Below are 132,414 nucleotides of genomic sequence, written 5' to 3' on the forward strand. Positions count from 1 at the left end.
CCTCTCAGAGGCCTGTCTTTCCCCTCAACTCTGACTCAGGCCTGAGTAGGTGGGTGTGCACCTGCGGACAGTCAACCCTGACAGATCCACATTCGGGGTGGGGCGGGGGTGCCACCCTGCCTCACTTTACTGTTCCCATCCGGGTTCTGGGTCTCGGCCTGGACTCAGGTGCCAGCTGCACCCCTGCCTGGGCGTTGCCCGGGAACCGCGCCGCCGCAGTGCAGCTCGGACCCTGTGCGGGCACCCGCGGGACGCGCTCCCGGCTGCCTCCTACGCCTTCCCGGCTCAGGCCTTGCGATCTAACACCGCCCGCGGCATCCAGGCTGCGGCATGGGGAATCTACCATCTGCTGCGAAGCACTGCCTCAGCTACCAGCAGCTTCTCCGCGAGCATCTGTGGAGCGGAGAGTCAGTGGCAGGGGCGCTGGACCCGGCGCAGGTACCACCTCGCGGCCTAGGGCGCCCCCACCCTCTGGCACAGCCTCTTCCCCATCAACCTCACCCTCATCCCTTTGTGTCAGCTCTGTATGCCGGGGTCCTGCCTGCAGCAGTTCTGTGTTAGTGTGAGGCTCTGTAGCTGAAAAGCCCTTTCATCCTCTCTGATGTGAACCAGTAGACTCGTCCTTGCAGGCCTAGCAATTACCCTACCCCGGACCATTTGCAGATGGCCTAGAGGAGTGATCATGTCTGTGTGTTTTCCTCGGAAAGGATGCATTATCTACTGCAATTTAGATCCAGAGGCGTTCTCTCAAGGACAATGCCTTTGTTCTCACTTTCTTCCTTGTAATGTGTAACAGACTACAAGCATGTCACCTTGTGGGTTAGAAAAAGGAACGAAGCCAACCAACACACACCAGGAAGACATACTACTATTTAAAATCACGTGTCAGGTCAGAGCCTTGACTATCCCTAATGTCTTTTTGCATTAACAAAATTAAACAAACTTGAACGAAACCATTGCATAATGTTATTCCTGAATTTTCCCAAGAACTGTAATCATTATGAATGTTGAAACCTGTTACGAGTCAAGGGCTCCGCGTGGCCGTGGCTATTAGCCTTTTTAGTTATAGGTGCCTGTTCACCTTGTAAACAAGGTAGTTTATTTTAGTATTTTAGTGGGCTGGTTTAGTTTTGCTATGTGACATTACACCAACTGTTCTAAAAGTAGTTATACTTTTTTTTTTATGGTGCAATCTCAGTCTAGTGTTCCAACAGGTGAAACTGAAACCTTGGATCCATAAGTAGGACTCTTCATTTATGGCTGATTTATAGACAGTTTGTGCCTCCTTAATTAGAATTGGCCAGGGTTATTTTCAAGAGTCCTAGGGTCAGTTTGGTGTCTATCAACAGATGAATGGATACAATACAGAAGACATGGCATGTGTACACAATAGGCTAGGATTCAGAAAGAAGAACAAAATCAAGTTCTTTGGAGGTAGGTGCCTGGAACAGAAAGTCAACACGTCAAGTGAAATGAGCCAGAGCCTGACAAGACTAGCATTGCATGTTCTCTTGTCTCCTGAAGGCAGAAGAGAAACAATGAAATAGAGATGGGGAGAGATGAAGAGGCTCAGGAGGAAGAGGAGGGTTAGGTGAGTGTAATGAGGCAGTACATACCGTCATGCTGTGTAATACGCACATAGGGAAGTGCCACAATGAAATCCCTTATTTTCTACAACCAATATGTACTAATAAAAAGGCATGAAAGGACTGGCCAGGGTCCTCTGGTGAAGCCCGGATGGTGACAGTGGTGAAGTGGGAAATCATGCTCCATCTCCTCCCATGTCCTCATGGGTAATTCCCATGTATTCTGCTGTGAACTTCCTAGCATGCTGGCAACATTCTTATATTTTTGGTTGTGAGCCTAGCCTTTAATGGCTGAGCCATCCTCTCCAGCCCGCTGTCAACATTCTTTAGCAGTCAGTTTTTCTTACACAATCAAGAATCCCTAACATTTATGTTTCAGGATGAAATCACATGATTTTATTGCTTAGGTGGCCATCATAGTTGTACGTATGCTCTGGTGCTTTGATTTGTACATTGTGTGGGCTTCATGGATGGTGATTAACAGCAGGCTAATAGGTGATGGTGTCCACTTTATCTGTTAAGATGAAGATATAGAGAAAATGAAAAGTACGAGGATTACTGATGAGGCAATCAAAAGACACGACTTTTAGACTCTTATGTGCTTTTCTGGAAGAATCTCTTTTAGCACCTGCTAACTCTTCTGTCTGTGATGCTCTCATTTGTTCCCTAAATACACTTACAAACCACTTCTTTGGTCCAGCTCTTTTTGCCCTGTGTCGTTGCCAGTCTTAGTGGCTTCTATCTGTCTGGGCCATCACGTCTGTCCGTCCTACAGCTTATCTCCCCACATGGTTCTGGTTATTATTTGTGTCCCAGTTCTTGGTTTTTATATTTTCAGCTCTTTCCTGAGCTCTGGTCTGTACTTAGAGATCTCAACAGGAATTGATAATCAACATTTCCTGTTTGCATTCATGTTCTCTCTTTCTGTGCTGGCTGGTTTTCTGTGGAGAACCATCCTTGTTCTGTACACAGATCCTCCTAGCTATTGAATGTTCACACGTTCTGGGGGTCATTTGGGAAGAGGGGCCCTTAGTTAAGAAAATGCCCCCATCAGATTGGCCTGTGGAAAGGACTGTAGTGATTATCTTTTGATTTATGATTGATATGTGATGGTGATTATCTTTTAATTTATGATTGATGAGTGATGGTGATTATCTTTTGATTTATGATTGATGAGTGATGGTGATTATCTTTTGATTTATGATCGATGTGTGATGGCTCAGGTCACTGTAAGCAGTGCCACCCCTGAGTGTGTGGTCTTGGGTGCTACAAGAAAGTAGTCTGAGCAAGTCATGAAAGTCAAGCCAGTAAACAGCGGTTGTCCATCATCTCTGCATTAGTTCTTGATTCCTGGTTCCTCCTTTGGTTTCTGCCTTGACTTCCTTCAGTAATGGACTGTGATATGGAACTGTAAGATAAAATAAATATTTCCCTCCTCAAGTTGATTTTGGTTTTGGTGTTTTATCATAACCATCAAAACCCTTATTAATACACTTTCCAAACATGGGCTTTCCCCAGGATTTCCTGTTGCAAAGAATCCGATCACAATTTGTTTCTTTCTACAAGGTCGAAACAGAAGGCTTCTTTTTCTCTGTTTCCATCACTTTCAAAGAATTAGAGTCCTGGAATTCCATTCTTGAATTCCTTTCGAATGTATCTATTTTCCAACTTCATCAGCACTACAATCCTGAAACAGCTTTATGTGACCTCGGTATGACGAGACTGTTGTCTTACCCCTGTTACTTTCATTTTCCTCTCCAACCCAATGTCTCAACAGTCGAGAAGTTCAGTATTTCAATTAAATCATACCATTACTCTGTTTCATGACCTTATGTGAATTCCGGTGTTTGTAGAAATGAACAAACAAAACCTTGAATTGGGTCTCTGAAACCTCCATTAGTCCTTCATTCATCTCATCTTAAACTATTCCCTTTCATTCTTATCTTTTTTTTTTTTTTTGCCACAGTGGCCTCCTTTGAATTCTCTATAAATCACGTTCCCTTTGCTTGTTTCATTCCTCTGCTAGAAGATATTTCTCAATTAGCTTCTATTCAATCTTCAGTGTTCAATGTGAATGCCACTTTCTCATGAACCCCTTCCCGTTGGCTTTGCTTATGATTTTACTGTAGCGTGACCTATTTTCTATAATATGGGTTATCCATTTATTTGGTGATGATTTGGAATATAACTCTCTGCCATATATTAAGGCCATTAAGACCAGGAAACAACCCATCATTGGACTTACCACACCTGACAAAATGACTGGTTAGTTCTGATGATCAGTTTGTACTTCTTAGACAAATGAATGACTTTGCAGAGGACAATCCAAGTGTCACATACTTGGGAAAATCTTTCTACAGCCATGTTTGGCCTTAGTATGTAATGCATAATTGTGAAATTAGTTCAAAATTAATGATAACAAGCACATGTTATCATTTGGGTCTTGCCTTAGTACCAGTGGATCGGTGTTGTTATGGTTTGTGACTTGTCTTTTTATTACATAGACGTCAGCCAGGATTTGATGGTGAAGAAAGGATGAAAATGAAATTTGAATGCTGTAAATAAACCACAAGGAACTTTACCTATTATTTGTTGTTGAATTTGGTAGATAAGAGGATATACAGGGCTGGGTGATGTGTTATGAGATAACTTGGCTGCAGTTGATAGAGAGTTCTGTATGTGAAGGAATGCCATGCTTGCTAACAGCAGGCTAGAAAACAAGGTGTTTTTCTCTTTTCTCCATTCCCCCATTCCCAAAGTATCACAGCTGGCTGTGCATCTTACAGTTTGACTTTGCACATAGACTACCTCGCCTCCACCTAAGATTTTTTTGTACACATTCAATATAAAATATCCTGATGAATTAGAGGTGACCTCTTAAAAATAATCAAACTAGTAAAGTTAGGTGCTCACCTATCTCTAATTAAAAACCCCATGTATGGCCGGGCCGTGGTGGTGCATGCCTTTAATCCCAGCACTCAGGAGGCAGATCCAGGCAGATCTCTGTGAGTTTGAAGCCAGCCAGGTCTACAGAGTGAGATACAGGACAGGAACCAAAACTACAGAGAAACCCTGTCTCAAAAAACAAACAAACAAACAAACAAACCCAACTCTATATATGCAATTTTTGCTTAAGTTTAGTGGAGGAGTCATCTGAATGCTATACATTTTATTTGTGACTGTGTAGCTTTAGAGTACTTACTAAAGAACTTGACAGGATTGGGGACGAAGTTTTAGAAAAGGAAACAACCTCACTGATTTCTGTTTATTTTATGTTCTTTGGTGACTTGTTCTCTTTTGTTCCTTCATTTTTGCTTTATTTTAGAATAACGTATTTTTAATTTCCCCGCTGAATTAACATGTCAGTTACAGAATTTTTTTTTTTTTTACAATTATGGTCATAGTTGTTAACTATAATCTGTCAACATCTAACCTTGACTTACTGAAATAGAATATGATTGCTATTATAATGTTTAAACTGAAGCTATCATACAACCCACTGCTGCCTTTTGGCTTTGGATACTTCTTGTATGAATTTATTCTCCACATGGGATATTTATAAACTATATTTACTCAGTCACTGTTAATTTATATTTGTGCAAATATTTCCCCTTTCTCTCGCTCACCATTCATTCATTCATTCATTTCCAGTCTTATACTGGGGACTGCTTTTCTTCAGCTAGGAGTATTCACTTCAGTCCCCTGAGTGAAAACCTGCCGGTCTGCAGGCTAGTGAGATAGATTAGTGGGCAAAGGCAGTTGTAACAAAGCCAGATGACCTTACTGCAATCCTGAGACCCACCTAGCATACAGAGAGAACCAAGTCCCACAAGTTGTCCTGTGACCTCTACACACACACACACACACACACTCACACAATCCACAAACACTAAATAAATAAGTAAATGAACAAACAAATAAATATAATTTTAAGAAAACAACAGCCTGGTAGCTCAGGTACTGGGGAGGCTGAGGAAGGAGGCATCTCAGTGAGACAATGGGAAACTCAGTGAAATACTCTCACAAAATAAAATCTTAGAGTGATTGAGAATACAGAATGATTAGAGTCTAGCATGCACAAGTCTCTGAGTTCAGTCCTTAGTACCACACAAAAATGTGTTTGCTTGTTTTTGTAGACCAGGAAATGTGTGTGTGTGTGTGTGTGTGTGTGTGTGTGTGTGTGTGTGTATAGCACAATAGATGCAAATGAATATTAATATAAGCATACATCACACAAATAATTTAAATTAATAAATAATAAGTAAATAATTTAAATACATAGCAGCCATACAAAATGCAGCCTTCTTAGCAGTTACAGTGAAAAGCTTATCAAGCAATATCAGCTACTTGTCTTTTGGCTGATAATAATGCATTTTCACTCTCTTTTTGATTTCCAATAACACACATTGAGACTATTTTCGTTTGTCTAGTTAGTGGGGTGTGGCAATTCTGATAACTAGATACTTATGTACAGTTTACAATTCTTTCTGTAATTTTATTCTTTTCTTACCATGTTCAGTATGTATATTTTCTTCTTATATTCCTTTGCACCAGTTCCTTCTTCAACTTTGTCTAACTTGATCAGTCTAATTTATTGGATTCTATAATTTAGGTTTCACAGTATAAAAGGTTACAAAATCGAAGTATGAATGAAGATAAAAGGCTAAGCCTTTTTTTTATGTGTGCGTGTATGTATGGTGTGTGTGTGAAGTGTTTAAATGTGTGTACACCCATGTGTATACAGGTACATGTGCATATGTGTGCTTGTGTTTGGAGGCCAGAGGTTGACATCAAGTGTTTTTCTTTGTCTCTCTCTACCTTATACATCGAGGCAAGTATCTCACTTAAACCTAAAGCTTACTGATACTGCTAATTTTGCTAGTTGGCTCTAGACATCCTCTGTTTCTGCCTCCTGAGTATTAGGATTACAGGTGAACCTCATACTCACCTGGCATTTATGCTGGTGATGGGAACCTGAGCTCTGGTCCTTATGCTTGGGCAGTATGATGGTTAACTTAAATTATCACCTTGACACAACTTAGAATTACCTGGGAAGAGATTTTTAATGAGGGCTTGCCTGTATTGGTTTAGGACATTGTGAGTATGTCCTTGGGGTACTGTTTTTAATAATTAATTGATATAGAAGACCCAGCCTGCTGTGGGCAGCACCATTCCTTAGAAAGGATATCCTGGACTATGTAAGTGGAGAAATGGAGCTAAGCACAAGCAAGCAAGTTGCACAAAGTGCATTTGGTTATCTCTGTCCTTGACTATGGCTGTGATGAAAGCTCCTGCCACAATGGCTTCTCTGCTATGATTTAAGTCTTACCTGGAGACTGATATTAACCCCTTTCTCCTCTTAAGTTATCTTTTCCAGATATTTTACCAGTGCAACAGGAGTGAAACCAGGACAGGTACAGGCCCCAAGCTAATGATTCCTCTCCACAGTCTCGGTTTTACAATCCTTTAAAGGCAATGAAGATGGCTTTAAACTATTTTGATCAACAGGCTGTGGAGGAAAAGGTCTGTAAGTCCCTTCTTGGTTTCCTCTAAGATTTGGTATCACTGGGCGGTGGTGGCATATGCCTTTAATCCCAGCACTTGCAAGGCAGAGCCAGGCGGATCTCTGTGAGTTCAAGGCCAGCCTGATCTACAGAGTGAGATCCAGGACAGGCACCAAAATTGCACAGAGAAACCCTGTCTCAAAAAACCAAACCAAAACAACAACAACAAAAAATCCCAACCAACCAAGCAACAAACCAACCAACCAAACAAACAAACAAAGATTTGGTATCTATTTACATATACCTTGTTCCTTCCTCATCTCTGAAAACAAACAAACAAACAAAACCAACAGCCACCTGTGTTTCAATAAGTGATAAATCATTCTTTTCTTTCTCATGTAAAGAAATGTGGGGGTTGGGAATTTTAGAATTTTGAGTTAAAATATGTCTTTTGTGATTTTTAAAACTAGATTTTAGGCTTGTCCACTGTCTCATTATGAGTATTTATATCTCACATATTTATGGATTGCTATGATTTCTGTATCTGATCATTTTAATATGCATGTTTGTACTCAATTTGTTTCATATATTTGCCCTCCTTGTATGACTATTAAATTCAGATTGAGTATTAGACACAGTAGGAAAATTATAGACATAGTTTGAGTCTGCATACTATTACTCCTTTCAAGAAGGGATTGGTCTCTTGTTTTTGGTAATGGTACATTAAACTGATCAGGTATTTAGTCAACATGATACTCAGACTACCTCACTGGGGAAGGCTTAGCCTTTTATCTTCATTCATACTTCGATTTTGTAACCTTTTATACTGTGACAACTACTACAACTATTACCAGCCTCATCTCTTTATTGAGCCTTCTCAAGATACTGCCTGTATATGGTGTTTTGATTCAGTATATAGTACTAAAATTGGAGTAAAAACATAAATGAATGAATGAATAAATGAATAAATAAACAAATCAAACATTTTATTTCATTATGATGAAAACCTTTAAATAATTTCTTCTAATTTTGTAAAGTATACAACATTTTATTGTTATTTACATTCACCCTACTGTGCAACCACATACCAGAACTTCATCCTATGCAGCCAATGTGTTGCTCATTGATCAACCTTTAAAATATGTTTTTATTTTGACTTTTTCCACTCTTGACCTAGTCTACCTCTCTCTTGCTCTCTCTCTCCTCTCTCTTATGACACAACTGGTTTCTTCTTTTAAATATATGTCTATGATCATATCTCTTTACACATGTATGTGGTGTGCTAGCAAAAGAAAGTTTCTACTTTTATGTTCTGCATTTATCTGTTATTTTGATATAAATCTCTTAAAATCCAATACTCTTATTACTCACTGACTTTAAATGAGTTTAAAGTTGATTGTGTTTGATTTGACTATTGTTAGAGCTGTCCTGCTTTCTGTCATATATATCAGTCTATCGTCCTTACCACTTCAAAATTCTTTTTTTTTTAAATTTTTTTCTTTATTATTATGTGTTTTAAATTTTATACATCAGCCATGGGTTCCCCTGTCTTCCCCCCTCCAGCACCCACCCCCACCTACCCCTAGCCCCTCCCCTCCATTCCCATGTTCTCCAGGATCAAGGCACCCCTGGGGATTCATTTAAACATGGTGGATTCAGTACAGGCAGGTCCTGTCACCTCCTTCCAGACTGAGCAAAGTGTCCCTGTGTAAGCCCAAGGTTTCAAACAGCCAGCTCAAGCGCTAAGGACAGATCCTGGTCCCACAGACTGGGTGCCTCCAAAACAGATCAAGCTATTCAATGGTCTCACTTACCCAGATGGCCTGATCCAGCTGGGGGCTCCACAGCCTTTGGTTCATAATTCATGTGCTTCCATTTGTTTGGCTATTTGTCCCTGTGCTTTTTGCAATCTTGGATTCAACAATTCACGCTCTTGCAGACCCTCCTCTTTCTTGACAATTGGACACCTGGAGCTCCACCTGGGGCCTGGCTGAGCATCTCTGCATCCACTTCCATCAGTTATTGGATGAGAGTTCCAAGATGATTGTTAGGGTGTTTGGCCATCTGATCACCAGACTAGGTCAGATCAGGCTTTCTCTCGACCATTGCCAGCACACTACAGAGGATATATCATTGTGGATTTTTGGGGACCTCTCAAGCACTCTGCCTATTCCTGTTCTCATGTGGTCTTCATTTATCATGGTCTGTTATTCCTCATTCTCCCTTTCTGTTCTTGATCCAGCTGGGATCTCCTGCTCCCCTAAGCTTTCTTTCCCTCCAATCTTGCCCTTCATTACTCCCACTGTCGTCCAGGTTGTTCATGTAGATCTCATCCATTTCTCTGTCATTGGGTGATCCTTGGGTCTTTCCTAGGGTCCGGTTTTCTAGGTAGCCTCCCTGGAGTTGTGTAGCAGTCTAGTCATCTTTGTTTTACATCTAGTATCCTCCTATGAGTGAATACATACCATGTTTGTCCTTCTGAGTCTGGGTTACCTCACTCAGGATGATTTTTTCTAGATCCATCCATTTGCCTGCAAACCTCATGATATCATTGTTTTTCTCTGCTGAGTAGTACTCCATTGTGTATATGTACCATATTTTCTTTATCCATTCTTCAGTTGAAGGGCTTCTAGGTTGTTTCCAGGTTCTGGCTATTACAAACAACGCTGATATGAACATAGCTGAGCAAATGCCCTTGTGGTATGATTGAGCATTCCTTGGGTATATGCCCAAGAGTGGTATAGCTGGGTCTTGGGGGAGATGGATACCCAGTTTTTTAAGGAAGCGCCATATTGATTTCCAAAGTGGCTGTACAAGCTTGCATTCCCACCAGCAGTGGAGGAGAGTTCCCCTTGCTCCACATCCTCTCCAGCATAAGCTGTCTTCTGTGCTTTTGATCTTAGCCATTCTGACAGGTGTAAGGTGGTATCTCAGAGTCGTTTTGATTTGCATTTCCTGGATAATTAGGGATGTTGAGCAATTCCTTAAATGTCTTTCAGCCATTTGAACTTCCTCTGTGGAGAATTCTGTGTTTAGTTCTATAGCCCATTTCTTAATTGGACTGTTGGGCATTTTGATGTCTAATTTCTTGAGTTCTTTATATATTCTGGATATCAGCCCTCTGTCAGATGTGGGGTTGGTGAAGACCTTTTCCCATTCTGTAGGCTGTTGCTTTGTCTTGTTGACTGTGTCCTTTGCTCTAGAAAAGCTTCTCAGTTTCAAGAGGTCCCATTGATTGATTGTTTTTCTCAGTGTCTGTGCTACTGGTGTTATATTTAGAAAGTGATCTCCAGTGCCAATGCATTCAAGAGTACTTCCTACTTTCTCTACTATCAGGTTCCAAGTAGCTGGATTTATGTTGAGGTCTTTGATCCTCTTGGATTTAAATTTTGTACACGGTGACAGATATGGATCTATTTGCAGCCTTGTACACACTGACATCCAGTTATGCCAGCACCGTTTGTTGAAGATGCTTTCTTTTTTCCATTGTACAGTTTTGGCTTTTTTTGTCAAAAATTATATGTTCATAGGTGTGTGGGTTAATGTCAGGGTCTTCAATTCGATTCCATTGGTCCACATGTCGGATTTTATGCCAGTACCAAGCTGTTTTTATTACAGTAGCTCTATAGTGGAGCTTGAGGTCGGGCATTGTGATGCCTCCAGAGGTTGTTTTATTGTACAGGATTCTTTTGGCTATCCTGGGTTTTTTGTTTTTCCATATGAAGTTGAGTATTATTCTTTCCTGATCTGTGAAGAATTGTGTTGGTAATTTGATGGGAATTGGATTGAATCTGTAAATTGCTTTTGGTAAGATCGCCATTTTTACTATGTTAATCCTGCCTATCCATGAGCATGGGAGATCTTGCCATTTTCTGACATCTTCTTCAATTTCTTTTTTCAGAGACTTAAAGTTCTTGTCATATAGGTCCTTCACATGCTTAGTTAGTGTAACCCCAAGGTATTTTATATCATTTGTGGCTATTGTAAAGGGTGATGTATCTCTGATTTCCTTCTCAGCCTGTTTGTCTACTGTATATAGAAGGGCTACTGATTTTTTTGAGTTGATCTTGTATCCTGCAGTGTTGCTGAAGGTTTTTATTTGCTGTGTCAGTTCCTTGGTTGAATTTTTGGGGTCACTCATGTATACTAACATGTCATCTGCAAATAAGGAGAGCTTGACTTCTTCCTTTCCAATTTGTATCCCCTTAATCTCTTTATGTTGTCTTATAGCTCTGGCTAGAACTTCAAGTACTATATTGAATAAGTATGGGGAGAGGGGACAGCCTTGCCTTGTTCCTGATTTTAGTGGTATTGCTTTGAGTTTCTCTCCATTTAATTTGATGTTGGCTGTTGGCTTGCTGTAGATTGCCTTTATTATGTTTAGGTATGTTCCCTGTATTCCTGATTGCTCCAAGACCTTTATCATGAAGGGGTGTTGGATTTTGTCAAATGCCTTTTCTGCATCTAGTGAGATGATCATGTGGTTTTTTTCCTTTAGATGAGTTTAAAGTTGATTGTGTTTGATTTGACTATTGTTAGAGCTGTACTGCTTTCTGCCATATCTGTCAGTCTATCGTCCTTCCCACTTCAAAATCTTATCTTTAACCATGTTCATGTGCTTTAAGGGATTATTTTATATTTAAATAAATACTATTGCTCAGAAAAAAAGATGTATCCCAAATTAAGAATTTTCTCACATTAAAAGTTTCTTCATTCTTTTTTTTAAGGCTGAGAGTTTGAACTATCATCTCCGAGTAAAAATGAATTATCAGTTTTTTTACTTAAACTTTTTGAGCATTTCATATGTGAGTACTATATTTATACCAATTTTAGTCCTCTATCTCCTCCTAAAACTCTTGTGTCCCCAACTCCCTCTAAAGTTGATGACATCCTTCTCTTTAATCATTATTGCTACATACATACGCATGTATATATGTATATGCAAATACAACCTACTGAGTCCATTTAATGTTGCTCATATGTATATGTTTATGGCTGACCACTTGGGATAGCATAACCTCTCAGGTCACTTTTTCCTGGGGAAGTTGAGTCTCTCTCTTGTAACAGCCATTAATTGTCTGTAGGTTTTCATCTAAGAGTGGGGATTTGATGTCCCTCATTCATGTTGGTATTATTGGTATTGCCATAGTGCTGGCTTTATTTAGGGGACTATATTGTTGAGCTTACATGGTTCAGTTTCCCTGTTGTATTAGAAGGCACTGTCTCATAACAGACATCCTAGTCCTTTGGCTCTTAAATTTTTCTGGCCCTTCTTCTGCAATGTTCCCTGAACCTTGGGTGTAGGGTTTGTGTTGTAAATGATGCATCAATAGGAGATGGGCAGCATAGCATCAATATTCTCTGCATTTTGACCAGTTGTGGTTTTCTGTAATTGTCTCTGTGCAAAAAGATGCTTCCTTCACACAAGCTGGACAGGGGATAGTAGGATACAGGTGCTCTGAAAGGGCAAGTGGGAAAAACAGAAGACATCACATACTTTAGATACAAAACTTGAATGAGATGAGCTAGATCTGGCTCAAATGCTTCACTCCTGAGGACTAGCTCTCATAGTATCTGAAGGTGCTATGTATGTAAGCCACCAAAGGGGAAAGCAATCAATATCCTATTCAACTGTGAAGCCTATGGACCACAACAATGGGTGACAGTTATGCTCAAGAGTTCAATAGTGATATACCTTAGGGGCAACCAACAGCTCTTTTAGGAAGGATTCATGCCTCTTCTGTAAACATAGCCAATACCCTGTTGCTGGTAAAATCATGGACTAGAGGGGAACTTACTACTGCCACTGTTCTAAACCAGTATAACTTCTAAGTGTGCTCTAAATATTTATCCTTAAACTCACAGAAGAATGTTTCTCCATTTTTACACTATGACTTGTCAAATAACTTTAGGTCAAATCTGATCACATTTGGATTCCTGACTAGGCATGCCTGGCATGCATATGTAGAAACAAGGACAGAAACCCTATCCACATCTTAGTTCCTATCCATTAGGAAGTGTGCCTCTTGGTGTTTTATAAAAATGTGTAATCATTTTGTATCCTTGTAGTTGGTTGTTTTTTTCATTCTACTCTTTTGGAGGCCACCACCCAGCTCCCAAATAAATACATAGGAGTCTTATTCTTACTTAGGAATGTCTGGCTTTAGCTTGGCTTATTTCTAGCCAGTTTTTCTTAATTATCCCATCTACCATTTGCCTCTGGGATTCTACCTTTCTCTTCCTTCTGCATTATCTTACTTTTACTCTTACTTTGAGGCTGGCTGTGTGGCTGTGTGACTGTGTGGCTGTGTGACTGTGTGGCTGGCTCCTTGCTTCTTGTTCTCCTTGTTCTCTGGCTTCTTGATCTCTCCTTCTAGAGTTTTCCTCCTCTTTATTCTCTCTGCCTGCCAGCCACACCCATCCTTTTTCTGCCAAGCTTTTGGCCATTCAGCTATTTCTTAGACCAATCAGGTGTTTTAGACAGGCAAAGTACCACAACTTCAGAGTTGAACAAATGAAACATAAAAGAATGCAACACATCTTTGCGTCATTAAACAAATGTCCCACAGCATAAACACATTTAACCCACCTTAAAATAGTATTCTACAACATATCTTCATCTTCTTTAATCAAACTTTATTATTTTGTATGGACTTCCTGCTTCAAGCACTTTCTCCAGCAGTATTGCTACCACTGTTGGATGCTAAGTGTGCTCCAGGTGTTAGACTGATTCCTTGTTTAATCATCACAGCAGTCTGTTTTATAGATTTCATGAGTATGGCATACAGTGGGCAAATAACTTGCTCACAGCCAGCAGCTAGCAAATAGCAGAGTTAGGTTGGGAACTCAGGAAGTTCTACTTCCAAAACATGGAGTGTGTACTGCTGTTTCCACCGTCATCGTGAGAGGAATCTCTTATGGAGTTTATTGGGTATGCTGGAAGCTCTGATGCAACAGCTCTCAGTTGGCTCCCAGCTGTCGTTTTTGTTTTCCCTTCACCCTGTCTTGGTGAGCCCTGTGCTGGAGGGTGCTGCCACTGTCTACCAACCTTAGTCAACCTGGGCTTCTGCTGTGCTTCCTCTCAGTGTCTTTCCTCAGCTCTTGGCTCCTGCTTATGGGGGCTCAAGTTGGGGAGAGACTGCTGTGAATTCTGACTTCCCTTCTGCCCTCCCTGAGGTCGAGAAAATTCAGTCTGGAATAGAATTGCATTGGATACAAAAGGAAAAACAACTTGCTTTCCAATAAATTTCCTGTTCCCTTCCATCTTCAATACTTTCTGTCCTTGGATTTCTGTTGGCTCCTGGATTCCTTGCTTTGTCTGGTTCCAGCTGGCTTTCACATCCTTCCTTCCCCCTATGTTGTGAGCTGTGATCTTGGTTTTTCTTTTTTTTCATCAGCTTCAAGCTCCTCCAAGTCTTCTGGCTTTATGGTTATTCACTCTGTGCTCTAACTTTCTCTGACCCTTTCTTCCCTGTTTTCCACCCATTACACACTTAGCTTTTAGTTTTGTCTCTTTTTATTTTTCCTAGTCAACTAGGAGGCTAGACATCACAGACCCAGAAACGTTGTGGGTCACTTTCAGGTGCCATGTGGTGTTGGAGAGACAGAATCAGATCATATATTTGGATCATTTTAACTGGATTCTGGGTTTGAAAGTTTTTGTGAAGCCTGGTTAAAGTTCCCAAAACAAAAGTAGCTTTTAGAATTCTGATTTCCTACCAGTAGCCTGGCAATTACTAATCTATGTAGTTGAGATAAATTGCTGCCTAGCTGAGAAAATTTAATCTCTGGAAATATTTGATTGTACTACACTTCAACATGTAGGTAAAAAAGAATACCTTTATATACATTTACCTCTTCACTTAGGCATCAAATCATCTGTGCTCAGGAAGATTTGTTTTGGGGATCCTTGTTGGGTAATGGTCTAGAAATAGTATGGTTAGCTTGTTCAAAATGTTTCTATTTTTCAACAGTGTAGGGCAGAGTAGTCATAATCCTTTAGCTGGCAGGAAATTGTCATTAAGGTATCAGAAGTTTGCCATCTTCCCAGGGGACACTCTTCCTTTTCCCGAATAATCAGAATTCAGTCCTAAATTAATACTCAAGAGGTTTTTTTTTAAATTTCTTCTGTTATAATTAACCTTTTGTATAACTCATTTCATATTTTCTTACAGAAACATTGATTAGTGAATCTTATTCCAAAAACATTTATTCCAAAATAAGATTTCACATGAAAATAATTCTACATAAAGGCTTATAAAATTTCTATGAGGGTTTGTGTTTCAATTTATTCACAATTTCATAATGAATGTTGATATCAAGTATTCAGATGTATTCAACAGATAAATAAACTTAAAAGGCTTGTGTGTAGCTCAGTGTTGAGCTCTTGCCTAATATGTGAAAGCTCCGATTTTAATTCCCTGTATTAAAAAAGGAATTTAAAAGCTGTTCTATCATTTCTGCATAGTCCTAGAGGGATTAGATCTGTGAATTCTTTTTTCTTTTTTAATGTAAAACTTTTTATACAATATGTTTTAATCACATTCTTTTCTTTCCCAAATGCCTTCAATGTCCTCCCTATCTCCCTACCCACCTAATTCCACATCAAATTCTCATATTCTCTCTCTCTCTTACAAACACACACACACACACACACACACACACACACACACACACACACACTAACCAAAACAAACAGTAGGAGGAGGAGGAGGAGAAGGAGAAGAAAAAGGAGGAGGAGGAGGAGGAGGAGGAAGAAGAAGAAAAGGAAGGAAGGAAGGAAGGGAGGAAGGAAGGAAGGAGGGAGGGAAGGAAAAAGGAAGGAAAGAACGGTCTGTTTTGTATCCTGGGCATGGGGTCCACCCTGGAGTGTGGTTGATAGACACAGTGACATTCCACTGGAGAAAACTAATTTTCTTTTTTTCAGCAGACATCAATTGCAAATAGCTTCTTGGTTATGGGTGGAACTTTGTGTCCACTTCCCCTTCTTAGGTTTGTTTTGAACCTGTGCTTGCTGTCACAGTCTTTGTGAGTTTTTATGTGCATCAGTCCTGAAGTGTCCAGAAGATGATATTTCCTTGGTGTTCACCTCTGGCTCTTACAAATCTTTCTGCTTACTCTTCCACTTGGATCCCTGAACCTTGAGAACAGAGGTTTGATAAAGACATTCCATGCAGGGCTGGTATGCCGAAGTCTCTCATTCTTTGCCCATTGTACAGTTTTGGGCAACACTGAAAACAGAAGGTTCTTTGATGGGGGTTGAGTGATTCACCAATCAATGGGTGTAGTCATATGTCATTAGGAGTCATTTTACTGTTATATTTCTTTAGCAGTATCATAGTAGCAGGTTTTCCCCCCCCAGGCCCTTACCATCTCTTGTCTCAGGTTCTTGGCCATTTTAGCAGTGTCAGGAATGTGTTTCATCTTGTGGAGCAGGCCTTGAATCCAGCCATAAAGTGGTTGGTTACTTCTGTATCATTTGTGCCACTATTGCACAAGTATATTTTGCCGTTAAGTCATATGTGTGCTTCTGTCCTAATAACCACAGAGGTAAGGTACCTAGTAGGAGACCAGAAAGTGGGATCTTCCAAGGAAGAGGAAATAGAATAGCATATAATAAAGAGATGAAGGGAAACTAGAATAGGGTAACTGAGGGAATATGGAGAGGGACACTTAAAATCATCATTTTTATTGAAGGAACTGGTGCTTCTTTTCCCATTTTAGAACAATCTACTTCTCTGGTAATTGCAGTGTTGTGAGTAGAAAGAAGAAAGAAGGAGGTCTGGCTCTCTGATACAGCATGGTAAAGACCATTTAAGGGAAGAGGAACAAGATTTATGGGAAATTAAATCACTAGATCTTCTGTCCTAAGACTCCATTTTTAAAGGTTTATTTTTATTTTAAATCTATGTATGAGTGGTTTGCCTGCCTGCATGTATGCATGTACATCATGTACATGCCCCCAGAAGCCAGAGGAATGTGTGAAATCCTCCACAAACTAGTGACAAACTGTTGTGAGCTTCCGTATGCATGCTGGGAACTGAACCTGGATCCTCTGCAAGAGCAACCAGTTCTTTTAGTGGGTTTCCCTAGCTCTCCAAGGTGACATTCTCACTCCACACTGCTGAGTTCCTTTAACATACAGCTTCCCTGTTCTGCTTTTTATTTAAGTCATTGTTTTCCAATTCTTTCTTGCAATTAAGGATCTTAACACTGATTTAATTTTAATTATTTGTATCTGTGTGTCTTCATGGTGGCATGTGCATATGAGTGCAGGTACCAGCAGAGTCCAGGCAAGGGTCTCTGATATCCTTTTACAAATGGTTGTGAGCTGCCCCATTGTGGATGCTGGGAACCAAACTCAGGTCTTTTGTAGAGAAGCAAATGTTCTAAATTCCTAAGCCATCTATCCAGCCCCTGTAATCACATTAAAAACATAAATCTATAAACTTGTTTTAATCCAGTACATGGGAATAGCAGTTCTTATGGAAGTGGTAGATTTGAGAATCATGTAAAATTTTGAATAGGTAAGAAAGCATTTCTAGTCAGAGTAAGAGGTGCAGAGTTCATGGAAAGACTTATGGAAAGTTCTTTTTAAAAAACTATATTTTAATTAAAATATAATTACATCATTTTCCCCTTTCCTTTCCTCCGTGTGACCCCACCCATGTTTCCCCATCACTCTCTCTCAACTGATGACCTCTTTTTCTTTGATTAATACTTGTGTGTGTGTGCAAATATACAAATATTTAAGTGAAAACTGCTGACTTCATTGTTGTGTATGTGTATACAATTTCAGGTCTGACTTTGCATTGGATAACCTCTTAGGGGTTCATTCTTGGGAGGAGCTAGTTTTCCTCTCTCAGCAGTTATTAGTTGCATGTTTTACCCATCGTTATTTGCCTGTAGTTATACATCTCATAGGAGAGAAACCTGATGAAGTTTCCCCTTCTTTCTTAGCATGTCTGTTGATATCATCATTGTTCAGGGCTTGTCTAGGTAACAATTTCTAGGAGACACAGCCGTACAGCAGACTTCCTGGCCTTCTGTCTCTTACAATCTTTCTATTCCCTTTCCTGAGCCTTGGGTGCAGGAGTTATGTTGTACATGTGCTCTTTGGGGTGGAGCGCTCCACAATCTATTGAGCTATGCATTGTATCTAATTGTTTTTTTTTTTTTTCTGAAAGAGAAGCTTCTTTAATGAGGGTGAGAGCTACACTCAGGATGTGAGTATAAGGATACATTTTAGATAAAGTTAGGAATTCCGATGGTCTAGGGAAGTGGTACTAGTTGGCTCTTTTCTAAGATCCATGACCTCACTAGCCTTGTCTAGTTGGCTATGTTTCCAGTACCAAGAATGATTCCCCTCCTCTTCAGTGGAAGTATAAGCCAAATAAACCCTTTCTTTGGTCATGATGTTTTATCACAGCAATCAAAACCCAGTAGAAACCCTAACTAAGATGCACACCAATGTGTGTATGTACAGTATACTTATATGCACCACGTATAATTTGAGATAAATATAAAATAATGATTTCTTGAAGCTTTAATCAAATAATCTTAGTGTTATTTGTTCTTCTTTCGTACAGAAGAAGGGGAGTTGTTTCTTTAAAAAAAAAGTATGTGGGGCTAGAGTGATGGCTCAGCCATTAAGAGTGCTTGCTGCTCTTGCTAAAGATCCAGTTCAATTTCTGGTACCTACATGCTGGCTCACAACTATCTGTGACCTCAGTCCCACAGGGGCTCTGATGTCCTCTTCTGACATCTCTGGGCTCCTGCACACATATGATGCACATGTGCACACTCAGGCACACACATATCTATAAAAATAAGTCTCTCTCTCATAGTGTATGTATGTAGATGTAGCTTTTACAAACTTAGAACTATCTTTCTAGTCTTTTGTCTCCTAAAGGAAAATAATTGAGAAGCACAATAATCTTAAAATTTTCTCTATTGTGTGTTTTCCATTGATCTGAGGATAGACACTCTTTACTTTTTGTGTATTGATGCTGCATATACTTTGTATATACTCTAGCAAACTTTATTTCCCCTCTTGCCTGCCGCAATTTGGAGGAGGCATGTTTACTGGCCCCATCCCTGTATCCTGCATCAAAACAGAAATCCCCAAGCATGGTTAAATAGATCTGTATTAAACATCTGTTTAATATTTCTGTATTAAACATAATTTTTGTGTGACTGGTTTGAGCTCTTTAATGGTTTCCACTTTGTCTTATTTTCCTTTCTATTATTTAGTGGGCCTAAATGTTCAAAGCTTCATTAAGTGTTTTGGAGAAGCAAATGGTTTGTGTTTGATAGGTACAGCATACTTCCATGGTATAAATGATAATTGCTTTTTATTTTTATTTATTTATTTTTCTTAGTTTTCACAACAGGGTTTTCATGGAACTCACTCTGTAGACCAGGCTTCCCTTGAACTCAGAGATCTGCCTGCCTCTTCCTCCCTAGTGTTGGGATTACAGGCATGTGCTGTACTTATTTTTCTTTTTTGTTTTTTTGAGACAGGGTTTCTCTGTGTAGCTTTGTGCCTTTCCTGGAACTCACTTTGGAGACCAGGCTGGCCTTGAACTCATAGAGATCTGCCTGGCCCTGCCTTGGAGTGCTGGGATTAAAGGAGTGCGCCACCACCGCCTGGCTTTCCTTTTTTTAATTGGAAAAAATGTATATTTAGTTTTATGAAGAAATATTGCTCTTGTTGTAGTTCTGAGATTTATTAAGTATATTATTTTGAGCTATAATTTGTGGGTTTTCTTATTATTTTTTGTGTACTACCTATTTTTAAGTCTTAGTGAAATGTAAGTTTCAAAGTCCATTTCCTTATCTCCTTTCGCAGCTACTGTTGTAAAGATCAGAGAAGTTAGGATCTAGCTTTTCTTTCCTTTTCTATCGCAGTGTTTACGCTGAATCAATTGATACAGTGGACAGTGTTTTATCTCCCTGTTCTTCTCCCTTGCACCAGAAGAGAAACACTCAAGTTCCTGAAGTGGAATCCTAAGAGTCGAGCTGCTTTTCAGATGCTGAGGTTAACCAGTGTCCTGCAGATCAGGAGTCAGGATTCGGGCTCAGCATCCCATTCATGGTGCCCCATAGTTATGATTTCCTAAGTCAAGCGTCTTAGGATTTGTGAAGTAAGAAAGTACAGATGGCAGGAAACTTCAGCTCCATTATAAACTCCTCTAGTGCATATTTCACCCCAAGAAATCAGCGTTCATAAAGTCTCTTTGTTGAACTTTATTAACAAGCAACAGGGTCTTGGAAGCTTGGCAAACGAGGCAGCTGGAAACCCCAGAGAATTTGTCTGTCAGACGTCTTTCCTTCTGGGGTTTCCTTCCAAATGTTTTTTGGATTTTCAAGGAAGTAGAGTGGCTCTCTGCCACTGTGTTTCTCCATCTGTAACCCACTGGGTGTACAGAGTCTGGCATTCACTTTTAAAATTCTTCACTCAATATGTATTCATTTCACTGTGAAATGGAAACTGATCATAGGTTAATGCTGAAGTCAAAATAGGAATCTTATTTTCATTAGACACAATTTCTACTTTTCGAGAGTTTTGATTTAGGGGCCAAGATTTCTCTGACTTTTAAAATGATATGGAATGGTTCTAACCTTACATTGCACAGAAAGCTGTGGACTTGCTCAGATGTTACAGTACAAGGTAATTTGGCGCTCCATTTGCCTAGGCTTTAGGGCTGTGTTTAAAAGACATTTCCAAGGCCTGTGGAGAAACAGATGTACTTATTCAGGACTTCACTCATGAATGTCTGCTATCACTTAGCCCTCCTTCCCTTATGACACGATTTTAATATTTAATTTAATATAATTCTGCTGAATGTATGCCCTAGCAAATATGAAAAGGAAAACTTAAGCTAAAGAAGATGGAACATAATGCTTGCATGAATACTCATCTGTAGAGAACCAGATCTCTCCAATCTTCTGGATCTTTGAAGTATTTTTACAGCTGCTGACCTTTTTAATGGGAAAGATATAGTGATTATTTATTAAAGTGAATGTCAATTGTCTTAATCAAAATGTATTATATATGGGAGTAGTATGGGAATCTTGGCATGCTTGCTGTGGATTTGCAACTGATTTATCATGTGGGACAGATCAAAGAGTGTATGTGATAAAAATGGTAGAAACATTAAATATTAAAAATTAGTAACATGAGTTTTTGTAATTATATAATAATGATGATGATGATAGATCTATCAGAGAATTGAAATAATTCCAGTAGCTCTCCTAAGTATTGCATATGATTTCTGCAAATACATTGTTATTCTCACTTCCAAGACGAATCAACAGTGGACCTGAGAGTTAATAAATCTTCCCCCAGGCCATTAACCTGGAAGATCAGGACTTAATCTTAGGTCAGACTGCAAATCGTCTTCATTTCTGTCTTATCCTGGCAGCGACTTGCCCAATAGTGACCTTCTCAGTGACCTGTTGAGAAGCTTCTGGGCTTCTACTCTTACAGAATAGGAATAAAAACACTTAGTTATCATTTGAAGTTTGTTTTAAAAAAAAAAAACAATAGTGGGGTTCCAGAGAATTATGTTTTTACTTTGAGGAAAGAAACCTCCATTGATTACAAAAGCTTAGGATGACATTGCTATTTATCTTCCATTATTAATTCTCTTTGGGATCTAATATTTCCAACCTGACATAGAAGAAGCTTGGATAAATTCAATACTCTGACCCTAGATATGGCTTATTCTGGATCATCAAGAGACCCAAACTTACAGGACATTTCTATTCTATATATCCTCTTTAGTTCTTCAGTAGATAGCTAAAATTCAGGGCAAATCCAGTTGATTAAAGTCATTTTAAATCTGGGATTTATATGAAGTATATTATTATACTTATTCCTAATACTGAGCACAAACTTCATATACGTATAACTTAAAGTTCCTGAAAAAGTTCTATTGGAAAATCTATTTTCTGTAACCATTAAATCTTTGTTCTTCCACATGGTTCTCAACCTGTGGGTCATGACCCCTTTGGGGTTGAATGACTTTCTCAAGGGTTGCACATCAGATATCTGGTTAACAGATATTTACATTATATTTATGATTTATAATAATAGCAAAATTATAGTTATAAAGTAGAAATGAAAATAATTTTATGGTTGAAGGTCACTACAACATAAGGAACTGCATTAGGAAGGTTGAGAATCATTGTTCTAAGAGGTCACTCAAAGCAGAGCATTTAGAGTAAAATTGCTGCTGCACAACTTATCCAATAAGGCAAGCTTCATCCACCTACAGGGTGCTGAGGTAGATATTACTATGATTTTCTAAAGTATAATTGTAATTACTTTTCATTTATTTGCCATTAGATACACAAAAAGCAGCACAATAAAGCTCATTACATGGGAGAGGATACGAAAAAGGGAGCATATGAGAATGAAAAGGTGGTCACAGCTCAGTTGTCGTAAAGAACCCCCCCACGTGATGGCTTCGGTGTGTGTCTATTCGCAACCAAGGAGAGGCAGAAAGCCCAGCCAGTACACTGACAAATACTCCAATCAGTGGATCACAGAATGCACTTGCATAAGGTTTTCGGCCCTTTCTTTGGGCCCAGTGTTTTTCTGAAGACTGCTGGAACTGATGCACATTGGGGTCTTCCCATTTTGGGTTTTCCCATCTTGCCGTGGTTCCTCCCTCTCCTTCCCAAAATGAGTGTCAGTTTGTGAATCTGCAGTCAGGGCTCTGAGCAAACTAAAGAGTGTGATAGCTGGTACCATTAGGTCTTCTTTGTCTAAAGCAGTGGTTCTCAACTTTCCTCATGTTGCCACCCTTTACTACAGTTCCTTATGTTGTGGTGACCCCCAACGGTAAATTGTTTTTGTTGGTACTTCATGACTGTAATTTTGTTATGAACTGTAATGTAAATATCTGATACTCAGCATCTGATATACGATACCTGAGAAAGGGTCATTTTAAAGGGTCATGACCCACACGCTGAGAACCATTGGTTTAAAAGCAAGCCCAGACACTCAGAAACTCCTCAACCAATTGGGAATAGAGAATGACCTATAATCCTAATAATTTACTTTGTATGAGCTCCTATTTAACTGGCTTTCATAAAGCCACAAGTAAAACTTGCTGTCAGGCAGAGCAGCCAGTTTTTCCCATATGAAGAGTTTCTGTGTAGTTAGTTGCAGCCATGTTCTGTTAGCAAGAGTGTGGAATGAGTGCCGAGAACAGTTACTATGTTCAAAATGTTATTAATAAAATAAACTGAGATATGCTAAAATAATCACACTTTATTGAAAATAACTGCAAAATTAGAATACATAAAATGCACAATTTCTGTGTGTTGTTCAAGTTACAGAAACAAAGTCAGAGCGTGTCTTACACAGGTGTGCCGTTTACATTACAGCTGTGGCAGGGGATGCTGTTACTGGATCTGTAATGTATAACTTTCTTATTTTGCATTTGTGCATTAACAGCACACATAAAAATTATTTTAGATAATTAATTTACAGATGATTAGCTATCAATGAAAATCCTGACTATTAGTCAAGGGTCTATATACTTAAGTTGGTGTATTTTTTGGCATAGCTAAACATTTATTGCTTATCATTTATTCATATAAATATAAACTTATTTATTAGCACATAGTGTATAAATGTATACTAAGTGATGTTTATGAATAAGGATAGACTTTCTAATGTTGAGTCAATAGTAGCATATATAAACATACACACACACACACACACACATACACTCATACACACATACATACACACATACACACACACACTTCCATTGGAGGTAGAGTACTGAGTACTCAGAGGGAATTAATGAGCTGATCACAGAGAATTTAGGTCTCAGAACAATTGATAGTGTTTGTGTATGCAATTGATACAATAAGATTTGAGATAGACCACTCAAAAGCAGGTATTATAGGAGATAGTGCCAGCGGGCATTATTTACCACAGACTCTCTACAGAGCCTCCTCTTACCTGTTTCATTTACCTATAGTTGATTACTGAGTCTGTGTTGCTGGACTTCAAAACAAAATTTCGGTAAATTATCAAATGACTTTTTAAAGTTACTTGATTTGCTCTTAAGTGACTTTGAGCATTTAGTGGAAGAACTGGGAAAGTGTTATTCAAAGTATTGCAGAGAATACAATATTATTGGGAACATTGGGCCTTAATTTTTAATCTCTGCTGTTATACTGATAGTGGGATTTAATTGATATTGCAGTTGATAGTGATGGATATTCCTTAAGCATAATCATATCTATATTTTTTTTTATAAAGTTGGCTCAGCTATAACTCTGTTTCTCAAATTGTGATACTCTCTGATCAGTGCTGGCATCACCTCCTGTGAGCTAATTAGAAATTCAAATTCATGTGCACAGCCTGACCTAAAGAATCATCTCTTCTGGAACTGACCTTGGGAAACTGGGTTAACCAGCTCTACAGGAGATTTAAATGCATGTCAAATTTTAAGAATCCTGATTTAAAAAGCCCGTGACTAAAAACCATCCTCATCTACACAGGAAACAGCTGGGAACTTGGAGGTACAGGTTTGATTCAGTCTTATTTGTAAAGGCTTTATTTTCTTATTTAATAAATGGAGTCTTCATTTACTGAAATTGTAGGGTAAGTCCAAAGTTATAATTTTTGTGAGATAATATAGTTTACTTATATTTATTGTTATTTATTCTAATGTCTTCTAGGAATAAATAATTTTGGTAAACTTTACAAAGTATACACATAAAATAAGCAGTTCAGTGGAGTATTTTAGTTTATTTCTTTAATTAAATCAACTGTATATACAAAGAATAAACTTGAACTTTAGAGCAACCTGATGATTGTGTAAGACATTGGTTTTCCAAAAGGTTTAGTTCACTTAGCTGGGAGACATAAAAACTAATAAGTAATTGCAAGTGCATGTTTGTTAATTATTCCTTTGAGAGGAAGTTGAAGTTTGCTACTATGGTTTATTTACTAGAAACTGAAAAGAATGTTGATTTATACCCAAGATGACTGATAAAGTCTTCGTCCAAGTTTAGAAGAATTGTGTAAAATCTTTCTGCTGTTTGGATGCTTCATCTGCAGATGTTCACTGTTTTGTGAGGAGATAATGGTGTTAGCTATAAGGTTTCTTGGAAAGAAAGTGCTTAAAAGCTCTGGAATGCTGGGGTCAGAGTCTGCACAGCCAAATGAGCGTGGCTGTGCTGCTAGGTGAGGTCTACTGGGAACCACTCCACAGCAGCATCTGGAAGGAAACAATAAGTGACTGTGGGCTTAGTTTTCAGGCAAAGGATGAAGAGGTGATTAAATGAAGGTGTTAGGATGTGAGAGTGGGAAGGAAGCACTGATGGTGTGTATATAACATGGAGTGGGGTTATTGTGCAAAGGCAGAAGGAACTGTAGATCACAGCAGAGTTTATAAGATGAGAGTTGGACGTTTTTCAGAACAGCTTGTAGGTATCACTTGATAGAACTTAGACTCACAGAACACAGAACACACTGGGAAGCAGTGTTTTGGAACAGTGAAGCACAGTGAGGATGTCTAGTTATTCAGGGCCACTGGAGACCATATTTAGATCTGGAAAGACATCCTCTCATTATAGCTTTATAGTCTTCTCCAATTAGATTGGCTCTGCTTCAAAGTCCTAACAAAGCTTTGGGCTTTGAAAACGGAGATCTATAGCTTTGATCAAGTGAGTGGTTTGGGTTTAGCAGTAGCATGGTACTAACTCGTTCATGATGCAGCAGACAGTGTTGCTCTAAAGTACTTTGAGCAGACTTTTCTCTGGTGAACATCAATCAGGCCTTCCTGTCCAGGCTCATTTGTAAATGGACAAACAAGCTAATTAATGAATAAAGGAATAAGATGCATTTCTCTGTAGAAAAAGAGGCAATAACTATTTCTCCCCAAAGGTCACCTTTATCCTTAAAAGCAAAGTCAAATTTGCCCTTGAATATGGTTTTGTTCTTGATGCCATGTAATTGGAGCATCTAAGAAACAGGAGAAGTTTTAAATAGGTATCAGCAGCACAGAGATCAGGGTCTTTGGCTGTAGGCATTGTTCCCAGCATTCACTTAGAGGTCCTTTAAACTTGAGGATTTTGAAAATATAATGCCTAGCCACTGCACTTCTGATTCTCAAGTTTCATTAGCCAGTACATCTAACATCCACAACACCCAAGCCTGCATCTACATAGCTACAGGTGATTTCTTACTCTAGTCTAATGTGGAAGATGTGGTCATTCAGGGACCCAGGCTCCTCCTTGTGTCTCTACTCTTCATTGGGTCCTTCCTAATTTGCTGAGTGATAGGAAAAGAGACCAGGGAAAAGACACATCTACCTCCTACTATGGCATTCGAGAACTAACACAATTTTGCTTCATTCCTTTCGTGGAAATAATGTGAATAGTAGATCCTGGGTGTGAGAGTGGTAGGAGTCTGGATCAGCCAGGTTCACAGCAGCACATGTCAACCAGACCATCACTGTGGCAAATCTCCAGGCAGCTTGACTGCCTTCCTCCCTCCCTCCTTCCCTCCTTCCTTCCTTCCTCCCTCCCTCCCTCCTTTCCTTCCCTCATTCCCTCATTCCCCCTCCCCTCTCTCTTTCTTTGTTTTCTCTTACAAAACATCCTGACCACAGTTTTCTTACCCTGCACTCCTTCAAGCAACCCCCCCCCCCCACCTCCTCTCTCCCCTAGATCCACTGTTCCACCATTTCCCTTCAGAAAAGAACAGGCCTCCCAGGGATATCAACCCAACAAGACATAACAAGGAGCAATGAGACTAGGTGCAAACGTTTATATCAAGGTGGGGCAAGGCAACCCAGGAGGAGGAAAAGGGTCCCAGAGGCAGAGATACCCCTACTCACACTGTTAGGAGTTCCACAAAAATCCCAAGCTAAACAACCACAACATATATGTAGAGGACCTTGTATAGGCCCATGCAGGCTCTGTGATTGCCGCTCCAGTCTCTGTGAGTTCCTATGAGCCATGCTTAGTTGATTCTGTGGGCTGTGTTCTTCTGGTGTCTACAACCCCTCAAAATCCTACAATCCTTCCTCTGCCTCTTCCTTAGGGTTCACCCACAACCTGTCATGCCTGCAATATGTGCTGTGGGAGTGGCCAAGCAATGACTGGTTTAAGTTGAAACCTACACTAGGAGAGGGAGCCCATGCCCGACATGGCCTGAATGGCCAGGAACTGTGTAGCAAGTTTTTTGTTGTCAGCCACAGACTCACAAATAACAACATTCCTATTAATTATTAAAGCTTGGCCATTAGCTTAGGCTTGTCCCACTATCTCCTACAACTTAAATTAACCTGCTTTTATTAATCTATGTTCTACCATGTGGCTCAGTTATCTGTGTTCTATACCACATGTCTGCCATCTTCAGTGGCTCCCTGGCATCTCTTGGGTGCCTAGATTCATCCCTCTGACTTCCTCTCTTTCTGCCTGGAAGTCCCACCTATACCTCCTGCCTGGCTATTGGCCATTCAGCTTTTTATTACACCAATTAGCCACATATCTTCACATAGTGTACAAATATCCTGCAAAAGAACTGGAAGCTGAATGGCCCAAGAGACCTCAGGTAGAAACAAATATGACTGGCCAAAAACGATTCCTGATGATATTCTGCTACACTCATAGATTGATGCCTAGCCAGAGGCTTCCTCTGGTAGCTAGTGGGAGCAGATGCAGAGATCCACAGCTCCTTTTCTCTGTAGCAAAGAAATGTGAAAGGAGTTTTCTCAGGCAGGGATAGAAGACTGGGATAGTCAAGTAGAGGGTTATATATGGAGCTTGAAGAACAGAACTTTGTAGGTGCTTTAAAAATAGTCTTATTTAACTCTACTTAAACGTTTTTCTGCAATGTAAACTAGCACTCCTTATCCCTTGGGGTGATTGTTTGATTAATGGGTCTGAACAGTCAAAACTTCAGAGGTTCCAGATTGTTAAAATGCGATTAAGGTCCATTACATGTTAAAATGTGATTAAGGTTAATTACATCAAGAGTAAAAGGTCTAGAACTTCTTGCAGGCCCTGTATTTGTTCCAAGCCACCCTGTGGTAAAAATGTCATCTCCATAACCAATATCATGCATATCTCTTTCGGAATGTAGTAGGATTGTAACAAGCTTTGGTAGGCTTTGGAGATTGACAGCCTTGATGCTTCTGATGGCGGCAGATCATAGATGGAAGGGAAGAAAACGGAGTTTTAAAAGACAAAGGGAACAAAGCTGGGGGAAGGCAGAGCTGGAAACAAGTCTCTTGTTTCATCTTTGCCCGAAGTTTACCTTGTGTATAACATTTTTTTTTTTCTGGAAATGTAGACATAAGGAAATGCAGTGGCTGGCAGGATCTCAGTCTCTGGGGCATTCATGTGCTGGGATGAAAGATTGTTGAATGGGAGAGTTTTAGTTACTTGTGACTGTTCTTGGTCATAATCCTATGGATGGATTGTGAGTCTATACCTTGACCTTGTGACTCTGTGAAAGCTCTGTGCTCTTGGAGGGCTAGAATCACTCTATACTGTGATTAAGTGTGTCTTCCTTCAGATTATGACCTTTATTAAATTTAATGTGTTTGATAGTCCCCAAGAATGACACTTTGAGGGTAAAGGTGGATAAACTGCCCTGGACAACCAGGTGTGGATGGGGAGTCACATTCAAATGACGGATACACAGTTGCCTCTCTCAGACAGAGCCTTTTCAACTTGCAGCTTAATTTTAAATCTATGTTAAATAAATTCTGATAGAAAAGGGAACCTTAGGAGGTAACTGAACACACACCTGAGTAATATAATCACTTGCTATTTCTCTCTGTGCAAGGTCTGGTATCTCCCCCCCCCCCACACACACTTGTAGCCAGCGTTGCTCTGGATTGCTTGCTATGCCTGCTGCTTCAGTCCTTGTTCAGATCTCACTGCCTTTCTTTTTAAGGAGTCTGTACCATGTCTTGGCTTTCCTGGGTTCCTCTCAAATCCTCACCAAGGTGGGAGTCCTTTAGACTGACCACAGACTGCAAAACGTCTGCCTGCCTGCGTGTCCTCTTGTTAACTTGCTTAGGACAGAAGGTTGTGGAACCAATTAGGCACCATCTTTGCAATGAGGACCAGCTGTGCTCTGTACTGTCAGCATAATCGACTGAGTAGCCTCCTGCTTCCCAGTATGCAGAGAGCATTTAAGCAGGGCTGGATTTAGGTTTACATGGAATGAAAACTACACATGCTATGATTTAAGAGCGATTTAAATGCAGTGGCCCCGGACCACCCCTCATCAGCCTGTTTACATTCCCAACATTAGAGACACCTCTGGGGTTCGAGATATGGTGTCTTTAACATGAACGGGGCCACCTGGAAAGCAATGTGTCATAGAGCCGGTAGCAGCCTCATCAACAGGGCACAGAGTGTGCTATGGAAACTCAACACAAATTTCAATTAGAATGAGGGCCGGGCGAGGGTCACTGTTAGAAAGCCAGGTGAGGAATCAGTGAGAAGCAGCTGAGAAGTCACTGAAGACAAAAAAAAAAAAACTAGGTTGCCAGGAGACACAGAAGTGTTGCCAGGCAAACTGAACCATGGCTGTTTTCCTGTGGTGGCCTGGGCTGGAGTTACAGGCAGTGAGAACAAAGTGCTCAGGTTCAGATACTCATCAATGGAAACGGGTTAAGCAGTAATATAATTTAAAGGTAGACGGGAGGGGGGCGGGGGCGGAACATTTATAAGGATATTTAGTATAAATTAGTGCCTGTAAGTGAATTTTCAATTTTGAGACCTTATAAATAAAATGGAGAGAGCGAGATGTTGGCATCATTAGGGCGACTGAACCTAACTTTATAAAGTGTGAGGCGGCTTCCTGTAGGAAAATATTTAGCACTCTTCTGGGGAAGGTAGGAAAGAGTTTAATGGAGATGTAAGTTTTAAATAAATTTAACAACTTACTTTTTCTTACATTTGGGACTATTTCCCTCTCATAACTATCCTGGCTTGGTGTGCGTTTTACATTGTTAAACTTCTAAAGGAAATAAGATACACATCTGCTGTGCACAGACTGGGAATCAGGAGGCTTACTTTGCTGGGATTAAAACCTGTGTTGTTCGGGTCCGGTCTTGCCCCTGAGGCACGCTCATCATTACTGTGATTGTCTCTCATCTGGAATATCCTATAACTCCCCACTTTGTAGTCTTACTGTTTCCACTCAGCTCCCTCCCGTCTGTTCTCAATAGCTAGAGATAGCACAAGCAAATGCACCTCAGGCTGCATCATTCCTCTACTCCAAAGTCATGGTCGTCCCCACCCCCCCCCCCTGCCTACCCCCCACCCCGTCATAGCTTTGCATTTGCCCAGGAATAAGAATTTCCCCCTGGGTCCTCTTTAAGTCTCCAACCCTGATATTTTCAGTTTTCCTTTCTACTACTCTGTTTAATCTTTGCCTTCTGGCTCTTCTTGGAACCGTTAGCACCTGGGCTCATTTCCCCAGCCAACTCCAGAACACTGCACTAACTGTTCTCCAATAGCGTGTAGCTTGGCATCCTTCCCTATCCTCTACCTCGTTTTGTTCTAACTCAAAGCCTACCTTCTTCTGTGAAACTGTAATGTGGCTGCTGGCCTCCCAGCTTCTCTCTCCCTTATTTGATTTCTTTACTGCCATACATTATACTTATCACAAGTTTAGTGTTATCTAGAAGTTATGCAAAGAAAGAGCCTTCCCTATCACTGAGCTGCTGTGAACCAAGGTACACTACACGGATGAAAGGGTCAAGTTTATTCATGCCACAGGACACTCAGTTTATTCTGCTGACTGTCATAATAATCATCCCCCATAGGTACATCTCTCCTGGGAACCTGTGAAATGTGGCCCTAAAGTATTTGAAGAAGACAGCATCACATTGCAATGTCCAAAGATTAGATACACTTGTTGACCTCCCCTGATTTCAAGTGATCCTACAGAGTGGTAAAACTTTAGAACTTTAGTATGGAGAATCTTGGTATGTTATCACCAGATCCCTAACGTCAAGGATCGGCTACTCTACTCTGCTTAGCAGGACCTTCACAGTAGAAAAAGTGGATTCCTTAGATATAGGGCATCCTGTCTTTTAGAAAATGAAGGTGTTCAGCCTGCCCTTGTTTTGAGGTTGCCACACCACACGTAGCTCTCATCCGAAGTGTTTTTGAAGACTTGCTTTGGACATGTAGCATGTGGTAGTTGTCTTTTCCAGTGTGTAATGGATTTTAATTTTGAAATCCAACATGATGTCCTCCATTATACAACTTAGTATTAAACAATTGCAGGTCTGTGAATTCTGGGTGAGACACATCCACTTGTTTCATAATGTTTCCTGCTCTGTGCTAAGAGGTGGATATGCATGGAAACAAGTGTGTGTATCTTACACAGGCCCCACTCTAGGAAAAGAAACAGGGAACAAACACGTACATGTAACTCGGTAAGTGGGGGTGAGTGCTGCAAGCATAATTGTGGTGTGGCTGTCTTCTCCACATCAAGACCTTTCCTCCTGGAGGCAGGAAGGCTCATAAGACAGGAAGTGAAGCTGGCAAGGTGCGATGGTTTGTATTAATGTCACTGTGGAGAGAAGTAGAATCATCTTGGAGACAAAACCTCTGTGTATGTCTATAGTGGATTTCCTAGATTAGGTTACTAGAGATGGAAGACTGGATAACGAGGAGAAACTGAACTGACCATGGACTTTCATCCCCCTCTCTTTCCTAACTGTGGATGTGGCCTCAAGTCCTTCCACCATGGCTTATGCCAAATTAGTCCCATCCTATTTCAGTTGCTTTTGTTACAAGGCACAGAAAGCTCCTGAAAAATTTTAAGGTTGACAAGGACTTTTACTGTTACTTATATAAATGGGAACAATGTCCAGGAGAGAAGATTCTCCAACAGGCAGAGACTCCAGGGATGCAGCTTTTGTGAGTCACTGTCTTCTCTGGGGTGGACTTTTCAGTGATGCAGTCGCCCGGAGTTAAGTCTGAGGTCTTGGTACTCTTTGTTCCACTATAAATTATCTAAATAAACCCAGTGGTTCACTGGAGCCACTTCATTTGTCTAATTTGGCACCATATTTAAGCTGCATAGATAACCTGCTCATGTTTCCTTAGGAAAGTTATGAAACAATAATAAAGATTAAGGATGACAGGGAGTAGAAAGGAGTTTCTTTGTTATAGCTGACTTATTTTCATATTATTTTATGAAGAGATTTTAGGAATAAGGAAGTGAGCCACAGAGATACAGGGGAAGAGTAGTTCAGAGGGGTCAAGTCCAGATGTTCAAACGACAGCAGAGAACTCAGTGTCATGAGCTGAGCTGAGAAGCAAGTGGGAGAGGCTATCGGGCAATCAAAAGATACAAGGTTATGGGGCACATTCATAGCCATGATTTTTCACAAGGGACATTATAGAAGGTGTTGGAGAGAGATGTGATGTGATTGGGTTTATGTTTTGAAAAAAATAGCAAGGCTGCTTGATACCTCAGAGAAGAGGTGTTAAGAAGGGAAGCTGAGTCTACTTATTGTTTCCTTGTGGTAATACAGGTAAGAAATTATTTCCAAGAAAACAAAGCCACAATTTACAAACAATCCCTATGTGGAATGTCTATGAAAGAAAGCACCAGTCAGTGATGAGTCCATGTGTAGATTCTGACAGCTTAAAAAATATGGTTAGTAGTGGGCAGTGGTGGCACACGCCTTTAATCCCAGCATGTGGAAGGCAGCCTGGTCTACAGAGCAAGATCCAGGAAAGGCACCAAAACCACACAGAGAAACCTTGTCTCGAAAAACAAACAAACAAACAAATGTGATTACTAAGATGGGGTACACTTTAGGGGGCACAGAGATAGAGGGCTTACAATTGAATTTCCGATAGAAGACCGTAGGCCTGGGCAAATGAGATGACTAATGAATGTTGTGCCTTATGGGGCCACATGTGTGGGCATCGCTTCCTCAAAATCACTGGGTCTTTTGCCACTGCTTCGTAGTGTATTGTATGGTTCTTAAAATATGAGAATTCTATGTGACGTGATTTCTGAAGATTCTAATAGCTTCTGAGATCAACAAACTTTCCTGTGACATTACCCATAGTGTGGTTAGAATAAGTATCTCACCCCAATACTGATGACATAATGAGCAACTAAGTTGCATGAAGGTTTGATGAAGTCCCTTGTGCCCAAGCTGTGTGTCAAGTCAAACCTTCTGTGGTCATTTAAATGTCTACTCAACTAAAGCCTCCCTATGATAAGAGGCTCTGCATTTTAAAATGTTAGAGTTTGGATTGGAGAGCTAGACCAACCAGTAGGCAAAGCACTTGCTGTGCAAGTGTGAGGACCTGAGTTTGAATCCCTGGAAATAACATAAATGTAGGCATGATAATGCATGGCTGCCATTCTGTGTCCAGATGGCAGGTGGAGACAGAAGAGTCCCTGGAAGCTCACGGGCCAGATAGCCTGGAGTACACATTAGTAGACAACAAAAAGAACCTGTCTCACATAGGGTGGAAGGTGATGACAGACACCCAAGGTTGTCTTCTGACTTTCACAGCATGTTGTGGCACCTGTGCATCTGCATTCACACCTAAGAACACACATGTACACAAACAATGACAACAACAATAACAACAAACCTCTTACATCTATGCTTTCAAACTGAAAGAATGATCTGTGGAGTTAAAAAGAAACTATGACCAACATTATTATTTATCCCTTTGAGGTACTCTTGCCTCTGAGCATTTGGTGCCAGTCATGTTTGTTAATATGTTTAATTTGCCTTTAAAATTAGCATTTTTCCATAAAACATTTCCAGCTACTAACTGGCCCTGTGTTCATATGTGGCATTATTAAGCCAGATTTTGAACCCTAGTTCTCATTTCTTCTCATGCTGAAGTGAGTACCCCTCTGTTACTGCTCAGAGGTTTAGGTTGAGGTTGGCATTGCCCAGTGGAACAGGATGGGTGGAGTTGATGGGGTCAGTACTGAGGGCTAATTAAAGTGTTGGCAAGTTGCAGGTGGGATAATATCTCCAAAGGTTTTGAGCTATTTACTGAAAGAACTTGAATAATTTCCATAACTTATTTTGACTGTGGTTAAGAACTCTATTTAAGGCAATCTATCTTTACTATCAGCAATTCGTCTTGCTAAAATGTTTAAATCAGTCTATTTTATAGTGAACAATAGAATCATTTATGTTAACCTTTCTGTAAAGATATTAAAATTAAAAATAATCCATCTTCAAGTTATTTTTACTAAAAACAAGCAACAACCCCAATTATATGTTAACCCTTCACTAAGCAACAGGCTACATGCCTTACAGCCATGACCACAATAAATCTTTGCAGTGAATTTTGGGCCAATTACCAATATCACTCCCTTTGACTTTTTCCCCCTCTGGTACAGCCTGGAGATTGAACAGAGTCCTGTTCATGGTAAGCTTAGGGCTCCAATACTGAGTTAACACTCATAAACTTTTTTCTTCTCTTCTTTTTGTTTCTTTTTCTTCTTTACTTTATTTTGGAAACATAATTTTGTTAATTTGCTCCTATTGACCTCAAAACTTGAAATTGTCCTGGCCCATTCTCCTGAATACTATTATCCCCATTTTAAGCAGAAGATGGGAGAGAACAATTAAATAATTTGTTGTTGGCATTTGTACAATAGCTCATGGTGTGTATGGGTGTTTGTCCATACCTTTTAACCACTGCACTGCATGACCAACTATAATATCATTTTCAAGACATTTCGAAGGTTTGCTTCAGTAATATTATTGGAATCAGATAATGTTATGGCTAATGTTTTATTTTAGACATGTTTGAACATGGTTCTTTCTTTAATATTACTTCTGTATACAGAGACATTTTCTTTGGTCATGTTGTGGCAAAAGGTTTTGTTTTCATTAGATGTCTGATCAGTATTAAGAGAACTGATTTGTGGTATGGTAATAGTTCCAGCGTTTTTCTTTTTTGCTCTGGTTTGTTTTGTCTATCTAGGATTTTAAGGACCTTCCATATGCATCTTAGGATGTTCTCTTTTTCCTGGTTCTGTGAAGAACGTCATGGGAATTTTGATAGAGATAGCATTAAATGGCCTTTGATTGAATGGTCATTTCCATACTATCAACTCTACCAATTCATGGCATAGGAGGTCTATCCATCTTCCTTCATTGTTGCATGAATTCCTAAATGGTCTTATCACAGAAACCTGGAGCCAGATATTGGGGTAAATGCTGGAAGATCAGAGAGACAAAGGAACAAGCCACTAGAGAAACTTCTCACCACTACCAAATCCTCAGGCTGAATGCAAGGCAAGATCCTATCTCCATGAATCCTCTGACTGAAAGCCTCTGAGTCCTCAGCCAGAAGGACTCTGGTTCCTTATAAGCCTTTTTCCACTCAGCCATTTCACTTCCTTCCTAGTGCTGGGATTAAAGATGTGTGACTCCCAAGTACTGGGATTAAAGGTGTGTGATTCCCAAGTACTGGGATTAAAGGTATGTGCCATTACTGCTTGGCTCTGTTTTTCTCCTAGACTAAATCATTTTCATATAAACTAGGGGAGCTTTGAACTCATAGAGATCCAGACAGATCTCCGCCTCCCAAGAGCTAGGATTAAAGGTGTGTGCCACCACTGCCTGGCTTCTATGTTTAATCTAGTGACTGGCTCTGTCCTCTGATCCTCAGGCAAGCTTTGTTTGATACATAATATATCACCACACTCCATATCTTTCTATTCAGAGATTTAAGCTTTTCATTGTAGAAAAGCTTTATTCCACATCCTTCATTAGGTTTATTCTTAGATACTATAATTTTTTGAGGCCATTGTGAAGCAAGTTCTCTGTAACAAACTTCCAACCATTTATGTTTTATGGAGTATAAACTACCATGTTTTGTGTTGTTAATTTCTGTCTATTTATGCATGTCTATAATCCTGAAGATGAGCACACAACTGATCTCAGCCATCAGAAATAAACATTACACACACATGTTTTGGTGAGTTTCACTGAAATCTGAGACACTTCTCCCAAGTTTCAACAGTGCCTGTAGAAGGCTGAGTAATTCAATTATCCACAAGAAAGAGTATTATGAAACTAGAAGGTCATAATATGCCTTTGATTTGATTCCCCAAATTATATCATTGTTATATAAAAGACATAGTATAACTGCAGCATGATGAAGAAAATGTTTTTTTTTAAAGAACACTAATTTAAAATAGTGAATTGAATAATTCAATCAGTTTGATATCTTGTGTTTGAAATTACAAAAGCAATTTTAATGGTTTCCAGAAAAAGTTGGGAGTGACGTCAGCAAGGTGGCAGAGTACGAGTCAGAAAGGTTTTATTGGCAATAATACTAAGAAAAGAAAAAGTTTCACACTTAAAATATTTCCAGTAAAAACTTCCTTCTTGGTTTTAATTAGCATTTCATTTCTATCTTGGGACATAATACCTTGGTCATAGTGATGAAAAGTCTAGAGATCACATTGTCTAGTTTCTTACAGTTTTATTACTAAGTTGTCATGAGTACAAGAATCATTTTTTCCTTGAAACTAAATAAAAATTACCATTTATAGAAGCAGAATTATGTATACATAACCTCAGCTCTATAAATGCATTGACAGTCTTTCTTTTTGATTTTTTCAAACTTATTTTAGTGCTTTTGTGGGATGTTTTATTAAATGTTTGCATTAAAATCGCTATTTTCAGCTCCTTATATTTATTTTTCTTACATCTAGTTCCATTCATTTATGCTCCTGTTATTTTGTAATATCTTTGGTTTTGAAAGTGTTCATACAATGTTATATGTTTATATATCTGTTTATATATCATCTTCTTTCATCTCTCATGACTTATCCATGGTACAGTTGTATTTTTGTATTGAAGCAATAATGAAATGATGAATAGAAATACATCCACATGTTTATTGTTCAAGTCACATTTAAAAAATATTATTGTGTGTGTGTGTGTTGTGTGTGTGTGTGTGTGTGTGTGTGTGTGTGTGTGTGTGTGTGTATGTTTGTGCCCATACATGCCACAGGTTGCAGATGGAGGTCAGAGTACAACTTTGTGGAGTTGGCACTTCTATCTTTATGTGTGTTTCAGGGAATGACCTCAAGTCCTCAGACTTGGCAGCAAGCTCTTTTGCCTGAAAAGCCATATGGTGACTCTTAAGTTTTGTCTTTTTTTAATTTATACATAATGTTAGATGATTTTAAATTATCTTATCTTGTGGTCTATAATCTGCTATATGTGAGAGGTGACCATCATTTAATTACCTTATGCTTTTCTATAACTATACAAAAACAGAGCTATTCATTTGTCTCACTTATCATTGAATAGCTTGAACTGTTTGGGAGGCACCCTGGCTGTGGGACCGACCGGGACCTGTCCTTAGTGCATGAGCTGGCTGTTTGGAACCTCAGGCTTACACAGGGACACTTTGCTCAGCCTGGAAGGAGGGGACCAACCGGACCTGCCTGTACTGAATCTACCAGGTTTAAATGAATCCCCAGGGGAGTCCTGGCCCTGGAGGAGATGGGAATGGAGAGCAGGGGATGGGGGGAAGGTGGGGGCAGGGACTGGAGAGGGGAGGACAGGGGAACCCATGGCTGATGTGTAAAATTAAAATACAAATACAATAAAAAAATTTTAAAAAGATGAAAAAAAGAATATAATTGTGAAATGTTAAAAAAAAGAGGAGTTCATGCTTTTAAACCTCCTTTAAAGCCTCCAGGTAAACTGTAGCTAAAGGCTGTTGGGAAGCAGGTCATTGTGCATGCGTGTTTTTTCACTGGTTGTTGACAAATTAATAGAAATGAGTGGGCACCATTTCTAACATTCTGAACTAACAAATAAAGAAATATTGCCCATTGAGGTTTAGGTGACTTTATAGCACTTTGTTTCTTTGGTTACAGATACATTTTAATTAGATTGCCAAAGATTGGCTGCAAACTAACCTGGGTACATGGATATTCTGAAGAAAGACCTTTCAAATCTCAGCTTTGTTAGGTCATCCCTTCCTTCTGTGGAGGCACCCGAGAAGTAAAATTGTCTTTGGATCATTCTGGGAGATGCAGGTTCCTATAGATAGCTACATTATTATCAATGATAATGATTTACACATTCCTGATTATACTGGGGGAAATGAGGAATAATAAAAGGATAGAATGTGGATAGCTTGACATTATCATAAAACGCACCATGCATAATTTAGATGAATAAAAAAATAGAGTTTTTTGAAGGGTGATTTCTAATGTCCCCTGAAGAGGTCTAATTTAATTTCAAAAGAAAAATCTGTTTTTCAGGTCCAGATTTCTCATCAATATATGGTGATGACATTTGATTTGGCTGTTAGAGTTGTTCTAATTAATGTTAAGAATGTATGTTGTGAAATTGGATATTTCACTCCCTGGAAAGACATACACAGGGCAGATAATAAGGAATCTTACCTATGACCATGAAGAGAATTGACTGTATAAAGCCGCCAATTACTACTGGTAGAAAACACGTATGCTGTTCACACACCCATACATACACTAAAGACTGCAGAGAAATCCCATCAGTATAAGACACCTGTTTGTTTAATTTTATATGTAAGTGAAAACATGAGTCAAGCAGATAACCTACATTCTACATGAAAGAATGGTTCATTTGATTTTTCAACCAAAATTGAGTAATTAATGGTATGTTTAATCTCATCTTAAAGAAAACTAGGGTAGGAGGCAGGGATATTACCAAATTAAACCTAGGTCATCCAATCATTTCCAGTTCTGCTTAATTAATAGTGTAGCTTTATAGGTGAAAAGTAGATAGGAAATTTCCTTTGAAAACTAAAGCAACATACAAATGTAACATAATATTTCTTTTGTTGTTTGCTCACTTCTGTAAAGTAACTTTTAAAAGGCTCAATTCACTGTTACTTATTAATCATCCACTGACTCTCCCATATTCCGTGTATAAGACAAGTACACTCCAGCCCTTGCCCCAGTAAAGCATGCAGAGCCTTTTGCCACATGCCATGGTAAGTTATGGCCAGGAATTTTTGTTTGTATGTTTCATATGTTGGCTAAATGAAATGCCAATTTTACTTTTCCAAATTTTAGGAATGACTTAATTCACCAACACTTTCATTTTTTTTTTTTAAATTAGAGATCAATTGTTAATATGTTGATTCTGAACAGGTAAGCAAAAAAGGACTTGCAGATATATTTAAAATACATTTATAAAGTGTTATTGGCTCATAGAAATGAAATTACTATACTTCTATCAGAAGAGTTCCCAAGTAGATGGTAAACAGAATGACAGATAATGAAGGCTATAGTTGAGGAAGTTAACTTGTTGGTATTAGTAAACACTGGGAAAGGATTTTTCATGGGTCCCTTGCACGCTAACATGTTTAGGAAGTAAGGTCTTTCTTAGGTTGATTGTTTCAGTAATGTTGGTCTAACAGATGGTATTGGAAAATATAGGTAATTCTCACTACATATCACGGAATGTTGGTGCTCTCCAAGTGAGGTTCCAGGAAGGCAACCCACTTCCTGTGCAGACATACATTTGTGGTCTCCAGTGTCTCATTCATCTTTCAACTTGAATATGTATTCCCTGAATATGTGTAATAGAAAAGCCCTCTCTTGGCAATCTTTAGACTCTCCCTAGCAATCTCCTTTTGTGTTGGCTTTCTAGGAAGCTTTATAAATATGCAGACGAAACCTCACAGAATAATTGACAAAAATTGACAAGTATTTAGATTTCAAGGATTTAAATGAGCATCACTCATTGTCTCACCTCAAGAGCTTGCTGGTCTCTAGATGAACCAGCACACATCCTATTTTCCCTCCTTTCTTACTGCTTCTATTTGACTTGTCTCTTTATAACTGCTTATCTTTTAACACAGTTTATGACACAAGGTCTGTGTGCAATAAGGATATGTTGATGGCATTAGGGAATTGCTCTGTCATTGGCTTAATTAGAGCTGACTAGAAAGACTAAATAGTGAATTAGATTAAAGAAGAAAGTAAAAGCACATTTAATAGGAAAATACTCTGATTTGACTGAAATGGATATTATTTTTTATTTTATTCATATACTGGTAAGCAGTGGCAACCAAATCACACCAACACAAAGGAAATTACCCAGATCCTTAATAGTACATGGCATATAATTGTCACTTTTAAAACACTGTGTTCTTTCTTTGGGTAAACAGTCCCCTTTAATAAAGCAGTATTCTTTGTCCATGTACGCTGGAAGGTAATTCATGATGAAAACACACTGGAAACAATGATAATGAGATGACATTTACGATCGCCTGGTTTTGATTTTGTCTGGTCTCATTTCTTCCATTTGAGGACTAGAGTTAATAAAAAGAAGGGAGTGTCTTCCCTTACTCCATCTGTTCATGCCATACCTCTTACTTCTTGGTCAAATTATTACCACTCCATCATTAGGCATGATTTCATATTGTTATCCCAGAACTGAACCCCAAACTGAGGATCCTGTGCTACCCTCTCAGCCCTCACCCTTCCAAGTTAATGCCATGCCTCCCAACCAGAGAAGAAGATGCAGAAATGAGAATTATTTCCTTTCCTTGTCAAAGATGATCTGTTAGAATTGTATCAGGGATCATCTGGATTCTTTCAGGAAATTAGCACAGAATGTTAACCAAGCCAGTCACAACTTTGGATGCAAATAAGACACTGACCATCTTTTGTTGTAACACGTGCAGGCACACACACACACACACACACACACACACACACACACACACACACACGTATGCCCACACACACTGGGACCTGCATAACAAATAGTCATTTTAACTGGACTGGAAAAATATCCCCAATGTGCAATAGTGACATTTATATTTTGGGGTAGCTAGAGCTGTTTAATTAAATCTAAGGCCTGATAAGTAGGAGGGAACTTATTCATGGTACTGTAAACCTAGCCAAGAACCACTGGCTGGAGAGGTCACAGACCCTAGAGGACTCCTGTCACTTTCCCAAACCACTATGAGCTCTAACTACATTCTCAGTTCTTACACTCATAGCCATAGGTGGTACAGCCCATACCCCACACAAAAGATGCTTCTTTTTGTAGAATGCAGAGACTATTACAAAGATCTATGTCTAGTCAAAAGACAGAGAATAAGTGCCCACAGTGACCAGCCCCCAAAAGGGACATCTATAGCACAACCCATACATTTAAAGCTCAAATGACATTGAAGAAGGAACATAAAATTGTTAGAGGCTGAGTATTAGGTGACTGCTATGATCTACTGTGTTCTGGACATGACAAGGACATTGCATCCATGTAATCTCAACATTATGGTAACCTACACAAGACCTGCAATAACTCTATAAGTCAACATGCCAACATGGGTAGAACAAAACTTCACATGGCTACAGGGAATCAGTAGAGGCTGAGGGTAATTCAGTTTTCTTCACGGAAGAGCCAGCCCCCTATTCATCATGGTTAGCTCCAGACATTTGGATGTGTGGGCAACACTAAGCCAGTAGGTTGTATGTATATATGTACATATTCTAGATATGTGTATAATAACCGTAATTGGTCATGATTCAAGAGGAAGTGGAGGAGTAGAAGGAGGTGGACAGAGGAAAAGAAGGGGTAGAAATGACCTGATTACAGTGTACTCATATATCAAATTCTCAAATCATTTTTTAAATAGCCACCTCTCCCATGAATAAATGTGTTATCCCAAGGACAGAATCAACTGTATAAATTGGTCAATCTGAGTGCACTATATATGACAAAAAAACCCCAAAGTACTTAGAAGTGCAGGTCCTGAGTGTCTAAGTTGAGTTTATCTACTCATTTGAAGACATGATGAGTTATTCACACTCAGCTCAGAAATACCAAGTTATGATGCTTATATTATTTGAAAGATGTAGCTTATATCTCATTTAAACTTTATATGAAATTTATAAAGCCTATTTTTTCTTATTTAATGTTAACTTTTTAATTAATCAGATTCAGATCTTCTAATATGCTTATTAATACATCCTATTAATTATTATCTAATATGATAATTGATATATCTAATACATCTTTTAAACTAAGTATATAGGACCAGAGATTCCAGAATCCAAATCATTCTCTGTCTCAGCTACAGAGGAAAAGTAGGGCAGGCTAGGCAGTTAGGAGCTTTGGGTCTTATTTGGAGAGTGAATGCCAATAAGCAGCATTTGTTGGGAATTGTGATGTATGAGGAGGAAAAGAAGCAAAGAGCACACTTTTTTTCCTCTTTAGTCTCAGTTATCTATGTACAAGTCAAAAGCTAAACCCACATTCAAATTCAGGGGATAGTAATGTCTTCTTGCTTGACCCTTTGTAGCAGAAGTTGTTATTACAAAAGTCTATTCTTAAAGCAATGCATACTAACCATACAATGTCATGGATTCGTTATAACATTTCTATATGTGTATATGATGTGTTTGGATTGGAGTCTCTTCATATATTCACTATTCATTTTATTCCCCCTTCTCTTCTTCTTCTATATCTCTCATAGTGCCACCATTTTTATCCCCTCCCCAGTAAATTCACAGGAAGAATGAATGATATTGATCTTTGCGAAACAGGCTTATTTGGCATAGCATGATGACAGACATTTCCATCTATTTTTCTGAAAATAGCATGTTTTTCTTTATGGATGGATAAAATACACAGATCACATTTTCTGTTTCCATCCATCAAACACCTAGACTGATTTTCTGACTTGACTCTTCTAAATAGTGCCAGCCACAATATGCATGGCTACATAGGTATTTATATTGTGAGCTGGCACTGATTTGTTTGGGTATGTATTCAGGAGTGTTTTAGCCAGACCATGTGGTAGTTATATGTTTAGCCTTTCAGTAAACCACTATATTTTTTTTCCATAGTGTCTGGACTAACTTACATTCCACCAAATAGTACATAAATGTTTCTTATTTTCCTGCATCCATGCCCAAACTTGTTTTTATCTTGAAAGCCATTCTGAGTTGGGTAAGATGGAACTGAGGTACTGTTTTAATTAGACTTTTCCTTGTGGTTAGGGTTGCTCTGATTGTTGAGCAGTTCTTTTCTTATATTTATTGAACATTTATGCTTTGGACTTTGAGAAGTGTTCAGTTCTTTTTCCACATATTGACTAATTTACTTGATCTTTTGGTGTGTAACATTTTTATGCTGTTTCCTCCAGACACTCTGGATTACTTTGAATTCTTTATTGTGGATATTAATGTCTATGTATATATATATATATATATATATATATATATATATATATATAATGAATAATTTGCAATAATTTTAAAATTATTTTTAATAATGGAATTGAGTTATTTAAAAGAAATTGACTTTTGGAATTTCAACCCTAATACCTCTCAGGAAGTTATAATAAATGATTATTTCAATGTTGTGAATAGTATAAATGATATATCAGGATTATAGCCTATTGATTTCTTATTATTTTAACTTTGTGGAGTGAGAATTTATTTAACAGAGTGTAATTAATTAACTTTAGAAATAAACTAGAGTATTAGTTCCTCTTCTGTTGCTGTGAGAAAACATCATGGTCAAGGAAACTAATAGAAGAAAGAGTTTCTCAGGTTTACAGTTCCAGTAGAGGAAGAGTCCATCGTGGTGGAAAATCTAGCAGCAGGCAGAGAGGCAAGAACAGGAAGCCGAGGGCTCATATCCTCACTTACAAGCAGGAAACAAAGAAAGTAAACTGGACAAAACCTGTCCTCAGTGACATACTTTCTTCAGCAAGGTCACATCTCCTAAACTTTCTGAAACATCAACACCAACTGGTACCAAGTGTTCAAGTACCCGAGCCAGTGGGGAACATTCTCATTTAAACCACGACTTTTCACTCCATGACCACCGTGGGCCCATGACTGTATCATAATTCAAGTGTAGTTAGTCCAACACCCAAAGTCTCCATATAGTATAAACACTGTTGAAGAATCCAAAGTTTCTTCTGAGACTCAAGGCAATGTCTTAATTATAATCCCCAGTTATATTAAAAAGCATATTACATACTTCAAACATACTATGACACAGAATGGAAGAATGGGGTCATAGTTAGGAAATACTTGGTCAAAGCAAGACCTAAACCTAGCAAATTTTGTAGCTCCAGGTCTGGTGTCTAATGGCTTGGATGGTCTTGCTTCTCAGGTTTGGCTGCCTATAACATCTCATTTGGGATAGTTCCACTCCCTGTTTGCAATTGTTCTTGGCAAATATGCCATAGCTCCGAAATCTCCAACATTTTGGGGTCTTCATTGCAACTCAGGCTTTACTTTCACAACTTCATGCAGTGGCCTCTCCAAGCATATGGCTCTCTAAAGACCTCCATGAAGGGACTCCCCTGCCATGTACTGCCTGGCCTCAGTGGGTCTTTGAAACCACAGAGGCAGAATTCAAGAGTTCTTCTTTTTCATCCTTTATGTCTCCAAAGCCAAAACCATGTGGGCAACACTGCCAAGTTAGGCTGCCAGTTTGGGATGGACCCTGGCCCCCTGAATCACATTAGCAGCAGCACTTTTTATTCAGATGCTTTCAGAAAAGGCCCCAGGCTTTCTTACACTAGTTGGAAGCTTAGCTGGGTGAGGTCTTTCCCTAAAGGCACTCTTTCCTTTACGCTGGTGCAGAGTGGGAAGTCTCTCTCACAGTCTAATCCCCTTCACAATTACAGCTTCTCTTCCAGCACATGCCTTGGCTATAACATTAAGCTCCCAAGTACTTTTTTTCTCTCTCCAAACTGTACATTTTGTATTTCTTTCTGCCCATTTGTTCTTATTTCATTGCAGACCTGCATAAACATGATCAGTATCAGTCGTGGCATGGATTCAATGTTATAGTGTCTTGAAATTCCCTCTGACAAAAGGTTAGCCCATTACTTTTTAATTTAGCCTCAGTTAAATTCTTAGTACACAGGCACAAGGCAGCCCCAGATTCTTTGCCAAAATATCAGACAAATGGCCTCTAGCCCAGTTGCTGGTAAAAGGCTTTGCTTCCCTCTGAAACCTCTTGAGGCAGGCCTCTACAATTTATACTGCCCTCAGCACTGTCTTTTAGACTCCTACTAGAAGAGTGCTTTAATTGCTATATTCAACATTTAACCACTTTTCTAGTCCCAAGTCCCAAAGTCTTACACATCCCTCAATCACAGCAACAAAATTGATGGTCAGATTCTTCACAGCAATGGCCCACTCTTTGGTACCAACTACTATATTAGTTACCTTTTCTATTGCTGCTTTAAAACACCACAGCCTAGGAATACTGCAGCTTTTCGATGGTTAATATTCCATCATGATGTTCAACAGCAAGCAGCAGGACTGGGGCCAGGACCTGAGACAAAGAGAGAACTGGATGTAGAGCGAGACTCTGAATCCCCAAAGCCAGCCTTTTGGAACAACTTCCTCCAGCAAGGTTACATCTCCTAAACCTCCCAAAACAGTGCCACCAGCTGAGGACCAAATGTTTCAATATTCAAGCCTATGAGAGACATTCTCATTTCAACCACTACGAACAGGGTGACAATACAAGTAGTCTCTTTTTCTTATAGTCATGCCTTGCATTTCAGGAAATCTCCCAGTTATCTGGACTCCCTGAATATGTGAAAATAGTAGAAGTTGGACCTAGAGATGGACTGCAGAATGAGAAGGTAGGTTTATATTAGCTTTCCATGGTGAATTCCTTCACATTTTAATGGAATGCAGGTTTTACACCTTAGACAATATGTGTAGTTGCTATTTGAATTTTTAAATCACATTGTATTTGCTTTTAATTAGGAAGCAATATTTTGTGCATCAATAGGTCTTATACAATTCACTTATATAATATGTTTTATGATTTTTTTAGGTTATAGTTCCTACAGATATAAAAACTGAATTCATCAATCAACTTTCCCAAACTGGCTTGTCTGTAATAGAAGTAACCAGTTTTGTGTCCTCCAGATGGGTACCACAGGTATTCCAATTTGTAATGATCTAATTTAACATGTTTAAGTTTAGTGGGCACTAAATGTAATTGATATAACAATTTACATATATTATAAATTATTAGTTTATTTCTTACAGGATTTGGAAAAGCTTTAATATATGACTTGAATCTTCAAGTTCTCTAAGAATTAATATAATATAATATTAAGCTATTTAAAAAATAACCTGTAACCATATGCTAACACTATGTAAAACATATGATCCAAAATGACAAATACAGGTTAAAGCTCTTAAATATCAACTTTGGGGCCTGCCTTGGATTCACTATTTATGACTGTCATTTCAACTAATCTGAGTGTCTTCAAGTGTGATAGAACTTCACATTAAAAGATGAGGGATATAAAGATGAGTCTTGCTTCTTTTATCACTCATATTTGCTGACATGTAAAGTGGGAGACATACAAAGGAAGAGATAAGTCATTTACAGTCTCCTCATTAAAAATGAAAATATGCTATAGCTCTATCCAGAACTTCAGACATTTAACAAAACTCATCAATCCTGAGACTTGATTAGAGTTTTTGAGGCATAATTAGTAATTAGCAGCCTAATTAGTGTGGTTTCATCTGTCCTAACCCAGGGTCATTACAACACCCTGATCCCCAACTTTCTCCCCTGGACTTCATTGCCTTGGTTTCTTTTGATCTCATTCCCACAGTCTCCATTATTATCTGTTTTCTTTATTCAACTGATTTCATATCATTCTCTTTCCTTTATCTGTGATACTTCTTCATGCCTGCTAAAGTTTGATCCCCTTGACACTCTGATTTTCATGCTTTTTCCCTGCCTATGCTCTCTCCCCTTAATGTGCTTCTGATACCCGCAGTTGCTTTATTGAGGAAGAAAAGACTTAGTTTTCTGATACACTTCAATTGGATGGAAAATTTGCATCTCAAGCTCATCATATTCAAACCTGTGCTCACTACTATCACACACTAATTTATACATAACAAGATTTTCCCCATGGAATCTTGTGCTTGATTCTCCAAGGAGTTGTTTTTTATACCTGATCAGTTACTGTCTTGTTTAGTTATGGCTACAGTAAAGGGATACAAAGGTGGTTCAGATGCCAGACATCAATTCTCTGAGAAACCCGAGATCAGGATGCTAACAGTTCTATTGTCTGTGAAGTCTCGCCTTCTAGTTTTCACATCTTCATCTTTACATTATATCTCTACAAGCAGATAGAAGAGTAGGAAGAAAAGTATTTCCTATCTCATTTTACAAGAGCATATCCCATTGTTGGGACTCTGTCACAATGATGTAGGTACTGTTTAGAGTACTCCATTCCAAATACGATCATGTTAGTACTAATACAAGGAAGTTGGGAGGGACATGGTACAAATATTCATAGTAAAACAAAAAATAAAAACAAAAGAAACACTCATAAAATGTCTCTGGGGCTGGTAAGATGGCTAAGTGGGTAAGGGGACTTTGCACCAAGCCTGACAACCTGAGTTCAATCCCCAGAACCCACATAGTTAAAAGAGAGAACTAACTCCTGCACATTATAGCATACCCACACCATGTGTATACATATGCACACACACACACACACACACACACACCTACATACAAATAAATGTGTAAGAAGTTAATCTCTATTATATTCTATATTTATTTTCCTTTTCAATTCCACAGACATATTAGCAACCCACAAAACCACAGGATATTACACTCCCTCACATGGAATATGTAAGCGCTTCTTCCTTCCTTGTACATCTTACTTATAGTGACCAAAATAAGCTTCGAGGTATAGTAGCTCTAATAAACACATTCTAACTCTTTAAAAATTCCCTTCCCATTAAAAATGCCTGGAAAACACACATTCAAGTCTTTGTATATGTGACCCCAGTTTTCCTTTCAACTATGAGCTCCATTAATGCAATTCATGTTGCTGAAACTCCTGCTAATCTAAACTGATTCATGTTCTTATTTTCTTGGCTTTTAGACATGGGTACCTTTATACAAGGTACTTTCCACATACATTTGCTTACTTACCTCTCAATTTCTGTATTTTTTTTTTTTGCAATTCTAACAGGATGATGTATCGTTTCAGTTGCAATGCATTTGATGTGAAAGAAAACACCATGCAATCAGTATTAACTCACTCTTTACTGAGTTACTCTCATTTCTTATCAGACAGTGATTTTTCTTTATCTCACTATTGCAGTTTATAATAATAAACTCTTCATATATTTATAAATTGCTGATAATTTGCTATTCACACTATGTCTTAAAAATAATGTCTGTGTCTCTTTGGTTCATCATCCTCAGTACTTGGGCCACAGTAAGTAGATTGATACACAGTAATTTACTGTGAACCAGTCAGCTTGAAAGAACTGCAACTTACCTTCAGTTATCTGTGTAGGCAACTAGCCCAGTCTTTTATCTATAAATCTGTTATTATGTAACTAAGTATACAGCCATCTTCCTTAGGAAAACACATTACTTGATGTAAATATGCTTCCTTGATTATTTTGAGAAACAACTATATTTCACTAGCTGTCATTGATTTTTAAGGGGGTGCAAGAAATTTTCATCATCTTTAAGAATTGAAGTTGATCTGTTTGTGGCTCATTTCATGCTCTTTTACATATTTGATTATGGCTAGAAAGAGACAGGACACACTGGCATAGTTATAAAATTTGATAATAAATTCTAACTAAAATTTCATTTCAGATACTAAATCTTGTTATATTCAAGATTCTTTAATTTCCCAGTGATTTTAAAAAGTTGCATACAAAATATTCTTCTCATATGATAATGGTCATAGCTTCATGTTACTACTATTATATGATAATAGAAATTGATTGATAGAGTGTCCTTTAGATCCACCTATAATGCTCACAGACATCTGAAAGAGGAAAGCTAGAACAGTTTCTAAATTGTGATATAAAGTGATAGATTTTATTCTGTGTTTGGTCCTTTGAATTGGGATTAGCCCATTAAAAATTAATGGGCCCATTCTGAGCTCAAAGTAATATTAAATAAGTGACTGAAATATCTCACATGCCTCCCGAGGACATCTATGTTGAGGAAAGATAGTTCTAGAATTGTGCCCTTATCTAGGGTGTGCCATGTATTTGAATAAGTGACTTTACCTTTCTGAACATTAGAAATCCTAGCACAGATGCCTGTAGTACAGGATGGTTGTGGGTAGCCACAGAGAATCAGTCATATGTGTGTCCTTGTGTGTGCATGATCACAGGGCCTACCTCCTGACTAGTGTTCAATAATATTCTCCATCGTGACTCTATTAATATGTGTTCATTTTCAGCCTCTTCTGGTTACATGCATCTAAAGAAAAAAGTGATTTAAATAAAATATATCACCACAAAGGAGCAGTGTGCCTGAATCAAAAACAAATACCATAGATTTCATCTTTCACAGTCACACTAGCCTTGCCTTACATTACATTACACATAGACTGTTTCTCTAGAGGCAGCCATATGGAGAACCCATTTTTTTTTTTTTTTTTTTTGTACTTTGGCCATCATTGTGTGGCTGCCCTAGATTTCTCTGACCTTACATTTGAAAACGTTTCTTTTTAAATTCTTCCATTCTTATTTTAGAAGAACATCATGTAGGGGAGACCTTTAAAAAACAATGTTGGAGATTAAGATATAATAAATTTTGGTATAGCAACTCCTTATATGCTATCTAAAGTGATTTCTGTTTCTAAAGACCATGTCTGTGGCTCCTCTTGTTAGTCTGAGAGTTCTGTTTCCCTGGAGCCGATTCTGTATTGGACGTAGGTCATGGGAATAGTTCTCCAGTTTATGTTTAGATTGCTGCTTGTTCACTTATGTCCTTTTTTTTTTTTTTAAAAGCATTTTAAAGCTTTTATTTTTTACAGTTTCCCTCTCACTGTTTTGTTTGGCAGAATCTGCCTACTCAAATAGCTCAAAGAGAAGTTCCGCGGTAGCAGGGTGCCGTATAAAACAGGATCCTACACCTGTAATCTAAATGATCACAGATGATGATAAAATGCCTGCCATTAAGAAATACACGTTCTCTATAACTTATCTGAAAAAAAGATTTCCTTAGAGTGACATGTAATATAAGAATATTTGAAATTAGTCCAGATAGCCCTTCACTTAGATGGAACACACAATAGCATGAGAAAGAAAACACATTAAAAACAGATTTTCTGCAACTTTGGAATGTGTCTGTTAAATGTAAGCTATTTAAATTATTGTTAACGATTGTAATTTTTAAAGTGAACTAAATTTTTGTGTTGGTTATTAGCTTTCTCTTTTGAGCTGTATTTTTATTCATATGAATGATTAAAATGAATGCTATTTTGAAAATAAGAATAAATAAGGTATGGAACACTATATTCATGTACATATCATATGAAATGGATCAGTTATAAATATTATTTGTCTCTGATGAATGTTTTGCCTATTGGAATAAATAGTTAACAAGTATTCCCAAAAGGGATAGAAGTGCATTTTTCTTTATGAGAGTAGAAAAAATTATACATAAAAGACTGTGTAGAATTATTTTTTTTACAAGTCACTTTAACACTTAAAAGTAAGGTCAAGGTACCTGTTAACCAGAAGATCTCTATAGCCTTTCCCATATGCTCTTTCTACTGTGGAGGACAATTCATTCTTTACTGAAATGAAGGGATGTTTACTAGATTGACATACCAGGTTTAAATGTGCATTTATGAAATATAAGAGACCACTTTTTTAGTATCTGGTCTGCCTTAGTCTTTTTGGCTCTGTTCTTTTTATGGAGTGTAGATAGTAGGGAGACAATAATTTTGTGAAGTTGAGAGAGGATGAGGGAGGGAGGAAGGGAAAGGGGACAGGATGCCTCCAAATTGCTGGTTTATGAGACATAGTTATGTATCCAGGCAACAGAAATGTCTTCAGATGATTCCAATGAAAGCATGTCCACCCTACTTATGGTCTATTATATACTGGCCTCTGTCATTTCCATAAAGGGAATCCTGGCCAAATTAACCAAGGCCATACTTTCTATTTCTTGGAGTTACCCTATTTACCCTATTATCCAGGAATCCTTGGTTTTACCCAGGAGTCCCTGGTATTACCCAAAAGCATAGACTGACAGTCTACAGAAAAGAAATGCTTAACCCAAAGTTTCCACAAAGGACAATTACATGCATTACCATCTTCTATGCTTAGCATTGTGCTGTTAGATGCTTACATGGAAGTCAAAGCCACATTGTGACCTGTAACTCTCCATCATTCTCATACTCTGCACCTACTTCAAAAATTTTTGTAATAGAGATAGATTCATTTAATGACTTCAAACAGCTTTAGGATCCAAACATTTCAATCTCCAAGAATATCCACTGACATAGTCTTATTTTATTTTCTCCTCTAAGCTGGCATTCCATGTATTCATATTAATCATATTTCCTCAAAAAGATTGCTACCAAGAAATCCAATAGTATATTTTCCTTAGAGGCATAACCTAAATGATTATATTGTTTTGTTTCTCAACTTACATGAGCATATTGGTTTTCTTACTTGTCAAATACATTGGTGTCATCAATATTTACTTGTGGGTAGGAGTGAAGATGCTAAATGATATAATAATATAAATTCTATTACATGGCTATTAAGATTAAATATGCTATGAGAATTGTGAAGATCTTAGCACCCTTTTCCTGGTGTTTTAAGAGCACCTCTACCTAGAAAGGTACAATGCTACTTCAAGAAAATTAAAGACAGTATATGCTTTTTGCCTTCTCACTCTGTTTCTAGTATTGAACATACAAGCCACAGACCCTGTAGATTGCTTTAACAGATTCAATATGTTTCTTTCACTGAATGTGTACCTTGTAGCACATATTGTGTGTGTGCAAATGTGTCTGCATGTATGTATTCAAACACTTGTAATTACCACCTCTCCCTGACAGCTGGATTGGACAGGTTTTCATTGTGTGCATAAGAAATATTCCATAAGTTTAGTGACTTAAAATAATAACAATAGTATTTGGTTTTGCTTATGTCTTTGAATCATAAACAATTCTGTAGTTGGAGAGTTTCTCTCCAGGTGCCACCAAGCCCCCACGGTCCCTCAACCCATGTATAAATCACACAGACACTTATATTATTTAAACTGCTTGGCCATTAGCTCAGGCCTACCCTTGTCTAGCTCTTAGTCTTATATTTAGCCCATTTCTATTAATCTATACTTTGCCACGTGGCTTGTGGCTTACCAGTACCTTACATCTTCCTTGTCATGGCAGCGCCTGTCAGTATCTCTCTACCCAGCCTTCCACTTTCCCCAATTTTCCTCCTCCTTGTCCCGCCTACCCTATCCTTCCTGCCTGGCTACTGGCCAATTAGCACTTTATTTATTTTAACTAATCAGAGCAACACATTTGACATACAGAACATCCCACAGCACTTCCCCTTTTCTTTTTTTCAAAAAGCAAGGTTTTAACTTTTATATAATAAAATTTTAGATAACAAAACAATTATCAAGCAAGAATTACAGTTACAATATTAAAGAAGATATCCTATCTATCTTATATTTGTGAGTCTAAGGTTTTATATCTAACTTATCTTTTATCATAACTGAGAAAATTATAACTATCTAGTCTTCAACTACACCAAAGACCTCAGAAGGATATAATATTATCTGAGAACCGGGAGAAAGATGCAAGCAACTTTTGGGAGTCTTGCAGGGTAGACATGGACAGCGGGCAGCCTGGACAGTCACCTAATGTTCCTTTGTAAAGTTGGGGCATTTATCTTCAGCCCTCAGGGCTAGAGTCTCTCGGTCACTTTTTTCAGTGTCCTGTAGAATGTCTGGCAGTTTCCTCTGAGAAGCAGGCATCTGAAGGACCATTTTGTCAAGCAAAGTTCAGTGGCCACCTTTCTATGGGTCCTGCATGTCCAGTTGATCAAGCAGTCCAGGCAAGAACAGTTTCTTGCCCAAATGGCTATTTTTGCCAAGGTGAAGATAAACTCCATATGAAGTGTCTTCAATGTCCATCCTCCTCTCTGAAGTAAATTGGTGCTGCCAGGAGCAGACATGTCTCACTGTCCAGAAAATCTAAATTTTAAAAATATTTTAAATGCCATATTCTGTAGACCTTGGAAGTGTTTGAAGATTACCTGTCTATCTGAAATATATCTATATATACCTAGAAAACTTAACATGACTATAAGTTTGACTGTCATAGAAGACTAATTTTTCTGTATTTATTAATTATACATTACAATCTAAATGAGTTGCATAAACATAATACCTCAAACAAGAGTAGAAATATATATACAGTATAATAAAATTAACTTTAAGTTTGTATCAATAGACTAAAATCTATACCAATGTAAGACATTTTAAACAAGTTGTTCTTTAAAAGTAAGTTCATTAATCTACCCTTTCATCCTATTATATCTATATCACAATTCAGTTAAGACTACAATAGTATTTGGGTTTGCTTATGTCTTCAAATCATAAACAATTCAGTTAAGACTACATTAGGCATTTAGAGACATCTTAGGAACTAGTAGTGAGGTAGAGGATATGGTGGATAGAGCAGAGCTCGAGTGCACAGGTAGCTGAGGCAGGTGGGACTGGCTGGGCACTGCTCACTCTTTAAGTATTCTCAGAACTCTCTTCAAGGTCCTCCACAATGTGGTCCTTTTAGACATCTAAGATGAATCTTAGCAGCTCACAGTGATATTCATTTTATAGCTCAGCTTGTAATCTATGTAGCATTGATGTAATATAACCTCTGAGACAGTTACAAAGCCCATTCAGTTTCAAAGAAGGAAGAAAGACACCACCTTTTTTAAAATTGAAGTATGGCTTTCTGGAAGATAACTGAGAAAGGAAATATCATTGGGATCATCACTTTTCAAGTATCATGCTTTTATTTTAAAAACTAATCTAGAAATAACTATTTTCTTTTTCATAGTAGTGATCCAAAATAAATAAATAAATAAATAAATGCAGTCAACAGAGGAACAAAGGCTGTGATCTAAAGCCCCTGAATTGGAAGGAACACTTACATTAGCCCTGGTATGGAAAGTGCTGGGCTATTCAGACTCACCTCATCTAACACATGCCTTTTATTAAACTGTTTTGCCTTAAAAACAACCAGGGTGGATATGTGAAGGAAAGCTTGCTGATTGGACAGCTTGCCAAAAACAAGAAGAAAGAAAGCTGCCCCCACAGCCCGTCAGTGGTTCTTTTTTGGCTGCTTAGGTAGGTTAAGGCAGACATGGGGGAGAAGTTGGTGAAGGCACATTGTAGGCATGCCTTTTGTAACCACATCTATTGTGCAAGAATCCAACACTTCCCCATACCTGTGTCCGAACACATATCCCAATAGAGAAAGGAGAGAATAAAGGCTGAGAATCTGTCCTTGGAGAGCCACTCCATCATCTTTGGGGAGGGTCTAGTGTAAATATGACATTCTCAGCATTACTTAGTTCAACTCACTGTTATTACAAAATCTCTGTGTGTGAAGGGAGACAAATCAGAGTAAAGCCTCTTCTCACAACTAAAGCTAACATGCTCCAAAAAATGAAAAGTAGTAAGTAGATGCTTAGTCTGATTTCATTAGCACACAACTGTTTCTCACTTTAAGTCGTCATGTTAAAATGCTTAACCAAATAACCCATATTTCCTTTTGAATGAAAAGGCCATGTGTTATAAATATTATGGTAGCTACTGTGTGGTGTAGTGTTACTTTTCTTTCTATCCGTACCAGTGTTATTTCTGTATCGCCAGCACCAGCACATCTTTATTTAGAGTGATGATGTAGATTTCTGTATTCCTCTGTCAGAAGTGACAAGGGGTATGTAATGTGTGTGTGTGTGTGTGTGTGTGTGTGTGTGTGTGTGTGTGTTCTGAAATCAGTGATTAACTTCACTATACTGTAAGGCAAACAGCTGCTTGAAACCTATTCACAAATCTTTAAAACTCCTTTGTCTCAGAGAGATAAGAAAACATGAACAAAAATTAGGCAGAGTTGTCATAATAGGTACTATTTTTCTGTACTTGAGCTTGATTACAATTAATCTTCAATAAGAATTGAAAAAAAAGTGTTTTGGTAACAGTGTATTATATTGTACAGAATTAAACAGTAATTTCTTCTCTAAGATGTACTTGTACTACTGTGTCACAGGAAAGGCAAAACTGATACGATTCTAGCAGGGTTGTTGTTGAGATCTTTAAATGTTTAAGCAGAAGGTATAATCCAATTTTATTTTAGCTTTTTCCTTCCTGAACTCTAAAATTCATTCTGCTCAGAAATGTATGTGTTTGGTTTTTCAATAACATAATTAGTTGATTTGATTGATTACCCTTCCATTAACAAATTAGATTTTATTTGTCTTTAAATGTATAAAAGTAATCAAGATGAAATGTTATAATAAAACATGGTACCTCATCATATTCAGGTTTTTTTTTTTGTGGTCTTTATCAAACTTTTTGTGTTTCCCCATGAAGAACAGAGATAAATTTTCAAAAACATTTTATTCTCATTAAAGACACTTCTGTATCTGATTGAAAACATTTTCAAATTCTTTGACATTTTCAAAGATGTATTAATGAACTTTAGTGATTTTCGCTCCCTATGCCCTCTCCCACCACTTCCCTTTCCCAATGAGACCCTTATTCTTTCCAACAAGTTCCCTTCCTATCTTCATGGAATTGAAATTATCTTAAAATTTGTTCCTCTATAATTATCTTTTAAGTGCTGACATCTTAGAGTTCTGTACATATTATGATAAAAAACCAAGTAGGTATATTTTGTCTCAGAAATATTTGATTTTGACTTTTTAAATTGCCCTTTTGGAATTACTCTGACTCTTTTGCTGATTGACCTCCTTTGGAGAGTGTACAGATTGAGCCACCTACGTGCAGTGGGCTGTAGGAGACACAGAATATGCTCAAGATACCTGAAAAAAGGAACTTGGGCACTTTTGGTGTACTATAATAAATTCATAATAATTGAGATGATTGTATTGAAAACTTTTTAAAATAACAGAATGTTCCATAAGAGTAATGGATTTAAGGGTTTTTAATTGTTAATGTAGAGGATATTCTTCAGAAAAATGTTGTTAATTTAATAACTGTCCTAGAAAATTTCAAATTTGACATTGAAAATAGGTTATATGTATATATTCTTTGAAATACAAATATGTGGAATTAAATTCATTCATGTTAATTATGCTCCAGCACCAATACTACTGATCTTAGATTGATTCAACTTATATTGTATCTGCTTATGGTGCAAAGAAAGAAAGGTATAACCCAGTAGGCTAAATATAAGGACATGCACGCATGCAAACACACACACACACACACACACACACACACACACACACACACACACACACACACACACCTTCCCTGTGTCCTCCAGGCTTCCTGCACTCTGGGGATAGCATTATGTCTGTTGTTTAGCTTGCACTTTCTGGGGAAGAAGTAGAAAATCTGAGACCCGGTTTTTACTGATTTCTGGTATGATGTAGCAAGGCATTTTCATTTCTCTCTGTGTTGGATCCTTTCCACTTATTCATTTCCCATTCAATGCTTTTATTTTTTCTGTATTAAAAACTATATAGAGCTCTTTGTTAGACTCAAAAGTGAATAACCGTGTAGGCACAACACTGTAGTTATAATGTTAAAGTGGATGGGGGGGCGATACAATTGCTGGGAGAATGAAAACATGTAAAGAGATTTTAAAATCAGGTGAGTATCTAAGAATGAGTTATAATCTGGTAGAACCACATAACTAATGTCTGCTGAGCAGGTTGCCATTGGGCAAGCTGGCACCCTGAGAAGGTCTACTTTCACTGTTCACTACAATAGAAACCTCCAGCATCTGTATCAAACCCAAGCCTCAAGCTTACAAGTGACAGCAATGCTTCCTATGGTAAGGAGACTTTCCTCTTGCCATAGCCTCTTCTTGATAATGTCTGATTAGCAGGGAGTTAGTAACCCAGTAACCCAGGCTTATCCTCTTTGCTGCAGCTCTCCACAGTGTTGTGGATTTAAAGTGTTAAGAATACAAAACTCTACAACAAAACACACTGGAAACAATTTACTCCACTGTTTTCCAAATACCTCATGCTTCCACGCAAGGGAAATAACAATGGTGGCAATTTTATTATCATATACAAAGGCATAATAGGTGAGAGGTAACACAATTACTCAGGCACAGAATGAAAATTATACTGGGAGTTTTAGAACCTCCTCACCCCTATTCAGAATAATGTTGGGAACATGTCATTTTTAGGGTAGGAAGAGCGAGCAGGTGGTTGCAAAGGCATTGACCCTAAAAAAGAATAACTAATGTATAATTGCTAAGTTTGTCTTCCCGAACTGGGAAATGTTATTGAATAAAAAAAAAATGACTTCATTTCTCCCCATCGAGACATCAGTGTTACAATTTTTAACCCACAAATCCATTCCTACAGATGGTGTCTGTCCTGTGATGTAAAAATGAATGTTTGTAGATGTCAGTGGACTATGATTAGAATCTCTTGTTTTCACAAGGAAAGAGGAGAGGGGTAGGTGTGGTGGAAGCTTCTGAGACACGTGACCGTTCTGCCCCATAGATGGCACTGGAAAGGTCCTTCGCATACAAAGGTAAAGCTGAACAAGGAAGGACAGGAAATTATACACCAGACCAAATTAGTTTTAAGGCTTCTGGACTTGAGTTTTGTGAGGTTGGTGTCAGACCGTTTTAGGTTTGGCAGCTAAGCAAGGTATTGGGTAGAAAAAAAAAGGATGTTCAATTTTCCAGAGATTTCCTGTGTTTGTTATTGTAAGGCTGTGATTTATTAAGAGTGTCTTACTTCTTCAAGCAGACCAAGGTTTCCTCTGTGCTACTGAGGCTAAGATAGATGAGGTTTGGGCTAGGCGTCTGTGAATGGGGCATGGTTATAAGACCCAGGCCACAGTGCTATTCATAGCTGCCTTCACCGCTTTACCCAGGATTGTCAGGAAGTACTCGAGTCCCATTTTTTTCTCATTACCAAGTTTCCAAATGTTACCTTCAAGAGGAATTACTACTCATATTGAGTTTTGAGTTATAGGGTCTGAAACCACATCACTTATGTTTTTGCACTAATCAATGGCATGTGTTGAAGAAACTGCATGTTCTCTTGTCTGTCTGTCTTTCCTGCTATCCCCTGCACGCAGAAAGTAGAGCGGACATGGCTGGAAGAGACTCTAAGCAATAACTTCCAACATTGTTTACCTTTATTTCAACAAGATCTGAATACTGTCTCTTCCTGATGGTAGACAAAAGCAGATACCTCAAGATCCTGGTGGGGAGGGTGAAAGGACATTGACATGTCCATATGCATAATATGTGGAGAGAATGAAGAACTATATACCTACAAATGCTATGGACATACCCAAAATAAATAACACCTGCTGGGAAGGAGCCTCCTTCCTGAGGGTATAAAACGGGGGGACCCTCTTCCATAAAAATAATTATGATACCAGATTCTATTTAGGTACGGCAACACAATGTTAACTTCTAATGATAAAAAAATAACTCATTAAATCACAGAAATGTAAACTTTAAAAATGTGACAATTATCTGTAAATTAAGTGCAATAATATTTTTAAAAACTGGCTTGGCAGTGGTGGTGCATGCCTTTAATCCCAGCATGCGGGAGGCAGAACCAGGCGGATTTCTGTGAATTCGAGGCCAGCTTGGTCTACAGAAAAAGATCCAGGACAGGTACCAAAACTACACAAAGAAACCCTGTCTCAAAAAACAAAAAAAAAAAATTTTTTTTTTAAAAACTGAGATGAATGTCAGAGATCATTTCACCAAATGTTTTCCTTTCATTTTGCTTGTGGGTGAATTGCCTTTTTTTGTGTGACAATACATTTTTTTTCTGTGGGATGCTATGAATACGTGTTGCTCTGATTGGTTGATAAATAAAATGCTGATTGGCCAGTAGCCAGACAGGAAGTATAGGCAGGGCAAGCAGATGAAAGGAAGGCTGGGAAGAGAAAGGCTAAGTCAGAGTCGCCAGCCAGACACAGAGGAAGCATGATGGCAAGACAGAACTGAGAAAAGGTACTGAGCAATGTGGCTAAACATAGATAAGAATTATGGATTAATTTAAATGTAAGAGCTAGTCAGTAATTAGCCTGAGCTAACGGCCGAGCAATTAATTATAATTAATATAAGCTTCTGTATGTTTACTTGGGGGACACAAGTGTGAGAGATTTGTCCCAACTGCTGGCCAGCCAGGACACAGGAAAACTACTTCTTTTTTTAAAATTTTAAAATGAATTTAATTTTACAGATCAGCCATGGATTCCCCTGTCCTCCCTCCTCCTGCCCCGCCCCCATCCTCTCCCCAATCCACCCCCATTCCCATCTCCTCCATGGCAAAGACTCCCCTGGGGATTCAACTCAGCCTGGTAGATTCAGTCCAGGCAGGTCTAGTCCCCTCCTCCCTTCACCCAGGCTGAGCAAAGTGTCCCAGCATAGGCCCCAGGCTTGAAAAAGCCAGCTCATGCACTAAGGACAGGTCCCATTCCCACTGCCTGGGGGCCTCCCAAACAGTTCAAGCTAATCTGCTGTCTCACTTATCCAGAGGGCCTGATCCAGTTCCATGGGGGCTCCTCAGCTATTGGCTCATAGTTCATGTGTTTCCACTAGTTTGGCTATTCATCCCCATGCTTTTTCCAATTATGGTCTCAACATCTCTCGCTCATACAATCCCTCTTCTCTCTTGCCCATTGGACTCCCAGAGAGAAAGCCTGAACTGTCCTACTCTGGTGATTGGATGGCCAAACACCCTAACTGTTGTGATAAAATTCTCATCTAATGACTGATGGAAGCAGATGCAGAGATCCACGGCCAGGACACAGGAAAACTTCTAACTACACTTTTTAATATTTTCTTAGCCACAGAAGGTGCTATGCAGGTTTTTGAAGGAGAAGGATTATAATCAAACCTAGCTAAAGATTGTTTGCTACAATATTGAATTGTCTGGATAGATGGGGGTACTAATATCTTGCCTCAGTGACATGAATGTTTTGGGGATTATCAACTACATCTTGGTTGGATATGAAGCCCACTCCATGGGAGAGAATAAATGACTGGTACTGTAGTTTTTGCCTGCTATAATACTTCTCTGCCTGGTAAGATGTGATAATTGGTACAATAGTGACATGAATGTTTGAGGGACAATCAGCTGCCTCTTGGTTGGATATAAGGCCTACTCAGTGGGGAGGAATTCATGCCTGGCATTCAAGACATAATCAAAAGCATATGGTTGGTCACAAGACCTATATGGAAATTTATTCCCAATGTTGTGGGGGTCCACAGAGGTTCCCTAGTAAAGCCTTACTCAAGGTCAGAAAGTCAGCTTGCTTTTCCCAGCAGGGCTGCATAATGGGATGATTTGGCCAAGGGCATGGTTACCAGGGGTTTTGAAGGCTCTACACTTGTAGATTCCTTATTCTTTGACCTTCAAAGGGGGAGGTACTTTGCCCCTCCCCTTGCTGATATATAAAAAGCCCATTAGAAGTAAACTCAAGGTAACTGGGTATTGACTCAGGGCCCTCCTGAAGCTATCCTGTGTCTCTTTCTCATTGTTTCCCTCTGTATTTCTACCTAATATTTCCTCATACCTCTTTATTCCCTCCAAGAACCCTTTGATATGTTGGAGCTGGCTCCCAACACAACATCTTGCCAAATGCACATTCAGTAAATTTTGTACCCATAGACTAGTGCACCTCTCAGCCTTGGCTTCTTTCAGCAACAGGAACCTATCTAAGCAGGGACCCATAACTGGCTAAAATGTTGACAAAAAGTGACTGCTGAGTGCTTGTCCTCAAGCATAATATCTTTGCCAATTCTCTGGGGCCCAGGGCATCTTGAAGAAGAGCTGGTGGAAGGACTGTAGGAACCAAAGGATGGGGAGAGTGCAGTGAAGTGCTGATTGCTGAGTACAACATGGCCATTGCAGACATCAACCAATAACATCCTTGGCTGCTTGCACAAGGCCTGAAGAAGAAAGGAAAAGAAGAGTGTGGTAGAGGAGATTCATGAAAGAAGGAGGGGAAGAGATGGAGAGTAGAGGAGATGGGAGAGGATGAGGGGTCAGTTTAGAAGGACTTAGTGAGAAGGGTATGGAACAAGTTAATGGGAGGTAACTATAACTACAGTGCATTGTGTACACATGTGGTATTGACAAAGATTGAAAAAACCCTGACTTGCTCAAACCTTTCCATGTATAATATTTAGACAACTTTCATATACCATCAGGTCTCACACACTCAATATTTGTTTCTCTTCAATTATTATGTATTTTTGGTGCCAAACATTATGCTCATCAGGAATATGAAGTCTTGTCTCAATTATAGATTTCCCCATTGTAACATAAGGTAAAATACAATGTTAAATTTATATTCTGTTCTATGTTCACATTTTTTAAAAGAGGTGAATATTTACACTAGTGTTTTTGAAGAGTATAGAAACTGTGTGTTCCACCAAGCTGCAAAGTTTGGGATTGTATTCACATATAAGAACCCAAACATAAGAACATAGAGACGTTAATGACATTATAACCTTCATTTGTATTATTTGAATATGTTACAGAATAGCATATCTATATCTATATATTTATATGCTTGTTTTTTTTGGATTTTACTTATTGTCATCATAATTTCATTAAGGTATTATCAGGGAAGTACTATAATATAGTTCTGAATTTATTTCAATCATCTTGCTATTCTAATACCCCTTCTCTGTGCCCTTCAAGATAAATCAGTAGTTTTTAACTAATATAAACCCAAATCAAAGACATGTCACAAAGTGTGTCACCACATAGCCTGGTGTCAAATGATGTGCTTACACTACTGCCACATGCATCCTCTGTGTCAACCACGTCCATTTTTCAGGGTTCTAGCTTTCACTGTTATATAATGAGTTATTTGAGATCTAGGTGGTAGAAACAAATATAGGTTGTATTCACTAAGACTGTAGATTGGGGATTTGGCCGTGACATAGTGGAGTGTTCGTCATTGTTCCATGGTGTCTGGGATCATAGCCATGTGACTGAACTCTTGGGGGCTAGAGCCATCTCAAGTTTCTTCAGTCACAGATGTAGGGACTTACCCTGGTTTTTGGCTTGGTGCCTCTGTTCATCTTCATGTATACTCTCTGTGCAGGCCTGCCTCATTTTGTGACCATTGCGCAGGTGATTTGGGGATTTCTTCTGAAATATCAACTGGTTTCATAGTGTCCCTTTTTTTATAACCTAGTTTGAGAAATCACATAATATTGTTCCCACTATAAAATACTACTTAGACAACCACCGTGTATCCAGCTTCAAGGGGATGGATAAATATAATCTATGTTTTTATCAACAGGGAAGAGAACTTGGAAAAGTATAAGAGACCAGAAATGGCACCATGGCTGGTTTAAAACAAAACAAAACTATAATACATCACATTCAAGCTCTTACTTCATACTCCACTATCATAAACACACTATTACAAGGCATGGCCTTCCTGTTTCACATAGTAGTATCTGATTAAGTGGGTGACTACAGAGAACCAGCATTGCTGCCATTTTCTTTAATCAATATTGGTTTTCTTGCAGTCATTTGGTAGTCTAAGAATCAGACACTCATGGTAGTGTGGAGAATTTCAATGGCAAAACACTGTGTATCTGTCACAAATGATAGTGAGAACTACTCTTCCTTAGCTACATGTGAATACCTCATTTCAGATATTAATTTATAGAATTTATATGTAGCTATAACTCATACAGAAGGCTGATAATATATTTGATACCTTGCTCAGTTCCATACTTACATATAACTATCTTGTATTTAAGATGGCTGATCACACTGAAGTGATGAGAGGCATTCATCAGTATCCAGGAGTTCGCTATCCTGTCCTTATACCTAATCTTCAGGGTTTTCACCATGCTGTAAGTGTACTACTGTTTTATCTAAAATTGCCTTTATTGCTTTGAAGATCTTTAAAAGTTAAAATGCTGTCATGTTTAATTCATTACTCTGCTGATAAACTAACATAAACACATAGAGATCAAGATTCTCCATGGCATTGTTAGAACCTAACATTCTCTCCATATAGCTCTTTCAGTGTAACTGTTCAAGATTTTAATAATAAAAATATAATTCTCTATTCTGGATGAAAATTTGAAAGTTTATTTTGTGCTTCCCTATTAAGAAGCTGAAATAGAGTATATCTGAAGCATTTATTGGTGAATCATTATAATTTTTAGTATTCCTGAAATAAATTATTTGTCAGCATTTTGGGGCCAGGCTTTTGTTTATGTGGGTTCTTCTCTTAGGTTGAAATTAATCATTGTCACTGCATCTTCTTCTAGTGACTTTCTTTATACCTCTTTTGTTTTTGTTTATTGTGATTCTGTCTGCTCTAGGGATTTATGTGATTTAAATAAGAGTTTTAATGACTGCACACACATAAAGAACCACATTACTTTTACGTAAAAACTTACTGTATTATCTTCACGTATGTTTGTTGCAAAGATGTTACAGAATATAGTCCTCATGACAGTGAGTATTGTAAGCTCTCCTTGTGATACTATGCTACACTAAGTTATAGGAGTCTATTTAGTACATTACTGCTGGTGTGTATGCTGTTAGAACCATTTACCTTTCATTTGATTTGATACAATTTTATGGCATTATAAAATTGAAGAATATTGCCATCATCAAATCTTCCAAAGTAGAGAAGGTTTCCATCTTAGAGAAAATACTTAGGGTACATCCTAACAATAGTGTAACCACAGTATAAAGACTAGCTTGGGAGTTGTAGGTTTATTATTGAAGCATGGTTTAGTAGCTTACTAACTACCTGAGATTGAATGACAGATGACTTTGTGCCAAATTTGTAGAATGAATCCAATAATAGTTACAGGGAGTTTTCAGATTACAAAAAAAAAATTTGCAGGCAAAGTTCTAACATTCCTGGCAAAGAGTAGGTGTTTAATGAAATAGACATTTTATTTTAGAAGTTCAAAATTTACATTTTAACGGTGGAACAAAGCTGACTGTCTTCTACATGTTGGAAGAAAGATCAATCTTTATTTTTCTTAATGTATTAACAGGTAATCAAAGATGAGGGCATGTAAATCCTAGTCAGACAGTGAGTGAGACATTAACATGATGTCTTACAGATGCCTCTTAGGAATCTGTAAGGCTTGACCTTTGAAAATGTATTACTACGGATGCAGTGTGTAATATAATATGGTGGTATAAATATAACAAAGGGACAAAGGGGACAGAGTGATTTAGTTACTATTTTAGAGTTAAAGACTAGCAATTGGGCTTGCACCTTAGTCACACGAGTACATGGCTTTGGTAGTCAGGATACAAAGTAATAGAGACTAGTTAAGAACTAGAGTGAGATTTAGAAGCAAAATCTAAGTGATGAATTAGGAAAATATTTGCTGTTGGTAAGACATTCTCTTTTGGATTATAGGAAGCAAACAAAGAATTAGTTTGTATTGCTCTCTTTCAACAATTGTTTTCAAAATAATGTTCTAAAAAATTCAGGCTTTAGTGGAGAACACGCCCCCCCCCCCCATAATTATGGTTAAAGTGTTTTGAGGATAACATGATGAAAGACAGAATTAACTGGTTCATCATCACTGTGTTTTATGTGTCTCATAATCTCGAGATTATTGTAGTTGGTGGAATTTTCTTGTTACTATAAAATATTTTTCCATTTCAAAACAGTGTAAGAGGCAAACAGAGAGGAATCTTGCTTTAAATCCTAAGGCAAAATGAGAACATAGGCATGCCATTAGGGTAGTCTGTCTTCTGCTACCATTCACAAGACTTTAAGACATGTTAGCATTGGGCTATACACTGTGTCTTTCAGGTTGCTGCTGGAGCCACTGAGATAGCAGTTTTTGGTGCTGCTTCTGAATCTTTCAGCAAGAAGAATATTAACTGCTCCATTGAAGAAAGTATGAGAAGGTTTGAGGAGGTTATCAGCTCTGCAAGGCACATGGACATCCCAGTACGAGGGTACTTAAATGAAACCCAATTCGATTCTATTAGTATCTATTTTTAGAGTACTTATAAACCACCTTGATCGTTTTTTTTTTTACCATTTACAAACATATTATATATATAGTATATGAACCATATTTATTTATAGTAATCACTAAGTAATTGTATCCCATTAATAATAATTATCATGTTTCTAGCCTGTGGAATCTGGAATCTGTAATCTGTATGATATCAGGTGAGCTAGACTATGAACCTGATATTAAGATTCAGCTATCCAGATGTAGTTATGTGTTGTACCAGACTCACATGTGTCAGTAAATTAGAGCTGTTTATGCAAATGTCAGTGTATCTGAGATCCTTACTCTTTCCTTGTAGAAACTGCATTGCTTTGGCTCTGCATCACTGGCTTTCATTACAGGAAATCCCATTAAGGGCAACAGAGGAGGAAAAACTGTCATAGATCAAAAGCCCAGCTCTCTCTTTTAGGAGTTTACATGGTTGCCTTGAATTGAACTATCATGTCATGTCATTTCTGAATTCACTGTCCTGGGGCTCATGCAATAGAGCCATGTGCAAACCATTAGAAAACAGGGTAGTGGAGAACAGAGACAGGAAGGCAAGGAGTCCATTAGCATGATGGGACCAAAGGAAGGGGGAAAAGTCTGCATTTGGTTTTGCCTGCTTCCAAGGCCATTGGTTGCAGCATAGATTTGGAGTTGTTCCTCTGCATGGCAAAACATGCAATACATTGTTATTGAGGAAAGATAGCAGTTTGTTTTCTAGTAATTATATAAATATCCAGATATGATGAGCTATGCTGGATTTAACTGTACCTTGTAATTCTTTTAGTTGAAGTGAGCAAAGTCCATAGTGGCAGAATAATTCAGCAATTAATAAGAGAAGAGGGTTGGGTTAATGATCCCCAGCACTGAAAATTTAAAAATATTAATAAAAATGTGTTCTAGTTAGAATTTCTATTGCTGAAATGAAACATCATGACCAAAAAGCAAGTAGGAGAGGAGAGAATTGATTTGGCTTACACTTCCAGATCATAGTCCATCATTGGAGGAATTCAGAACAGGAACTCAAGCAGGGCCGGAACCTGGAGGCAGGAAGTGTTGCAGAGGCCATGGAGGAGTGCTACTTACTGGCTTGCTTCCCCTGGCTTGCTCAGCCTTTTCTCCTATAGAATCTAGAACCACAAGCCCAGGGTTGGCACCACCCACAGTGGGTTTGGTCTTACCCCACTGATCACTAATCAAAAAAAAAAAAAAAAAAAAAGTCTTCCAGCTGGAGCTCATGGAGGCCTTTCCTTTCCTCAGCTGAGGCTCCTTCCTCCCTGATGACTCTAGCTGTGTCAAGTTGACACACAAAACCAGCCAGTGGAATGTTAAAGAGGATTGGTTTTGAGGGAGGGCGTTACAATGTTGGAATTAAGCCTAGGTCATTTGGAGAACAAACAGACTTAGAATATACCGCACAGTGTTTTCTATTGAAATGTATCTTCCCAACTCCATACCATAAAGGTTTTTTTTTTAAGTATCTATCTTCATAGCTTAATAGAAAATTTTCATGTGAAGAACTTGTAAAAAAATTTAAGCCATGATAATGCACACCCATCATCGTAAAATAACAGTTTATTTATTTTAAGGCCAAATTATGTAACCACAATAAAAAGGTGAGATGTTTTATAAACCTTCAAATTCAAATATCACTAAGTTGTTTTGCCTTTCTTACCTTTAAAAGAAAGGGCATATAAACACCCTTGTCTATTTAAAAATGTGAACAATATTTAGAGGAAAGTGTTTCTCACTGGAAAAGTTTGGAAATTCATTATAAAGCCATATTGGTGGATTACTGTAGGGATTCTATTGTAGAGTTGTAATGTAGACAAATATAGGCTTCCCAATACTTTTTTTGGTCTAATTTGAGGTTTACTTCTGAATTTCCCAGAGGTCTATCCATTTGTAGAAATATAACTTTTAGCATGTGTGATCCTTATTTGTTAGAGTACTTTATTTTCTTCACTGACTTTGCATTGAATTTAAATATGATTCTATTTTTGTATTGTATTCATTCTTTGAGAATTTTATATACATGTGTGTACACACACACATACATAGACACAATGCATTTTAATCATATCAATTGCCCTTTCTTTCCAAATTCTCTTACCTCTTCCTCACTTCTGCATGCCTCTCCCAATTTCATGTCTTCTTTTTATTGAACACTGTGTTATAAGTCCTTATAAGTGTATATTATAAAATAAAAAGTCTGGAGTCTCCATTTATCAAAGCATAAAACATGAAAAATCTGCAAAAAGCCAGTGTGATATGGGCTGCCATTTTACCTCTGATGTCTGAGCTGTGTGAGGCTGAAGTGCATTTCTCCCCTTTTTAGGAGCCTAAGTTATCTATCTATTTTTAAAACACAACAAAATGCAAGAATATATATCTGTGAACAGCATCTGTGGCATTTCTTCACAACTTTCCAGAAAAAAACTGAAATTATGAGACTAATAAGATGACTTATTAATTAGATATTATTAAAAACCCACAGCTTTCATTTAGGTACAGAAAGCAAAGACAATTGTGAGGTGTGATGTTTTATTTTAGTAATAATTTGTTCATACCAAGTGACTAATATTTACTACTAATTAGAAGGAGGTGATGCATCAGATTTTCTCCAGCCAAAATCTGTGCAGTCCTTATTTACCTTTTTACCCATCAACCAAACCAATCCAAACCAAGTCTGTTTTGTTTCCAAAATATGTTGCATCAGAGGTATTAGTGATCTGTTTCTTTAGTGGAAGACACTCACTGTGAAGACGCTCTTCTGCTGTATAGCTGTTCTTCAATTGGCTGCTCAGTTCTGTTGAGCTTGCAACCTTTAGAACAGCAACCTTCCCAACTGCCAAAAAGGAAGGGCAGTCTCCCCCAACTTTCACTTCACGAAATGATTTATAGCCCAACACATTTATTCAAAACTTTCAGCTTTCAACCTGAATTAGCCAAGCCATCTATCTAAATCATGTTGCAGAATTTGTGTGTCCTGCACTTCTTGCTGCCTGAGGCCAGATGCCACATAGATTATGATCCTGACCTTGACGGGGAGGGCAGCCTTATTTTGAGGGATAATGAGTCTCTGTATTCAGAGCTCTGCTTTGATGTGGGCAGTGAGTAGCAGGCAGTGCTGCTTCTGAATGACTATCAAACAGCTTCCATTGGACAGTTTCCCTCCGAGGAATTCACTTGGGGATACATCACCATTTCCAATTAACAGAAGCTGCTTATAAAGTTACTTTTTAAACTTTTACCATTAAACTGAGGTCTGTAAGAAAACATGAAATAATAGGTTACCGAAATATGGTACATAAAACTAAAACTCAGACATCTGCTTTGGCATATTTTTTCCTATGTATAGTGTTTACTTAAAGATTTATATTTCATGTAAGTGTATGTAACCCACCATCAGTGTAAAACAGGGGGCTGAGACTGGATGAGGGTCAGTTTATCTAGTTCATTGAATTTTTCTTTTTTCTTTCTTTCCTTCCTTCTTTCCTTCCTTCCTTCTTCCTTTCTTTCTTTCTTTCTTTCCTTTTTTCTTTCTTTCTGTCTCTTTCTCTCTCCTTCCTTCCTTCCTCCCTCCCTCCCTCCCTCCCTTCCTTCCTTCCTTCCTTCCTTCCTTCCTTCCTTCCTTCCTTCTTTCCTTCTCTTCTCTTTTCTTGGTTTTGGATACAGGTCTTGCTATGTAGCTCTGTCTGTCTTAAATTGCCCAGCTTGATCTCCTCTTGTGGCACTCCTCTTACCTCCTCCACTCCTGGGTATTACGAGCCACCATGCTTTGTTTTTCTTTCTTTTTTCTCCTTTTATTGAAATTTTTCTCACATAATATATCAGATATAAAAACAGAGGCCTAAGGGGACAGATTTGATGGAGTCATTCCTTTTCAGGGCTGAATGCTCCAAGGTCTCTCAATCTCTGCATATGTCTGGCTGTTGGATCTCTGTATTTGTTCATATCTGCTGCAAGAGGAAGCTTCTCTGATGATGACTGAACAAGGTGCTGATCTATGAGTGTATCCGAATTCATTACGAGTCATTTTGTTGTTATATTCTTTTAGTAGAACAGTAGTATTTGGTTTTATCCTAGGTCCCTGGGCTATCTAGTCTCAGGTTCTTGGTCATCCAAGCAGAGTCAGGTATAGGTTCCATCTTGTGTATTGGACCATAAATTGAATCAGATATTGTTTGGCTACTCCCACAAACTTTATGCCATCATTGCACTAGAACATCTTGCGGCCAGGTCACCATTGCACATCAAAGGCTTTGTAGCTGGGTTGGTATTTATGTGTATATATTTGGCTGTTAGCTTGGTGTTTTTGTGGGACTCCTCCTAACAGTGGGAGAGGGTGTGTCTTTGACTCTTTTGCCTGCTCTTGGTACTCTTTTCTTCCTATTGGGTTGCCTTCTCCAGCCTAGACATGAGGGCTTGTGCTTTGTGTTATTGTATCTTGTTTTGTTGTGCTTGCCTGTTGTCTCTTGAAGGCCTTCTCTTTTCTGAAGAGGAAACAGAATGAGTAGATCTGGGGGGAGAAGGGAGGTGTTGGAGCTGAAAGGAGTGGAGAGAAGAGAAATTGTGGTTGGGATGTGTTGTATGACAGAAGAATCTGTTTCCAATAAAAAATGAAATTTGAAAGTTGGTTTGATGTGTGTTTCCCTGATGGCTAAGGATGTTGAACATTTCTTTAAGTGTTTCCCAGTCATTTGAGAATTCTCTGTTTAGATCTGTACTCTATTTTTAAATTAGGTTGTTTTCCTGACGTCTATTTTTTAAAATCTATTTTGGATATTAGCCTTCTCTCAGTGTGTAGTTTGTAAAAATCTTTTCACAATATGTAGGCTGCCACTTTGTCTGAATGATGGTGCATAAGCTTTTCAGTTTCAAGGTCCCATTTGTTACTTGTTGATCTTAGTGCCTGAGCCAACTGTGTTCTTTTCAGAGAGTCTTTTCCTGTGCTAATGAGATCAAGACTATCCCCTTCTTCTCTTTTATCAGGTTCAGTTTTATGTTGAGGTCTTCAATAGAACTTTTGAGAAAAAGAGATTAGCACACTTTGGATTATGGGCCTTTGTATGCTGATTTTGCTTTAAGAATCTTAAAGTCCAGATAAAGACATAGTTTGAAGAATACTGCATTAGTTTTGTACTAAGTAACTCCATGCGTAAATAAGTCAAAGAAAGGACTCACAAAATTGAGAAATATACTGTGAAGATATAGTTCAGTGGAACTGAAGACAGGAAGTGACCTTGGAAAGTCATCAGTGAGGAAGGGGTGAAAATACCCATCCAGAGAGTTAGGCCTTAGGAGCAAGAGGATGGGTAGTCAGGCTCAGCAACAAGCCGAATAAGCACAGGATGCTTGTTTTGAACAATTTGAAGTTACTGTTGTGTATTGGCATTATTTTTCTTATTTAGCACATTTAAAAGGAAAATATGAGCTGGGCCATGGTGGTGCACACCTTAATCCCAGCACATGGAAGGGAGAGGCAGGCAGATCTCTGTGAGTTCAAGGCCAGCGTGGTCTACAGAATGAGTTCCAGGATAGCCAGAGCTCCACAGACAAACCTTGTCTCAAAAAAAAAAAAAAAAAAAAAAAAAGGAAAATATGTAACTGGCACATAGGTATTACATTTAGTCACATCTCAGTGTTTGGGACTTAGAACAAATGTAATCAGTTTTTGCACATTACTGGAATCGTTGTATTTGGATTGGAATTTCTCCTCTCTTCAACAACTTTCTCTAGTGTTAAGCCATTTTCTTTTCTTCTCATATGTCCTGGTCACATTTTAACAAATTATGAAATATATATAAACTGGAAGAGCAAGCTATGGTTCCAATAAATTTGATTTCCCCTTCCTTGTCCTTTGAACTGTGTGTTGGGCTTGCTAAACAGCTTATCTATTTCATTCCTTGAATGTAAATTTTATTTATATTAGTACCTCCAAATTAAGTTACATCTGACAATTGGTGTGTACTAGCCCACTTAGTGTGCACCTCAAGTCTGTTAGAGATTTCCTTCTGAGTTTTCTAGTGAATCACAAATTTAATGAACATGTTAGTATGTTTTCTTTTTGCTCCTATCTTCCTTCTGACAGCCATTTTATGAAAGCTAGATTTCTACAAAACAGATTTCATCCTTCAGGGCCTTGCCTATATTTTCTGAGTGCCTCATGATAGTTTTGAGTCATCTCAAAGTCTGGCCTCATTTGTAAACACAGCACTTGCTGTCTAGAATCTTTCTTATCCTAGAACTATGTCTCCAGCCCCTTCTCTCCTCATGTGGCTTCCTTCACTCCAGACCACCAGACATATGATGCATTATCTTAAGACTGCATTGTAAAAGTGTCTGAGGCTGGTTTGGTAAAGTGGGGTTGGAGATAAGTTGAAAGTGGTTAATATAGGCTTGTCATCAAGCTTGATAATAATATGGAAAGGGATCACTATCTTTAAGTGGAAATGAATTTGCTGAGGAAGCTTATAGGATATTTTTTAATCCATAATCCTTGTTTTAGAAAAGTATCAACAATTTTTAACAAAATGAATTAAAACATAAATGTGAGCTCAGGATGTTTCCTTCCTTCTTTGTGGCTCTGAGGGTGAATCTTTCACTTGTATGACCCAGGTTGATGCAATGGTTGGCTTTCTTTAACTCCATCCATCCAATGCCTGCTGTGTAAATATGTCTTCTTTTCTCTGTCAGTGATGTTTCTCCACCTCCTACATGATACATGTACTTTGCATCTCAATGTCCTTAATTCAAGTACATTTGCCAAGCTGGTTTCCTATCTCAAGTAACATTACAGGTTCCAGGTACTGGTATTTCATATTTTTCAAGATATAAAGAAAGATAGTGAAAAGAGAAGCTTTCAGATTTAACTATGTTTATACTATTTGCCCTGTTCATCTTTATTCATAATCTTTAAGCCCATGAGATACTATTCTATTTGGAACAAGTTAGATATACTCATGAGGGAAATAAGTTGAATTCTGAGGTGGTGGCTACTTCCTGGGGCTGGAAATGAATAATGGCTGTATCTTATTTGTTGTTAAAACATCTAGATAGATGTATGGAGAGAATCCTTTATATTTGCATGCCAGCTCTCTATAATTCTAAAGGCTTGCGTATTTAAATATTAAATTTATAAATCTAAATAAAACTACATTTCACTAGTGTTTTCTGCTTTGAATATTTATATGATGCTATAGTACAGTGGTTCTCAACCTCCCCAATGCTGTGACCCTCTCATGCAGTTCCTTATGTTGTGGTGACCCCCAATGACAAAATTATTTCTGTTGCCACTTTATAACTGTAATTTTGCTGCTGTTATGAATCATAATGTAAATATCTGATATACTGGATGGTCTCAGTTGACCTCTGTGAAATAATTGTTCGACCTTCCAAGTCATTGAAACCCACAGGCTGAGAACCACTGCTATAGTATAAACAAGCTCATATAATGTTCTTCAGTCACTGTCATCATCAAATAACATCAAATTTTAATTGTTTGATAGATTAAAGGTTTAAATGCTCTGAAATAATTTTTATTTAGTTGGAGAATAAGGTAGAGGCGTAAAATAATTTTGCTTGATGCAATTTTGTTATTCATTTTTAAAGTGGAAACTTGCAAATGATTGACAGATCATATTGCCCTGTATTTTCAATGTAGGTATGTGTCCTGTGCTCTGGGCTGTCCATATGAAGGAAGCATCATGCCACAGAAAGTTGCAGAAGTAAGAAACATCTCCCATCTTTATGGTTACTGGTAAAATGATGATATTATCAGTAAATTTAGATAGTTTGCTTTATTATTTATTGAATTTCAATAGCAGAGACTAAAGAGAAATATGACTGAGAAATTATCACGGAAGATGTGTTGAGTTAGTTACTTAGCTAGTCATTTCATTTTCTTTTTTTTTCCTTTTCCTTTTCTTTTCTCCTTTTTTTTTTAAACATAGACCTATCAGTTCTAACTTTCCAAAGGTAGCTGACAATTGAGTCTTATAACATGGATGCTTTAAAGACAAAAAGAGTAAAAGCAAGACAGACATCTTGCTTGGGCATGACTTTAACCAAAGAAATGCTTTCCCACTTCCAATCACAATATCAGACAGTTGTGCACACACATGTATGCAGCTCTTCCTCATGCATATTTACGTCAGAGAATGTGTTTCAGTGTTTCTATTCATTTGTGATCTTCATTACTGCGCTGTGTTGCTATGACAGAAATTTATGGCAATAGAGTATAGTCATTAAGAATTTGCATATTGGATTTTTAAATGTGTTTATTATATTCTAACTCTTTTTTCTTACCATCAGTTCATATTAATGAATACCTAATACTCTACTTTGAGAATTTGTTTAGAAATTTATTTGTAGATAAAGTATATTAATATAAACTGCTTAGATTATAAATTTTCATAAATTTTGTAATACAACACTGAAACAGTAAATGTGACATGATTAGTAGACCCCATCCAAATTAATGTAGATTAAACTTTTAGTCCAGCTGAAGTAATTCCTTCCTTGAAGATTACTGAAGATTTTTCAAATGAGGGTTATTTCATTATGTCTTATATTAAAGGTCCTTGATCACAGAGGCAAATACACTAGGAAATGATGAAGCTTAGGTTTTATGTCAATTTACTTACATCCAAGACTGTTTTATGAATTTGCATGCACTGCTATATATTGATTTTTTAAAAAAAGAATATTTCCAAAGGGCTTGACTCCAGGCCTCATGTCTTGGAGACACCAGACTGTTTGTCGTCCTGTTGCACTGTTCTAGCATGGAGGAGCTGGATACTCACTTTTTTTTTTTATATACCATAACAACTGGGGTGCTGCTGAAGCCTTGCAGACAGATTAGAAATATTAAAAATTCATGATCAGCAACCATGCTGCTTTGGCCTTTGTGCTAACCTAATGCATTTTGTGAATTTATTCTTTTCTTTCTGAAATGACTGAAACTTGATTACTTTTGCAGACTCTCACCCTTCTTCACACTTAATGCCCCTGTTCTCTGTTGCTCATGGCACTCTCTTGCACGTTTGACTTTTTCCCTGCTTTGGAATGCTCTCTGCCTTTCACACTTCAGTGGCTTGGAACCCACTAACCTTTGTGTGTGTCTCTTTTCGCAAACACGTTTCAGACCCTCTCTCTCACCCTTTAAAAGCTTATTTTATCTCAAGGCACTCCATTCCCATTCTTGACAGCTCTAGGCCAGTGCCCAGTGTCCTTTCCCACATGACACAGAATCCTGTTTCTCTGTCCAGAGTCTTATTTTAGTTTGATTTGTGCATGTCAGTGATATTGGCAAGAAACTGGTCCTCATTTGTACCCATGATCACAAGAGCCATGCCAACATCACTTTCTCATCAACCTCATCACCCAGCACAGTGCCTGCAATAAGGTGGCTCTGGACAAGTACAAGTTGGATAAAAAAAAAAAAAAAGCCTTTTACTTATTTTATTTTGCAGCCAAGCATGCTGTTAACATTGTCCTGATTACTGCTAGTTTTGAAGGCATCCTGTCAAGGCTTTGGAAAGCATTCTAGATAAGGACATTTTGTCATCTATATTCAACAAATCAGTAACTGAAGCACAGTAGATTGATCTCATGATCAACCCAGTATCAAAGAGATAATCTGGGTGAGAGTTAATATTCAAATCCTTATTTGTCTCAATCTAGAACCTCTGCCAAAACGTCATGATGTCTTCATGCAGTCCACATTGCTCTTTTATTGTAGTATTGGTTATTAGGCTTCAAGATAGCTTTAAATTTACCTGACTTGAGTCCCTTCACTCACAAGATAGAAAATTTAAGCTAGGAATATTAAATGATTCTTCTAATTGCGAAATACCTTAATAACAGAGTTGAAATTTCTGCTGATGACTCATGACCTCTGACATAATGCCCAAAGAAACACTCCTTCCAATGTAGACCTTCAATGCTTCTTTTTCAATTAAAGTTGAGAAATATTAACCTTATCTATGTGAAATTACTGCTTGACCTTGAACAGATATATATGAGGTAGGTGTGACTCTAAGACAAACTTGAACAGATAACATAATAACAGTAACTTCATCCAAAATATTAAGATGGTGCTTAAAATTTAATGAGCATAAAAGAGGACCGGGAAACCCAACACTTTGCGTGGGCAAACTCATCAGAGTTGTCTTTTTTATCTCCAGGTGATGATTGCTCAAGTCTCAGGGTTGGTGTCAGGTCATTTCCATTTTTTCACCAGCAGTTTGCCTTTCAACAGGTCTCAAAGAGATTGTATGGAATGGGCTGCTATGAGATCTCCTTGGGAGACACAACTGGAGTGGGCACTCCAGGCAGCATGAAGATGATGTTGGAAAGTGTCATGAAAGAAATCCCTCCAGGAGCTCTTGCTGTTCATTGCCATGACACGTATGGACAAGCCCTTGCAAATATCCTAACAGCTCTTCAGGTATTTGTAGTCTTGGTGTGCACAGTTATCTATGATTCAAGCATGTTGAGAGTTTTAGCGAAATAAATTTATTAAATGCAAATGTAGTGCTTAAACAACAATATGTGTTATATAGTTTATGTTGAGATCCTAGGAATATGATGTTTCAACATAGCTACACGTATGAAATATTTGTAAAAGCTACATGATTTTTTTAAGAAAGTAGAGATTTCATTACTATTTGTATGATTTGGTTAAGTTGGTGGTCTTTTATTTTTAAAGTATCAATTCTATTAGACTTATGGCTTCTAATTTCAATGCCTATATACCTCAACTATAAAATTTAATACAGTTAAATATTATGATATGTTGAGAAAGACACAAAAACTGTAGCGTGTACCATTGTAATCATGAAATGAGTGATCTCTTGTTAATTTGGTTGCTCTATGATGAATATATGTGGAAAAGGGACAGAGACTATTTTACTAAAGCATTTTTCTGAAGTTTGCAACCTCACATTGTGTGCATGCACACGCACCTAGGAATCGAGTGTAAAGCCCTATGTGTGCTAGGCAATCATTCTACCACTGAGCCCACAACTTCTCTTTTAATATAACTTGTTTATTTTAATTGAATAGATTCCTTTATATGGTTAAAGAAAAATATCTAAAAAGTTAGAATACTAAGAATCACTAAGTTATATGCTATTCTATGTGTATTTATCTAAAGAGTAAATTTAAATAATTTTGTTTTAAAATTTCCTTAATCTTATGAAAAATAGATTCATTTGATATCCATACAGATAAAATCTTGAAAGTTAAAGATAATACTATTAGAGTATTTTGGTAAGACTAGAATTCAATTTGGAAAGCTTAATGTTACAGTTCCAACATGTGCAGTTGTTGGCAGAAGTTTAGAAAGAGTAGGAGGGGCTTATCTGACTTGTGTTATATATGTGAGAAGGAAAAAAGATTGTGTCATGATATTTTGGGATATGGGAACCTTAAAAATTTTTCCTTCCTACAGATTCTAGATTCAATGACAATAGAGAATTGTGCGTGGCTCCAGGGTTCTGTGCCCAACTTCACTTTTTGTCTTATTAGGTGTTCCTGAGCACATGCCTAAGCTTACCCCTCAGATCTGATATTTACTCTTTGCTTCTATATTTTCATATTATGAGTAGTAATGTACTTATATACCATGTTTATTATTCTATGGATGGTAGTTTAGTTACTGGGGACAAAAGCTTGTAGCATAGAGTCTTAGAATATAGACAAAAAGTCTTTAGCCTCTACCTATTAATACTTCTTTTTTGGGCACTAAATATTTTTATATTTATTGTAATTTTAATTGTTAAGAAAAGCAATCTGCAGAATAATAGTCATTGTATATAATAATATTTATTATATTTATATTTATATTAAATATTTCAAAACATTTAAGTAGACAATAAATTATACATATAGTAGTGATCTCATACAATGATATTAATGCTGAACAACTATTTTCTCCAAGTGATCTGGTAGTCATCGTGATGTCTTAATGTGATACATTAGTCATGTGTTGTGATGCTGCTGTCAACAAACATGTGTGTTGCTAATTATATGAAAATACACCCTAAAAATCATGTCTAGTATTTATAATAATATGTATATTGTATATATGATCGTATAAATATAGTGTTTACAGCTAGTATGGATAACTCTAGTAAGCAAGTATTTGGGGTTCATGTATTTTTTATACTCTTTCTTCTCTCCTTTTTGTGTATGCGTAGGTTTGATGATGGCCATCAAACCAAGGACCTCCTCATATATGCTAAGCCCAGTCCCACTGCTCTTTTATTTTTACTTCTGTTTATTGAAAAACACACAGAGATCCAGTGCAACATTATGCCTGCCACAACCTCGTATATTTCATTTTACTGAATCAACAGGCCATGCAGAGTGATCCACTCTGGGTTTGACGCACAGTGATGGAACTTACAATGTATTTCTCAGAATGTCGTAATATATGTTTGTACTTGTTAAAATTAACCTACAGAATGAGAAGAAATAATTCCCAGTAAGGAGTGTGTGTGCTTCAAAGAACATAAAAAAAAAAAAAATCAACGACTGAGGTGAATAGCTTGGGAAGATAGCTTGAAAGAAGAATAGATTGAGATTAGAAAACTTGATCAGTTGAGTGGCATGTGTCTCATTCATTGATAAGTACTGAAACCTTGGGGGTGTTGGACTCTTGCACTGGAAATACAGGGGAACACTATACATGTTTGGATCCAAGCTAGTGGAGAACATGAAAAGAATCTATATGTGGCCAGCATTCCTCAAAAGAATACACTCTCAATCAAAGGCTAAAAAAAAAAAAAATGACACAATTCTCCCCATCCATGGAAGATAAGCATTATTATTTTTCATGACATTGACTACAAGTGGAAAATAGATAGAAAACCTCTCTTTGTGCATCATAAACTTTCATAGCCTTCCTGAGTTTAGAGTATGGCTTTACATTGAATTTGAAAGTTACACCAGATGAATTGCTTTCAGATAGTTGTAGGTCAGCAGGACCTGTCATTTTCAATCACATATCTATTCTGAAGACATGCTATTTCTGTTTGAGCTTGTGTGTGTGTGTGTGTGTGTGTGTGTGTGTGTGTGTGTGTGTGTGTGTGTGTTTATCAGGGAAGGGGTGGATATTATAGTCTTCAGCAGCTCCTTTTGTAGTTAGTAAAAGCTGTAAGAACCTGTAGTTATATATTCTGTTGTATCCTTCCTAATATACACAAGCTCTATGTAAGTATGGGAGGCAGAAGGAAGGAGGAAGGCAAGATGGTCTGGGAAAAAAGTGGTATTCTTCTAGCTCCTTACTATCCAAGAGCTTCATTTTTAGTTTCAGTGTAAACACACAGATAAAAAGTGTCACAGCAACTTGTATATTGGGAAACATGTTGTGCATAAATGAACAATTGAGAAAATGGTCAAAAACAAAGGTGAACAAAGGAAACTAATGTTTCAAAATTATCGAGGTTTCTTTCGTCTTTGTGTGTCATTTTTTTGCTATGGGTTGCCTATAGTTTGATAAGATATTGACAACTGAAAGACATACCCTCCCACTTTCTGGAAACTATACATAATTCAGATAATGTTTAAGTCTTTTAGAGTTTTAAATTCATTGAAGACAGATGGGTGTGGCATTGGTATGTCACTGCAGACACATGTGGATGCTGGTCTTTAACACTCCTGCATAAAGAAAAGCCTAGCAGAGGCCATTTCTAACCCCACCTTTTAATAGAAATGGCAGTAACAACAAAAGAACAAGCAGGTTTAAATTTAGATAACAAGAAACAAAACTCTTGGAAAAAAATCTTAATGTTTCAATGTAGGGGAAATGGGAGAGTCCAGCTTCATTAGGAACATGGCTAACCTTGGCTTCAGGAAGCAATGGTCGTACTTCATTTTAATGGAATCTTTGAAGTGGTTTCTAGTAAAATTTGTGGTGGATGTGGAGTAGATACCATTTGCTTTAATTCAGGGGTGGATAAGCAGTTTGCAGTGTTCCAAACTAGAAGTTACTATTAAGGCAAGGAGACATGTAATAAGTAGAAACTTGGCTACAGTGGTAGGAAACAAATGGGGGTTATAAATGGAATGTCCCCCTCAGTCTGGAAAGCACATCTAATCAACTAGTAGAGGAACCTTTCCTGGACTTTCAGGTTTTATTGTGTTTTTAATCACTTAAACATGTAACTCATGGGACTACATGGGTATGTGGACATTAATAACTGAAACTTATCAGATATGTTTAATGTAGAGAAATTATTCTGATCATAGATGTAAGTTAGGGATATTTATAACTACTCAAAAGCAATAGAGCAAGAAAATGAGGTGATAAAATGCACAGCAATTTAGTAATGGAAGAAACATACATGGCCCTATATACATGTCTCCAATTTTATGTAAAAACTGAGTTTTACCCTGTTTCATATTCCCCAAGTCCCTAAATAAAACACCAGTTTAACAAATTGGTTAATCTACTTAATATAAAACAATTGCTCATTTTTTCTCCATTAAAATGTTTTGAGCCTTCATAATTGAGTAAAGCAGAGTCAAACAAATAATATCCAGTGCTACAAATAATGGTCACATGTTAATTGCTAGCATAGAGACAGAGCAGAAAGCCCAACATTTCTCATGAAGAAATAATACATGCTTTTTTTCTTAAATTTAATAGACCTTTAGCTAGCTAGTGTGCCTTTCCTTGTAATGCTTTCCATATGTTTATTATTCTCTTTTAGAAAGACTAAATTATTAACCTAATTTTTACATCAAAAGCATTCATGGTTTTATGTAGACTCTTACTAAACCATGTTAAAATGCCACCAAACTACAAGTTTTTCCTAATGTAATTGGTTTATGTGGTTCTCAAAAAGGATTTAAAACAATTTCCTCTACTACCTAGCCAAGTCTTTCTCTTTTTTCACTTCCTACTTATTATAAAGGATGTAATTGTGCAAAATTGAGACAAGTCACAGAATTTCCAGAAGAGTTCCTTGATAATGGTGTACTTGGTGGGCAAATTCAGACAGTCATTGCCATTAGTGCCTTAGCCAATAATATTAACTTTTAGCATGTATCTTATTTATGAGCAAAGCCATAGTGCAGAACATTGGGTAGCAAATATATGTATAAATGCATGCATTAGATACCATTCATTTATCTGATAATTTTTAACAGCTAGGTAAAACAGAATACAAGAAAGGAAAGGATGCAGGGGATTTCTAGGCTAAGATGGTAAATGAGAAGCTTCCTATGTGCTGTTCTGTGAGTAAAGAGTGTTCAGACAACAAAGAAGACCCAGTATTACAAGAAGAAAAAGAGAGAAACAGCTATAGAAGTTCGGAAGGAGGTGACAGTACAGCTACAGATCACAGACAGATAGGAAGTCACCACCAAAAAGTAGGAAATGTCCTGAGGGTGATATTCCAGTAAAGAACAAATACAGAACCCCAACTATAGAAGACCAAAGAGACTCCTCCATATCATCTAATTGTTAAAATTCTAAGTGTGCAGCAGAACACTGCGAGACATGAGTGCTATCGTGGGAAATCTATTAGAATAACACCAAACTTCAACAGACACTTTCAGGCAAAGAAAGAAGGGACGAATGTATATCAAGGCTGCTAATCACGATTACTGTATCCTGAATGCTATCTCTAAAAACTGAAGAAGCAGCAAAGACATTCCATGGTAAACAAGAGCAAAACCAATCATAACTGACAACTAAGTCAGCAATGCAGAAGACCACACAAAGAGGAGCAAGAAAGCCACAAACATGAAAGTTTGGTAAGAATAAATCTTACTACAAGGACAGATAGATGGAAAGAACATACTGAGACTGAACAATATGTTTTTGAATACTGGTTGGCTAGTGAGGAAACCAGAGGAGAAATGACTTTTTAAAACCTCAGCATCAAATTAAAATGGAAACGTAAGTTATGAAAACCTGTGAGACACAATTATGGCAGCTGTAAATAGAAAATCTTTACCTCTGTGTTATGGCATCTTAAAGATCTCGAATAAACAATCTAGTCATGGACTAGAAAAGGAAAACTAGCTAAGCAAGGATTTAATAGATGTAGAGAACTAATGATTATTTGGGCACAAGTTAATTAAAAAAGTCAATAGATGTGCTTAAAGAACAATACCAAAGATCAAGCAATAGAGAGTTGGTTCTTTGAAAATAACAAACTTGACAAATGGTCTAACTCATCAAAAGAAAAATCCAACTTAATAAAATTGGAGACAAACCATAGGATATTACACAAATTTTGAAAGTTGGGTGATAATTAGAGAAAGTTCTGAACTATTTCAACAAGTTGAAAAGCATAGAATAGATAAATATCTAAACACATGTGACCTACTTAAATGAACCAAGAGAATACAGATGAGCAAACACATTCAATGACAAATAATGGAATTTCACAATAAGAATATTCCTGGAACAGATAGCTTTACAGCCAATTTCTACCAGATCTCCAGAGAGCTAAGTCCAATATGATTTTTCATATAAAAGCTTTCAAACTAAAAAAAAAAATGATAAAAACAAACGAAGAAAAAACCCTGAACCAATTATGTTAATGGATATAAATACAAAAAATTTTCAACAAAATACTTGGAAATTTGATTCAATAAAACAATGAAATGATTTTATGCCACCATTAAGCTGGTTTTAATCCAAAGATGCAATGAGTATTCAACAGATACAAAATATTATATCTCTTTATGGTAAGAGTCTTGAAGAAACTAGACCTGAAAGGATCATATCTGTGTATAGTGTTGTTCTAAACAGATGATAACCAACTGCCTAGTGTATTCTTAACTTTATACCTTGTTTTTAGAGACGGGATCTTTCAGGAAAACTACGGCTCACTGTGAGGCTGGTTGACTATTGAACCGCAGTAATTCATCTGTCTCCACTTCCCCAGTGCTGGGGTTACAAGAGGTGCTACCAGGCAGGGCCTTTTACTAGGTCTTGGGGGCTGGTTTCAAACTTCTTAAATATGCAAAGGTGATTGGGAATTCCTGATCCTCCTGCCTCTACCTGTGTGCTGGGATCACAGGGATATAGTACCATGTGAGGCTTCCATACTGTTTAATTAGTAAAAACAAAAGAAAATTACATCTAAGATCAGGATTGCACAGGCTGCCATAATCTTCATGTTTCCTGAGTAAAATTGTATGTAGTCCCTTCAGAATAAGATAAAACTATTAAAAAATAATTCACTCAGTAAATTTGAAAGGCTATTAGTAGACAGTTATTGTGTTTGAACATATTTAAAAATTAAATCAGTGTAACTTAAATTTATAAGCTAGGTTAAAATTTGATTCTTACATAAGCTCATTAATATGATTTTCTGAAGAAAATGATGTGGCTGGAGAGATGGCTTGGTGCTTAAGAGCACTTCTGCTCTTGCAGAGGACGTGGGGTCTGTTTCCAAAGCTCACATGGGACACCTTACAACCATCTGTAACTCCAGGTCCTGGGGACCCTCCAGCACCTGCACATACATGGCATACACCCACACATCACAAACAAACACATTATAAAAATATAAATCAATAATTCTGAAAAGGAAAATTATTTTTACTTTTAGAAAAATGCTTTTATTATCTGTGCACCTATTTGGATAAAAACTATCACACAGAAGGTAGTCAATAAATATTTTTGGTTCAATGAACAACCTGAAATAATTCATCACATTTGACACAAATAATTTGTGCTGAGGAATCTGTTCCATGGTGAAGAGATTTATAAACAACTGGAAACATTTGGCTGCTTCCAGGGAGGGATTCCAGAGCATGTGAGTTGCAATTACTGAACTTCCTGGCCAGTGCCTTTCTGACTTGAATTTACTCTTTGCTGATACTGTTAAATAAGTCTGGTATTGTGTATTGTGAGGCTGTTTTCTAATACTGAGCCGTTTTAATCTAACACATATATATATTATATATATATGTGTGTGTGTGTGTGTGTGTGTGTGTGTGTACCATCGTAATTATTTTTGTTCTTACCCTCTTAAAATTCAGGCTTCCATGAATGTAGTAGAGGGGCTTTTGTCTTAAAAATAAACAACTTGGGACTTTGGCTATAGGTTTTTTTTTTTTTTAACCTTTCTTAGCATGATCAATTCCCAGGGTTCAATATTCAACTTCAGTTAATAATATAGATTGCATTTCATATTCTAGTGAGATTATATACTAATATTCAAATGGGAGGAAATTGGGAATATTGCTCATTTAGGACAAAGATTGCCATAAAAACATGAAGTACCCAAGTCTGAATCCCAGAACCTGTATAAAGCCAGATATGATAGTGCAAGTATCTGTAATCCCAGCACACCTATGCCAAGGTGGTGACAGAGGCAGCAGAATCACCAGAAGCTCACCAGCTCCCTAGATTGGTATGTGCAGTGGCAAATAACAAGAGATTCCATCTCAAGATACAAGATGAGGAGCAACACCCAAGGCTGACCTCTGGCCTCCACAAGTGTGCCATGACACACAGAGCCCCAGATATCACATACACATATGTTATACAGACACAGATTTTTTTTTATGGCAGAAAAGGATGCATAAAAACAATGGAAAAGGATATGGAATTCCATGAAAATAGCTTAGGAATTTATTAAACCTGTCCATATTTTTTTGTTTGTTTTTGTTTTTATTTTTCGAGACAGGGTTTCTCTGTGTAGCTTTGCTCTTTTCCTGGAACTCACTTGGTAGCCCAGGCTGGCCTCGAACTCACAGAGATCTGCTTGGCTCTGCCTCCCAAGTGCTGGGATTAAAGGTGAGCACCACCACCGCCCGGCCACCTGTCCAGATTTTTATTAACACTCTGTATTTAGTGAATCATACCCCATGATTTCAAAAATAAGTAGGCAAGTGTCATAATGGAAGCATGTAAACAACACCAATGTGGATAGGAAAGCATGACTCTTGTATTATTTTGTTTTCTGTTGCCATGATAAACACCAAGACCAAAGACAAATTGGTGATGAGTGGGTTTGTTTCATCTTATAACTTATAGTCTGTCATAAAAGGAGCAGGGCAGGCACCTGCCAATGAGGAATGCTCACAGGCTTGCTCTCCATACTATAATTAATCTACCTTTCTTATCCCTCCAAACATCCACAGTGGGCTCTGCTTCCTACATCGTTACTTGAGAACTGCCCCACCCCCAACCCCTTAGACTTAAGGTCAGTCCCATGGAAGGAATCAGTTGAAGTTCTGTCTTCTCACATGTTAGTGGTTAGTGTCAAGCTATCAAAAATCTAAAGAGCACACAGATTATGAATTTGAAGTGTGCCTCTCAGCAGATTATAAACTGACTAAATAGTAGAGGCCATCATGAAGAATGTATGTTGCTCAAATCTTAAATCAGTCTTATTAATAAAAAACCTGGTACCAGATATTTACCTGGGGGTAAATGCTGAAAGATCAGAGAGACAAAGGAACAAGCCACTTCTTACCTCTAGGACTCCTCAGCCTGAAAAAGCTCCAGCCAAAACAGCTTCTAGCTGAAAGGGATGCTAGTTCCATGCCTTAGCTACCTCTTTCCACCCAGCCATCACTTCCTGGGATTAAAGGTGTGTACTTCCCAAGTACTAGGACTAAAGGTGTGTGCTACCACTTCCTGGCTCTGTTTCTCTCCTAGACTGAGTCAATCTCATGTAGTCCAGGGTGGCTTTGAACTCACAGAGATCCAGGTGATCTCTTCCTTAAAGAAAGGTGTGTGCCACCACTGCCTGGCCTCTATGTTTAATCTAGTGGCTTGTTCTGTTCTCTGATATTCAGGCAAACGTTGTTAGGGTACACACTATATCACCACTAATGTAGAAAGGTTGCAAATGGTTTCCCTGCTCATTATGGTGTGAGGTGAAATGCCACCCACATGTCCATACATTCGCACACTCCTCAATAATGGTGTTGTTTGGTGGAGAGTGTGAAAGTTTTTGAGCAGGGTACTTAACTGGAAGATAAAGGACCATAGGAGGAAGACTGGAAGATTGTTTCTGGGTTTGACTTTGTGTCCAAATTGTACCATCTGCAAGGAAACACTTCTGTCACCACAGCTGGGAGCTCATCCCACCAGCATGCCTTCCCTGACACAATGTGCTGTATCCTCTGAACAGAGAGCCCGAGAATGCCTTGAATCTCTTCAGCTGTTTTTGTTAAGTAATCTGTCACAATGATAAGTAGCTAATAAAACTAATGGGTATTGGGTGTGGTGGGACATGCCTTTTGTCTCAGCATTCTGGAGGCAGAGGGGGGCTGATCTCTTGTGTTTGAAGCTAGCCTGGTCTACATAGTGAGTTCCAGGAGAGCCAAGGTTGCAAAGATAAACCCTGTCTCAAAAAACAAAAAACCAGAAACAAAACAAAACAAAATAATCAAACAACACAGCAACAAAAATACAAAACAAAAATTCGGTACTGAGAAATGGGATATCCAAAACTGTCCGTTTATCAAACATTTAGAACTAGTTTGCTGGAGAAATATAAAACATATTGGAACTGTAGGCTAGAACATCCATAGAGTGCTACAGGTAGAGCTTAATGTGCAGTTCCAGTGGAAGAGCAAAAGAAAAATGCCAAGAGAAAGCCATGATGACCCAAGTCATTGGGTTTCAGAGGAGAATAAGGACTCCATCATGAAATACACTAAAGGTACTTTATGTTATATTCCGGCAAGAAATGGAATGTGTTCCTCCTGTGTCCTGAAAGCTTCCTTTGGGCTTCTTTTAGAAGAAATTAACTGTTTTGTTTGGCAGAGGAAAATCCAAGACAGCATAGTATTCAGGTTATGATAGTTATTACTCATTGCATTTTGCAACATTTCCAGTTCTCTTCTGTGGCATATTCCATCACAAAGTAAGAAAAGCAACTAATGACTGTTACAAAATATATGATCTACCTATGGAGAGCAAGCCTGATGAGCTGATTAGTCTACCCATAAACTTGGTCTTTGGGTTAGAAAATGTAGAGGTCAGTTTAGTGATGGTCTCTGAGATCCCTTTTAGCTTAAGTTGGCTCAAGATCAAGGGACTTACTTAAAGGTCTGTACAGTACAAGTCATTGCCATAGGCAAGTAAAAAAAGTTCAGTCAGAGAAACAAGGACACTGTCAGCATTAGCCTTTTAGCTTTTAAATTTGATAGGAAGATACTAGTGAGGAATGATTTCCTAGAGGTATACTTTCCCTTAAATGTATTGAATACATCCATTTAACACAAAAAGAAACTGACATGAAATCCCCTTTCAGCCAGTAATGTGCTAACAGAAGCCTGTCTAAATAAAGCATGGTCTAATGTGCTGAATAAGATTTCTACATAAGATGAGTCAATGAAATTGAACTGAAGTTCTTTCCCACTAATAACCTGAAAAGTTATATCATCTAAACACCCCCCTGGTGTGTGTGTGTGTGTGTGTGTGTGTGTGTGTGTGTGTGTGTGTGTGTGTGTTATGTACATGCACATGTGCACAGGTGTGCATACATATATCTGAGCATGCCTGTGGAGGACAAATGTCACTCCTGGTCATCTTCCTTGTTTGCATTCCACTCATGTTTGATACAGGATCTCTCACAGAACTTGCCACACTATGGTCACAGAGGCATGCTGCTGTGTCTGGCATTTGTGTGGGGCTACAGATCTAAACTCAAGTCCTGGTCCACTCTATTGATTGGCCTGTGTCCCTAGCCTGAGGGGAGAAAATCTGTAAATTGCTTTAGAAGCAGTCACTGATGCAGAGATCCCCAGTGTGATGTTAATGCAGTCATGAGGCATTCTACTCTTCTCTCCATTCCAAATCTATTTCTTTTTAATTTTTATCTTTTTGAAAAACAAAATGTAATTTTATCATTTCCCCATTTCCACTCCTCACTCAACCTCTCCCTTGGACTCCCTCACTCCCTCTCAGATTGACAGTACCTTTTTCTTTAATTATTATTGTCATGTACATATATGCATGAATATATATAAATACAACCCTTTGAATCCATTTCAAAGGTTGCTTGTATGTATATGATTTCAGGACTGGCACTTTTGTATTGGGTAGTCAATTAAGGTGCTCTTCCTTGGAGAGGCTAATCCTCCCTCAGCAGTCTTTTGTTAACTGTAGTTCTTTGTTTAGAGGACAGGGATCCATGACAATTTCTCTCCTTCCACATTAGCATATCTACTGACATGGCCATTTTTCAGGTCTTGTTCACGCAGCCATTTCTACAAAAGACTGTTTCAGTAGACATTCTAATATTCTGACTCTTACAACCACTAAATATTTTTAGATAGACCAGTAGAAATAGTAAAAATTCAGTTGTTATAAAACTAATTTTTCAATATAATAAAGGGTAACAGATTTATGATAATCTCAAAAGATTTAGAAAATCATTGACATCCTTCCCAGCCTTACCCAAGAATCTATTTGCAATTGATACCTTAAGGGAAAATCAATTTTCTCCAATGGAGTGTCACTGGATTATCATCCACACTCTAGGGCAATCATGTCCAGAAGTAGCTGGCAAATACGAAATGGATTCCTTGTGTTTGGGGGCCGGGGAGGAAAGGCTTTTCCTTTTGTTTTGTTTGTCTTATTGGTTTCTTGTTTGTTATGATTTTCACTTTTTATTTTATTTTTTAAGAGAGGGATAGAGGAAAAAATATGAAGTTGGGTATGGCCACAAAGAGGATCTGGGAATAGTTGGGGAGGGGATATGATTAAAATGTAATGTATGAAAAATTTTAATGAAAACAAAGAAAATCATTGACATCTTTAAAGAAGTAGGAGCTCCTCACCAGAACAGAAGTTGAAGGCTTAAAATAATTTTTATTCAAGATATTCTTGTTGTATATTCAAAATCTCCAGAGTTTTTAGGAAAATTGTTAAAATCAATAAATATAACAAGATCACAGTTACCCAAGCACAATACATAAAACTCATACTATATATGGTTATGCTTAGCTGCAAAAATTCATTACAAGATGAAGTAATGAATTTATGATTATATTATCATTAAAATGCCAAATAATAAGACATTAATCTATCAATCTATCAAATCTATAAGTTTGATTTTTCATAAAAAGCAGCATAATACTATGGAGAGAACTAATGCTTAAGTATGTGGAAATATTAAATTTCTGGCTTGGAAGACTTAACATTTGAACAAATGACAACTTTCATTGAGTTGATCTATTTATTCAGTGCAAAACTGATAAATTCTGTGTAAGTTTTTTTATGTAGATATTTATAAGCAGAGTCTATAATTGTTATAAGATGTTATAGAATGGCAAATATCCTAATAAAGCTATGTAAATATAAAAGTTACCAAACCAGACTTAGATATGACTCATACATTGTGTGAGTAGGCATAGACAATGTTTAAAATAATAGAATTATGAGCACATAGACAGAAACTAAGATGTATTTCAAAGGAAATAAGACAAACATTCCCACATTAACAAAAATGAAGATGCTTTAGACAGGCTTATCAGCAAATTCAACATGACAAAGGAAAGAATAAATGACTTGAAAGATGTCATGAGAAACTTCAAAGGAACATATGAAATAGTATTTCCAATATGTAGGATTCAAATAAGGTAAAAAAAGAAAGGAAGGAAGGAAGAATGAAAGGAAGGAAGAAAGAAAGAAAGAGAGAAAAAGGAAAGAAAGAAAGACAGACAGAAAGGAAGGAAGGAAGAAAGGAAGGAAGGAAGGAAGGAAGGAAGGAAGGAAGGAAGGAAGGAAGGAAGGAAGAACTCAACCTAGACATTTTAAATTGTAATTCTTTATGTAAATACGTGGAATTATTTCTGGAATATTTTCTGAGAGGGGGTAAATGACCACACAGAGTTTGCAGGAGAATCCAACATGTTAGTAATGTTCCATTTACTCAAACTGCATAGGAAGTAAAATATATGTATGAGTGTAGTAAGTTCATTTAGTTATGTTTAAAACTGCATTTATTTAAAAATATGTTTTCACATTTAAAGTGACAGAAATTTAAGAGTTAAATTAAGAAAGTTAAGTTAAGAAAAAGTTAGGAAAAGTATAGCTTTATAACTACATTTGGACTGTTGGCCATGACTTTCTGAACCAAAAGTATCAATTAAAATTTAATAAAACACTATTTTTACTCCTGAAAGTTATTCTAGCCAGTATCCATTGGATGTTTCAGTTATTTGAGAATGCAATGAAGAGACCCACTGAGTAAATAAAGCTCCCCGGATGTGTTTGCACAACACAATCTGTGGCTGGTGAAATATTCTGTGCTGATGTTTCTGAAACCAGAGACCGGAAGCACGCAGTGGAAACGAGACCTTTTACTGTTCTTACGCCAATGTCAGCAACAATTATAGCACTGTGTGGGAAAAGTTGTAAGAAATACTGCCGGTTTCGCAAGTCCACAGATATTTTAATTGTGGCAGATTGGACCCCAAAACTTTATGGCCTTCAGCAACAAATGGCTCCTAGACATTAAACTGATCCCTGATAAAACAACCCGGGGGTTATGAGAAGGCTACTCTGCCAATTTCATCTCTCTGTGGGATCCACTGACATCTGGTTCAGCTGCGGAAGCTGGAAAACTTCTTTAAAATTCTCTTGACAGTAAAAATGGACATGTGGAAAACATTCTAATCTGTTAATCTTTGGTGCTCCTGAACAAGGAACATTTGGCTTTAAACTTCACAATGATAAATATGAAACTTCCAGATCTAGTTGTAAATAACCTAATGGCATTTGAATACAGAATAGCATTTTATTTCCCAATGGTACCAAAATATGAATATGCACCTGCATTGACGAGAGGACCCAACCAGCCCACTGTGCTCTTTGTTTACACTTGGGTTTTATAATTTGTCAACCTTCACATTGGTTCCATTTGATCAGTGAAAATTAGCTAACAGTGGCAAGAAGCTGCTGCTTTCTCATCCCGTCTCTTCACCCCCTTCCACTCTTCCCTCTGCTCGTCCTCCATGCTGGGTCAAGATCCTCTCTTTCTCTCCTTCATTGTATTACATATTTCAAATAATCAAGGAATCAAATAACAGAAGCAATGAAATATTTTGTCATGTTGATAAATGACCTTTAGGATCACCGCATAAAATTAGGGTGTGAATAAGTTAGCATGGAAGAAATGATAGGTATCACTCTGTCTCTAAACAGATAAACAACTGTCTTTAAAAGCAACAAACTCTAGAAGTTATTTATATCCTGTAGTCCCTACAAGATGCACAAAACTATACCAAAACAGCTCATGGTGCAAGCCTTGTTTGTGCTGATTAATTTTTCTCAACCTGATACAAGCTAAAGTCAGAATGAAGATATTTGAAATTTTTATTACTAACTACAAAGGCCATGGACTTAAGCTCAAGAAAGGAGAATACAAAAGAAATATTGAATATAAATATAGGTCCATATAATTACCCATCAAATATATACTACTCACGAGCCTTTTTCTAATCCCAAGAATAATTTATGATTTCTAGATAAAACAAATGTATTGATAAAAATGCACCTATAAATAAATAAGTTAAAGAGAATAAAGCATAGCCATTATTTCTGACAAACTACATTTTTTCCTTCTGTTACTGTCTATTGAGTTTTAACCTTGGAAAGGCAAGCTGTCACATGATAACTAAATGCAGGGCTTCTCAAAGGTGAACATTTAAGATCCAAATGTTATTCTGTCATCCTGGAAAAACTACCAGAGTTGCCTGTTCCCTGTGTATACTCATATGTAAAGCTGAAATAATAATAATAGCATCTGGGAGTTTTAGTCTTTCTTGCCTTTTTCCATTGGCTCCTTTCCTCAGCTCTCAGTTTTTGCCTCCATAGCTGAAACCAGTAATATCACTAAAAAAAAAAAAAAAAAAAAAAATCCTTTATCTTTCCAGTGGAAGGCTGACTTCTGAAGTCTGTACTGAATCAAAAGGATGAGTTTGCATTTTAATTTGATGAGATTTTAGTGTTTGAGGACTGTGTTTGCATTCTTTGTCCCCTCCTCTCCTCCATGTGCCAACTCCCATGTTTCCACCACTCCTCAAATTCATGGACTCATATTGCTTAATTATTATTGTTATATGTAATATGCATGTAAATGTATAAATCCAACTTACTTTAGCACTGCTTTTATGTACATGGGGGTAGGGCTGATCATTTGGCATTGTACACCCTATCAGCGGGCTCATCCCTGGATAAGACTGACTCTACTTCTCTCACCAACCACTAAATTTCACTGGATCTTCCTCAAGAAGCACGGCTCCTGTGATTTTTCCCCATCTGCATTGACATGCTGACTTGTGTTGTCTTTTCATGTCTTGTTTAGACAAGCATAGTGCTGAGATTCTGTGGATGCAGCCTCCTTGTTGTACTTCAAATATACCATGTTGTAGAAGATATCTGGTCCTCTGATTTCATACTCTTTTCAACCCCTCTTCTGTGTTGTTTCTGAACCATAATGTAAGGGTTGTGTTGTAGATGTGACAGTTGGGATTGGGTACTCTGCAGTCAGCTGTTCTCTGCATTTTGACCAGTTGTGGATTTCTGTAATGTTCTGTCTGAGAGGAAAAAAAAAACCTTCTTTGATACCTGTGGATATAAAGATAAATATTTAGAATGAAGTTAGAAATTGTACTGGTTTAGGGAAGTGATGGTGGTAGGTTCTTAGAGTCCATGGCCTCATCAGATATGGAGAGTGATGTACAGTTATACCAGACATGAACATTCTTGTTCTTATCTCTCTACACCCCTTCTCCCTCTGTAGTATTGCCTTGCATCAACTTCCCCATTTCTCCCATTTTTCTTTTCCAATCCCTTCTCTAGAGCTCCTTTTCCCACACTGTGTGGTGTTTTGTACTTTCCTGATATCCTCATTTACTCCAGTTATATACTCACAACTAAAGTTTTAGAGATAGGATCTACAAATAAGAAAACATGGGTCAGAGTTGCCTTATACTGTATAATATTTTCTAGTTCCATCCATTTACCTGCAAATTTTATGATTTCATTTTTTATGGCTGAATAGTATCCTATTATATATATATATATATATATATATATATATATATATATATATATATATTCACATTTTCATTGTCTATTCATCAAGTGAAAGATGTTCAGTTTGTTTCCATTTCCTGTGTATTATGAACCTAGTGGTAGTGAACATGGCTAAGCAAGTATCTGTGGGATAGGATGTCAAGACCCTTGGTAGGTCTATTTTTAGCTTTATGATAATTCATCGCACTGATTTCCATATTAGCTACACTGTGTTTGCAATCTTACAAACAGTGAATGAGGGTTCCCTTTCTCCCACATCCTGGCCAGCATTTGTTGTCAATTATTTTCTCAGTTAGTCCTTCTAGATCTGGCAACATTGTGTGTGCGAGCATTTTGCTGTGTTCCTCACAAGATGGGGCATGAATACTTTTTGTTATTCCATTACATGCTTAATGTCAGGTTCTTGAAACACTTCTAAGTTCTTGATAGACAGTTGCAAGCTTCCATTGCTGCCTCATGGTCCTTTTTAACTATCACATTCTTTGTACTACAGGTCTTCAAAAGGGTATTTCTCCATGGCAACCTTCATCCTGTTCTACCTCAACAACTCCTATCCATTCTTTAAGTTACAGTTCAGAAAGATTTCTTGAGCAGGTGTTTCTAGTGACACTCTCACCTATTGTCATCTGTCACACTGCCCCCATAGTTTCTCTGTTCCTTTCTTGAACTACAGCACTGATTAATGAGGAAGAGTGCACATGATGGTTAGTCTCTGTCATAGAATCTAGCATCTATGCTTAAGGTTAATTACCTATGTTCAGAGAATGACATATGCTGTCAAAAGAAACAGTTGCAAATGAAATACTCATTTCTTATGCGGCTGATAAGGAGTTTTTTTTTTTTTTTTTTTTAAACCCACTTGATTTTCTTGTGTAAAGAGCAGCACATTTGCAGTTGAAGTTGAACTCTGGCAGTCTTTGCAAAGTTGTTTAAATTAAAGCCCTTAGCTTCCAGGTCTGATGAATTTCTTCCATTGACCTCTTGTTCTCATCTGTAATTTGGTTCTAGTTGTCATTCAATTTAAGTTAAAAAAGGAATTAGGTCTGTCTGGTAAAATAGCCACTGAGTCCTAACTCCTTTTACATAAGTCTTCACTGACACCTCACATTTAGTTAATGCATTTACAAAAAGAAGAAAGGAAGAAAGAAAGGAAGGAAGGAAGGAAGGAAGGAAGGAAGGAAGGAAGGAAGGAAGAAAGAAAGAAGGAAGGAAGGAAGGAAGGAAGGAAGGAAGGAAGGAAGGAAGGAAAGGAAAAAACTGAAAATATTTGCATATAGGATATATATCTCACATTATGTAGTTAAATGTATAGATAAGTCATAGGCATAGGAAATCCATAGGATGGATTGTTTTATGCACATGTAATAACTTTAAAAAAAAGACCTCTATTAGCTGAACCCAAAGGTTCACTCCAGAACACTACTTTTTGGAAGAAGCAAATGCATTAAGTTGAGGAAGAAACTCATGGAGATACAGGCAGGGGTTCCAAGCAAGAAAGTTATGAGCATTGCAAGAGAATCTACAAGAAACTTGGCATTGCTGGAACATAAAGTTCAGGACAATGGCAAATTACTGAGTAAAACTGTATAACATGGGACAATGATAAACAGTGAGACAGGGTTACATATTCTGGTTCAAATTCTAAAAGGCTTTATTGATAACTGAGAACAATCTTGGACTTTATCTTTCAGGTGACATGACTAAGAATCACAGTGAGGCAGGAAGCAGATATTTGCATGTTAGACTCATATTGTAGAAAAATTCTTTTATCATTCGATACAATATATATTTACATGGTGTAGAACAAAACAAAATAGAATGACTTTAGCATATCAACAAAGAGATGTTGAAGGATTTATGCAGAGAACACATATAGTACAATAATACAGACACACTGTGTTTTAAAGTGAATAATGAGCAATTAAATACGAACGCCAGAAAGAGGACAGAAACAGAACTGAGTCCCATGCCTTTAGCATGAGTGATGGGCGGGATAGTGATCAAGGGCTGTCACATGTTTCCAGTTGTAAACCATTACAGCAGAAACACATTTCACTACTATGCCAGGGATAATGAAAATTTAAAGGGCTAAACAATGTCATCATAGTAGATTGTCAGCTCAGCTCAAAGAATAGAATCTGGTCACCAGAGTCCTATGGCACTTGCTGCCTCATTCGCTACCCTCAGCTGAGACTATTTTATATCCCCCCCCCATCAAGTTTCTTCCTATAGAACTATTTACCTCCACACACATCTAGTAATAATGTTATAGATTAGTCAAAATAACAAAATGCATGAGACAAAATCACAGTCAAATATCTATCTCACTGATTATAAATATTGATTGAGTAGGATGCCAGGATATCACTATCGGGCCTCAGAGAAGCAAAGTCTCAGAAATCTCATAATAAAATGGTATCTTCTTTCTTTTTTTTTATCCATTCTTCAGAATGGATAAAGAAAATATGGTACATATACACAATGGAGTACTACTCAGCAGAGAAAAACAATGGCATCATGAGGTTTGCAGGCAAATGGATGGATCTACAAGAAAATCGTGAGTGTGGTAACCCAGACTCAGAAGGACAAAGATGACTAGACTGCTACACAACTCCAGGGAGGCTACCTAGAAAACGGGACCCTAGGAAAGACACAGGGATCACCCAATGACAGAGAAATGGATGAGATCTACATGAACAACCTGGACGACAGTGGGAGTAATGAAGGGCAAGGTTTGAGGGAAAGAAAGCTTAGGGGAGCAGGAGATCCCAGCTGGATCAAGAACAGAAAGGGAGAACAAGGAATAACAGACCATGATAAATGAAGACCACATGAGAACAGGAATAGACAGAGTGCTGGAGAGGTCCCCAGAAATCCACAATGATACATCCTCTGTAGACTGCTGGCAATGGTCGAGAGAAAGCCTGATCTGACCTAGTCTGGTGATCAGATGGCCAAACACCCTGATGGTCGGGCTGGAACTCTCATCCAATAACTGATGGAGGTGGATACAGAGATCCTCAGCCAGGCCCCAGGTGGAGCCCCAAGAGTCCAATTGTTGAGAAAGAGGAGGGACTATAAAAGTGTGAATTGTTGAGACCAAGACTGGAAAAACACAGGGGCAAATAGCCGAACGAATGGAAGCACATGAATTATGACCCAAAGGCTGTGGAGCCCCCAGCTGGATCAGGCCCTCTGGATAAGTGAGAGATCTCTCCTCTCCATCCTGGGTCTTCCACTTCCTCCCTCAGCCCCGCCTTGTTGGCGTGTCCATTACCGAAGCCTCAAAGGGGGTTGGAACTTCCAGGCCAATACTGGGATGGCTACCCACTACATTCATCCATCAATAGTTTTTTTTTTTAATATCAGGAGATGGAAGGCAGAAATGGGTATAAGGAATTAATCATTATCTTTGGTCACCAACCAACCTTAGAAGGGAAAGTACATCAGCTAGTGACAATTGGGCTTCTTTGGACCTTAATGAGCCCCTCATTCAACTCTGTGCCTTTCTAAAACTTTAGATTGTCTTCTTGGGTTTTTCACCTCAAAGTTATTTGACAAAAAAAAAAAAAACTAGTCTAATCTTAAGTTATTTTCAAAGCTTTGTTTCAGCTATGATGTACTCTGAAACCTGTGAACACATATCCCAACATTAAGATGAGAAGAATTTAAATTAGCTGGGCTAGTGGGACTCAATTGCTTTTCTTTCTTTCCTTTTTTTTCTTTATCTTTTTCTTTTTTCGAGACAGGGTTTCTCTATGTAGCTTTGTGCCCTTCCTTTGAAGACCAGGCTGGCCTCGAACTCACAGAGATCTGCCTGCCTCTGCCTCCCAAGTGCTGGGATTAAAGGCATGCACCACCACCACCACCACCACCCAGCTTTCAATTGTTTTTCTTAATCATTAACCCAAGCCACAGTCTACACAGCTCTTCAATAGAAACCCATGTGTTCTAGCTGTGTGGCACTTCCTTCTTTATATTTTAATCATAACTCTATTTAAATTAACATTACTATTACCAATTAGACAGCACAGCTTAGGAAGGAATCATTTTCATAATAGTCCACAGGTAAAATTGCCTAGTAGAATGGGATGTTTCCAAGAGATAAACACACTACATTACAGGCAGTGGGGATCTCCTCATACGCTTTCACACCATGCCAGATACCAGAGAAAGATGGCAGCAGCAAACATGTAAAGACACAGCAGAAGCAGAAGACATTCTGTGGTCTCGGGGCTTTGCCTATCTGAGATTTACCCATCAGAGATTTTCCTCCTAGTAGGTTGGCACCCTGAAGTCGACTGCCATCTCCTGCTCCTCTGACAGGACCACCAGCATTTAGTTTTATGTAGAACATCAAAACAATCTAAATTTCTATGAATATATTTGAAAAAGTAACATGGAAAGAGGAAAAACTATTTAGTCATATTTTAACCATACACTAAGTATTGTACTAATTTCAGTTCATTTCAAAGTTAGCAACACCTTCCCATGCAGTACTTTATTGTAGCAGTTCCCCTCTGCACACCCCCCAGCACTCTGCCACTCCATTTCCACCCAGTCCCTATGGCCAATTGGTCAAGTATTTGGTGTGCGATGTGTTGTTTTATTTGGAGAATTACTATGTGATTTACCTTTCTTGTTTCCTTCTTTTTTTTTTTTTTAAACTTTCAAAGCATGGTACATTTGTCACTTACTGTTGGAGATTTCAAAAATCTGATGAATGCCTCTCACATGTTTCTTTCTTTCTTTCTTTCTTTCTTTCTTTCTTTCTTTCTTTCTTTCTTTCTTTCTTTCTTTCTTCCTTCCTTCCTTCCTTCCTTCCTTGTTTCTTTCTTTCTTTCTTCCTTCCTTTCTTTTTTTTTTTTAAATGAAAAACACTCTAAAAATCTTTACTGTTTAAAAAAGAACACATAGATGACTAAAAACAGACAGTGGGTCATTATTCTTTAGGATGTCTACACTGCTTGTCTGCAAATTATGTTGTATATTTCTTTTCACATAGGGTGTAAGAATCAAGTGATCTTTTGGTTCCAAATTCTGCAGTAGCACCATGCAAGGAAAAACCTAATAAAACTCAGTGAAGTGTTCTCTCATGAGATGACATTATAGCATGTATTTTATCTGTCTCATAGAAATTTTCTAACTTTACATAGCTAAATGTTTACATGATGTTAATGTTATGACGATAAATAAACACTGTTGACATTAAAACTTGGCATCACAGTGAACAAGAGAAATTGCTGGTTTAAATAGCCTCAACACTGAAGAATGTTAAGATACATGAATTTCTAAACTCATAAGTAATAGTATAATGCTGCCCCTGCTGCTTTGGATAATAGTAAAAGTGAAATGAATTCAATATGCCTCATTTAGGCAAGTGTTCTGTCATGGATCAGATCAATGTACATAATTTTAAGTGTATCTCTGTGTTTTTTTTCCCTACCAAGAGTGTATAATGTTTTCTGCAGATTCTTCAAACATTTAGAATTTACAAACAAAACTTTGTTTTGGAAGAATTTTTTTTTTCTTGAGAAGTATGGAGATCTATGGCACAATAAACAGAGCCCTTGTTTTGAAGTGCATTCTAAATATTCATAATTTTTATTTGGAAAATAACCTACCAGAAGTGAGAATATGTTTACTTTAATCAATTAACATGTATTTTTCTTGTCTATAATGGACAAGAAGCAAAGGATATAAGGGAGAAGGGGGCAGGGGATGGGGATCAGGGAGCAGAGAAATCACTAAAACAAACTTTATGTGAAAACTGCCATAATGAAACCTAATACTTTGGATGATTCTTTTAATGAACTAAAAGTGACATTCCTACAAAACTTAAACATGTTTAGCTTATAGACATTTGCAGCACTCACTTGTGTATTGTGAGGTATGCAAAAATCCTCAATAAAATACTTGCAGAGTATAGGAATGTATAAAGGATGATTACCCACAACAATCAGGTTGGCTTTATCCCAGAGATTCAAAGATGGGTCAGCATTCCCAATTGATAAATTTGATCAATCAAATAAATTGACTTAAAGATTAAAATCTTAGAACTATTTCAATAGAAGCAGACAAAAATCCAAAATTTTTCTTGATAAAAATTCTAGAGAGATTAGGACTGGAGGGAGGATATGAAAAAATAAAAAAGCTGTGTTTGACAAACCCACGGTCAAAATCACCCTAAACGGACAAAACCTCAAAGCAATCGGCTTGGCTAGAGCAATAGGAAAAGAAAGGGAAACTAGGCATACAAATATGGGAAGAAGTGAAATATTCACTATTTGTATAAGATATGACAGTGTGTGTAAGGAAGTCCGATGATTCCACCAGAAAACTAGACATAATCAACACCTTCAGTAAAGTTGCAGGATACAAAAGTAACTTTTAAAAATCAGTAGTCTTTCTGTATACTGAAGACAGATATGCTGAGAAAGAGATCTTAGAAAAACTTCCACTCATAATATTCTAAAAGAATAAAGCTAGGAATAAACCTGGACAAGGGAGGGAAGATATCTCCAAGGAAAATGTTGAATCTCTGAACAAACTGAGGAAGACACCAAAAGATGGAATGCCCTCCCATGCTCATAGATTGGTGATATTAGTATTGTGAAAATGACCATTCTACCATAAACAATTTACAGTTTCAGCGCAATCCTAGTAAAAAATCCCCATGATAGTCTTCACAGAAATAGAAAAAATATTTTATAATTCATATGGAAGATCCAAGGCAGCTCAAGCAAACCTGAATGGACAGAATCGTGCCAGAGGGATAGAGAGACCAGATTTCAAGCTACATTACAGACCTACATGGTAACAAAAAAAAAAAAATCCTCATGCAAAAGCAGACCTATAGATCAATAAAACTAAATAGAAAACCCACATGAGTGTATGTAATTAAATACATCTCATATTTGATAAAGTGTCACAACACATGGTTGAGGGAAGGCAGTGTCTTCAACATACGGTGCCAGGAAAGTGGATGTGCACATGTAGGAGAGTGAAATCAGATTCATATCTGTATCTATCATCTTGCACAAAAATAAACTCCAAGTGGTCTCCATATGAAACATGAAGCTCTGAAACTGGGGAAAGAAAACATCAGCAGTGCTCTACAGGATATAGATTCTAAAAAGAACTCTGAATAGAGCTCTGTTTACTCAGGAACTAAGGCCAACAATTGACAAATAAAACTATAACTGTCATGAAACTAAACCGTTTCGGTCCAGCAAAGGAAACAACCAGTTGAATGAAGAGGAAGCACGCCGAGTGGGAGAGGATCTTGGCCAGCTATGCATCTGATGGGGAATTAGTGTCTAGAATATAAAAAGAAATAAAAGAAAACAAAAACAGAACACCAACAGCAAACAGCCAACCAAACACAACCCACAAAGAATCAAGGAAACAAACAACCCATAAAAAAAGTCTCTGTTATATATCTTGAAATCTGGAATGGCAGTCTTTTCAGAACTGTTCCCTTTCCTTGGGATTGTTTGGGTACCCAGGGCTTTTATGATTCCGTGGAGCAGCATTTCTGCCAAAATTTATAACGTGGAACAGAATACGGAACCCAAACAAGACTTGTGCAAAAGAATTCCTGAACAATGGCCATGGGAAATACTTGTCAAAGGAAATGTGTGTGCCTTTTTGTTGGGTGTTTACTAAAGCTCACTTGGTTTTATACTCTGAAGACTAGTAATAACCATATAAGGACCACTTTCAAAAGCTTCCATCCTCAACAGTGTAAAGTGGTGTTGCTGATCCATGAGCTGATCTTAACAACTCAGGACCTTGCAAAGGCACAGCCCTTTGTGTGAAAGGGAATCTGGAACAGACACCCGGTGTAGTTACTGTCTGAAAAACAAACAAGAGTGACAAGAACAGCAAAAACAACAGGGGTGCCAGTCACTGGCCACATTTTTGCTGGCCAATGACAAGTCATTTGTTATCTACGGAATGAATAGCTAAGATGATAAAATTTATAATATGTATTTTCTAACAAAAAAAAAGAAAGTTAAAATCAACTGGGAATCAGCTGGGTATGGTGACACATACTTTTTTTTTTTTTGCTATGTGATCAAATATTTATGATGGACAGTAGACATGGACAGTAGAGAACCATACCTGGTGATACAAAGAATAGTAAGATCTAATAACAATTGGCTATAATTATTGATTCAAAGATTACTACAACCCTTTTCAGAATTAGAGATATTGCACTAAACTGTGGGCACAACAATTAATAAAAAAAACAATGTCTATTTGCACAAAACATACAATTATTGTGTGTATGTGTGAGCAGATACAAGTGTGTATACATGTAAAAGACACCACTCAAACAAATAAATGAGAATGTTAGCTAGTGACAGCAAACTGGTGAGGATACAGGTTTCAGCACTATAATATCAACCTGAAATAAACATTATCTTACTCAAGATAAATGGTTTATTTTTTATCCTATAACAGCTTAGACTAAGGGACTTTTGTGGGTGACACATACTTTTAATCCCAGTGGCAGGGAGACAGAGGCAGGCAGCTATCTCTGAGTTTGAGGCCAGCCTGAGCTACACTGAAAGACCTTGCCTCAAAAACAAAACAAATTAAATCAATAGGAAACCCTGATTGATCCTCAAGAGGAGAGAACAATCTTTATTAAGTTATAAGTGCCAAAAATCAAATTGCAGGCAGAAGTGTTGCTGATATGGCTCTATATGCTGTGAATGTGTTGCTCTGATTGGTTAATAAATAAAGTGCTGATTGGCACTTGTATAGGCAGGACAAGTTGAGAAGAGAATTCTGGGAAGAGTGAGGAGTTGCCAGCCAGACACAGAGGAAGCAAGATGTGAAGGCAGAACTGAGAAAAGGTACCAAGCCATGTGGCTAAACATAAATAAGAACTATGGGTTAATTTAAGTGTAAGAGCTAGTCAATAGTTAGCCTGAGCTAATGGCCGAGCAGTTTTAATTAATATGAGCCTCTGTGTGTTTACTTGGGTTAAGTGGCTGTAGGACTGGCGGGTGAGAGATTTGTCCTGACCATGGGCCAGGTGGCACACAGGAAAACATCAGCTACATAGAAGTTTCTGTGTCAGGCCAGCAACTCCCAAATACTGGGCACTCACTTCCCAAATAATTGACTCAGAGACTTAATAATAATTACAAAGTGTTTGGCCATTAGCTCAGGCTTATTACTAACTAGCTCTTACACTTAAATTAACCCATAATTCTTATCTATGTTTAGCCACATGGCTTGGTACCTTTTCTCAGTACGACATTCTCATCTTGGTTCCTCTGCATCTGGCTGGTGACTCCTGACTCTGCCCTTCCTCTCCCCAGCAATCTCAGTTTGGTCTCCCCATCTACACTTCCTGCCTGGCTACTGGCCAATCAGTGTTTTATTAAACCAATTCAAGTAACAAATCTTTACAGGGTACAAAGCATTATCCCGCAGCATCAAATGAATAAATAAAACTAAATAAATATGGCACTATAAAGAATACTGTTTTTGCATAATCAGTGACAGATCTGAGGAGAGAGTTCTCAAAAGATAAAATAAAAATGGCTAAGAAGTATCTAAAAAGGTGTTTGGTTCTACATTCTTAACAAGCAGTGAAATACATAGTAATAGTACTCTGATATTTCATCTCACTCCAGTCAAATGGCTAAGATGACAAAAACTACTGACAACAAATGCAGGTGATGATGTGGGGACGGGGAACTGTCATCCACTGTTGGTGGGATTGGAACTATTGTAGGTGCACTGAAAATCAGTGTGACTTCTCAAAAAGCTAAAAGTAGCTCTACCCTATGACCTAGCTGTACAACTCCTGGGCACATCCCCAGAAGACTCCATATTCTATTCCACGGATAGTTGCTCAGTCATGTTCTCTGCCACTCTATTCACAGTAACTAGAGAATGAAAAAAATATATATATAAATATCCTTCAATTGAACAGATATTGACCCACAGCCAAGTATTAGTAAGAGCACAGGGAACCCCACAGAAGAAGGGGAAGAAGGATTAGATTTTCCAGGGACAAACACCCTGATAGTTTTCCAGTTCCAAGTGGTCAGCCCTAAACCCATGTATATGTGTGCAGCACTAAATGTACTCAGTATGTTACACAGTCACATGTGTGATATATACATATACATAGCTAATATTCATATAAGAAGGAATCATGAATCTGAGAGGCAGTGGTGTGGGAAGGGAAATGTCAGAGGCAGAGAAAGCAGGGTGGAAATCATGTAAATATAGTAAATTAATTTTGATATTCTCAAAAAAACCCAACAGCTTGTTACAAAAAATTAAAAAACCTAAAATCTAAAACATATTGTATTTGAAAAATAAATATAAGTATGACCCTATTTGTCATTGTCTTCCTGTGAGTTTTGACTCCCTCTTCAGTTCCCTGGTAACTGTGTCTTACTTATTCAGAACAGTGTGACCTATCAAAGGGAAAACTCCTTTGTGGTGTGAAAGAAAGCATGATTCACAATGATACTTTTTTATTCTTATTGATGAAACACTTGTGAGCTGGAGCTCGAAGCTGATGCACAAATGATACTAACTTGATTAATAAATGTTTTTCCCCCCACGAGATTCAGATTCAGATTCAGATTCTGTCGTGTGTCTGAGTTATAATTGCTGACCCTCCCTCACTCAGCCCGATTCCAGGCACAAGTGTTTTCTTATTACACTCTAAGCACACCAAACGTTTCCTCTCTGAAACGCTTGTTCTGACTTTGTTCATTTTAGTAGTGGCACTATTATTTCCGATCAGTTAGCAGTTCATCTTTCTGTTTTATTCAGAGATCAGCTCAAACACTTCTTCAGCTGAGAAGTAACCCTTGACAGACTCTCCACTAGCAGCTCGTCTTTGTCAAACGGTTCCCAGGATCATTTTATCACCTGGTTACTTAGTTCTTGTGTCATTCTATGTCATCTTGACACAAACTTAACATAGCTGGGGAGAGGGACACTGAACTGAGAAAATGCCTCCATAAGACTGGCCTGGAGGCAAGTCTTTGTTGCTTTTGAAAAATTAATTCTTGATGTGGAAGGGCTAAGCCCACTGTGGGCAGTGCCACCCCTGGACTGAGGAAGCCATAGGAGCCAGCCAGTAAGCAGCATTCCTGCATGGATTCAGTTTCAGTGTCTGCCTCCAGTGTCTGCCTTGACTTTCCTCGGTGATGGAGTGTGACCTCTGAGGACTGTAAGAAATAAACAATTTCCTCCCCAAGGTACTTTTGGTTGTGCTATATTACAACAGCAGTAGAAACTCTAAGACATCTGTTTGAAGAATTTTCTCCTTCACTATAGTATTAGTCATATTGACAGAACATATTATGTGTTCTATATTTGCTACCACTGCCCATGAGGTAGGAACTCAAATTGTCTATTTAGTAGTAGAATCAATGTTCATAATTATCAATTATTAAGTACTGTCTTAATCTTAAAAAGCAAGAGTCACTGAGATACCTGAGACATTAATTTATTTCTGGTGATGAACTTTATATTGAATATATTGAGATAAAAATGTATATAGCAAATATTTATTGCTTAGAATAGTCTCTTTTATAGAAAGATCTTCCTTCACTACCTTAACCATGAGCCTGTGTTGAGATTCTACATATGACACTCTTTCTCCATTTCTCTGTAATTCCTAGCTAAAAAGGCAGATGTGGTTCAGCACACTTAGGCCTTCTACATTAGTGCATTGCCTTCAGTAACTGGCATGCAGGATTCAAGATGGGTTCAAAGAGAGTATTTTGCCAGGAGTTTTCTCTCTGGAGCATAAAAGATAGAGCACTTTTGTTATATAAAACTCTGACTTCTGTGTGGGAAATGTAGAAGTCATCAAACATGGAGAAAAGAGATGATAAAGGAAGAACAGAAACCTGGGAAAGGAGATAAGAGAGAATGAGGTTCTGGTCCCCCCCAAGGACAGGGCCACTGAAGTTTGTGGTTTTCTTTTGCCTGGTTTGCTTTGTCCAGTCTTGATGTGAGGGCTTTTGCCTTGTCTTACTGTATCTTGTTTTGTCCTGTTTGATTTGGTTGCTGTCTCTTGGAGACCTGTTCATTCATGAAGGGAAATGGAGTGAAGGTGGACCTGGGGGAGAGGGGATGTGGGGAAGAGATAGAAGGAGTTGAAGGAGGGGAAACTATGGTCTGGATGTATTGTATGAAAAAGAATATATTTTCTTTTTTAGTAAAAAGGAGGTTTATTTGGGGGTAACTTATAGCCAGTAAAGGGGTTGGTTACAGGGTCTGGAAGAAGTTAGTTGCAGTCCAGCGGGGTTCTCCAGATACTCTGACTGGGTCTGCCATCCAGCCTGAAGAATCTATTTTCAATTAAAAAGAAAAAAAAAAGAAAAAAATCAGTGAAATTTTATCTCATTATATCCTGGCAAATACAGGATATACTGTTGTTTCAAGAAAGGAACTGGAATCATGCTCAGCGAGTTCAGAATCCACATCAGGTATTTTAAATCTTAGAGCTTTACGGAAGCCGCCACCCATAGTACTGAAGGAGACAATGCCCAGGCTTTTTCATTCTATAAAAGCCTTCTTTTGACTAATTTCAGAAGGACCCAAGCTGACCTGAGAACCTGTGGGAATGCAGCTTGCTAAGGTCGGCCAGTTCCCTTGGAATAGAGAAAAGAATGAACAAGGAGGAACTCTTGGGGCCAATTGGGCCTGTTCTTTGGGAGTTTGAAGTACAGAAAGCATTGTGCCTGTTCTTCTATATAACACTGAGACACTTAGTTTGTATTCTTGCCCAGATATGTATCAGCCTGGTCTTGTCCATATGTGATATTTAGGGTATTTTCCTGTATACTCCAGACGTGATTTTTCTTTTTGTGAAACTGGTCAAGCCAATAAGGCAAATATGAACGGGTAGCTATGTGTTACTGAGACCTAAAGGTTTGTGTCTGCTTATATTTTCATTGTTAACTAAAGGAATCTTGGATTTTAATTCTTTAAAGGGATTAAAGTTACATAATTAAAAAAGATATTAGACATTGCCTTGAAGCTTTTTAAATGTAGAGGTATTTGGTAGCCTTGACAAAAACACATGGACTTTACTGTCTCAAGTCACAATCTTCAGCAAGGGTTTTTTTTTTTTTTTCTTTTTACTCAATGGTTTTAATAACTTTATTCTTTATTATTATTTTTCTTTAACTTTTTTGAGATTATAATATAATTACATCATTTCCTCCCTCCAAACCCTCCTGTGTATGTCTTCCCACTCTCCTTCAGATTCATGTCTTTTGTCATTAATTGCTGTTATATACATATATGTATATGCATGTATATTTCTAAATACAGATAAGAATGATCTGCTCAGTTGTCTAATGCTACTTGTATGCAGAGGACTTAATTTTGTCTTTCAGCATTGGATATTGTGGTTGTATGCTGTCTAGCGTTTTGTATACGTGGAGCCTTTGCCTGGAGCCATTACGTCTTTGTTTAGAATCGGTCCACTGTATGTTCAGGTCTTGAGGAAGAGATACACCAGAGTAATTCTGTTGTCCTAAGTTTTAACAGCAGAAGCTTTTAATGTTCGAATTGTATTTGACGTCATATTTTGTGACTTAATTACTAAATTAGATGTTCCTGGGTGTGCCAGTGGTTTTTGTCAACTTGATACAATCTAGAGTTGTCTGGGAAGAGGATCTCCCCTTGAGAAAATGCCTCCATCAAATTGCCTTGTGGGTATTTTCGATTAATGATTGATGTGGGAGAGCTCCGCTCATTGTGGGAAGTGCCACCCCCAGGCAAGTATCCTGTGTTGTATGATAATCAAGCTGAGCTCCACTTGAGGAACAAGCAAGCCACATTCCTCTTTGGCTCCACTTCAGTTCCTTCCCTCCGGTTCCTGCCTTGAGTTCATGCCTCAGCTTCCCTCAGTAGACTGTGAGAGGGGATATGTCAGTCAAACAAACCATTTCCTCCCAAGTTGGTCATGGTATTTATCACAGCAATAGAGAAGTAACTAATTGAGCAAACTAAGGTCAGTATTTGTAGAAAGTCTGTTTTCAAAGTTGATGACCTCATTCATGACGGAAGTAATTCTTTCTATAAGGTTTAGATTGTCTTGGCATTTCAGCAATGGAGAGGTCAGTATTTCAGTACTAACATCTGAGAAGAATTAGGTGGCTAGGGTGATACTTCACAATCAACCAAAATGTGCATTTTCCTCTGTATTCTTATTATACAGAATATTTTCTTGACCACATAAGCATCTTAAATTATGTGGCTAAAAGTCTTCCTCTATATCTCAGTCTTTCCTAGAAAATATGCACAACTGTCTCACACATTGATAACATCACATTTCCTGCATATGCTGTTTTGCTCACAACCCACTTTATTTCCTGTATAATTAATTGTAGTTTATATCTACTTTTATTTCCTAAGGATTGAAGTTCTGAGGTTACCAGTGTTCTCAGAAACAGTGCTTGCCTATAGTTCTTACATGAGAGATCTCAAAAATGGATTATTTCTTTGCCTCTGTTCCAGATCTGAGGTGGAACATATGACAGCTCCAACTGAAGATGATCAACTTCAGTCCACATCATACACACACACACACACACACACACACACACACACACACACACACAGCAGTTTCCAAAACACCATTTTGATGAAAATGTGTGTCTAAGGAAATATGGTTCATGGGGAAAAAGACAGGTGATGAATAAAATAAAATAAAAATATAATATTTTTTTCTGTTCTCAAATATGTGATGCTGTATGGTGAATTGGATCAACCCATTGCCCCATGTGCAGACACACTTGCCCTTGGGAGTGTGCATATATTGTATTTCTGTAATTACTTCATCAGTTATACTTTAAATACTTTTCAAGATAACTCATTCTAGTCTAGGTATCGTGGCATTTAGGGAGGCGCAGAAGAGTGACGTTCAAGCTGATGTATTGCTTGCCGCTTTGACTGACTTCTTCCGGGCAGCTGCCCTGCATAACCTCCCTACCCTCTCCGGTTTGTCAATATGGGTAGCACTGTTTACCCTCGATCCCAAACCCTGCATTTCCAGTTCTTTCCTCCTTTAATCAGTTCCTGTCTTTGTTGCTCCGTCCTTTGCTTATGTTTATTGGCATTGGCTTTAGCGTTAGTGTTAGGGGCCTCACTTCAGCATCTGCTTCAGAACTGGGAGTTATTTACCTCTTACCGGAAACAGTCCAGAAAGAAGGCCTGTTCTGAATCAGCTCGTAGATGAAATCCGTGTGAACCCTGTGACTTCCTAGAGGAGCTCAACTCACTTAGCATCAGTTCATCAGCCAAAACCCTGTGATTTTTAAAAAAGATTATTATAAAAGCATGCAGCAGCCTCTGCCACTGTGGGAGCTATTTACAGTTACCCAGATCTGTCCTCTTTCCTTGCACTTCATTATGCCACTCACGCCACCCCCAGCTTTGCACAAACTTAACGGAGTATTGTGAGAGGAAAGCTAGGCTGAGAGCTAGTGTCAGAGAGCCGGAATGTGACGATCAGTCGTTTCTGTCCTTTGAGCGCGTGAACTCAAGTATTATGTTTTGGACAAGGTTGGTCACTTATTTTTCTCAAAAGATCCAGCACCTCGTTCCTTTACTATAGCTCTGAAATTTTATCTGTCTGCCCCACAGTACCTCAAAGAATAGTTTTCTCTATTAATTTACCACCTCATCTTCCTGTTCATCTTATGTCACTGGGCGTAAGAACTCTGTTATTTTTTTCTTTGTATAGCACCATTCTTTACTTTTAATTAGATCTGCCCTATGGCTTCTCACTTAAATGCCGTCTATACTCTTTCTTCCTTCCATTCAGAGGTGGCGGCTTCTTCTATGACTCTTGTGTATAACATGTGCTCTACTGGTAGCCATATCATATAGATTTTTATTTAATTTTCAAATGCTTTTATTCACTCTATGAGAATTTCATACAGTTTATTCATTCATCCATTCATTCATCATTCATCATTCATTCATTCATTCATTCATTCATTCATTTATTTATTTAATCATATTCTTTCCCATTCCTAAACTATCCCCTGTCTTTAGTCCCTGGCCAACCAACTTGAGGTTTACCTGAGCCTAGAGCCTGCTTTCGATAAACCCAGCATCACTAAGAAAACCGACTTTCCCCCTTCTGGCAGCTACCAACCGAAAACAGCCTCTAGACTGGGGTGGAACTTCCTGCCAGCCTCGCCTTCCGGTCCTCGCTGGGACCTTGCCTGTCTTGTGCCTGCAGCCACTGTCTCTGTGCATTCCAACGTGCACCTGCCCTGTCTGTCCCTTAAAGTGCTACACTGCGTCTGGATCTTCAGATCTTTCTGACTTCTCTTCCACATAGCTGAGAGCTAGATGCTGGGCTGTGCGACCCACACATTCCTCAACACAGTCTTCCTCATTTTACAATGAGGGGAACAGGGAGGTGAAATAGCTATACCAGATGTCCACAAGTGACAGAGGTTACCAAAGAGAAGTTCGGCTTCTTTCTATTTCATTATTTATTTATCCTTTTAATTTTGGACGGTTTCACACATGTATGCCAGGTATTGTGGGCATCTCCATCCCGTCCCCGTCTTCTACTGTCATGAGCTCCTTCTTCCCGACTACTCCTCCCCCGACTTTCATCATGCTGCACGTTCATCCACCTTCTTTTCTGTGATGTTCCCTGGGCCTTGAAGAGGGTGATTTTTATAGTAGGTCTTATTTTCAGGGCTGAGCACTCCATAGTTGTGTTTCTCAGCATCTTGACTAGTTATGAATCTCTGAATTAACTGTTACCCACTGTAAAGTTTTGGTCCTCTTGAACTAATTGATAAAACACTAGGCTGTGTGTTTGTCATCTGCTGACAGCTCTGCTCTCTTTTGCCATCATGATGACATTATTTGTTTCAGAGCTTGTCAGTGCAGAAAACAGTGGATGGCACTGTTGCCTTTCTTAATTATTTGTCGTACTTCTCATTGGATTGTAAATGTTTAGGGAATTTTTTCTATTCTGGGTTGTAATGTTTTCTTTCCCTAACTCATCTTTCTTTTTGGTCTGCCCCCCCCCCCCCCCCCCCAATGAGTTTTAACCAAGACAAAGACTCTTATCCTATACAAATTCTTTAGACAACTCCAAAATGGAATGATAAAATAAATTCAGAGTTTTAATTGATCTAACAGTGGCCTGAGAGATAGTTCAGTAGTTAAGAGCATTAACTCAGAGTCTGGTTCCCAGCACTCACATGGCATCTAAGTCACCTGTAACACCTGTAACTCTAGGGGCCTAGTATCTGTGAGCAACAGCACTGATACTTACACACACACACTCACACACAAGTAGAATAAATATTATGGGATAATCTATGCAGAAGTGAAAAGTGGGGAAATGAAAGCAAAAAGTAGGGAAATGAAAGTACAAAGAAGAAATTAAAAGCAAATTGTTCTGAGGTCTGTCCATTGTTACACAGTTATCAGAAGGTAATTATAATTGAAGAAGGGTATTGTTGGTATTATAGGGTATTATTCTTTTTAATTTTGTCAATTTCACACATGTATAGAGTCATCCACAAATAACTTAGAAGTCAAAATATTAAGTCACCCTCCTCGAGAAAATACAAACATAAAAATAGCCAATTAACAAAAGAATCATTATCAAAAGGGAGGAAACAAGGAATGTAGGAAATGGAAAGAAATGAGCCAAACAGCAGAGTGTCGCTAGGAGCTTAGTAACTGTGCCTGAGCTGATATTCTTATATCATGCTATAGATCAAAATGAATAATGGTGTAAACAATGCTTGCTTCTCCAACTCTTAAGTTTCTTGTATGTGGATGCCTATTCTCCTGTGATCATTTGGAACCCCAGGTGTTTTCTTGCTGGTGGTTCACCATTTCTGAGGGCCTCAATGTCAATTGCATTTGATTATTTGAAAGGAAAAAAAAACTACATAGTTTCTGGGGGAAAAAAACTTGTTTGAGAAGTGGCATGTCTGGCACTGCTCACATGCTACCGCTTAAGCACAGGCTCATGCATTTAAGTACAATAGCAGTTTGCTAATGTGTAGCTGGATCCTGGAAGAAGATGAAACAGAGTTTAGGTGAAGAGCTACAGTGATCTGTAATTCTTACACAGTCAGGTCAAAAGATTATGGGTATCCAGACTTTTTTATGCATTAACTTTCATTTTGGGATTTGAAATAATACATATTTTTAGTGTTCATAAGGGAAATGATAAATTTCTTTTTGGCATAGAGCACAGAAATCCTCAGTTGAACTAGAACCTCGAACTATTTTTGACACTTAAATGTTCTTATTTCAGGAGATAGTGTACAGTCAGGAAGTAGCATTTGCTATCATCTCAGTGTTGACATGTGAGATGTTTTTTATGTCAATTTTGTCTCTTGCTACTGAAGTATGTTCTAGCAACCTGAACATTAGTCATCATTTAAGAATTAGGGATGTGGAAGCTTAGATACCGCCTTATATTTATCTTTTAACTGAAACCAGTGCTCATTAAATTCCTTTGTGTTTAAGGGACATTGGTATAGATGCTTCATATTAACTATGTTATCCAGAAACCACGGCTGGCTGACAAAGAAACAAAGAACTAAAACTAACATTTACTCAAGAAGAAGTAAAGTAGATAAGGCTTATGTAGCAGGAGAAGCAAGCGTTCGATGGGGGTTGAATATGACCGAAGCGCATTAGTACATGTCTGAAGACATTGCCATGAAGCTCACTGCGGTGTACAATCCATATACACACATTTAAAAGGAGAGAATGGGCAACACTGACAACACTCATATACAGAATTGAATCCAGTAAGTGGCTGGGATAGATCAGGATACTTCTGTGATTATTGTACTGCCAGAAGAAGAGAGTTGTGAACAGAGTAAACATTCACCAATAAAGCCCATTTGCCCTAAGTACTTGTGATATGTAATTATTATAGAGGACTGGATACAGTCTGGAAATGTAAATTTACACTAGAGTGTCTTATTGTTTTATCTTTTATCTCCTCAAAAATCAATTCAAACCCTTATATAGTCCATGAAAGTATTAATTGTGCCATGATAGCTTCTATTACATTAATTATTAACTATTTTCTCCTTGTACATTTAACACAAGAACTGATTTCTACTCTTACAAGAAATGGTAGAAAGAACGTCCAGCCTTGAACATAAATCTGTGTCAACATTTTCTGAGATTTTCTTGGGCTGTCCTCCTAGAAATACAAGCAGTAGGGCAAGCGTGTTTTTCCTGGACCATCTCGATGACGTTGCTAAGGAGAAGGAAGTCTCACAAGAAAAGGGAGGCTTTTTTACCTGTCAGCACTCCCTTCTCGGCTCACATCACATCCCAGACCAATGTTTCAGTCCAGAAAGATGGGGTAAAGTGTTCATCAGGATCTGCCACTTAGTTCATGTTGAATATGAACTAGTACTATCAGCCCCAATGTACAACTGGCCCTTCCTTAGTCTATCTCATGTGTGAAGTGGTACATATCACTTGCCTTCTGTGAGCCTCAAGTTTTCTCACCCATCAGATGGACATGTAGTATTAGTTACTTCACACTGGTGTTATGGAGCTTTTTCCATTGTGAAGCTGACAATCCCTGTGAAAAAATAAGCTTCAATAAATATTTGTTAACACCTTTGCTATTTTCTCAGTCTTATTGAAATGAAAATTTCCTTGTTATACATTTTTCTACCTAATCACACTTCTTTAATTTCTATTTCAATATGACTATACCAAGTGAAGGTATGATATAACCTAACTCGTTTCTGAAGCAAAAGAGGAAGGGGTTTAAGAAACTGTTTCAAAGACGAGGTCTGTTATATGAAAGCTTTAGTAATGAGCATATTCATTCCCAAATGTAGATACATACATGCATGAATATACATAGAATGGCTGATACACTGGTTTTGACACAACATTAGTTGTATATTACATAGCAAATGGGAGTCCTCTGGGGTACCATAGTTCAACATGGAGTAGCAATTTAAGCTTTTGTTTGAGAAGTATTTCTTGGCAAGATCTGGGCTTACTGAAAAGGATGCTGTGATCCATTAGTGATGCCTGGCTTAGTAAATAGAAGCAATAATACTGGTGACTACAGTCCTTCACTAGACAAAACACTGGCTCTGATGAGGAGTCAAATTTACCAGAAAACGATGGTAAGTTTTTTTAATTTAATTTTTTCTTTTCTTTCTTTTTTTTTTTTTTTTTTTTTTGGTTTGGAGCTGAGGACTGAACCCAGGGCCTTGCGCTTGCTAGGCAAGTGCTCTACCACTGAGCTAAATCCCCAACCTCTAATTTAATTTTTTAAATGTGTCTATATGTATGTATGTTACATCTGTGACCTGCAAGGTCAGAAAAAGGTGTCAGGTTCATTAGGGTTGGAGTTACAGGCAGCTGTGAGCCAACCAACATGGATCCTGGGTCCAAACTCAGGTGCTCTGGAAGAGGACCTTCACCACTGAGCCATCTCTCCTGGCCCAATGAGTACAATTTTGTTATTTTATCCTGTGTGGACATTTACCCCTGAGTAATTTTAAATTCCCCAAAGGGAATAATTTTAAATATCAAAACTACTATTTTAAATCTAACATCTTTGCAGATTTTCAAAGAAAGTTCTTAGAGAGCAAAATAATAGATGATTTTTCAAAAAATTGACATTGCCAAAATGTCAAGTGTTCCTGAGACTTTAGTAACGTCAATACCTAAAGCTTACACTGCATGGGATATATTGAAAACAGGATAGGGTGCTTTTTAAATTTTTCAAAAGGATTTGTTTTATTTCCATTGTGTAAATACACTTATGTATTGATTGGTGATTATTTCTAAGCAGCATGTCAAAATAACCTTTATTTACTTGGCATGTCTGCAGAATGTGAGTGTTGTGTAAAATTAGAATGCCTCAGAATTCACCTTCTGTTGTAGAAAAGACCCAATATGCTTATAATATCTATGTCCAATTTATTATTTTCTAGAGATGGAAATTAATACCAATTTTACACAGAGCTACAGAGCTCAAGCAGGTGGAAAACACAACTGAAGTCATGGGGTTGATTTATTGATTAGTAAGAGACAGAGAGAAAGAGAGAGAGAGAGAGAGAGAGAGAGAGAGAGAGAGAGAGAGAGAGAGAGAGAGAATGAGGAGCTGTAAGGACATTTCAACTGTTTTTGTTGTTTGCTTTGCTTTATTTTGTGTTTGAGGCCCAGCACCTCTTTTGATTCTGGTAAGTTACCTCTTGGCACACAGGACACAAAACTTATTAATTTTTGTTTCTAATGCTAAGTTCCATGATTGCTGGGAGTTTATGTTTAGCTACTGGAATCATAGTTTTGGTTAATAAATATTTCACGTCAGAAGAAGTAAGCAAGCACACAAAGAATATTTTAACTGTGGCTTCACGCATCCTGCCGTCTTGTTGTTCTTACATTTATTTCAAATGTGTGACAGTTGTTCACTTGAAGGATTGTTTTACATATTAGCTGTCCTCTCTGACTGGGACCCAGCGGGTTGTGAATGCTGGACGTGAACCTGGGGATTCTAATGTTACACTGCCACCATGTGGCTGTTCATCTCAAGATGGACATTGCTTCTGAGATAAAGAAATAAAAAGGCAAGTACTTTGTTTCTATTGTAGTGTAACAAAAGCTTGTGGTGTGTACTTCACACACAACCCCCAAACACACACACACACACACACACACACACACACACACACACACACACACACGAATGTCCTTGTGCATACCCACCCATTAAGCACTTCTCCTAAGCCAAGCTTGTGTTTAATGAGAGACAGGACATCCTCTAATGCTGATAATCTCTCTGAAGTAAATATAAATGGTCTGTGCATTATTTTCAAATATACATAATGATAAGATTTTAGTTATGAACTCTAAACATATTCCCTCTTTATAATAAACAATTAAAATAAATAATGCTTCTTAGTCTGTTTTCTGTTTGTCTACATGTTTGGTATCACCACTTCCAAATTTTGACTAGGAATATCTGTAATAACTTTTTTAGAAGTAAAAGAATGTAATTTATTTCTTGTTTCCATTTTTAACAGGTGCATAAAATTGATGCTTATGGGGTACCATGTAATGTTTTAATATATGTATACAAATTGTTTAACTAATTTGGGCGGGAGAGCTAGCCACTAGTACTTTTCATTTATTTATTAAGAATTTTTTATTCATTTTACATGCTAATGACAAATTCCCTCTCTTCCCTCTTCCTGCCTCTCCCAACCTTCTCCCCCAACCCATCCCCAAGTCCCTTTTACTCTGAAAAGGTAAGACCTCCCGTGGGGAGTCAGCAGAGCCTGGTACATTCAGTTGGGGTGGGTCCAAGCCCTCCCTCTGCATCTAGGCTGTGCAAGGTGTCCCCCATACTAGTCTCCAAAAAGCCAGCTCACACACCACTGGCCAATAGTACTTTTTAAGGGACCATAAGATAATTCTAATGGGTACTCAGTAGTGAGGGCTATTGAACCTTCTGTCTCTTTGGATGTTGCATTAAATTCCACTAAACAGATTAGTTGCCAAGTATAAAGAGTAAAGAATTGATTAAGTATTTATGCAGCCCCTCTATTATTGAGTTGACAGCTTTTCCAGGCGAATGGCACACCCAGCTCCCTTTTTATATTATCAACAGCCAATACCCAGGACTTTCCTTGATATCATTGTGCGTTTATTTTCCATGGTGTCAGCAAATAAACTCTTTGTCCTCTGCATCCCCAAGTCCAAACACTCACTCTATACTAATGTTCAGCTTCCAGAGGCTGTGGATAGAGGCAGAGTGGGTGTTCTCTGGGGACAGAATTCTCCACCAGACCAGGCACTTGCACAAATTTTCTGAACCTGCTCTACCTGAGGTTCCTCCCTATGATGTGGGAATAGTATGAGAGAATCTTTGTGTGGGTTTTGGTGAGAGTTGTGAGCTATGCACACAAAACATTAAAACTGATATATAGCAGTTAGTGTGGACTCAGTGACTATTAACTGCTACAGGTAGAGAGGAACACCTTGTCTCTTAAATACCTCTTGCTTCCAGAGGAACAGAGTTGTGTGTGCAAAACAGTGTTGGGTAAATTGGATAGATAAATTGAGCCCACACAGCCCACTGCAGATGTTAGCTTCATCCCTAACTACCATACACAAGTTCCAGTCTTCTGAGACTTTGATTTTGAGCAGTAGTATTGCAAATGTTTTGTGTTATTCATGCAATGTTTTAAAGAAATTAGAGAATATACAAAACCAGAAATGAATTAACCTTACTTCAAGCCCTGTCTCCACCAGCTGTGCTGTTATAGAGAACAAACAGACAAAACCCTACCTTATAAATTTTGGTGTAAGACTGGCCCAGCTGCAAAGATCTTTAGCAGAGTGTTTGTTGGTCTAGGAGACAAACTTAGTTGGAAAAGGAACTGGTTCCCCAGGGACTATTCTAGTATCAAGTGAACAGCGACTATGTTAAGATAACAGGTTCAAAGTTTGCTTGCTGGTTCTTCATGACAGGCTAAATGGAAATGAGTGATTCATATTTCACACGTGCACATGCCTTAGGTGTTGTGGTTTATTTTTCAGATGGGAGTCAATGTGGTGGACTCCGCTGTATCCGGATTAGGTGGCTGTCCTTATGCAAAAGGTGCTTCTGGGAATGTAGCCACCGAGGACTTGATATATATGCTTAACGGCATGGGGCTCAATACAGTAAGTTCTTTTAACATATTTTTTTTAATATCTGTGCCTTCTTTTCAGGTCCAAACAGGAATACTTTCTCAAACCTCAAAAAGCAACTGAGGTCAAAGTTTTACTTCATTGCTATTTGCTGGAAGGTACAGAAGGAAAATACAGTGAACGGGTTTCAGAGACTTTGTAGGTGCTTATTACTAGAGCTCAGAAACCAATAGCATCCCCATTCCCTATTTTAAAGTTTTATGAACTCTAAGATAATTTTCCATATATTATCTGCTTTGACTTTGCACACTTACTGTGTGAGAGCTCCTGTCTGTGTGATTACAATGCTCTGTAGTTTTCATATGGCTCTTCAGAGAAGCCAAGATCCTCAGTCAGGCTGGGATTATTATGTTAGCCTGGGGCTTCTGACACTTTGCAAATGGTCAGTGGAAGACAAAGTTTCACTGAATGTGAGATGTAAGACACAGGTGGCAAGAACAGCCTCTTTCTAAGTACCTGAAATGGTATGTCTTGTGAGCTAACTCTGCTGAAACCAACTCTGAGCTTTCTTTCTTTTCTTTAGTAACAAAATCTATCAGCATAGTGGAGATTCTATTTTATGGGAAACCATGAAAGGCAAGAAGACTATTCTGAGATTATTGCACACCCAAACCATAAAAGCATCAGTTATCTTACAACATAAATCCCCCCTCTCCTCCTTCCTCTCCAGTCTCACCGTAATTACACCAATTATCCCATGGTATCCAGCTCACCTGTTATTCCATTCTGTTCTTCACTGCTTCTCCTTATTTATGCTTTCATGTAATTCTGAGTGGTCTTTTATCTCATGCCTTATTTCATCTAGAAAGTGAGGTACCGCCAACTGTCCATTCCTAGCATCACTCTGTCTATACCACGCAAAGCTGTAAGGACCTTGTTGCTTCCCTGGAATTTTGTGTTTTTATTTGTTCATGCTCCCAAAAGTTGTATCAAGATATTGTTTATTCTTCTAGATTCCTGGACAGTCAAAATGCAATCATTATAGCTTATTCTTACTCAGTGTCTGTAACATACAGATGCTCAATAAATATTCATTGAGAGTTTACTTGGCACCAAAGACTGGCAGCTGTTGTCTATAATCCACAAAATCTATTACTTATCTTCTCTGTAGAAAAATATTGGTTTGCTTTCACAGTGGTCTAGTCATTGTTTTAGAAGGTGGTGACTGAAAATGAAGAAAAATGGATCCTTTCTTAGAACTTAAATGAATGAATTAAGTTTAATTAACAACCAGTGTTAACTGTTTCCTGTAACTTTAGGTTTCAATGCCAAATTCCAGAAAATCAAATGTTACCCTTAGAACTGGTAGGGTTGAGGAGGTTTTTAACACTGAGGAGCACTACAGTCACTACAAACTACCATCCCAGTTACTTACCAAGAGTGATAATCATAGAACCTTAGCTCTTTGCCGAGTGTTCATCTCCTGCACTAATTGTGAGTCCAGACTTGCATTTGAGTTCATCACTACCACAAGATTTTTTTCTGTACTGCAAGGATACAAACACTATGCTCCTGCTTAAGCAACTCCCAGTGAGCTTGTATTTCCTTCAAAACAAGGCTTACTGTATAACACACTCTGGCCTGTTGGTACCTTCTCCATCACAAATGCTCTCTGGGACAAGTTTGACCATTGCTACCCACATGCACCATGGCTTCCTCATCTTCCACAAAGTGTGCTATTTCTTTTAGGTCTTTTGTGTTGATGTTCTTTGCCTACACTTCCTCTTGTGGCTTCTTCCTCCTGTTACCATATGTACCGTGAATTGTACCTTCACAGCCTCTTCCCTGGTACATTCTTTCTACTCTTTCCTCATGAGTTACTTGGACCTTTTAATCAAGTGGACATATCTCTCTCCATGCACTTATGTATAGTACAGAAATTTATATTTATGAGTCTGTAATTGCCTGTATACACATAAACTTCATGAGGACAAAATAATATGCAATCTATGTGAAACCCCATGATATATCATCTGATAAATGATTTGATTAAATACAGTATTTTTTATAATCACATCAGTTAATTAGATGAAATTATAGAGAAAGGTCAAAACAAAATTCTTTCTTGAGATAATATTAGCATATTCTATGCATAATTGTTAGAAATGGAATTCTTACAAAGTTTAGAGGAACATTAATGACTGAAATATTCCATCAAACCCTTGGTGGATTTAATTCAGAAATGTAAGACATATGAAACTGTTTAGCCATCATTTTATTAAATTTAAATTAAAATGTAGACTCAGATGTTCCATGACAAAAACAAATTTCTCAAATCAAAAAGAATGCTGCTACTCTGAAACCATGTTCATAATGTAAAAGAAAATAAAAACTATTTAAAAGAATCATTTCACAAAACATTTTCTTGACCATTATTAAAAAGAGAAATAAAACAAAGTGTTCTGAAATATCTGCAGCAAGAAAAATTAAAATGAACATGTTATGAAAAGCTTTGTGAATTTTCATTCTTGTCCATTTTAGTAGGAAATCCTATTTCCATACATACTAAAAATAGCTACTAGCAGTTTACTGGCAAAGATTAATTTTTAATTGTTAGTTATCACTGTTTCTAGTTCATGTTGAAGAAGGATGTAAAAGCATGTGAGATGCTGCATGAAGGCAAATATATGGTGGACATTCCCATATATGTGTCCTTCCAGCCACAACAAAAGCATTGAGCAAAATACTGTTGTTACTCCAAGGCCCACAGATGAGGACTATGCCCTGAACTTGACCTTAACACCACCAGGGATCTGTCAGTCAGGGATTTTCCCAAGCCTCAGCTGCTTTTATTTGTCCTTTCAGATAAAATGTTAGGCACAGAAGGTGCCATTATATAAAAAAAATTGTATACAAATACTGCTCATTTTCTCCGACTTTCCGGTCCCTATTTCATACCATGTCACAATTTTGATGCTGTATATTGTTTAAAAAAAGAAAGAAAGAAAAAGAAAAAGGAGAAAAAAGCAATCATCTTTCCTAGAATCCATATAAATGTACCCAATTTGTTTCTTTATATATAATAAAGACATTATTTTCCCAATTAAGTTTCTAAGTAAAAACGTCTCCAATCCATTATTACTTTATTTCCTCTTTCCTGATACTTTATGGACTGTTTTCAAATTCTACCATTGTCCTTCTTAAACATTAGAGATGTTTGTGAATTATACTGTTATTTGGAGGAGTCCTCTCCATATTATGTTTTAATAAAGTGGAGAAATCTAAAACACTGTCTACATATTTTATGGCAATAAATGTTGAATTGATAATGATCAAAAATACTTCATAATTTTAAACAGCTAAGCAACTACTAGTGAGTAAGAACGAATTTGCTTTGTCATTTTTCTTTTTCACGCTAATTCCCCATCTCATTCGGTGTCTTTTCTTTTCCTTGCCAGGGTGTGAATCTCTACAAAGTGATGGAAGCTGGAGACTTTATTTGCAAGGCACTAAATAAAACCACAAACTCTAAAGTTGCACAAGCTACTTTCAAAGCTCAACTTGAATGAATTTATGATTTAAGAGTTAAAAGATCCATTTCAGTTCCAATTCATTGCAGAATCATTAATACCAACTCATTCTGAAGTGGAAGTTAATTAAAAAAAATAAATAAATAAGGAACCGGAGCCGGGCGGTGGTGGCGCACGCCTTTAATCCCAGCATTTGGGAGGCAGAAGCAGCTGGATCTTCATGAGTTTGAGGCCAGCCTGGGCTACCAATTGAGTTCTAAGAAAGGCACAAAGCTACACAGAGAAACCCTGTCTTGGAGAAAAAAAAAAAAAGGAACTGGGAAAGAAGAGATGCTGTGAAAGATTATCGCTGGGTAGACCATGAAGTAGATGGAAGGCAATACCAGCCATCAGTTGAATTGCAAGCTGGGAATTAACACTGGCAGATGTCCTTCTGGATGTGAACAAAGCCTGCCCATTTGCTCCTACAGAAAGCACTTAGTTTTTACCTTAGTAGATGTGAAAATTGACTTCAGATTTCTCTAAGTATCGAGTACTGTGTTAATACTTCATCAAGCCTCCTTACCACAGGGTACATATTGTTAGTAGTTTACGAGCTTTGACACAGTGCAGAGTGTGTGGCCCTGATGTTGTGTTTTCTGCCTCTGGATCCCGACTTTCCATTTGCCAAGTTTGTTAAGTTATGGACCAAGAGCCAAATTTTCATCTGACCCTACATAATTTTTAGCAATAGAACTTTTATATTTCAAGTACGGCTAACATCTGTTAACTATTTCAATGACTTTACTGTGCTCCAAGATGCTGTGGTCAATGGCAAGATGCCATATCCTGAAAACACATAATACCTCCCATGTTTGTTCCATGCATCCAGTTTGCTGTGTTTTATAATTACATCAACTGTAGAAAAAAATCCACAGTATTTAAATATATAGAAACTATAAGGTATAGTTTTTGTCCTGGTGTCTAAGGAACAGTAATGACAGTAGACCGATGTAGACACCACAATCTATTTCTACAATATCTAGTTTACTTCTAAATTGCACAAGGAAATGCTGTTGTGATTTTTAAAAATGTGAATATAATTTTTAACTGGTGAAAATTCTGTTTCCATTGACTTTCTGTACCTTAGATCTGTTTATTTTTGTTTGACTTTAGGATGTTTATTTTAAAGTTGAAGTGGTAGAAATACTATCTGTTGTGCCAAAAAATTTTGTCAGGGATAACAAAAATTAATACATCAAAGATCAAGGCCTGGAGATGGCCCAGTGGTTGAAGGCACTGGCTTTCCTTCCAGGGGACCTGGGTTCGATTCCCAGTATGCACATGGTGATTAAATACCGTTTTAACCCCAGTTTCGGGGGATCTGGTGGCTTCTTCTGGCCTCTGCATGTACTAGTTAAGGAAGCTGTATCTATATAGGCATATATGCAGATAAAACATCTATTAACATAAAATATCATAGACATCCTAGAAAACAGTAAAGATGTTGAAATGAAAATATTCCAGGAAATAAGAGGGACATTGATTAGAACCAAAATATCATTAAAGGTACACAGGAGGAAAAAGGTAGAGTGGAAACATATGGGTTTACAATTAAACCGAAATTTGCATGGATGACCCCAACTTGTCAGCTTGTAGCACTGTTCTTCAGTAGATTCCGTGACAGCATGCTTTTCTTCCAGAGGACTGAAAGCAATTCTGTGCTTGGAGGTTCAGGTTGAAATATGGATGAAGCAGAGGCAGCAAAGTTGCAGCCAGTTGTGGATTTACCTCAGTACCATCTTCCTGCAGGTCTCTCTCCAACACTAGGTGTGGTAGTTTAACTGTAATCCCCCCCCCCCTCCCGCAGGCTTCTTGGGACTGGTACTCTTAGGAGGTGTGGCTTTGTTGGAGTAGGTATGGCCTTGTTGGAGGAAGTGTGCCACTGTGGAGGCAGGCTTTGAGGTCTCATATATGCGCAAGCCATGCCCAGTGTCTCAGACTACTTCTTGTTGCCTGTGGGTCAAGATGTAGGACTCTCAGCTCCATCTCCAGCACCATGTCTGCCTGCATGTCATTATTATGCACCATGATGATAACAGACTAAACCTCTGAAACTGTAAGCCACCCAGTGAAATGCTTTCCTTTATAAGAGTTGCCATGGTCAACTTTTACAGCAAAAGAAACCCTAACTAAGACACCAGGGCACCGAAAAGCAGCTGCAACAAATGTGCTCATCCCTCCAGTTTCTGAGAAATTGATTTTTCTCTCTCAGAGTCATGGAGTGCTAGTTTTGAGATATTTGGGGAAATATCTTCTTATGCAAATTACCTATAAAACCAGTGGACAGCACTGTTGTTTTGGAGTGAATCTCTAAGTTCTTTCAAGGACAGGGTAAATTTTAACCTTAGATACAGTGTTACAGTTACATGGTGCCTACCTCAGTGTATTGGCTCGCTTCCCTAACTACCTTGATATTATTTAATTACACTTGACACAAACTAGTCGATGTTTTGTTGTCCCTTTCTCTCCCTATCCTGTCTGATGTTCTTAGGAAGAATTTTCCCAATGTATTTCAGCTAACCAGGAAACTTTGCAATCATTGCAGGACCCATCAAAAAAACAAAAAGCTCACCCGCATGTGTTTTGAGACCTTTGCTTTGATTCTACCTAGAAAGACTTAAGAATGACAAAGAGAATATAAATTTTATTGGAATGTGAATGAAAATAATCTTTCTTCACATCTATTTGTAAGTTAAGGAAGATATCTCTTCTGTGTCCTGGAACTTGAAGTATGCTTGATCATATACCTATGTTGCTGTTCTGTGATAGCCAAGTATTTTCAAAGGACTCCGTAGCTTCTGGGTGGGGCTATCACTAAGTAGTAGGTCACTTTACCTAGGATGTGTAAGGATCTGAATTTGTTCTCCTTACTCAACATACCAGCAAGCAGAAAGGATTATGCATTCTGAAAATGAAAATTTTGTAAATCTTACATTCATGAACTCAAAGCAAATAAATTTAATCTGGTGGTAATTTTCTAGAAAATTCAATGTTCTCTTTACATTTTTAGCAGTCTATTTACTATAAAGTTTAATAAAGAATTTCTTAGTTGTATGTATATGGCTCTTAATTTCCACATGTATGCTCTTAATTTTGACAATTTTGCATACTCTATCATCTACATGAGTAATTCTCAATATGAGTCAAAGGATTCAGCATTGTGTAAATAATTCATAAATATTGTCCCGTTCAAATTTGTCAATTAGGAAAACTAAAGACTCAGAACCAGAAACAAATATGGACTAAAATAATAGACAAGGAAGATTCTAGTAAATATCCATGTTCACTTTGCTCTCATGGACTGGAAGATATGGATTTTATGCTTAAGTGATGTAGGCCCAAAAGTGAAGAGAGAGAGGGAGAGATGGGGAAGAATGACATGTGAGGAGGGTCACAGAAAATAGTCAGGAGAGGGACAGAGTGAGAAAAGAGAAAGAAGGAGAGAAAGATAAAACAATCTAATTTTTGCCAGTGAATACCTAATAGACAGAAATATTACACTTTTATAATTATAACAGTATTACATATAAGTGGTATGAAATTATAAAAGATATAAATATTACGAACAGTATAAAATATTATCAATGTGCCACATTAGTTAGGATGTTTTAAACTGTAGGCAAAATCAGGATGTAATGTATGAGAGAAGAGAAAAAAAAACCACCCAAAACTGTAGGCAAGCAGAAAAACCTGAAACAATGTTTTAAAACCCATTTATCTTACAAATATTCAGAATTTGGCTGTCCATCATCTGTGGCTCATTCATGCTGCAAGTACCTTTTCCATCCTGTGGTGTAGTTCACCTTCCGATACTAGCTCCTGGGAGGGCAGGGACATTGCCACACCTCCAGCCTTGCATCCACACAGCTCTCAGTATGTGCAGGGCCATTTCCTTTCCCTATGATTTTTTTTTTAATCACCAAAGTATGGCATACACTTCCTCCCTTCCATCCTCTTCCATCATATTGTGTTCCCCAAAATATTGTGCACCCTAATAAACTTTTCTGGGGTCAGAGATAGAACAGCCACAACATTAAACATAGAGGATAGGCAGTGGTAGCACACACCTTTAATCCTAGCATTCCAGAGTCAGAAATCCCTCTGGATCTCTGTGAGTTCAAGGCCACATTGGAAACAGACAAGCGTGGTGACACACGACTTTAATCCCAGGGAGTGATGGCAGAAAGAGAAAGATATATAAGGTGTGAAGACCAGAAACTAGAAGCTTTTAGCTGGTTAAGCTTCAGGCTTTCGAGCAACAGTTCAGCTGAGATTCATTCAGGATGGGGACACAGAGGCTTCCAGTCTGAGGAAACAGGATCAGCTGAGGAATTAATTGGCAAGGTGAGGTAGCTGTGGCTTGTTCTGCTTCTCTGATCTTCTAGCATTCATCCCAATCGTCCTGCGTTTGTTTTTGTTAATAAGACCATTTAAGATTCTTGCTACATCCTCTCGTGTTTTATTGAGCAGAGTATCATGACAGGCCTTTCCCAATGACGTTTGTTCTCAGAAGACTAGACCAGGAGGACAGACTAAACATGCATCTGGGAGCAGGCAGAGAAGGGGTTCTGATGGAAATATACAATATGTTAAGAAAGAGAGGTGAGTCTATATAAGCCCAAGAAAGAAGCCTGTATCCAACTACTCTGAGACAGAAGGAAAAGGGACTAATTTTTTATTTCAGTGATGAAGACTTCAATATGGTAGCATTATCATCTAGGAGGTCTTGATCAGGTTCTTTTTATTTTCTGCTAGTTAAAAAATTAAAAGGTAGGGGGAATGTCACTAGGGAGCAGTAGGGAAATTCGTAAACACAGCAGACAGGATCAACCACAGAAAATAGCTTTCCTTAGGTGCGAGGAAACCCACATAGACCGAGCGCACAGAAAACGACTCCGCGAAGCACAGGGGTGCTCAAGAATTCAGAGGCAGGTCTTTCCGTGAGGGGTGGGGGTTTTATGGGTCTCTGCAGTGGTCTTCTTGTCTTGATTTAGGGTTGGTCAGTTTGAACAAAGACAGGCAAGCTGATATGATTGGTCCACGCGAGTTTGACTTAAAAACATCCTGGTCTGGCCTTGAATTTGTTGGACCAGTCCATGGGCAGGGGGTACTGCAGGTTGTAGAAAAAGCCCAGCAGACATTGGTGGTGGCTGTAACAGTGAAGGATCATGAAGAATGATGACACTCTACAGTTGCTGTGTGGTGAATGTGTGACATCATCAGAGGGTGTCAGCGCTTAGCTTGTTCTACTGATGGTCTCCTGTAGTTATTTCGAGCTAAATCCGAGTCCATGTATCTGTTCTCACTCCGTTTTTGCCACACAGCCAGTGGCACAGTCCCACTTGCCGGAAGTACTTTTTTTTTTTTTTTTTTTCTTACATCGTTCTCCCTGTGTGTCCTTCATCCTCCTTGGCTCAGTCTTCCTTACTTCATCTGCCTTTTGGCTTCCTCCTTTTGTCCTGTGTCTCTAACTTCAGACCCAAAACATACAACTACCTTCATCTGTAGTGCTTGTCATGGGTTCAAGCCCAGCAGGGTATGGTGCCCAGGTTCTTTCTTCTTTTCTTTTTCAAGAAAGGCAGACCGACTGCACCACAACCTGCATTTTAACAAGACCTGTGTGGTTAAGTTGGTAAGTACTTGGCTGTTTTGTTTCAGGTCACTTTGTTGTCTGATAAACATCAGAAGTTTCAGGTTGAAATACTTTATGGCACTTTCCTTGTCAAGCGTTGTACTCTAACCTGTCCTTGGCCTGCTCCTCAAACAAGGTGGCCGAATGCTATCTAATGTAAAAAAACATAAGGAACAAAGTGGAGGAAGGAATAGGATTGGCAGCGACACAGAAGGACCAGAAGCTCTTAGTCTGTGTGGGCTACATTCAATCGAGGGAGCATGGTGTGTGTGTGTGTGTGTGTGTGTGTGTGTGTGTGTGTGTGTGTGTGTGTGTGTGTATGTGTATGGGGGGCGGGCAGCGTTGTAAGAACTTAAAGAGGCAGGCACTACACAAGTTACCCATAAGAGGTCGTGTAGGCTCACCACCCCATCTCTTCTTTCTGTTCTGTTAGAACTAAGACACAGTGAGGAGGTCTGGCACACTTCCAAGCTCCTCCATATTTCTCCTGTAATAAACCCTCTCCTATTCATGGGTCTCTGAACAATTCATTGTAAAGAAACACAGAACCTGGAAACTGAAATGGCTGCCCTCCAGATGCGAACTTGCACCTGAAAGATCTAGTTTTTTTTTTTTTTTTGTTTTCCAGACAGGGTTTCTCCATGCAGTTTTGGTGCCTGTCCTGTAGACTAGGCTGGCCTCCAACTCACAGAGATCTACCTGCCTCTGCCTCCTGAGTGCTGGTATTAAAGGCATGCATCACCGCCCAGCCTACGACCAGGTTCTTTTAGGGTCCTCTCTGGTCCTCTGCTTAGACATGACTGGCTCCTTGTAACTAAGAGTTCAGCATCAACTTCACATTGCAATCCAAAGTAAACCCTTAGACTCACTCACCTAAACTGAACTGGCAAGAGACATCTTGGCATCTTTAAGCTTCTTTTCACCAAGATGGTGGGCATGCCACATGCCAACCATCCATTCATCCAGTTACAACTTACTGAGTCCTTGTTGAATGCCAAACTTGGTGTGTGTGGTCAGAGCAAAAGCCCTAAACAGATCTGAGTAGAGATACACCTGGTGGCAGGTAACCCATGGTTTCATTTCTCACTTGCCTTGGTTCAAGTAGTAGGGCACTGATTGGGGAATGCCTGAATCTCATTCCTGAGCCTGTGATTAGGCACTTTGCAGCCCCTTACCTGAAGAAACCAGGCCCCACAGAAGGCCTGCCCACCCCAGAATACTTCAACAACTTACCAAACTTTTATTGTAATTTTTTAACTTATTTATTTGCCTAGTTTTCTTTTTTTCCCCAATCAGAATATATGTTCATAAGTAGAAGCATAATATTAGATCCATATCTATCACTTTGCAAAAAAAAAAGTCTCCAAGTGGATTAAAGACCCCAAATGTAAAGCATGAAAATGCTGAAACAGAAGAAACTCAGGTGGTATCCTGCAAGATACAGGTGTAGGCAGAGCTTTCTGACTAGGACTCCATTGCCCAGGAATTTAGGTCAGACAAGTGGGACCTCATAAAGCTAAAAAGCTTTTGTACCACTAAGCATAGAGTCAATTGAGTGAAGAGAAAAGCCATAAAATGGTAGAGGGTCATTGCCAGCTGTTCATTTGACACAGGATTGTTAAGATGCTGAATGCATGATGAACTCAAAAAATGTCAAGGAAAAAAACAAAACAAAAACAAATGATCCATTCAAAAAACAGTCTGGTTCTGAAGAGAAGAAATAAAATATGGCTAAAGAAATACCTCAAAACATGGTTCATCATCCCTAGCAATTAGGGAAATGCAAATCAAAACAAGTTTGATATTTCCTCTTACCTCAGTTAGAATGGTTAAAATCAACAAAACAAATGATAGGAAATGCTGGCAAGGATGTGGGGAAAGGGAAACCCTCATTCACTGTTAGTAGGATTCCAGCCACTCTGGTAATCACTATGTAGAATTCTCAGAAAGCTAAAAATAAATCTACCATATGATCTGTATACCATTCCTTGACATAAGACCAAAAAATACATTTTACTCCATAGTGCTCAGTCATGTTTCTCACTGCTCTAGAAAATGGAATGTGGAACATTGCACACAGTGGAATACAGTTCAGCTGACTCTTGGTCAGAGAAGTTCAAGAGACTCCCCAAACAACATAGTCTATTTCTGTTGCCCTTGGTTGCCTTTCAGAATTTGAAGGTCATTTCCTATTGCTGAAGACATCATGAATTTCAGACACAGGGCACAGAAGAGTCAAGCTGGATCTGATCTGGAAACCTCTTCCCCGAGAACTAGCTTTTACAGAACTAGAAGATGCTATGGAAGCAGCCAAGGGAAGGAAACAACCAATTACCTACTGAACTCACGACAATAATGAGCTTGGCAAGATAGCTCTAAAGGCGCAGTAGTGTGTCTCATTATTTTTAGTCATCACGTCTGGTACAGGAAACGTAGCCAACTACTCAGGGCTAGTATGGCCATTGACCTGAGAGGAGAACTCTCTGCTGCCACTTTATGAAACCAGTGTAATTCCTAACTTTGCTTTAAATGTTTATCCTTACACCCACCTATGAGTACAGCTCTCATCTCTCATCAAAGAAGCTTCTCTTTGCAGCAGACAGAGACCATGACAGAAAGCCCAAATGCAAGAGAATAACTGATTGTGGTTCCCAGTACCAATGGGTACATCTACAACACAGCACTGCACCTAATACTTCTTCAGAGAACACCCCAGAAGAGGGGGAGGAGGATTGTAAGATCTAGAGGACCAGGAAGTCTGCTGTGTTAAAAATAAATAAACAGAAAAGCAAAAACATAAAGTAGTTGGGGAATAGGCACAAAGAAGATAAAAAACAAGGAGTCAGCTGAAAGAAGGGAAGATGGTCACAAACAATCCCTCTGCAGTTAGCAATGAGGCTTAATGGACTCAGGGCATGCCTGCTGTTCATGAGGTTTCAACTGAATCATCTTTTCATCTCTGGAGACCAGCAACTTGTTCTTAGGTTTTACTCAATGCTATGCAGCCTTGTTAAATGTATCTAGTGCCTTTAAATGTCACTACCTTCACCTGTATAACACATAGAAACACACACACACACACACACACACACACACACACACACACACACACACACACCAGTCATTGTATAGCTGCTATTGGAGAGGTTTCATGAAAAAAAAAATGCTGTGTGTTTGGAAAAGTGCCTAGCACTTAGTAAGTGATAAATAAATGTTAAGTATCGTCAATTTTATTATCCCTTCTCATGGCCCAGTCTTACTCTAGAGTTAGCCTCAAGAGAGGTGCTCATAAAAGATCCTCCTACATTCTGTTTTATGTGAAGGCTGTGCTGTTTTCAAAAGGACTGCCATGTTGTCCATAAGACAGTGTATCCACAAACACCAAACTGTGTATCTTCTTAATGGTGGTGTGCTTGTATGGTGATGCATCCACTGAGCTCTGCATCCCAACACAGCCTTTCCTGAGTTTGTGTGTCACTTGCCTTGGGATTTTATAAGAATTTAATTGATTAAACATATCAAGCACAAGGCTCAGTATTTGTCTTAGTCTGTTTGATATTGCTGTGATAAAGATGATGAACAAGAGTAATGTGGACTTATTTGGCTTACAGGTTACTGTCCATTATCAGGGGAAGCCAAGGCAGGAACTCAAGGCAGGAACCTGAAAGCAGGAGCTGAAATCATAGAGCTACACTGTGTGTTGACTTGCTCTTCCTGGCTTGCTCAGTTTTCTTTCTTGGAGAAGCCAGAACCACCTGCCCAGGGATGGAACAGTGGGCTGGGCCTGTCCACATCAAACATCGTTCAAGAAAATACCCCATAGACTTGACTATAAGCCAACCCTATGAGGGTATTTTCTCAACTGATATTCCCCCTTTTTAGATGACTCTAGCTTCTGCCACAGTGATAAAACAAACAACAAAAGCCCCATAACTACCCAGGGTAGTATTTATATTCCACATCCTCAAAGTCAGAACTGCCAAAATATTGGGAAATTTTCTCTACTTTTGGCAGATGAGCAATGGAGTAGGTGGGTGTTGATATCAATTGTCACACAAATTGTCAGGGATTATTTGATAGTCTCCTTAGTTATGTAGGCTTCTGCTTTCTCCTTGCTCGACGTGGCTCTATTAGAAATTTGTGTGATATTTTTCCTGGAGAGACAACACACACACACACACACACACACACACACACACACACACACACACACATGATGGGGGAAAACTCAATAGGCTAATATAATGATTAGACCAAAGTCCAATTTGGTGACCAAGAAGTATAATGAGATTACTGCCAAGAACATGGGTGGAGTACTTACGGGAACAGGAATGACTCAACTACAGCTGCATCACTCACTATAAAGCCCACCCCAACACGAGCAACAGCTTAGGAAAACTGCAGCTTTGGGACTCTCTGCAGACAGTTCAACAAGTTCAAGAATCTCTGGCCTCATTACTTGCTTAATGTGACTATAACTTTGGGGAGGGTCCCCCATTAATCTTAAAGTGTTAGTTTTCTTATGCATATAAAATTTGTTTACCTCCTGGGTCTCATGAGCATCTCTGCTCCTTCCTGGAGGGACTCTTTCAACATTGCTATATAACACATAGTTCATATAATGATGTCATCCTTTTTGCTCCACTAGTGGTGTGGATTGAATATGAAATGGTCTCCCTAGGCACATGTGTTTAAACACTTGGTTTCCAGCAGGGGGTGCTCTTTAAGGAGGCTGGGGAACCTATAGGTGGACTATTGCGGGAGGGAGTGGGTCAGCCACACTGTCTTCAAATCCTGCCGTTCCTTACTATGCTTATTTCTTGTTCTTGCGATCTTTCTCACTCGGGGAACTGAGTCTCATCTAACAACTTCTCATGGCAGTTTGTATTTTGTTCCTTTCCAATGTAGTAATTTGCTGTGTCAACCTTTGAGACATTTTACTAAGGTTTTCAAATATAGAGACTAGGCCATATATATCTATGTATCTGTCATACCCGTTTTGCGAAACCCCCAGAAATCACCAAGGAGCCGGTTTCTGATGCAAGGACTTAAGGGTCCTTTTATTCAGGTTCAATGTGGGCCACTGCACGGCAGATGGAAGGAAATGTGGCAGCAGCCACAAGCTCTGGTGTACAGGGTTTTTATAGGGAAAAACCACAAACCAGGAATTGGCAATTTGGGATTGGGTAGAAGGGTTATAGGGCAAGGTGATTGTTTTGAAACTATTGGCCTAGACTTTGGGCGAGAAACCACATTTGAAACCATTGAGTTAGACTTTTGGTGGGGAACCACAACCTGCTGATCAGGATTATCTATACTGCTCAGCAAGATTATCTAGATATCTTCAAGGGCCTAAACTGCAGGTAGGATGTCTGCAAGAGGACACTGCCCTGTATCCGTTCCAGTTGTCTTGGCACATTGCTGAGGTCCTTTCTGGAACTGAGTACAGCAGGTGGTCTGAGATGGTGGCCCTTTCCCAAAGGTAGAGCCTGTAAAGTCAAGTCTAGGCCTTCACATATCCACACTGATTCTTATGAAGATTTATACACTGTAATACTTATACTGCTGTGGGATGTTTTGTATGTCAAATGTGTTGATCTGATTGGTTAAAATAAATAAAGTACTGATCGGCCAGTAGCCAGGCAGGAAGGATAGTACAGGTGGGACAAGAGAGAAGAGAATTCTGGGAGGTAAAAGTCTGGGAAGGAGAGACACCACCAGCTGCCGCCATGGCAAGAAGGATGTAAGGTAATGGTAAGCCACAAGTCATGTGGCAAAGTATAGATTAATAGAAATGGGCTAAATATAAGAGTAAGAGCTAGACAATGGTAGGCCTGAGCTAATGGCCAAGCAGTTTAAATAATATAAATGTCTGTGTGTTTATTTTATAAGTGGGCTACTGAACTGCTGGGGCTTAGTGGGACCTGGAGAGAAGCTCTCCAGCTACATTATACTATAGCACTTATTAACGAAGAAGTAAATCAACATAATTTTCATCTTATTTATGTTATGATAAGCTTCATTTAGTAAAATCCTCAATAAACATTGAGATGTATAGGGTGGAATAAGAGACCTATCTCAATGGCCTAAGACTATATTATTTCCAAAAACCTGTTCTTATGAAAAATGTCAATTCACATATTATTTTAGCTCTCTGACGATGTAAAGCCCAGAAGAAAATTAACTAATATCCTAGATATATCTGAATTTTGTACCCTGTTAGATATGTTTTACATATGAGTCAGTAAGCTACAGATGACTTGTTGATTCTCACATAAACTAACTGAAAAGATTTTTTTTTTAAAGTATGCATATGATTGTTTGTTGAATGTCTGCATGTGTGCTATATGGGTGTCTGAAGAGGGGTTAGATCCCCAGAACTGGAGTTGCAGATGGTTGTGACCACCATGTGGGTGTCTTTTCAACAGCAATATGTTCTCTTAACTACAAAGCCATCCTTTTTGCCCCTGACAAAGTTAAATACAAATCAGAGCTATTAGTTGGCTAGACATCACAGCTATTAGTTGGACAGACATTTCAGAATAGTTTATTTTAGTTTTTAGAAGTCAGTGAGATATTCTTAGCAGGATCTTACAGAGAAGACCCTCACCACAAAGAAATTCAGCATCACCTTATTTTCATCACCCAGGCCATTTTGGGTTCTGGATGGCCATCTGCTTTGTTCTTCACAGACAGATTTAGTAGGTAAGCAGTTCCATCTCCTTGTGCTCCTTTGACAGATGACATCATTCTGTAGTGCCATCTTGGCTTAACTGTCTTAGATATTTTAGAAGGAAGTTAGCTTTCATCATTAAATGTTTTCCTCATGGTCCCAAGGTGGCTACTACAGTTTAAAGTTTCCATTCACACTCAAGGACAGAGGTGATGGTAACAATCTTGCGGCATCTATGTTTTTGTAGCTCTCCAAGGAACCCTGAATGGAACTGAACACAAATGGATTACATCACAATGTTTAGTCTACAAACTCAAACATTTTGTCTTGAGAAAAACTGTCATTCCTAACAAAATTAGAGGTCTATGTGTGGAAGCGGGTGAAACTGGATCGTTGAATAAAACCTATGTCAAATGTGATAAATGGGGGCCAATTTTTATCATGTGTTGGAGCCAGAGCAATTAGTAATATAACTAATAGTTCTCTGTAAAATGACAACCAGGCAATTATAGAAATTATCCCCAAATAAGATTACATTTATGATGTGATGTAAAGGAGTTCAGAATAAATGCTATAAACCCCAGCACCATGTATGCCTATCCTATTGATGTAATTCATGATTCAGATGAGATCTGAATGAAGAAA

General features: G+C 38.1%; 1 protein-coding gene across 3 annotated transcripts; it reads left to right on the forward strand.

Moving 5' to 3' along the window:
- Positions 1-225: 225 nt before the first annotated feature.
- Hmgcll1 (3-hydroxymethyl-3-methylglutaryl-CoA lyase like 1) lies at positions 226-119,590 on the forward strand. Of its 3 annotated transcripts, XM_036192721.1 has the most exons (9): positions 226-438; positions 45,677-45,757; positions 45,955-46,062; positions 62,921-63,016; positions 64,960-65,108; positions 72,822-72,885; positions 75,420-75,608; positions 115,800-115,925; positions 119,351-119,590. In XM_036192721.1, the coding sequence occupies exons 1-9, from the start codon at positions 331-333 to the stop codon at positions 119,459-119,461; spliced, it is 1,032 nt and encodes a 343-aa protein (XP_036048614.1). In that variant the 5' UTR covers positions 226-330; the 3' UTR covers positions 119,462-119,590. The 3 variants fall into 3 exon arrangements, with proteins under 3 accessions (XP_036048614.1, XP_036048615.1, XP_036048616.1); XM_036192722.1 differs by lacking the exons at positions 115,800-115,925; positions 119,351-119,590 and adding an exon at positions 113,694-114,414; XM_036192723.1 differs by lacking the exons at positions 45,677-45,757; positions 45,955-46,062.
- The last annotated feature ends 12,824 nt before the right edge of the window (positions 119,591-132,414 follow it).

The sequence above is a fragment of the Onychomys torridus genome, chromosome 7, assembly GCF_903995425.1.
Source record: "Onychomys torridus chromosome 7, mOncTor1.1, whole genome shotgun sequence".
In the NCBI taxonomy this organism is placed as follows: domain Eukaryota; kingdom Metazoa; phylum Chordata; class Mammalia; order Rodentia; family Cricetidae; genus Onychomys; species Onychomys torridus.

Excerpts from the sequence above, each read along its gene's own strand:
- Hmgcll1 (XM_036192721.1), top strand. The coding sequence starts at position 331 with ATGGGGAATCTACCATCTGCTGCGAAGCACTGCCTCAGCTACCAGCAG. Across the intron at positions 46,063-62,920 it reads CCTCCAGATGGGTACCACAG|ATGGCTGATCACACTGAAGT; the intron begins GTATTCCAATTT and ends CTTGTATTTAAG. Across the intron at positions 75,609-115,799 it reads ATATCCTAACAGCTCTTCAG|ATGGGAGTCAATGTGGTGGA; the intron begins GTATTTGTAGTC and ends TTTATTTTTCAG.